The 112,887-nt window shown below is 37.8% G+C and overlaps 3 protein-coding genes and 2 long non-coding RNA genes across 13 annotated transcripts; 3 read left to right on the top strand and 2 right to left on the bottom strand.

The window, feature by feature from the left end:
- Nucleotides 1–7,614: 7,614 nt before the first annotated feature.
- On the bottom strand, nt 7,615–8,012 carry LOC115763128. Its single transcript, XR_004017870.1, has 2 exons — nt 7,910–8,012; nt 7,615–7,835 (listed from the first exon to the last, which is right to left on the bottom strand). It is a non-coding gene; the product is annotated as an uncharacterized LOC115763128 (long non-coding RNA).
- Nucleotides 8,013–15,006: 6,994 nt separating this feature from the next.
- Nucleotides 15,007–23,898, top strand: LOC115763024. 5 transcript variants are annotated; one of them, XM_030705425.1, is made up of 6 exons: nt 15,007–15,865; nt 18,647–19,028; nt 20,012–20,127; nt 20,221–20,742; nt 21,677–21,836; nt 23,858–23,898. In XM_030705425.1, exons 1-6 carry the CDS (start codon nt 15,482–15,484, stop codon nt 23,881–23,883), a joined length of 1,590 nt encoding a protein of 529 aa, XP_030561285.1. In that variant the 5' UTR covers nt 15,007–15,481; the 3' UTR covers nt 23,884–23,898. The 5 variants fall into 5 exon arrangements, with proteins under 5 accessions (XP_030561285.1, XP_030561284.1, XP_030561283.1 ...); XM_030705424.1 differs by lacking the exon at nt 23,858–23,898 and adding an exon at nt 22,799–22,988; XM_030705423.1 differs by lacking the exon at nt 23,858–23,898 and adding an exon at nt 22,390–22,676.
- Nucleotides 23,899–29,751: 5,853 nt separating this feature from the next.
- On the top strand, nt 29,752–31,880 carry LOC115763304. Its single transcript, XR_004017895.1, has 4 exons — nt 29,752–29,789; nt 29,927–29,982; nt 30,044–30,241; nt 31,349–31,880. It is a non-coding gene; the product is annotated as an uncharacterized LOC115763304 (long non-coding RNA).
- An 11-nt stretch (nt 31,881–31,891) lies between these two features.
- On the bottom strand, nt 31,892–110,829 carry LOC115763302 (lachesin). Of its 5 annotated transcripts, XR_004017894.1 has the most exons (15): nt 110,481–110,829; nt 103,679–103,827; nt 52,473–52,514; nt 51,909–52,114; nt 51,567–51,632; nt 51,452–51,491; nt 51,214–51,369; nt 50,984–51,112; nt 49,086–49,223; nt 45,117–45,281; nt 44,302–44,361; nt 33,643–34,403; nt 33,440–33,495; nt 33,181–33,378; nt 31,892–32,043 (listed from the first exon to the last, which is right to left on the bottom strand). XR_004017894.1 is itself a non-coding variant. In XM_030705793.1 (13 exons), exons 2-13 carry the CDS (start codon nt 103,812–103,814, stop codon nt 36,626–36,628), a joined length of 2,010 nt encoding a protein of 669 aa, XP_030561653.1. In that variant the 5' UTR covers nt 103,815–103,827; nt 110,481–110,829; the 3' UTR covers nt 36,100–36,625. The 5 variants fall into 5 exon arrangements, 3 of the variants coding, with proteins under 3 accessions (XP_030561653.1, XP_030561654.1, XP_030561655.1); XR_004017893.1 differs by lacking the exons at nt 31,892–32,043; nt 33,181–33,378; nt 33,440–33,495 and adding exons at nt 36,505–37,410; nt 43,282–43,368 and having other exon boundaries at nt 34,331–34,403; XM_030705793.1 differs by lacking the exons at nt 31,892–32,043; nt 33,181–33,378; nt 33,440–33,495; nt 33,643–34,403 and adding exons at nt 36,100–37,410; nt 43,282–43,368.
- LOC115763301 (glycerol-3-phosphate dehydrogenase, mitochondrial) lies at nt 80,053–83,860 on the top strand. Its single transcript, XM_030705792.1, has one exon. It carries the CDS (start codon nt 80,190–80,192, stop codon nt 83,619–83,621), a length of 3,432 nt encoding a protein of 1,143 aa, XP_030561652.1. The 5' UTR covers nt 80,053–80,189; the 3' UTR covers nt 83,622–83,860.
- Nucleotides 110,830–112,887: the final 2,058 nt, after the last annotated feature.

The raw sequence follows: 112,887 nt of genomic DNA, 5'->3' as shown, positions 1-112,887 counted from the left end.
CTTAATTAAAATGGATTAGTTTTCGTAATTTGTGTGCAGCAATTAAATTTATTATTTTACTTTTTTTTGTTTTTTGCATTATTCATAAACTGAAATTGTTGCTCACGGAGTTGATTTTCATTTTTCTGCGTTATTTAATTTTATATTAAGATAAACATTTTGTGTTTTTCTTTATACTTTTAATAAGTTGTAATAATATGTATGTATAACTATTATAGCATAGTAATTGTTTTTTGTTATTTTTAGAAATTTTCTGAAATTATTAGAAATTCGCGAAAATTGTTAATATGACAAAAAAGAAAAAACGGAATTCCGACAAACCTATCTCTTAATTTAATGCATTACTTTACACAACACTTAATTTAATGGAACTCTTAATTGTGAAGTAGTTATTTAAATTTATATTTTATTTTAACTGATGTAAGCAAAATTGTTTAGACATGTAGAGACCTATAACTTTTCTTCAATGCGCACATGGAAATTTCTACAGGTGTCCAGTTCTTTCATCATCCTCTGCTGCTCCCTATATTTATTTTTCTATTTCCACTAAAAAGTACGCAGAAAGTTGCATACGTTTTTTTAATATTAATATTACTGAATACTTTAATTTGGTTAAGGGAAAAACGAGATGCAGATGTGTAAAAGATATCATTTGAACGAACATTAGCGAAAACTAATTAAGATTATCGTTTTTATTTAAATTTTTCTTTTTTTTTTCTTTCTATTTTGTTTGCTTTATTTCAATTTTTCTGTTATTATGGGAACAGCTTAAATTAAAGTTTTCTTTTGAAGATGTAAAGATAAACTGGTGTTGATCAGAACTTTATAAGATATTTTATGGAAGCAGCCTTTTTCTCTCTATTAGCTTTTGATATATTTTTACTTTATTGTATGCAAAGCATAAGCAAAAATTGTTTTGTACATTCTCTACTTGAAGAGTTTAGTTACTTGATAAGCTAAGCAGAAAAACTCCTTTTGGTTTGTGTAAAGAAGCGCAAAAGATTGCTAAAAATCTTATACATAAATGTACCTTTGTCCAAAAGAAAGCACTAAATTGGATTTAAGCTGTAGCTCCAAATTACCGTTGCCGCTTTAGCATAAACTCAATTTCTAGAGCAAAAGCTGCAAATAAAACCAGTCCACAAAGCAGATCTACGGATTTTACTCTGCTCCTGAGCACTCATAAGCCTGAGCAGAGTTGATGCCCACATGTAATACGTAACATGCTCAATTTAAACTGTTCTGATTTGCCAGCAGAAATCACTGTGTGTGTGCGGGTGTGTCAGCGTGTATGTGTGCGTGTGTGTGTGTGTGTTGGCGAGGGAGTGTGCGTGGCTAACACGTTTGCCTTTGTTTGGTCTGCGAATAGATGAGGCAACAATGCACAAAGTTTTCCAACACTAGTGCAACGTGTAGGAAGAGAAAAATATTGTAGCATAATTTTCGGCGCTAACAATACAAGTGAAGCAGGATCAGGCCGTCGAGCGGGCGGTCGGATGGTCAGGGCATGCCAGTAGGACAGGAGGCGGACACATGGCATATATCAGCACATGCATTCATAAATCATATTCTGCAGCTGGAGAGTGCAGCCAGCCAGCCAGCCAGCCAGCCGGGCAAACAGGCAGCTCAGGAAGCGGCCAGCAGCAGCACCAGCAGGAGCAGTGTTTTGTATGCGTGTGTGAGTGTCCTGTGTGTGTTTAGCAGCAGCAGCAGTGCCTGCTATTTTAAGGATATTTATACTGACAGCGGATTTTTGATGGAATAACTTTTGTAAATTGCTTTTAGCAGTCCAAAGTAGCCCCAAAAACAGCCGCAAAATGAAAAAAAAAAAATGAAAAGAGAAGAAAAAATGTTCAAAAAGGAAATAATAGTCTGCCGCTTTCTGCGGCGCTGCTTTAATTTTATTTAAAGAACTGCAACTCCAATTTTTGCAGGCTCACGTAAGCGTCATATCGAAGCATTTTTCGTGGCCTCGCATCCTGCCACATTGCGTCCGCTGCGGCTGTGTTTGCTTTGACAATGCACATTTATTAAATCGACTTTATATATTTTTATTTTTTAACGATGCACCCCACAGCCAGGAAGAGGAACTGCTAAAGAATTGCCAACATATTTATTGTGCCTTTCTGTGGTACTTTATCGTAATGTCCCCGTTCCTGTTGTTTGCCTTATTGTTGTGTTCGCTGCTTTGTCGTTCTATTGTTGTCGCTACAAAATGTCATTACGTATCTTTCAATGGGAAAACTCTTATGCTCATAAATAGCCCCGTATTGAGTTCTGCTTGAGGATTCAATCAAACCCGCTTAATTGGCGAATTGAATTTTAGGCATTTTTACATTCATTAATCATGCTTGGATCTACTAATCGATCAAATGCATTCCAATATTTTATTAAATGTACTGCAATACATTCCATCAATGAATTAATCAATAAATTACTTTAAAAATGTGAAGGATTCCGGTTTAAATCCAAGGATTTAGCATTGTCTTGGTCAAAGACCAAAAAAGGCATAGTTGAGTTAGTTTCGCATTTGTTTCCATAATTGACATAATTAACTTTGGTAATTAATAATAGTTAGACTTAGGCCTTAGAAAATATATTTAATAGTTAATATGCTTATATGTTTATGCTAAATAATTTCATGTAGAAAAGCAATTTGTTGGCTCCCAATTTGACTTCTTTCAGCTTTATTTATTTAAAATAGTTGAATAACAAATATTTCATTGCGTGCTCTTTCACACTATTTATTTTAAAGCTGCCAGCTTAAATAAATTGTTTGCCTGCAATATAAAATACACTTGAAATATATTCATTTTATTTTTTTTATAAAATAACTTAATGCTATTAATTAAGTTTTAATCAAACATATTAATATTCATTGGCATTGCTCGTTTTTTCAAATATTTAAAATTTCGCTGGTTTTAAAATGTGCACAAGTTATGCGCACTTAAAATATTGCGCATACGCCGCGCTTAACATGCGAATTCCGGCAACTCTTTTAAACCGAAATATTTTTTTAGCCCGCATATAATATTATTTTGCATAATTTGTATACCTGTATTTTATTGTTGTAGTATAAAATGTTCTGCATGAAATGTGCAAACTATCGTTAACACTTTGCAAAGATTCGTCTATTTGGCGGAGAATTTGGTTCTTATAAGGACCCCTTTTTGTTTTTGACCAAACTAAGTTTTTGGATGGAATTTTTTAAATTACGAAAATATCTTCACAGAACCTGGCGATTGGGAGCTTTACTAATCTTTTCACATGGCTTAAACGCTACCAAGGTTAATTCACCTTTTTTTAACATATAAATTCTTATTTGAATTATTTATTTCTGCATTTTATACAAGTAATGAAAATCAGAATAACAATGCGAAACATTTTGATATGCGAAATGACAACAAACACAGAACAATAACAAACACAAAAAAAAAACAAGTAAGAGGTTCTAGACGGGAGGTCCCGACTAGAGAATACCCTGAACCCTCTTCTTCCAACATCAAATGCATATATATATTCTATTTTAGAAGCTATTTGTCAAGTTTGGTGACTCTAGCTCTTATTATTTACCAAAATTGCCCAAAAAACAAATTATCGATATCGATTTTTATTGATTGCTTGGAAACGGAGTAAGTTATCGATTATCGGAAATAAACTCGATCTGCGCGGGAACTAGGAGCATCTACATCTAAAATTTCAGTCTCTAGCTATTATAGGTTCTGAGATCCTCGCGTTCATACATACGGACGGACGGACGGACGGACAGACAGACGGACATGGCTAGATCGACTCGGCTATTGATGCTGATCAAGAATATATATACTTTATGGGGTCGGAGATGCTTCCTTCTGCCTGTTACATACATTTGGCTTTCGCACAAATACAATATACCCTTATACCCATTTTTAATGGGTTCAGGGTATAAAAAAACGACTCACAGGACGCCAAAATAAAATTTAAAAATACTAAAATGCTCGGCAATGTTTGGAATTCGCATCGGTCTGGTTGCAGTTTGCAAATTAGTTGAAAGTTCAATTATTTCGTTATGCGCGAATTCAGGTTTTTGTGGTTTTCTCTGTGGTTAAATGCCTGCTATATATTTTAAACGCAGTTGTGAAATTGTTGACAAATTGATAAATTGCCAAAGTTGGGTAGTTTTATGCAAGTTAGTGTGTGTGTGTAAATTGTAAATTATATTTACCCTTCAAATTTTTTAAGTGTAATCTCCATTAACGGGGTCTTCGTATTTCGATACCATAAAAGAGATTTAATTGGGCTTTAATTGAACAATATAAAACGACCTGTGTAAAAATATGAAAACAGTAAACAACAGCTTTGGCTAGGTAAATTAATAATTCCAGGAAAAAATGAAATATAGTAGTAACTATTTTAAATATGTAAAGAAAACGTTTCATCCAGAAAACACTTTTCCTTATATGCCTAAAAATGGCTTTGCTTTTCCCATTAAAAATGCCATAAAGTATCGCTTTTGATCAGCCACACGTAATATATAAAAAAAAAACTACTTAAGCTTATATCAGACTATAAAATATTAAGTTTTAGATAAAAAAAGTTTCTATTTTCTTGAGGAAAGGCCTAAATTGAGTTTGCCAAACTGTTACCTCTAACTAAAATGTACTGAATTTAAGCCTGAGAGCCTAGCGCTTTTAAAAAAAGATATTTTATTCATTAGATCAAAAAAATATTATTAAATTTGAATTTAAATATTTGTTGAAGAAATATATAAATGATTTGGTTTATGTTTTGCACGCAATCGCAAATTTTCTACCACTGTGCAAAAATCTCTGTGGCAAGCAGCCGTGCAACGATTTCGCGTTTGTTGTGCAGCTGCTGGGCGAAAATGTTGCACAGCATGCATAAATAATAAACGACAAGCTAGCACACACACACACACACACTCACTCACTCACTCTCACACACATACACAATATGCACATTTCGCCATTTTGCCAGCGCGCCCAACTGAGGCGTGATGTGAGCGCGCGGCCGAGGGGAGGGTGGCAGACAGGCAGCTTCTAAATTTATTTTATTAAGTCAAGCACATAGACAGCTCGGGGGATGCGGCTGGCTGTTGGCGTTGCTGATGCGTCCTGCCTTCCTGCACGCCGCTGACTAACGGTATAAATAAAATAATTTACGGTAACTGCTGCCGCTCATCAGGCGAAAGCAACGAGGAGCAGCGAGGAGGACTTAGTGTTGACAAAACCTGGCGCTGGATCATCAGCGGCGGCACCAAAATGCCGCTTACAAAAACTGTAGCATACTTTTTTGCGCTGTGCCTTTGTGTGCAGCTGCATACGAAATTAATGCACATATGCATACACGCGCGCGCGTGTGTGTGTGTGTGTGTGTGTGTGGATAAGTAAAAATGCAGCTTGCTAAATATAGTTATAATTATGCGCACACATTTTTAATTAAGTTTTGCACTGGGCCGCTGCCCGGTTTGGCTCTGGTTTAGCTAAATATTATGCATACGCCCTGTTAAATTGCATTAATGTGAGCTGCACTCATTTTTATTTTTTATTCCTGTTGTACTGACTGTCAAATTACATATGTTAAACATTTTCGCGATGTTTGCTCTAATTTATGCAGTTTTTAAAAATATTTTTACTGTGCCTTCTGGCATTGTGTGTAAAGTGTAAAACTCAGACTACTATATGGGGCTCCATGCATTTTTACTAATTACATTTAATTATGATTTTCTGGGCCTAATTGCATGTTTTATTAATATGTACTGTGAACATAAACCTAGACAAGAGGCCACACTTAAAGTGCTGTCAAATATTTCACACAGTAAAAAGCTAAGAAAAACTTCTAAACTTAAAAAAATCTCATCTTACTTGTAGTTTGCGGCTGCAGTTTATGAATGTTGATAAATATTTACAATTACCAATTTAAAAGTTCAGTTTGTTGGGCATTTCATTTGGCTTGTTTCGTCTGTTTCGCTTGCACACTTTTCTGTTTTTTAACACGAAAGTTTTTGTTTGGAAAATGCAGCTAGCAGCTAGTTTCTGCTGCTGCTGCTACTTCTTGCCGCTGCTTTTTTTTTGTTATGGCCGGAAAGTTTTAAATATGATTTTATTTGTGCAGCAAGTTGCTGCTTTTTTACATATTTGACCAGCACGCAGCTGATTTGTTCTGCGGCAAACGAAAAAAGTTGCCAAATGAAAAACAGCTGAAACTTAAAATAATGTAATGCAGTTTTTTTGGGCTCAACTTCTTCAGATGAAATCTTCCAAACAGTCTGCAAGATTAGATCTTTTGATATCTGACAGTCGAAATATTGAGCATATTTTTTGTCTCGCCTCTAAAGGGCTTGCAAGATTTTGCTGCTAGTCCAACACATTAAATGGGAAACTGCATAAACGTTTAAGCAGCCCTAAATCATGGCATGTCCTTTTCGCTGTTCCTTTTTCTTGCAACATTTTCTGCTTAAATGCTTTTGGCGCTCGTTCCTTCTCCCAGTCTCAAGTGGGCGCCGTTCCAGCTGTCTGTTGTCTGCTTCTTGCCTGACTCTATCCCTACTATCCCATTTTATACCGTGTCGAGCTGGGCAAACTTTCACCGTTTACTTTGCTCACGCTGCCACTTGCTATCTTCGTCCTTCATCGCGTCCTGGCGGCGCTTTATTTGAATTATTGTAATGATTTACACTGAAGTGGCTGCTGCAACATTTGGGGCTGGGCACAACTGAAGCGGCTAGGTAATGAGCTGCCCCAAACTGAGCTGAGCTCGGGGTTGCGTGTCTGATGGTGCATTGTCTGGCACTCGGTCTTTGCATCTCGCCCTTACACTTGGCTGCCTCGTCGTGGGTCGCCGTTATGCTGATCACTTGTTTTTCGTCTGTCACGGCTTGGCTTGATGGCTTTTAGGAATTTTCTGCGAGATTTTTAATGCAAATTCTCAGATTTAATGGCGATATCTTTATTTAACTCGAATTTTCAAATGAATCTAGTGCGATAACGCTAATAATTATATAAATAATTTTTAATTATAATAAAAACAAATTGAATAACATTACCAATTATTAAATATTATTAATAACTATTCTAATTATATTAAAGCTAAAAGTAAAGTTTGGCTTAGTTTACCTATAAATTAAGTTGAAATAAGCCTGAGACTTAGATATATAGTTATTACTAACCTTTCTCGATTTTGACCACGTGCGTTTTAAATGGGTGGAAAATTAAAAAAAAATATATACAGAAATACATATCTATTTGCAAAACTTTTAACATGCACACGCATATGTTGATGTATTCCAATCATAACACCACTTTTTTGTGGTCGAAAGGTTTCTCATGTAATGGATAGATGGAGGTCCTTTCAGGTTGACCACATGGGGAGCACAAGTCCCGAGAGGACACTCGGGTTTTCTAAGCACATATCCAAATAGAAATCTAAAGTTAATTTACATTCGCCACGTACAGCATCTTAAGAAGTCTTAAAGACAACTTAAATTTAAATCATTTTTTGCCATTGAATTGATTTATACTATTTGGAACATCATCGGAACTTGGATTAAAATATTGCATATTTGCTTTTAACTATGCGAATTAATAAGCATCAGATATAATATAGCTTAACCAATAATATGAATATTAGTTTATTATCATTTTATTGCTAGTGTGTTTTAGGCTTAGCGCAATTTTGGGTTTTAAGTACGGTTACATATTTAATGCGGCACATTTAACCAACAGCATTTCTTTGGCAACAGATAGTTGGGGTCGAGCCTCTGCAGTCGGCTGAGGGAAGCTTCACACCTTTACAAAACCCATTCTTATCCACACAATACCCGTCAGAACCGCAGGCTTAGGAAAAAAAATATTATTTTATAATAATTGTAATAAAATTATTTTGTTATATTTTTGTTCTTTACACTTACCAAGTCTTGCGGCAATTAAAAGTAGGCACATTGTCGTGATTAAATATATATGAAGAAACAAATAATAGCTGAGGAGTTGCATTGTGATTTTTTAATCTCGAATGAAGGCAGGAAGTATCATAGAGTGTAACTCAGTATATTTATGCATAACAATCAAATTACATTATAATTGTGTTATTTAGGCATGGTTAATGAGCGTCAACAGTTTAAATAATTTCTCTGGAGTAACAATACAAAACGGAACATTCAAATGCATTTTTTATTGTATATCGAATTGTGCTAATTTCTGCAAATGTGCGTTAAGTTTGTATAATTTGTATACCATGAACCCATTAAAAATGGGTATAAGGGTATATTGTATGTAACAGGCAGAAGTAAGCTTCCCCGACCCCATAAATTATATATATTCTTGATCAGCATCAATAGCCGAGTCGGTCTAGCCATGTCCGTCTGTCTGTCCGTCCGTCCGTCCGTCCGTCCGTCCGTCCGTCCGTCCGTATGTATGAACGAAAGGATCTCAGAACCTATAAGAGAGAGAAATTTTAGATGTAGATGCTCCTAGTTCCCGCGCAGATCGAGTTTGTTTCCGATAATCGATAGCTTCCTCCCTTTCCAAGCAATCGATAAAAATCTATATCGATATCCTGTTCTTTGGGCAATTTCGGTAAATAATAAGAGCAACAGTCACTAAACTCTAAAATAGAATATATATATATATATATATATATATATATATATATATTTGATGTTGGAAGAAGAGGGTTCAGGGTATCCCCTAGTCGGGAGCTCCCGACTAGAACCTCTTACTTGTTATTAGTTCAGCAAGTATAATTATATACAGTTGTATTCAAGCATGCCAAATAAATGGGCTGTAAGGGCTGAACATAGCAAAAATATGCATACAATATAGGAGTAAATATGTCAGCTTCTGGTTATTAGATACTTAAGAATTAATCCCAACTAATTACATTTCATTGTGATCCCTAATCAAAGGACAAAACTCATTGTTAGATTTAAGTTCGGAATGCTGCATTGATTTGAAGTACATTTCAAGTATTTGAGAGTAAACGTATTTATTGAGAAGTTGCATAGCTACACACTCATAATCCATTTATTTCTTGATACAAAGGCGAATTTCAATTAACTCTCAGGCAAAAGATACTCGAAATATTTGTCATTCATGTCAAAAACAAAATACTTTGCGGTCTGCCTACACGTTGTTGCAGATGCAGGGCAGGGCTATCAATAGTTTAGGCTAAAGTGCTGCTTGATATTTCTTGAAGACAATGCCACACTCACAAACACTCACCCACACTCGCACACACATACACACACACACACGCACACTTCATCTTTGCCACATTCAGGTGGCAACATGCGTAACCTGAAGTTCTCGAGCAGCTGCACCTGCAGACCAAAGTGATTTTATGTTTTATGAGAGCTGACATGTGGCAACAACAGTCACAGCAGCCACAGCCAAGCACTTGCCACATGACACTCTCTCTCTCACACACACACGCACGCTCGTGTCAGTTTCATTGTTGACTGCCCCATCATGTGCTGTGTGTTGTGTGCGTGTTTGTGCGGTTGCTGCTGCAACATGTTGTAAATTATTATAAACTCAAGTGGTTTCCAAGTGGCAGCTGCGACTGTGGCGACAGTCTCTGCAGATCATCTGCAAATGAACTGAATGGCTGAACAAACGAATTGTATTATGCTCGGACTATTCGCTTTTGTGCAGCATTTTGACATTGCATTGTCCATAATTATGCATCCTTTAAGGATCCCAATAAATTCCAATTAATTGCACATTGATTAATTTGTGCCAGAGCACATAATCTGTCTTGTACATGATACATACAGATTTTAAGCTGAATTTAAAGCAATTTTCAAACATAATTGCAAATTGGATCTTCTTTGTAAACATATATGAAATTGATTTTAATTTCTTTTAAGGTTTTCCCTATCATGAAACCTTGAACGTTTTCTCGTTTTTTTCATATAAACACATCAGATTTAATCAATTAGGGCTGGCTTTACCCAAATCAATTTTATTTTTATTTCAAAGATTGTTTTTATGTTCTGCAATTTAATATTTATGGGGAGAAACATCAGCGACTTTAAGCCTAACAGGTCTATGAAGTTGCTGTCATTCTGATTACTTAGATATTTATCTATTTTCAAATGCAATCCTTGATATAAGGACCATTTTGGATGTATTGATTCTCTTATCACCTTAAGCAAAATACTGATTTTTATATTTAATAATCATTATATTTTCACAACCCTCGCACAGACTCTCATTTGATACGGGTAAATAAGTTTTTAATTTGGGGCTTTACAGATTTGCTTTTTGCTCTTGCCTTGTTTATTTCAAGATCTTATGTTTAGCTGATTAATAATATTAATAATGCTATTATGGCCTTTGTTTCTGTACTGTCTTGTACTTGCATTCTGCATTCATGCATTGCTGCATTCCCCAATTTCCGTATAGCATAATACCCTATATATATATTCGTGGCTCTCGAAATCGCGGCTCTGAGCTAACGTTTCCCTAATTTATGCCATGCTGCTGGCAATGCCAACTCACTTAATTTGCAGAGCCATTTTTCTTGCCCGGGCAGCGACAACAACCGGTGCCCGCGACACCGTGCCAGGAGTGCTCTGGCATATATCCCTATGCTCTGTGTGCCTCCCCCTTCTGGACCCCCGCGAGCAAAGTGACAAACAACTAAGCGAAAATCGCGTGCGTGACGCGTGGCGGGCGCATAAAGTTTGTGACACGTTTCCACAGTTGCACTTTTCTTGTTGTTGTTGTTGTTGCAGTTGTTGCCTTTTTTTGGACCAAAGGCAGAAAAAGTTGTTCACAGCACGTGGATAAAGGGTTCGCGGCGTAAGGACGCGGGATGGTGAGGGGTTGGTTGCTGATGGCGACACTTTAGAGCCGCGTTGCATACTTTTGGGGCGTCATGCAAGTCACGTTAATTTCGCCAGCGAGCTGTGAAGCAAAACAAAAACAAAAGCAACAACAAGTTGTTGTTTCAGTTGTTGTTCTTGCACAACTTTGGCCATTTTCAAAGGGCTTAAAGGTGGACTCGCATTCAGCTCTTGGCATCTTCTAGACAAATCAAAGGGGTACAGCATTATCATAACTTTACGCAAAAATGTAGAGTCTAAGACAGTTCGAAATATAGTTCCGATCTTAAGTCAGTGTTGTCTATAGACTGATTTCTGGTACCTAAGATGTTTTCACTAAACGTGACCTAACATTTAATTAAAGTAATTCTTATTTATTATATCAACAATATACTTATTTTTATTCGCCTATCAATAACTTCGCTTATTATCCAAAAGGTTCGAATTGGCCAAATCTATGTTCTAAAATTATAAAATCAATCAACATCAAGTCTTAAATATTTATAATTATTATGATTGTTCCAAAGATGATCGATTTCATATTTTAGTAACTTATCGATATCTTTTTGAATTGTTATCCCGAATAGCTTACCAACCAATTAATATATGTTTGTTGATTGTGATATAAACTACTGCAACTTTCAGGGCGCCCATTTCGTATAAATTACAGGGTATATCTGTTGCTTACAACTTATGTGGCCACGCCCACAGCCTCAATGGGCCGCTCATTAAGCGTCTTTAGTGTGTTTATATAATATAAATTAGCTTAATTTGAAAACATTTTTTGATGCCAAAACTTTGGCACTTGGACGAGACAGACAGAAGAACACACGGGGCAGGGGTGTAGAGGGATGGGGGAGATGGCGTAAGGGAGCAGCTGGTAGCTAGTGTCTTGGCTTCCAGCTTGGCTAATTTATATGCCCGTTGGACATTCTCGAGTCGGCCAAAAAGTTGCCGCAACTTTTTGCCAAGTCGGCTGCGGCGTGTCTCCGATTCCTGTTGCGGGTTAATAAGACGACGACGATGGCGGGCAACAAATTGCGAACATTACTCTTGCCGGGCATGGGTGAGGACCGGAGCTGGAGCTGGAGGGGAAGATGCCAGCAAATAGACTTTTGAGTGTTGTACTTGGCATGGTTGTTTTGTTGACTTTGGGCAGCCAGCGCGGTGGCGGGGGCGGGGCAACAGTCTTTGAAAGTGTCAAAAGCGCAGGCAATTAATTTGGCCTAATTAGACTCTTGGTTGACTGCTTGTGGCTGAGAGTGCAATTTTTGTGGCTTGTCAAAGCCTTAGCCAAGTTGAAAAGTAGCCACGAACAATGGATTTTTGCATGTTGAGCGATTTATGGCTTACCAAGTTTATTAAGCTGGCCAAATTTACAAAGATTTTGGTGGCCAAGCGCAAACCGTGGATCACAGGAGACAATCGTAGTTACTTTCTTAATTTATGAGCTACCACAAGAAACTGGAGGGTTATACTCTGAAGGGTTATTTAATTCCCAAGAAGCTAAATGGTAAAGTTAAAATAATGATTTATACATTTTACTATAGACGATTGAAAAAGATGGTTATGTAAACTGGATATAATATTTAAGAATAGCATAGAAAACATTAAATATGAAACAAATGATTGTTTTCTTATATTTTATATATGAATATTATATTAAATATTTTAATATAGAAAATTTACAAACATTTTTTGGCATGGAAAACAAATTTTTGGAAAAAGAGTAAAACATTAAAATATAAATAAGAAGCGACTTGTAAAGATTTGATTAATTAATCACATTAATATTTTATAATATAAATAACATCAATTACTGTGAGTCTGTTAGAAAAAAGGATATCCAGAAAAAATCATGTCATTAATAACAAAATAGAATCGAAATTTGTAAACATTTTTCTAGATTCTAATAGTATTAGGTTCAGATAGATTTTGTTCAAGCAGAGAAATGGATCTTATACTATGTGTGATATTATTTGAATCTTACAAAGCTTCAGCTGAAATATTTTTAGAAAACTTTTAAGCATGTTATTCAACATTTTACATTTGATGAAAGAAAAACTTTTAAAAAGAGTTTGCACACTTTTGTTGCCATTAACAGTCCCAGCAAGCTCCACATTTCAGCAACTCAATGGCCACTGATAATTTTGGCCAACTGCATTGCTGCTGCTGCTGTTGGTCTTGCTGCAAATGCAGTTTAGGCCAAGTCGTAAGAGTTTCAGATATATTTTTGTCGGCCAGGCCATAATTTGCTTAACAACTTTTGGCCAATGCTTGGCCGGCAGCTCGGACGCTTCGCTTTGGCACTTGGCCAATTCCTTTGCAGCCGTTCGACACTCGCCGCTTATATAATAATTTTGCGGCATAATTTATTGCTGGCAAAAGTTTTCTGTGGCTGCCCAGCCGCACAATTGCCACTATAATGTCGTCCCGGGCATTTAACATTTTACTCGGGCGGCCACATGCCAAAACTGTTGTTGGCCTGGCCAAAACTATGCACCGTAGCGCCATAAATTTGTTATTAAATGTTGGCCCTCTTATCGAAAGGACATGCAAAACTAGAGACCGCCTCCTAACTGGGCGGCAAACGTCAAATTGATTTTAAATTGCAGTCTTCGCAAGCAAAAAAAAAAAAAAGAAAAAAAATTAGAAAACTTTGAGTCAAATTCCGTTTCAAGTTTAAGTTACAATGGAAATAACTACTTCGACTGTTTACTGAATATATTACCAATTCGAAGGATCACAACTTAAATAAATAATTTGAATATTGCTTTTATTTGACAGTCTCAATCAGCCGAATAGGCATGTCTTGTTTATATATAGCTTCTTCCCTTCAAAAGATTCTTAAAAAACCTTTTTGATACCTGATCAAGTAAATAAATATCTGACACTTTTGTTGATTTGCCTGGCTCAAAATAAAGTGGGTGTAAGTTGTTTAAATTACTTAATAAACAAATAATCAATTAGCAAGAGCTTGCAGCAAATTGAGTTGCAAGTAAACGAGTAACTTATTACTTATACGATTCTCTCTATTTATTTGCAAAGGCATTAGCAAATTAATCTTTCAATAGTTAGACGCATTGCTAAGCATGAGCACTTATATTGTTGATTCATGTATGTGGTGTATATATTTAAGTATTTTTATGAGTATTTACATACTTAAGTACATGAGTATTTGTATTGCCAGCCTGCTGCACTGGCTTGTGGTTGTAAACATTTGAGCTCCCACTCGTTTGTAAGAAGTCCGATAACCGATAGGCAGTTGAGGTGCGATGAGCACAAATGTTCCCCCACCCCTGACTACACCGTGCTGATAAGCAATGCGACAGCCTTTGTTTGTTTTGTACCCATTAGAAAAACAGTTGAAAGGGGTGATACATATTTGTTGCGCATGTATGTAATAGGCAGAATGATGCCATAAGGTACACGTATCTCTGTGCAACGAGCTGGACGGATCAAGCCATATTCAGTGATCTCAGAATCCTTACAAGCCAGAGGCATATCTATCTCCCGTATATCAATATCTATATCCAAGCCAGCTACGGATCCTTAAACACGGGGTATCTCCTAGTCGGGCAATCGCGACTAGAGCATTCTGTTTTTGTTGTTTAAATTGAAATTGAGGCAGCCGGGTGAAGCTAATCGTGAGACAAACACACGCACACACACACGCAATTGCACACACTTGTAAACATGTATACAAATACTCACGTTAAACAAGCTGCTCACTTTGCGAAATTTTCTACTCCAAAGATCTTTGAAGCGAGCAAACAAATGAATAAAAAGATAAAGATGATTATTAAGCGTGCACAGCGGAAGGAGGAGGAGGAGGCGGGGCAGCGACACAGCTAGCTACAAATTGTGAGTCAGAGACACAAAGATTGAAGTGGAGAGCGGGCGCAACTTGTTTGGGAATACGAAAAGACGAGACGAACAAAAAATTACTAACTTAAAAAGCAAAAACTTGTCATGTGAGAAAAAGAGCAACAACAGAAACGGAAAACAAAAACATTAATGAATGAGCTGCGGCAGAACTAAGATACAAAGAGACAGAGAGAAAGAGAGAGAGAGAGAGAGAGAGAGAGGTTGAGCGAGTAGGTAAAGACAAAGCTCTGCTCGCTGCTGCCAACAGGTGAGCGCAACGAAAAGCTAGCTAAAGCCGTCGCTTGCTCAGTTGAACGTTTGCAGTCAATACTAAAGGCGGCCGCGGCAGCATCAAAACTTGAAACGTGTGAGAACGAAACACAGCAAAACGGTAAAAGGGCTTTAGCTGAGCGCAAGCTGAGCGGAGCGCGCCTTTGAGCCAAGCTAAGCTGCGCTTTTTGTTTTTGGGTGTGCCGCGGCAGTGTGACGAGAACGCGTGAGCAGCCAACACGTAAACGACGCGTTGTGCGCTGCGCCAACAATAAAAATCAGTTAAAAATACACAAGCAACAACAGCAGCAGCAGCAGCAGCAGCAGCAGCGGCAGTGGCAGCGGCAGCAACTCAAGTGTGAATTGTTATTGAGGTTATGTAAGCGGCAAAAGCGAACTAACAAAACGCAAAAACAAAACGTATTCGCTCTGCGAGCCAAAACACGTTCAATTACAACAATTTCAGACACGCGTCAGCCTCGCGCATTCGCACATTCCTTAAAATTATATAAAAACCTAATGGAGCACGAGGCCAAAGCGCAGGCGCAGGCGCAGGCGCAGACGTCGACAGCGACTGCGACTGTGACGCCAGATCATCCGCTGCAAGATGTGCCGCTAGATGGCAGCAGCAGCGATTTGGCTGCAGGCGATGACGTACAGCTGACGCCCAAAAATTGGGTTAAATTCGACGACGAGACGGACAGCAGTGAGAAAAATAATAACAGTAACAGTAAAACTGGCGACGGCAGTGCCGCACAGCAGCAGCAGCAGCAACAACAAAACAAGTTGGCGCTGCCGCCACCGCCACCATCTGTGGTCAGCAGCAACAACAAGAGACGCGCGCGCTCGCGCAGTCCCAACGAGCAGGCTTCGGCAGCAGCAGCAGCTCCATCACCTGTGCAGGTTAGTCGCTCTCTGCCTCTCTCTCTCTCTCTCTTTCTCTTTGGTTCGTTTTAAGTAGTTACGCTCTCTTTGGCGGTATCTCTCACGTGCTGTGGCTGACCCAACGCAACGCATTCCAATGCATCGCACAGTATGCGTTACCTCTCTCCCTCTCCGCACCCGCTCCCCGCACCCGCACCCCTTGCCCTGCCACCGCGTTATCGCTACGTTTCTTTGCGTTTCTCCGCCTTTTCGTTGCCTAATGGAGTTGTTAGCAGCGGTACTTTGCCTCTGCTTCTTTGCGTTGCCTTCTGATTATTCTTTTGTGTCACGTTGCACGCATGACAAATGAGGTAAGGTTAGGGACTGTCCGCCGCCTGCAACAGTGGCAGCAAGGCCTATTTGGCTGATTACTCATCGAAAATACGAAGCGACACGTCATACTCTGTACAAGGCTTGTGGAAAGGGATTGTTCGATTCGTTCAAGTGCATGCATGAATGGAAACGTGAAATTTTTGGGTGCATTAGGGTGTACAGTCAGAACTTTTAAATGCGAATACTTTACAAAGGCACTGTTATAAATTTCACTTGTTGTGGACATACAAAGAATGAGTAGTTTATTTTTCGAATGCCTATGGGAGAACAAAGTTATTCTTATTGTTATATCAGAAAGCAAAACAGTGTAAAATATTTATTTGCATACACATTTCATATAGAAATAGTATAGAAATATTGAGTACTTTTCCACACCCAAACATTTTTTACCCTCAATGATGTATTGACTATTAATCAAATTGCAGTGTATAATTTTATTTTTAGTAGACTGTTAAACATGCACCGGCACATTGCAGTATGTTAATTTTATCAGTAAATTATTCCACAGCTCTAAAAAGTTAATTCGCAAAACAATCTTAGTTAAGTGGAATATACAAAATGTCTATGCTGGAATGACACTTCCATATTTCAATGCGATTATTAAAATAAAAGAAGAAATGATAAAACAGAAATTTAGTTCAAGTTATCGCCGTTTTAATCAATTTGCTTTGCAAATTATTATTAAACGTCTGATGCCAAAATAAATAAATATAGTTTGATCGCAGTATACATTATAATTATAAAGTTTTCTGTTTGTTTTGATATGCAATGCTATTTTAGAGCTGTTTTGTAAAGAGTTTATCTTCACCTGTCCACGATTAATAAACAAAATAATGTGCAAATACATCAACAATTCAGTCATATAAGTGTGACAGTCAGCAGGTGCATGAGAATGTATATCTGTTGTCCATACTTAAAAGTATCTCGAAGACGCTTGCTTATTGACTTTCATCAGTTCAGTTGCTGTTCTGTTTTTTTTTTTTTTTTTTGTCATATCAGCGGAGTGTGAGATAAAAATAATATACCCGGCATTTGTTTAAATATTACTCCAGCTTTATTTTTATTATGATTGTAATAAAGTCAATATTTATTTGTTGCTTATTTTTGCTCATTTCGCAATATATACCCGGGTTTTCGGGTTGCTTGAAATTTCAAGCAATCCCAAACACAAGCTGTCAACACTGACATTGACATAAATACGGAAAAAGCTTGGTGCGTTTCTTAAGTAGTTAGAGAGATAAACATTTAAAGAGAAAGGATTATGATTAGATTATAATCTGCTTTTGTTGAGTTTGATGTGAAGATACATATGTTGCTTTTATGCAGTGCATTTTAAAATTGGCAATTAAGTGTTATATTCCAGGTATTGATGTGCTTATCTACTTAGATGCATTGAATATATCTACGAGCACTTGCTTGTACAATCAATTAGTCCCCACCTAAAAGCTAAAGGCTAATTGCACTATTTTGCGTGTTATGATTCAACATGGTTTGTGGTGCATTAAAAGGGTTTTATTTACGAAGTGGTATATTTCTCTAAGACTTTTTAAGCTTAAAAAAGAAATACCTTTTATTATTATTATTGATTTACAACACTGGATGTGGTGGCTGTTAACTAGTAGAAGCTCATGTTAATGCTTACTATCTAGTTTTTTTATATATAATTAATATAATCTTTCCAGTAGGTAAAAAAATATTAAAATATAATAGCTATTATACTATTTTCTTTATAATCATCATCAATTTCACAGATCAGTCGTAGATACCCAACAGCATTATCTTGAGCTTAAATTTACAAGCAGACATGTGGGCGGCTTCTGTTTAGGCAAAACAAAGTTAAGAGATTTTGAAATACATTTTTAGCTTGCAAGAAAAACACATATAACATTCATTGACCTTCAGGAATAGAGTATATTTTTGGATCTATGACCTTGGTAGTAGACTTTGGTCTAACTGCTCAGAGAGACAGATAGAGAGAGAGAGAGAGAGAGAGAGAGAGAGAGACAGAAAACTGGCATGCTATAATAAATGTATAGCACGCTATAGATCAATTATAGAAAACCTCAGCTGTTGCGCGACTATTTTGAGTTGTTGTTTTTTTTTTTTTTGGTGCATTTCAACGTTTGCCAGCACCTTTTAAAGCGCAGTACGTAGCTCCCCATATCCGCTTTGGGGTGCTGAGCTGCGTACGTGCAAAATGGCAAATTGTTTTCGCTTTTGCAGCACCTGATGTAGCAAGCGTCGGCTGTTGCTCAATCATCTATATATATTTTTTATAAATACCGCTGCATTGTTAAGGGTAAATCAATAAAATTGATTTTCTAGCGCACATTTGCATAATTCCTTCTGCCTCTTTGTCATATTTTTTACCACTTCTGCGTTATCTTAAGGCCAAGAACGTTAACCCATTGTTTTTATATTCTACAGCGTGCTGCAGTTTCCTCCACAACAGCTGGCGCAACGTTGTCGGATGTGACGCCGGCTGTTTTGACAACTGAGAGCACCCACGTTAATCTGAATGCATCCGGTAGTGGCAGCAGTCCCCCTCGCCACCCCCAGCAGCTAATAAACCAAAAAGCAACTGCAGCCTCGGCCGCCGCCTCGGCCGCAACAACGTCGACCTCGGCCTCGTCCTCGACAGCAGCTGCAGCGACCGCTACTCATCCAAATGGCAGTGGCATCAGCAACAACAACAACAACAACAATACCAGCGGGAATGCCAGTGGCAAGAGCGTCTCCATACCAGTGGATCAGGCCTCTGGTATGCGCACAATTGAATTGTCAACGGGCCGCATCCGTGAGGGTTTCGGTAAGTACGCCTCAAAATTGAAACTAGAGTCAACCCGTTCTTTTTTTTAAACCTTTGTAGGATATTACAATATTGTCAAGAAGTGCCAATTGGCATATAAGTGAAAGTTTTCGATCCAATGATGTCTCAACAGTCGAAAGTCTCTCTGTATTTATGCAAGCTAGTCTCTCTCTAGATTCATTCCCGTTAAATATTGCATAGATCCGTCTCTCTGTTGTAGGCAGTCTATATGTGTCGGCATTGGCTGGATCGGAGCACTACATAACACAGTTGATATAGGAAGAATCGGTCAGAAACTAAGTTCTTGTATGTTTCAAAATTCTCTTTTCATAGCATAGCATGAGCATATTATTTTATTACCGGCCCACTTTTCATATGGTATATAAAGCTCTATAAATTGAATCGGTTGAAAATTTAACTTTGTATGCACATGTCTGCAAAACCCCGTCAAATAGTAATACTATATAAAAGGACTTCTATAGAAATCGGTCTTGAATAAAATCATTATTAAGAAATCCTTCTAAGCAACATGACACCAAGTGTATTTCCCCTTCGCCCATGATATTCGAAACAACATTTTATTTTTTAACATAAAAATTAATCCAATGAATCACAAGCATATATAAATGCACACATCTTAAATCTCTCCTTCCCATAAATTAAGAAAATAAATAGACAATTAATTTTAAATTATAAAAATATAATATAATAATTTAACGTGGTTTTCTTAATATGTCTTAAACTAGATTCTCTTTTATTTTTTTTTTAATGAGAATACGAATCGGAACTCCCGCTCTCTTTTAACTATAGACCATCGTAGCCCGTAGTACATTTCTGCAGCACATACTCCCTACCTGTAGCTCAGTGTAAGCCAACTCTTAAGTTGTTGTTATTACTTCCAAATGTCAAAATTGACTTGAATTATCTAGAGGATGTGGTGACACCTTGTAACTCTCTCCTCTCTGTTCCTGTTCCACCCACAGCTAATGGAGATGTGATTGTCACACTTCTGCCGGCCAACACGAAATGGCCTTGGATAACCCCGGCCATATTTCGTCCGGAGCTGGTGCCCGAGGAGTTGATGGCACAGGGTTTGACGGTAAGTGGCTAGTCAATCAATCAACTGTTGCGCTGGCTTTGGTCTAAGCGCCCCTCAAACGTCTAACTCCCCCCTTTGCTCTTCCCTGTGCAGCTCACTGTGGAGGACTATGTGAATGCAATGGAGACGCTGGTCAATGACTATCGCTTCACAGTGTACAACATTTGCTATAAGCGCATCCTCGTCTGCTGGATACTGTTTGCCTTCGCTGTGCTGCTCGCGCTGCTCTTCTCTGGGCTGCAGGGCGTGGCACTCTTTGCCCTGGGCGTCGGCTGGCTGTTCCTCAATGCGGCGGCCATATTTCTGTGCATGTGGATGAAGCTGCGGCTGTCGCGCGGCCTGGAGAAGTGTCTGGCACGCGTGAATAAGCAACTAATGCGGCACAAGATTTTGCTCGTGCTGGACGATCGGGGCCGCATCTCCTGTCACAAGGTCAACTTGTGCTTTATGTACTTTGACGCGACGCAGTGTGTGAGCTTTTTAAACGAGTTTCTGGAGCACACGGAGCAGAATGGCGGCGAGGCCATTAAGGCGGGCTGGGAGGCCAAGCTGGACATTGATGTCAATGATATTGTCATACAGGGTAGTCAGCCGGTGCGTCTATCCCGCAAACAGGTGAGTCTGAAGCTTCTTGGGCTTTCACACAAACACGGCTCATGTAGACAGCTCTGCTGGGCTTTAAAGCTTTCAGAAGCTTGCTAGTTGTATTTGTTATTTCGCTCATGCTCATCGCTAGACACTGACACTTGCTTTTTGGTCTCTCCCACTCTCTTCTGTCTCTCGTGCGCTCTCTCTTCATCTCTCGTTCGCTCTCTCTTTCTCTGTACATTGATCATGCATCATGCTCACGCATTCTCTCTTTTGTCTCTCACGCACACCGACACTCTCACAAAAATACTCACAACTCTCTTTAGGCCTTTGCCCAGGAGCTGTTTCTTAGCTACCTGCAGCGTTGGGGCAAGGACTTTCTGCGCCGCCGCCTCGACTGGACCGTACAGGAGGCGGGCGTCCATGAGACACCACGACATCTGCAATCGTCAATTTGCCCATGCCAGTATGAGGAGGAGCTCTTGCGTAACAAAATCAAAATCAGTCTGCAACATCGCCAATGCTGCGGCATCAATTGCATGGGCTGCTGGCTGTAGGCGTGGCCGATAGCGATAAAATCGATATATCGAAATTCTTCCTTTCCGTGTTTGCTCCAGTTACAATCGGATTGTAATTTAATACTTTTATTTTATTTCCCCTATAATTTTTGTGTGCCTATTGTGAATTCTACGAATTAAAAGCTGTTGAAAACGAAGCTAAATTATTTTTAATTTAAATTTCATATTTATAAATTTGCCATTTACATTTTATTTTTTGATTTTGTTTCAGCCAAAAAGTATGCTGCACATTTTTGTATACTCATACGTATTACACATACGCACTGTCTAACATGCACTCTTTTATTTTCATAACATTTAACAATTTATCCACCTGTTAACTAATCTGTTGCCTGTTTGCTTTACCTGTCTCACCTGCCTTTTCATCTAAATCTACTTCCTAGGAGCGCGGCCTGCAGCTGTTCCTGCGCTACGGCTCCCGCTGGGGCATGGAGGCGCTGCGCGGCCTGGTCGATGTAACGCCGCTGGAACCGGGCCGGCATTGCGGCCAATTTCAGTGTCCTTGCCAGTACATTAAGGAGCATTTACAGTGCAAACCGCGAGGCAAGTTCAAGTGTTGCAATTTTGTACATTGGGTGTTGGCATGTGAACGCTACGATTACTAAACAAAAATCAAAGAATAATATTCAATTCATGAATACTATTTCGACATGTGTACATACTAAGCATGCTCTATGTCCTTGAATGTTACATAATGAATTCGCCGATACAGGAACCTGTAGCTAATTAATACCAATCCAATATTTGCCAGCTGCTTTTTAAGTGTATTTCTGATTTTCTCCTTAATTTGGCTTGACATACAAAAATACCAAAAAATACCAAATTTGTTGCATTCCCGAATTGCTTGAATATTGTACACAAACAAAATAGAAACTATAAACTTTCTCTCGTTTCAGATGTTAGTCCATAGCCAAGGTAATAATATTGGTACATTTTGGTATTATATGTTGGCAAAACTCTTTCGATTTTACTTCTCACACATATTACTTACTCTCACTACAAAATAACCTCTTAATTAGATTCTTACTTAATATATACAACTATATTTTTTCAATAATACATTTCTTTTTATGGCCACGCAATAAATAAAACACAGTTGCCATAAACAGCATGGGCCAGGTAGTTTGGACACGTTTTACCCTCTTTGGTGGCAATTATGCATAATTAAAAAAAAACTCAGTAATATGCGTAGACAAAAATTAAACAATTACTAAGCCTTTTCGATTTTATCAAATTTAAATTTAAATTCAAAACAAAAAGAATTTCTATACGAATTTACGTTTTTGGAAAAGCAAAATTGTGTTTGTTTTTTTTTTTTTTTTTTCTGTATTTAGCCTTGTGTTTGTCTATTGTGAACTTAAACTGTATGCATTTATTCTGGTGTCATTTAAAATAAATATTTGATAAATGTTCATAAATGTTATTGTTATTTGCTGTATGTTTTATTTTCTTTACATGTTTTATTATTTATATTTTGGGCGTTTTTCAACGAACGCCTTTTGCAGGTTATCCATGTGCTTGCATTGTCTATGGTTCGGATCCCAGTTTTCAATATCGTTACTAGCTTGTTCACATATGCATATATATGTGTCTGTTAACTGATCCAATTGGCTTATTCTCATCTGACATATAACTACATTATTTAATCCCTGTGCAATTGCGTTTCTCTTGTATTGAAACTCACATATTTTTATAATTAAATAAAGTCTACAAATATGTTTTATGTGAATTAACCAGCTCTGATCAATTTCTTAAAGGTATAACAAACTGAATACCTTAAATAAATAGTCAAATATTTAAATGTTGATTGCAGTTCAAACTAACTTTTGTTGTGATATTGAATGACATTTTAAGTTGAAAGCCACTCAAATAACGCAAAATATTTAAGTTAAACAAGTCAAGTTCTTGCAATATATTTATTCATGAAAATTATATAAACATAAAGCTAATCATTTTTCAACTGCAGCCATATTCATTATTTTGAATGGTAATTTTTGTTTAACTTAACATACGCAGAAAAAAAAAATAAGAATATATAATAAAATAACAAACACCTATAAAATAGCCACTGCAAAGCGACATGCAATATGAATTTGGAAAATAAACAATTAAAAATTGTTGGCGTTCATTTGGCTAAAACAAAAACTTTGCTTTGTTGCACATTTCGCACCGAGTTTGGCTGAAAATTGTATGTTCCATGAATATGGAACGTACGACGGTTCTTTCGGGCACCCTCGGAAAATGGTGTGTGTGTGTGTGTGTGCCATTTGCATAGTTTTCACAATTTTCCACAATTATTGCATTATTTTTTATTGCATAATTCAACTTTACGTTTGCCACATTTAAGCCACGTTCATGTTGGTAACAAATTTGTGAACAAGTTTGTTGCCGTTTTTGTTGTTGCTGTTGTTGCTGTTGTTGTTGTTATTGTTGTTGTTGTTGTTGTTGCCACGTTCGCCTCGTTTTGAGTTGCATGTGTAATGAGTCATTAACATGGTGCAGAGAAGTTATCATAAATAAAATACTTTAATTTCATTTTGTTAAATTTTCTGCATTCAAATTAGGTGCCAGGCGATTTTATTTTTGTTGATTTTGCTGCACTATCGAAATTTTTGGCCATATACCGTAAATTACGACAAACATTTTTAATGGATATACTTAGTGGGAATGTTTAGTTTTTTCGACTTATAAAGGTGAGTAAATGTTGTTAAAATATTTTCCACATAAGTTGACATTTAAATTAAATTTGTTATATAAAAATAATTCAATATGTCAGATACATTAAGAAATACAAGCTTATCTTGTTTATTTATTTTAACATTTTATATTTTATTGTATTTTATATTCTAATTGTATTTCTCGTTTCTTTGACATTTAAGAATTAAGTCACTAGGAGCTTAAATGTGTTCCGATAGAAAGATAATTTGGTCTTAGTCTCTTACTTTTTATAGTTTGAATGGAATATATACAGGCGGGCTTTATAATATATATAGATATATATGATGGATTATTGGATATGCTTGCTTCAATGCGCAAAACACATTTTGAAAAGTCCCTGATTTTATAAGCAATAATCAAGCCCAAAAGCGAGTCGAGTGCTGAACAGTATTTGTTGTTTTAACTATTTGCCAAATGCGATTTTACGCTCTAATAAAATAAACGCAAACTTTTGCAGAAGCGTGTAAAAAGAATGCACCATTAAATGTTGTTAGACTTCATTAAGCTTGAGCAAAGCTCCCAGCAATTTGTTTTTCAAACTGCACTTCAAATAGCGAGCCAAAAAATATAAAACATGGACTAGAAAACGGTCCAAGGCACATAAAACAACGGAATCTAGACACCAATACCACCGCGTGTAAACTAATCACAAACAAAACAAACACACAAACTGGAGGCTTATCAAAGTTTCGGCAGTTTTTCGGGAAATTCAATTCAATTGTGCGATTTTCATTTGAATTACAGCAATCAAAAAGTGCCTCGACTGCTGCGGCTCCTGTGGTTCAGGAGGCAATCACAGGGTTGTGATTTGCTTGTGGGCGTGTTTTTGAGTGGTTTTTTCTGCACATAAAACAAAAGATGAGAAATTTAGTAAACACCACAGCCCATGCTAGCTACCTGTTTTTTGATTTTCAATAACCTATACTCGATAGTTTCGATAACGACGACTATCGATAATGCCAAAGAAAGGGCAATCCTTGATAAAAAAAAAAACGATAACTTCGTCGATTGTTTTGCAACACTTTATTTCTGGTCTCAACGACCAATCTCCGTCATTTTTAATTATGCCCTATAATTTCTATCGATATTTAAATGTAACCATAAATAGAATAGTTTTTTTATTTAACTTAAAATAAGTTACGCCACAACTATTTTGATCAGTCCTAACTATTTGCCAGCTTAGCTAATTTAGTGCGCTGCTTTGCATCCAATTATTTCATATATGAAAGAGCATACATTGTTCGTTGTATTTATTTGTAATGCCAGCGTTTACCACCTTTTTGGGGGCAATATCATTGTTTCTGTAGCTGTTGTCGACGCTGCCGCCGCCGTTTTTGCATTTATTTTGCGGCTAAAACTTTAATTGAGTTTTAAACCATTTTGCTGGCTGTTGGCCCAGCGCCGCAACGAGGATTGTTTGTAATACATGTGTATATGTGTGTGTTAAAAAACTGGTGTACTGTTTGATGGGATCTGCTGTTGCTCCAGCTCCAGTTCCAGCTGCCGCTGCCTCGGCCGCCGCTGTTGGGCGTGGGCCTTGCACTTATTCCGTGAACTGCGCTTGAGTGATGAGTTTTTCGGCGAATTGGTTTTTTTTTTTTTGGGTTGGTGGAGGGGGGATTCTCTGGGGTGCTGGGCGGTTCCGTTTTGGTTGCACTTTAAAAATTTCAAATGTGTTTTGTTTTACGCCCAAATGGCACAAATTTGTTGTATTAAGTTTGTTTGTGTGCAGCAGCAGCTCGTTGAGCTTCAATAAGCTGCTGCCGCGGGCCCACAGGTAACGCATACGCCCCGTGCACCAAACAAATTACAGCCATTTAAGTGATTTTCGCTAATGTTATTTGGGGCGTTGGTGCAAAAAGTTGCATACTAAGCGCATTTCGGTGCTTTTGTTGTTTTATTGCTGCTGCCAACTATGCGGGTGTGTGTTTTTGTGTGTGGGTGCGTGTGTACGAATAACTTTTTGTTTATTACGAGAGTTTACCGCGTGCACTCTAAATGAAATACCGGGAAGATAGTTTAATCCTTACCAAGTAAACGCTGTTAATTCAATTATGCAACTAAATAGCAAAAGTTCTTTGCCAAAGACTGAGAAAATGAAAATAAATATTTAGATTTACTTATGTTTAATAAGAGAATAATTTAGCCTTAAGTGACACAAGTTTATTAAAAATACGTTTGCTATAAATCAAGGTTGTTTAATATAATAGACATTTTATAATATTTGCTGAAGGTTGTTTAAGTCGCGTGTATTAATCATGGCTTTTTTGGAAGGCAAGTCAACAGTTTGTCAGTATAAATATTTAAGCAAGTATATGTACATATCGCATTATGGAATTAAGTTAAGGCGGGAACACACAAAACTACAAAATGTAAAGACATAAAATATTGGGCAACTGTTAAGCGATGTAAAAGTTGAGAGGATGCACGAGGTATTGTCGCAAAATGTTTGCGGCTTTCTGCAGAATCATAAACAGGTAACATACCCATAATAAATAAGGCCTTAAATCCTTTAAACAGGCACCAGCGAGTGTCCAATATGAAACCGAAAACGCTGACCATATATCATCATAAAAATAAACCAGACATAGGCCAAGCGCAGGAGAGGGGTGGGAACAGCAGGCAGAACTACTGGAACGGCTGCAGACGCGTTGCAGCTATAAAACATTAGTCAAAAACATGAAACATGGAAAGGTGGGCCACTGTCGGTGCTGGGGATAGAGTTCGGGCTCTGGTTCGGGTTCGGGTTCGGTGATCCTGGGGCTCCCAGGACTACAATCAACATCATTAACGCGTGCTCTAAAAGCCATTTATTTAGACGCAGACATGAGGAGCCATGTTAAAAATGGCAGTCGCTGCTCGAGTATGGGGAAACTATAAATTTAACGCTTTTAGCATAATTGCAGGAGCATGTGCGTGTCCCGCAGGACAAGCACAGCTCGAGGGCTTAGTGGGGATAGCCATCAACGCTTAAGCGTTATGATAAGTGGCCAGCAAAGGATATCAGCGTCAACACGCACTAAGTTATTGCCCTATTGGTACATCCTTTCGTACTGCCCATCCAGGGCTATTAGCCATAAATGACGCCTGCTCTCAGTGTTGGCGTTGGCATCATATTACTTGGCCATTTAATTGCCGGCCGCTTTTGACCTTTATCAAAGCCATGCTGCAACTTAATATACTGTTGAAGCCTAACCCTTCCAGGACAGCAAACACTTGACGGGCAATTTGCGGGCCACCTCAAGCCATAAGTTATATGAACAGTCTATCGATTTAGCTAACCAGACTCCTTCCTCGTTTATTTATCGCCTGTCTAATGGATACAAATTAGGTCAACCGAGTAGATTTTTGAAGGCAGGCTGAAATCATTTTGCGTACGCTTTTTATGGCCACTGCATAATGCACGGGCTCAATGGGGCGTATGCGTGATTTATGCCTTTTGGCTACGTTTTAATTGCTGCGTTTGCTCTGCTCGCAATTATTGCGTATTGCTTGAAATACTGCTCTCAGCTTTCATTTCTAAGCCAACAAACCTACGATTCTTCTTGGGTCGCGAAACAATTCTGAGCACTAGGAATTTTGAGATAAAAATAGGAACATATAAAAGCAATATTATTCCTTACTTATTTCAAAGATATCCTATGTGTCTTTTGATCTGAAAAAGAACTAGACAATTGATTTATTTTGAATGAACTTTTTCCTTAAAATATTCTTATATACATATATATAAATAATCAGATAATATATTATAATGTTGTTTAAAATGGGAATAATAACCAATTTTGATTAACTTTTTTCATAATAATATAATTCACTTTTACCATATATAAAATGTAGGATTAAGTTAGTGATTTAAGGGATAACTAGTCACAAATTTATGCAGCTGCTCAAGGGAATTTTACAGAGTGACAAAATAAGCTTTAAATAATTGCCAACTACTCGAAACCAACTGTCAGTTACTTGTTTTTCATTCGTTTGCTGACTATGCTAAATGCAATTTAACTTTTCAGTTACTCTTATCAAGAACAATTGAAAAGTGTCAAGTACAGAATGCCGAAAAAGACAACAACAAGCAAATGCCACATAAAGAAATTTGATGCAGGGCCAGGACAAACAGGACTCTGCCCTTTTGAAATGTAATTGTAATTGAAAGTGAGCTAACAAATTGGATTAACTAAACGTGAGAGAATAAAAGGCAATATGAAAAGGAAAACTTCAAAGCGGAGATCAGAGATCAGCTGCCCGCCCGCCCACTTGACGAAATGGATGCTCTACAATTATTCTCGTGTTTTCACCTGTTCTACCTGGTGTATATCTCTGCTGTAACACCAACAGCAGCACCGACAAGACGGCAACTTTCGCTTGCCTTGGCGGTGTCAGGCGGCAAAACAAAGCCCGTCATAAGGATAACACACACACACACACACACACAATCACGCAGCACACACACAGAATTGGCAAAGCCTGCGTCACTTTCTTGGCCAAGTTGCGCACAGCTATGGCTCAAAAGTCAACAGCTAACAGCTAACAGAGCTAGCAATTAGTGACAAATGAGAGCAGCACGACTGAGCGATACCCTGTATTGGGGTACACAGATGTCATTTTTGGTGAATGGGAAAATGCATAAAATGCTTTATAAGAATGCGATGCGAAAATGGCAAGTCTTACACTCTATGTACTTACTCATATTATAGGGTATATAGGCAAACACACACATACCTACAAAAGTAACTTTAACATCATACACTCACACACACATTTTCCCTTTACCATGCACACACCGATTTCCCCCCTCACACCCTCACTAGATTTCCTAGTGATATTCCCATTGCCATCTCCATTCACATTCGTCGTTTATGTTGACGTAGATTTAATTACAATGTTTGCGCCACTCGGGCGCTGCGTCTACGTTTACGTTTACGTTTATGCCACTGTGCCACTTGTTTGTTGCATGCTTCTATGCACCTGCCCCTCTAACCGCATTCCGCAGAGCTTGCAGTTCGCTGCATCAACAGTGGAGTCTGTCTGAGCGTCTGTCTCTGCTGCTAGTTCTGCTTCTGGCTTCAGGCTCTGGCTGCTGGCTTTTGGTCTGTTTTTGTTTCTAGATCTGGTTCTGTATGTATATGGTAGTATACCTAACTGGGTTAGAGTAGCTGCCGCTTTTGTTTAACAACAAACAAGCGACGCGCGGAGTGAAAATCTCACACGTTGCATCCTCTCATCGGCAACGCTGTCGTCTGCTGCTGCTACTTTTATGCACTTTGCAAATTGAATTTTCCACTCGCATACGCAGGCGAGCTTGCCATAAAAAGGATGTTAGGAACAAAGGTCCTGTCAAGAAATGCTGGCAAATGCCATTTTCGTTGCTCAGGCTTACACTCACTTTTTGCACTTGCCAGTAAAGCGTGTTTTTTGTTTGTTTTTTTTGTTTAGTATTTTCTAAGTAATGCACTGATATCATTTCCAGGTAAATAAACATTTATTTAACTACGTAGTCGGGTTATAAGTCAGCTTCAATTTAAACAAGATATTTATTCTGACAATTTGGTTTATTTATTTTGAGAGTAAAATAATCTTTCAAAACTACATTCCTTAAATAATTTAAAATCAAAGCACTAGCGAGTCTATATCCAGTCATATCCTTAAAATCCTGCAAATTCCTGCGCAAAAAGTTCAAAATTTTGGTTTTCATTTTATTGATGCCAATCGATAGTACTGATCTTACGAGTCCAAAATTCCAAAATCGGGCATTATTTGGCCGAGATATTCAAAAAAAAGGTATGATATTTCAAAATTAGACTTTATTTACCTGAGATATTAAAAAAATAATCTAAAAAGTTTTGATTTTCGAACCGACCCCGATTTTTATAAAAAACACAATTGTAATTTGTCTGATCCTTACATTTTTATTGCAGGTCGAGTCAGCTGTTACATACGATCCTAATACACCGAATACCTTGGAAATCTGCAGGTATTTAGCCGACCAATGGATATTTTTCTTATACAAATATTAATCAAAAATTGGGCCATAGCTGTGCCATTTCAGGGCCGATCTTGATGTCCTTTGACCAACAGCTAGTCGTCATCTCCACAACTCAGAATATACAAACAAAGGCGAACGTTTTTAAGCAGCTGGGAAAAGTATATATTTGTTTATAAACAAACTATTTGTATTAACCGAAGCTATCAAGTGGGCAAAGATTATCACTATTGTCCTTGTGGTTTTCGAGGTATGAATGAAGGAGTATTTATTTTTTAAAAGGACATTTATGCTGTCCTTTGGTCATTAGCTAGCCCTTATCTGTCAAATCCAGCATATACAATGAAAAGGACGAATGTGCCTCAATAAGCTGAAAAAGGAGAAATTTATATGTACACACAATTGCCCATAATTCCGCCATATCCTTGCGGTTCCTGACGAGTCTTGTGTCGAACAACTCTCAGTAAAGAGTGCTACCAGTTTGCCAAAGGACATCAAAATCGTCCTTATAGTTTCCAAGATATCATATATTTGTCGAATCCTTAAATTTTTAAATGCAGTTCGATGCAGATCGTCCTTACGATTCCAACGCACCAAGTCCTTTGAAAATCCGCCAGGATATGGCTTGGCTAGAGCTATTTTTCTAAAAAGGACATTTTATTTTTAGTCATATCTTGGTCATATCCTTAAGGATATCGGAAGGATATACCTTTTTGAACTCGTAGGGAGCAGGACTATCGACTGGCATTCAAGGATTTCCAGATTTCAACAAAAAATTTCATCAAAATTTTTCACAGGGGTTTAGTCAGAAAATTGGCTAAATTCAAAAATTTCAGGGCTAACTTCGCCATTTGAAGGACTATCGGGATGTCCTTTACACAGCTGAATGTCCTTACCCTCCCATTTAAGAATATACAACCCGAAGGACGATAGTCCTTCAAACGACAAAGTTTTAAGGACATTTTTAGCTACAGAAAATAGGCCATTACTCGGCTATATCCTTGCGTATCCTGGCAGGACATGTGTCAAAAAAATTGTGCTGGCCAGGTCCACCAACTGGCCAAAGGACATCAAGATCGTCCTTGTAGTTTCAGAGATATAGCGATTTTACTGAAATTTTGTGATTTCAGTCGATTTTCCTTGCGGCCCGCGACTGAAAAATGACCAAGTCCAGGATTCTTAGATGACCCCATAATGTTTTAATGCACTTCGATGCAGTTAGTCTCCACGATCCTAACGCACCATGTCCTTTGAAAATCCGCAAGGATATGGCTGAGTTATGGCTATTTCTTTACTTAAAATACATTTATATTTTTCGAATGACATTTTTACTTTAAATGTGTTTTTATATTTTCAGATTAAAGAATTCAAGGACTCTAATCGATTATAAAGATTTCCGCAAATTCAAAGACGTTCTTTTTGCCAGGATCGAACTAAAATGTTTGTAAATGTTTTTGGTACCTAGTGGACACATATATCCTTGGCTATTCAGTACCAGGGATATAGTCCTAGTGAACCTAAAGGACCTTATTCTAGCGAAATTGGCAAGAATATGGTCAAAAAATATGTATGCTTTCTCTTTCAGCAAACCTTGTACATGCAGCTGTTACTTAACAGCCGTCTTTACAGCACTCATTTTACATGAGTTACTGCTTAACATTACTCATTTTAAATGAGTAACATTTTTGCCCCTTACGCGTATGCAACAAAATGTTTTACTCGTAGATTTCGTCGACCTTCTGGGTATTTCTGTTCGCCTGGTATTTTAGAAGAATTTAAGAAAAATCTTGGCAGCCAGCGGCCGCAAGCAGACAGATTTTAAATGACCGTTGATTTTTGAATTTGTTGCAATCCCTTATCCCTTGGAAGTAAAAAGACGGGAATTTGTTTATTAATTTTAAATTCATTTATTTTTGTGAAAATTATTATGTATTTTCAATGGTAACTCAAAATAACTATATCTGGCTTAATAAACGTCAGATCCTGGAAGAAGTAGCCGCGTTAGATTCGTAAAACTTCTTAGAGCCAACAAGAATCCTTGAATCCTTTAATCTAAAAAGATAAAAACACATTTAAAGTAAAAATTTCATTCGAAATACATAAACGTATTTTAAGTAAATAAATAGCCATAACTCAGCCATATCCTTGCGGATTTTCAAAGGACATGGTGCGTTAGGATCGTGGAGACTAACTGCATCGAAGTGCATTAAAACATTATGGGGTCATCTAAGAATCCTGGACTTGGTCATTTTTCAGCCGCGGGCCGCAAGGAAAATCGACTGAAATCACAAAATTTCAGTAAAATCGCTATATCTCTGAAACTACAAGGACGATCTTGATGTCCTTTGGCCAGTTGGTGGACCTGGCCAGCACAATTTTTTTGACACATGTCCTGCCAGGATACGCAAGGATATAGCCGAGTAATGGCCTATTTTCTGTAGCTAAAAATGTCCTTAAAACTTTGTCGTTTGAAGGACTATCGTCCTTCGGGTTGTATATTCTTAAATGGGAGGGTAAGGACATTCAGCTGTGTAAAGGACATCCCGATAGTCCTTCAAATGGCGAAGTTAGCCCTGAAATTTTTGAATTTAGCCAATTTTCTGACTAAACCCCTGTGAAAAATTTTGATGAAATTTTTTGTTGAAATCTGGAAATCCTTGAATGCCAATCGATAGTCCTGCTCCCTACGAGTTCAAAAAGGTATATCCTTCTGATATCCTTAAGGATATGACCAAGATATGACTAAAAATAAAATGTCCTTTTTAGAAAAATAGCTCTAGCCAAGCCATATCCTGGCGGATTTTCAAAGGACTTGGTGCGTTGGAATCGTAAGGACGATCTGCATCGAACTGCATTTAAAAATTTAAGGATACGACAAATATATGATATCTTGGAAACTACAAGGACGATTTTGATGTCCTTTGGCAAACTGGTAGCCCTCTTTACTGAGAGTTGTTCGACACAAGACTCGTCAGGAACCGCAAGGATATGGCGGAATTATAGGCAATTGTGCGTACATATAAATTTCTCCTTTTTCAGCTTATTGAGGCACATTCGTCCTTTTCATTGTATATGCTGAATTTGACAGATAAGGGCTATCTAATGACCAAAGGACAGCACAAAAGATATCAAAATAGCCAATTTTGTGATAAATGTCCGTTTGAAAAATAAATACTCTTTCATTCATACCTCGAAAACCACAAGAAAAATAGTGATGATCTTTGCCCACTTGATAGCTTCGGTTAATACAAATAGTTTGTTTATAAACAAATATATACTTTTCCCAGCTGCTTAAAAACGTTCGCCTTTGTTTGTATATTCTGAGTTGTGGAGATGACGACTAGCTGTTGGTCAAAGGACATCAAGATCGGCCCTGAAATGGCACAGCTATGGCCCAATTTTTGATTAATATTTGTATAAGAAAAATATCCATTGGTCGGCTAAATACCTGCAGATTTCCAAGGTATTCGGTGTATTAGGATCGTATGTAACAGCTGACTCGACCTGCAATAAAAATTTAAGGATCAGACAAATTACAATAGTGTTTTTTATAAAAATCGGGGTCGGTTCGAAAATAACAAATTGAAAAGATAATATATATGAAAATGTGAAATTCTTATTTCAATAAAAATACAAGATAATTGTACTCACTGTTTCTTTAAATTGTTAAAGTCTCGCTCACAGGCCATGGCCAAGGGATGATTGTCCGCGTTTTGTACAGACTGTGTCCATATGCATGCACCTACATGTTAATGTTTTTATGTGCCGCTCACTTGACCCAGTCTTCGACTTTGTTGTCCATTTGGCGTGCGCTTTTCCAGCCACTAATTGCTTGGAAAATATGCTCACTTCCACACGACAACATTTCAATGGCAGCCGCAACAATTTCAACAGAACGTCGGCTGTAAAAGCTGCACAATATTTAAATACGAATACGACGTGAGGCTGAAGGAGCGGAGAGAAAATCTCTTTGCCCGGTTTTAAATAAAGACGAGACTGTTTTCAGTTGTTGCCATTCAGTTTTCCACTTCGCACGTGTTTGTGTGTATGTGTGCCATATGGGTTTCGGAAATTTGTGCCGTTTTTGCGATTACGATTATGTGCTTGGCCGCAGTGCTGTGTGTTCAAATACCCTGTAAATAGACGGAAGGGTGAGTTTATTCCTGAAAAATATATGAAACTGGGATCAGTCCTGCACAAGCATCCAGCTTTATCTTAACATGTTTCTCTTGATATATATAATAAGTTTTTTGAATAAAGGATACATAATATGTTTCTTGAATTAGGTATATGTTAAAGTTTTTCAATCTGGTCAGTTATTATTTGGTTATTTATGGTGTGTCCCATTCCGTGACGATCTCTCAGATCGTTGTCCTTGAAAGTTGTATCCTTTCGGTGGCATTGTACTGCAACTATACAAAGAAGGGCAGAAACTATCAAGCTTATTAATATACATATGCTTAATAATTAATATTATTTTTACAGAGTTATTTGTAAGTTTTATTTAATTGTAAACTTTTGCATACATTTACATACAACTATATGTTACATAGATATGCCAAAACTCATTCACATACAGCTGCACAATACATATGTTTATGAAATCATAATGTACATATATATATATAGACATACAATTAAATGAGCTTCTTTACGCTTTTTATGTACGCTTAACATATATACTTATAATGCATATACATATATATTTTGTATATATATTCAACAGCAATTCATTAGTTTGTTTTAGGTTTATATAAGTAAGTACTAAATGCTGATTGGATATTTACTGTCTACTTAATTCGCTTGTAATAGTTTATATATATTTAATTTTTTCAACATTTTAACATTTATTTAACTGTCATTATTTAATACCTAATTATATTTACACGGTTTGAAAGCATAACTTAAAGTTTTATATTTTGTTACTAGATTTTCCTTAAACAATACTTAAATTTAGGCATTGGTTAATTTAGTTGAAATAGTTGTTTTTCTATTTACAGCGCAGAGGAAGTAATACAATTATTAAATTTTTAATATTTACATGTGCTCTTACGACAAACAAAATTATGAAATCAAATAAGAAGTGTAAAAAAATTAAATAAATACATTTGCCTTCCCTTATAAGGTAAGGTATTATCAAGCAATTTGCTTGCCTTCCAATTAGCACATAAACAATGAAGTATTGATATAATAATCCGTATCACTAACTAATATATGACTATGTTAAACATATATATTTTCTGCATATCGTGTGTCTTTAACTTCTTTGTTTTTTTGTTTTCTATTTGTTTGTTTTGGTTTTTATTTACGCTACATTTTACTATGTAAATTCGCTATGTATGTGTGTGTGTTTGTAAATATGCTCATCTAAATGCAAATTTGATTAACAGTGTTTTTCATATTGCTATGAATTTATATTGTTTAATATAATTAATTTATGTTCATTTAATAGGCATAGCTTTTGTTTGAACTTTACATGCTGAACCACCAGTTATGTCTCTCATTTAGAGAGATTCACTTTTGTGTTTGTTTGTTCTTTTACTGCTTTTGTGCATATTTCATAAATTTATTTGTGTATAAACATTTCCAGTTCGCGCATATTTGAATTGATTTGAAAATTAATTGCATGCCGAGCAAACAAACATTTCCACTTTAATTTTGTTAATATTTCCACAGCAATTGGCTTTTGGCAGTTCGCATTCGAAACGCATTCAAGATGAACCACTAATGATAAAAACATTTTGAAATAAATATGTAAATTATTTCACATAGCAAAGTGAAATGGTGTTGCAATTTGGAAATTTAAAAGTAAATAATAATAATGATAAAATGTTTGCCCACAGCATTGAATGCCATATGCACTATTTACTTGCTAAATTTTAGGTTACGTTTGACAAATTATTTTAAATTATGAAAAGTTAGAACATTTTATGTAAGTGTTAGTTTTATTAAAAAAAAAATATATATTTATGTAATTTATAAAGTCTTTAGAAATAAAAACAAAACCTTCAACCTTCAAACGATAAGAAATTTTAATTGACAAATTAAATATTTAATTGAAAATGTTTACGCTAATTTATTTTTTCAATTATAAATAACTGATGATTTAAAAAAATAAATATACAACAATATTTTTGCCTGCAAATGTGAAATAGTTGTAAAGTAGTTAATTAGCTTTATCGAAATGCGAATGCACTTCGAAACTGAACATGAAGAAGGAAAACTTAATATCCAAGTGGTGATTGGCAATTAAAAGCCAAGGGAAAAACTCGCAATGCCAATTGCTGTTTGGCTGACTATTCATTTAATCAACAGTCGCTCAGAGCGAGTGCCATTTAACATGATATTCATTTTACGCGCGCAAGCATAAACTTATCTACGATTATAGCTATACATGTATACTATATACGACATATATACGCATGTAGTTCAAGTATATAGGGTATATGAGTATGAGGGTGTCTCTATGAGTATTTCTAGTGCTGCCTTGCACAACTTTATTCTGTTTCTTACTTGTCTAAGTTTGATTCTATTTTTCACGCTCTTGCCGCGCTGCTTTTTGTTGAAATTGTTCTTGTTGTTTTTGTAGCTGTTGTTGTTGTGCCCTAAATGAGTTTTTTGCAATTATTTGATTTCATCTTGAATACTGGCGCTGGCAAAGCACAGCAAATGTGTTTGGCTTGGTTGCTGTTAGCCCCATTGTTGTTGTTATTGTTGCTGCTCCTGTTGTTGTATAAATTTGCGGCAACAATGCGGCAACCTTATTACCAACAGCCCAAAATGTTAACATTAAATGTTGCCTATGCGCCGCACTAATAGAAAATGCGATGCGGCTGCCGATAAAATGCAGCAAAAGCAAAAGCAACATCAACGGCAACGGCAGCAGCAACAACAATTTTGGCATAGGATCCGTGGCAACAACATAACTGCCTGCCGATATTACTATGCAAATGAGCATTGGCCAATGGCATTGCGTCACACGCGGCGTATGAGCAATGTGAAATATGCGCAGCTCAGGCTGCCACGCCCATCGATTGCTGTTATTGTTGTTGTTGTGGATGCTGTTGTTGTTCTTGTTGTTGGTGGTGGTGCTGCTGCTGCCGCCGCCGCTGTTTGTCCTTTGGCAGATGCTGCTGTTTATGTTTGACTGCGCGCTGACAGCGCCCTCTAGTGGCTGGGTGTGGGCCTGGTTTTCCATATTACTCATACGCCACCGCGTCGCTGGCAGCGAAGTTAGCAGCGCCGCTGGCAAATAACTCGATAAACGTTTGAAAATCCCAAATGATTGCGTTTTAATGCCGCGCATTATTTTACCAAGTAGATTATGCTGTGCCAGTGAGCCTGCAGAATTGTGAAATGCTCCGGGCGGATTACGCACGGGCGTTTGATTGTTATCGCCAGTGTTGCCAGCATGGTTGCCTGCAAATCGAAAGCAAGAAAAAGAAAAGAAGAGACGGGAGAAGAGAAGAGTGTGTGGGTATATTTGAGCTCTTGTAGTAATCAGTTTTTGGTTAGTCGGGTTTATATTTTCATTTATTTTGCGCGTTTCCAAAGCTAAAATGGCATTGGATAAATGGATACATCAAGGGGCTGAAGGAGGGGTGACATAAAGGAGGAGGAGGAGGAGGAGGGGGGGGGGGCGAGCTGGGGTGTCGGTGATAAAAGAAAATTGCTGCGGGGTGTGTGCTATGCATTTAATAGTTCGTAGCGCCTGACCGGTTGTATGAGTATTGCTTGTTAATTTATTGATTTTGCAACTTTGCGGTTCGGGCCAATTGATGTTTGGCCAGGCCAACAGCTAAATGGATTGGCATACTTGCCTCACAAGCTCAAAATTGGCAGTGGGATTTAATTATCTTAGTGCTGTAGCTGTAGCTTATTAAATGTATAATGAAATATTTCATGGAATAGCCCTTGAGGGAAATTAAAAAACTGTTAATGAAAAATAAACAAATTAAGATAAATATAATGCAATTAATATTTAAAATTTAATTATTAATATTTTAATTGTTGAAAAAAGAATTTTCATAATTTTTCCAGAAACCTGATTATGGTCAATAATTTAATTATGTTAAAATATTCATTTACATTTCGATTAAATGTCTGGATCTATTAATATTAATTTAAATTTATTTAAATCTAGTCTAGATTAAAAAAATATTACCAAAATGTTAGCTGGCGTATATACTACATTTTTCAAATTTCAAATTGTCTTAAGATAATTATTAAAAATGCAAAATTTAATAATATATAAAGAAAATATAACCTTTTTATGAGAATTTCTTTGTATATTTCGCTTTAAGAATATTTTAAATAAATCATTGTTTTGGTGGAAGGTTTATATGATTCTGCATTATATCTTTTAAGATTAAGCAATTTCAAAGCTTTATAACTAAGCTTGACAACTGACCACAATCAATCCTTTCCTCTTTCCTATCTACCCTTTCCCTCTGGTCGACAGCTCTATTTCGCTTAAGCAAGCGCCCCGAATGGCGTCCATTTCGGTGCTGCTTGTTGACATCTTTTACTTGCTACAGTCCCTCTTAACATGTTTATACATATTCTCCCCCAGTTTCCATTCGCTCTCTTTGCCTTTTATTTTTTTTTTTGCAATGTCATTGTGTGTCTTTATATCGTCAATGCATTCGACGAGCGGTTCGACAGCGATTACTCGACAATATTTTACCGTGCTGTGTGCTTCTGTGCGTCTTTATAAGGCTGGCAGTCAATGTACCCAAGCTTGGACAGAGTTTGTCCCTGTCTCTGGTTGATTGAGTGCTGTCCACCCCACCCTACTCGGCTGCTCCTCTTTGTTGTTGTTGTAGTTGCTTTTGGTTTTTATGCACGTCATTGAACGCACTTTGTTGACCGCATGTCAATGTTTGATATATGGTCGACACAGTGGCTTAAGTATTGTTCAAAAGTTTCAAATTTGATAAATTATAACTTTGAACGGTTAACCCAAAACTCTACTTAGGCGGTCCAGAAAAGGAATAATCGGTTAAATGGTTAAATTTTTGTATGAATATCTTTTTTGTTTTCCAAAATATCAAAACCAAACTCTGCATTTATTGGTATAGGCTGCTTATTTATAGGCAAAATCCAAATTAAGTTCTTGGGTAAAAAACTTTCTTTTACTAGATATCTTAACTAAGCTTGGCCCTTACGCCTTCTAATATTCTCCAAGACCGAAAGACAAATGTCTACAAGGAAATTTCATCTTTCTCCTTTTTCTGTACTTGTATTTAAGAATATTTATAAAAAGAGTAACAACAATATGTGCTAATAAGTTTTTAATTGTTCGAATTGTTTTTGAATATTTGTTAGCTTTTCATTACCTAGTCCATACAGAAGTTTCCTTTCGCTTTATTTAGTATTATTTGAAATATTTTGTTGACAATTTCGTCACATGTGCACCACTGTGCCCTCACACACCCACACACACAGGGAGTTCATAGTGTGCGCTGGTAAAAGTACATACATATGATGGCTATTAAATATATTTTATCTGCTTTTAATCTTTTGGCATTTGGCTTTTCATCAGCTGGCGTCATAAATAACAACAAAGTGGTATTTAAGCGCGAATTGCGTTGATTTTCCTGCTGGTCTTTTGTGGTGTTTGGTGTGGTATTTGTTGTTCTTGTTGTTGTTGGCTTTAGGGCCAGTTTGCGCAGTTGTTGTTGTGTTTTACTACAGTCAAAGTCATAAATATAAAGTGATAGATGCGCCAATGTCCAAATAAAGTCGCTCTAACACTAAACGCTTCAAATAGTTCAAATTTAAGCGATTTTCAAGAGCATCAAGTGGGTAGACAAACAAACACGCACACGCATATTTGCCAGCCTATTTCTGCCTTGACCTGTTTGTTTAAGGGTCTCAGCAAAATTTAGTCGGAAATTCGTATTCCTCTTTGATTGATGTCAAAGACATAAATATCAATAGTGCGTGTGTGTCTGTGTGTGTATGTGTGTGTGGGGGTGTCTTTGTGAATGCCCGCATTCACGCTTGATTGAGAACACATTGAAAAGGTGTCAGAGCGCCAGTCAGACATTTTTGATGGCATATTTCATTCGATGCCAATTCGGGCAATAAATATTCTCCAATTTTATGTCACGCATCTTTGTTCTGATTTTTCAGCTTCAGCTCCGCTGCCTATGACCCTATATAGTATAAACTCGCACATGTATATATATATGATATTTTATTTATAAGCTGCGACGTCGGCAAAACAAAACGTTGAAAACTCTCCGTCAAAGCTGTCGCAAATCGCAAATCAATCAAAAAAGCATTTTGTGGCATTATTGTTGTATTTCTCTTCTTCTTTTTTTTTTATGGAAAAAATATTTATATATATGAATTTATATTTTTACAAAATCAATATTTTAAGATCTTTTTGCGAGGGACTTCTGTTATTACCGATAACTAAATTCATTTTTAATCTTGCTAAATTAACTACATAGGAAAAATTGTCAAATTGCCTTGTTTTAAACCTATACAAAAAACCGCATTTTTCACCCAAGTAGGATGAATTTTACGAAAAGTGAAAAGCGCCCAGAGTCTCAAGTAATTCTGCATAAAGATCCTTCAAAAAATGAGTTTGCAGGCGATCGAATGCTAAACCTAGAAGTTTTATCTAACCGTTTTCAGTGTTGCTTTCCACATCTGAACATAGAAAATTCTTAAAATTTCGTGCTAGCATGCATTTCTATCACAAGGAGACCGAGTTTGTCAATTATTGACTTCATCATGCTATTTATCTTTCTTCTTTTATAATTCTTATTCTAATTAAATTTAAATTTCAGTTTCAGATTTCTCTTGAAGAAAAATTTAAATTATATGTCTTCAAGGGTATTTTTTCTTCTTAAAGTTTAATTTGTATGTTGCCTTTCTTTTTTGCTCCCTTATTGAGGCACTTGTGATGCACGACTGCGCTTGCCAGCTCCGCCGTCTGCTTATAGCCTTTGCCCAGACAACAGATATGGCCTGGCAGGTCCGGTCCGCTGCCCCTCCTTTGCCTCTGCAGTTCCGCCCGCACAATTCAGATCCAGTTCATTAGTGCAGTCGGTTGAGCGGCATTTTACGGACGCGTGCCTTAAATAATTGCATTTTAAATGCAATCAACATTGTTGCTGGCAAATATTTTTCGTCAGCCAGCGATTTGTTGCTGTTGTTGATGTTGTTGTTTTTGTTGTTATGTGCCAAGGATTAAAAGTGCCCAAAGGCCAGGCAGGCTGAAAAATGTTGGCTAAAACCGCAATAAAACCAGACGTTGGTTATGGCTAATTTGCCGTGAGTTCTTTTTGCGACTAATTTGCGACATATTCTCGTGAAAAATGCTGCACAGGACACGCGTGTGTCCTGCGGCTGGACAGACGTGGATATTGGTATTGACAACGTCACAATGTCAGTGTCAATCAGCATTTAAGCTGTTGCCTGCCGCTGTTGTTGTTGTTGTTTGAGCTATGCGATTGATGGCGTTTTTATTGCAACAGATTTATTTGAACGGCAAAAAGAGAAACTAGCACACACACACGCCAACACAAATCCACACACACACACGCACACATGCTTTGAGTGTGAAACATTTACAAATGCCCCGCCTCGAATGTCTGGCGTGCATTCGAAATGAAAATGGAATAAAATACAAAATAAATTGTTGCTTGGTTGTGTTTTGTGGCTGCATTTTGTGGCTTAGTTGCTTTTTGCCACCCTGCGCACTTCCCGACCTGCCCTCAACTTGTTGGTTAGCTTTTGTGGTTGATTTGATGTGAACCATGCGGGCTGCATTCCGCTCCTGCATTCCCATGGTTGGTATCCTTTTTGATTTTTTTATTGTGCTACACCGTTTAGTCGTTTAGCTGAATATTGTTTTATCAGATTTATACGCACTTTTACCGCAGTTTAATTGAAATGCCGTTGTTATTAGCGAGAAATTGATTTGCTGGTCTATTATTTAAATGTTGGGCTAAATTTCGTAAAAGATATTACAAATTTCTGCTAATAAACCAGCTGAACAATTATTCCAAATAGAATCAAATATCAATCAGCTGCATCGTAGTCTGCATAACTAATATTTGGTCTGGCTTTGAACGTATAAAATCAATTATACATAGTTCCGCCATCAAATTTGTCTTTTACTGCTTCACGTTCATTTTGAATCAAGTTTAATATTATTTTGAATATAAAATGAAAACATTTTCAACTCTTTTAGATTTGCCTTTTAATGTGTCAGCGTAATATTTCAATAGAAAATTGTTTTTTTGTTTAATTGGTTGTTAGTCGATTTGAAGTCTGAATAAAATTAGTTGAATGTAAAGATGTTTAAACATAATATTAAATAACTATACATTAAATTTTTCTTTGTGAATAGATACACATTAAAATAAAATTATGCGTCTGCGTTGTTTTTGATATTTTTAAACAAACTTTTAACGCCGTTTACCACCACTTCCTAAAAGAAGCTTCTGTAAAAATGTTGGACTCGTAGATCAGTCAGTTAGTTAGTTAGTCAGTCAGTCTGGCCAAACACTTTGCGCACATAGATCTAAAATGTTCGCACTTATATGTTTTCAAAAAAAAAAAAAAAAAAAACAAGTCGAGGAGGTTTTTTAACCATTCAAAAACACGGCTATAACTCTTAACTACTTATTTCTTCGGCTGCTTCTTCCGCCCCCATTCTGTGCCTCCTTTGATTGCCGACTTATTTGTTGTGCGCTTTATGCTTATGGCACTTCATAAATCCAAGATGCGATGTTGCCGCCTCTTGGTGCAGCAGGCAATAAGGTGCATTGCTTATTTGCAGTTGAACACGAAATGAAAACTGCAAAACGGAAAACTGTGAGATGCAAACGTCAAGGAAATTTAATTAATTTTTAACGTTGGCGCTAAACACTTGGCCATGGCCAAACAAAAGGCCAAAAGAGCGGCGAGCAGCTAGCAGCTAGCAGCGCCATGCGAAATATGCACAGTGCGAATTTTGCCATTATAAGTTTTGCATTATGGCGACTGGCAACACGGGAAAAGCCAACGGCGACGCACTTGAAATATGAAAAATATACAAGATGAATGAAAAGAAAATGCAACAGCGATAGTAGAGAGAGCAAGATGTATGATAAGAGGAGACCAGATGCAGAGCAGAGGAACTATGTGCAAATGATGAAAAAGTGCAGCGATGGCTATCAAAAAGGCACCTACAGATACAGGACCTGGGCGCCTACAAAGGATGCTTTCTGTATGTTTGAGTTAACGGGGAGGGGTACAAGGGGTAGACTACTCGTAGCGGGTACTTACCTTGAGCACCGTCACGCCACTCCTCAACCCCGTAATCAGGCAAAGCGTTAGCCGACTCAAATTTATTTCTATGACGTCTCTTGCCATCTTTTGCAATGTGAAGTTGGTTTAAGTTGGGTTTTTTGTATAATTTTATGCAGCAAGAATCAGTCGTAGCAACAGAGAGGCAGAACGACAGATAGAAAGAGAGAGAGAGAGAGAGAGAGAGAGAGAGAGAGAGAGAGAGAGTTGGACGTGTTTTTGGCACGGTACAAGGTATATGAATAATCGCGGTTTTGTTGTTGTTGGTTGGAGTTTTGTTTATTATCATTTTGTTTATTTTTTCCAGGCAACATGAAAGAAATATTTAAAAAACCAAAAAGTTGAACAAGTTGGGTTAAGGGAGAGAAAAAATGGAGGGTAAAAGAAAAACGCATAGAAAAACGAATTTACATATAGACGTAATGGCATTCCAAGTATTTTTATTTAATTTTTGCATTTATTTGCATTTAATAGCCGTCTGAGCAGCAACAACAACAAAAGAAAAACACAACAAACAAAAGTAAATGTGGTAAGCTGCCAAATGGGATGAGAGTGTTGATGAGGGGTAAAAGGGTTCATGTGCGAAAGGGCTAAGTTGATGGCCTGTGTAGGGACTTTGCCTAACCGCCAGAGTTTCAAGTCAGTCTGACAACATTTTTGTAAGTATTTGCAGCTATTTGCGTGGATTATGGCCAGTAAGGAGTTCAAGAGTCTTATAGAGACGGCTCGAAAACAAAATACTTTAAGGTTTTTTCTATGATTATTGAGAAAAGCCACGAGTTATATATCATCTAAACAAAAATTTGTAATCCATCTGATGATTCTTAACTAGATTCTGTGAATTTTGGGTCAAAGTTTGGTGCTTTTTATGCTGATGATTTGCGGTGCATAAAGTTATTAATACAAATTATGCAAAACCAATTTAGACGAGGTTGAGTGAGTGAGTTAGTGCTTTATGATATTTTAAATGAAGTTAATTTTTAATATTGAATTACATACCATAGCTACGATTTAACATGGCCATCTCCGATATAATTGCAGTTGTGGGTGTGGGCATTTCTGTAAAACGGGAATAAAATTTCATTTTTAATACGTGGAAGAATTAAATTCTCCAAATATTCAATTACATTTGTTGAAAATAAAGTTATTAATTTTATAAAGACTTTTCAACACTTAAAATACAGCAATATAAACACTTAATAAATCAAACTAATAATGAAATAATCAAACTTACATTGCAGCAAAACCGAGTAAACAATTTAATTATTATGGGTTTAAAGAGTCGCTTTATAAAGACGACTATCACCGAACTTTCTTTTTTAAAACTATTGTTGATATCAACTTGATTTATTTAAAATAAAAATCTCTTTGTCATTATTGGGAATATTATCTTTTTAGCACAACATTATCAGCAAGTATTATTTGTTCCTTTAATGTTTATCACGGCAAATTTTATTTAACTATGGATAATAAATAAACTATACATAATAAATATTTTCACAAAATATATAATAATATATGGTTTAACAACTTTAGTTTTATGTTAAGTATATTTTGCCAATGAATAGCTTATTTCTGTTTCTTTGGCAAGTTTTACAAAATAAAGAAAGGAAAATCTTTAAATTAAAGTCGCCTCTTGAAGACTGACAAAAAATTAAAGAGTCTTGACAATAAAACTGATGCGCAGCAAATGAAATATATGAAACTATTTTTGATAGTTTTGCACAAGTGCAATAAATAAATGGCAAAAAGAATAATTAAAAAAAAAAAAAAAACATACAGAGAATAAATAAATGTTTCGCAATGTCACTCACCGTCGAGCTTAATGTTGCCATCGGTTTCGCCCAGCGAATTTTTTGCAACGCAGCGATAGGTGCCAAAATCATTTGGCCCAACGGCGCGAATTTTTAACTTCATATATTTCGTATAACCGCTGACGGTTGATGTGGTCTCGTATTTATCGCCAGCTCGGGAAGTGTCTGCAAAACGCAAACATATCGTAAAATATATGTATATTATTTAAAAAGTGAATGCAGCTTTAAAGTTCTACCTTACACATGAAATTCTAGCAGAAGAGCATATAAAAAAAAAAGAAAAATCAATTAATTAATGTCACCTGCATTTTGTGTGTGCTTTTTGTAGTTGTGAGCAGCGAGGCGAAATGCGTTTTCAATGGCGACTCAAACTAATTACGCGTCACACACCCCAACCCTCCGCAGCTTGAGCTGTCTGCGTGTGTGTGTAATTAAAACTGCCGCAGTTCGATACTAAGGGTGTTCCCTATCCGAGAACTAAATAAAACTTTTCTCATTAATCAGTGAAAATCTAAAAGAAAAACTTTTGTTCAATGTTCTTTACTTCTTTCTCTTTTTTTTTTCTTCTGCTGTGGCTTTAATTTCGCTTTGTGCTGCCTACTTTTTGGGGCGCAGACTAGGCCAGACTAGGCTCACAAATAGCAAGTAAAGCGGCGCTGGCTCGTATAAGTAGCATTAAATATATAAACTTAATTTCACTTTGATTGTTTGGCGCAGTGTAAGGCGATATCGCATGTTCCTCATACGCCATGTTGTGCCTCTATTTATTTGCGTGTGTCCATGTGTGTGTGTGTGTGTGTGTTTGTGACAAATGTCTTTGGTTTCAGATTTTCTTTTTGGCAAAAACAATTTACGTTGTGGCGCTTAGCATGCATGTGAGTCGCGGCTTCTGCTTGTTCTTTTTTTTTTATAGTCAGTCACCTTTTGTGACGCCGCAGTTACTCAGATACTTTTCGTGCTATATTATAAGCTCCTCTGACACGCAAATATATAATTTAACTCATAATCAACAGCAGTAGAGGCAGCAGCAGTAACAGTAGCAGCAGCAGCAGTAAAAGAAGCCGCAGCAGCGACCTCGACATATGCGATTTCTGCGACTGATGGCAGCAACTTTATACTTTTAATATGTCGCCATCCGATATTGGGACATAAAACACAAGTTTTTTCTGCGCGTTTTTTTTTCGCGTTCATTTATTTTTTTTTGGCTGGCTGTGGCATGCATCTACGGTAGTCTGGGAGAGAATTGCTTGTCCTGCGCTGACTATGTCTGTGATAAATGGCATGTGCTAGTGACAGTTGAAGCGAGGGCTGTGCGACAAGTTGTTTCTTTTTGACAGAATTGGGTTAGACTCATACCAAAGTTTAGAGAGAAGAAAAGTACTAAGATAGATGAGGATACAATGGTAGACTCTGATGTAGAGCTCCAAACACGTTACCTCTACTTCAGATTCTACCTCTGTATTCGCATCTGTCTTTTATTCAGTCTAATACTCCACCTATTCACTCATTCGGTAACTTTTTTTCCTAGTTTCTGTTTCCACCCACCTGCATCTATAAACAAACATACAGAGTAGTTCCATGCGTTTCGCTCCGAAATCGCTTAAAATTTATTACCCAAAACTTTTGGTGTCTGTTTGCCATGCATCATGCTCGACGCCGCCGAATTCATATCCCAGTTTGCGTTTTGTTTGTAGCCTATGCGTGTGTGCATATGAAATGTCTTTTCTACTAGCTGATACGTTGGCCATAATTTGGCATTTTCTGCTACACACAAGTATGTCGTGTCAGATGTGTGTGTGCCATATCGAACAAACAAATGGCACTTAAGCATAAAAAACAAGAATGGAGGTCTATCAAAAGACCCTTCTACGGCATTTGTTGTAATTTCTATGCTCACGAGTCGAATGATGACTCATTTCTCGGCTTACCGAAATGTTCATGTGTTTCATCTACGCTTTATCTCAACGTAAAATCTTCTGCAGTGCATTATATTAATTTACTGGGTTAAGGCCTACGAGAATACTTAATGATATTTTGTAAGCCGTTAGAGAACGCAATGATCTTTTGCCTCGGCTAAGCATACACATTATGAATTTTATTGATTTCATATAGTCTCTTCAATGTTAATTATTTTCCGTTTTAATTTGGTTACAAAGCGCGGATTACGGAGTTTCACCTCAGCTGGTTGTCCTGTTGCTGGTGGCGCATGATGTTGCATGCATTTAGGCGATGTACGCTTCCACGCGGCATTTGCGCATATACCCGTAATATTGGTTGTGTGTGGGTCTGTGTGTGTGGCAATGTGATTACGTTAAAATAATTTCCGCTTCAAAATAATATTTTCTGACATCTATATCGCTGGAATAGCTGGTTATATTGACGAACAGTAATTGCATAGTATTTACCACATTGCATCTTTACTTAAATTGATATCATTTCTGTTTTGTCAATTTGCAAGCATAACAGAATATTATTTGTTAGTGTTGATTATTTTCATTTTGATTATATTAAAGTTTTGATGCACACTCAGAGCTCAGTGGTTAATTAAAAGCATTGTGCGAACGGGACTTGCTATAATTTAATCATTTACCAATTATTGGATTTGCATTTAAAGGGAATTTCATATTGCAATCAAAGCCACAAATATGCAGCGCCATTAAAAGCGAAAATCTCTTGTTGTAAAGCCAGACTGAATCATTTAAACAAATATATACATACACATACGAGTATATATATGCAGAAAAGCTTAAGCTCAAATTGAAATATGATTGCCTGTTTAATTAAATGAACACTAAGAAAAGGCCTCCAATTATTTTTACATCAATTAAATGAGTATTAAAATAAATGTATATATAGAGGTTTTAAATAATATGTGTTTATTGTAAATTTAATTAAAATTTTCGTAACTTTAACATTTAAATGAGATTTATGTAAGGTTGTATTAACATGATGATACAGCAATAGCAATTAATCAACCAAAAACTAAAATAATTATTTATGATTTTTAATTGTTTATCAAATAAATAAAAGGTTTGGGTGCAATACTAAATTAATTTTTGTATATTTAAAAAGATAAATAGAAAATGCTAGCTTTAATAATTTCATTAATATGTTTGAATTTAAAAGGGTAAGAATTCCTCAAACAAAAACCCATTTTAATATTTAAGTTTTGAAAAGTTACAAACTTTCTAAGAATTATGTGAGAAATATCAAAATTGTTTTTTCAATTTCAATAGCAAGCGACAATTGTCATGTCCTGGTATAAGGAACAAGTGAGATTTTTTGAAGTATTTAAGCAGCATTTGTGCTGTGCACTCGGCTACTTCCCTTTAAATGCTTTTCCTCGATGCAATCAAGTGTCAAGTGCTGCCCAATAAGGACAATCATTTTAAAGCCTTACGCTGTGACATTAACAGCTCAACAGTCTGGGCGCATGTATGCGCATGTTTTTCGAATGCCTGTCACTCAGTGCGTATGAGTAATGCGAAAAAGAAATCGCCGCAGCTTCAGCCACAGCAGCAACATTGACGCCCACGTTATTGTTTGGCAATGGATTTTTGTTTTTCATTTTTGTTGTTGATGCTGCTGCCACTGCTGTGCAATTTCAGCTGCGTTTGCATCTGCATTGGCTGCAGCTTAACTTATTTTTTGGGCTCACGCAGTGATGCGAGTTTTAATTTTTGCCATTTTACATGACAGTTCTCTGAATGCCTACTGGGCCTGGGTCAGGCCTTGGCAAGGCAGCATGTTGATTACATTGTAAGCTCATTTACAAACGCCCTTCAGATAATAAACGTGGCTACAATAAACAGCCACACAGTTGCCACTGGTCAAGACTGCAGCTTTTATTGGATTTCGTGGGACAGTGGGACAATCCACAATACCATGCAGATACAGCATACCACATTTGCATAATAATGACAATAAGTTAAGCCTTTGTTTAAGTTGAGTTTGTGCAGTTCAAATTACCTGATATTATCATGTCACCGCGCTCAGTGGTCCAATAATTGATTGAGGCTGGATATGCCTCTGTATGACATTCCAGCATAACATCCTGGCCCAAGTAGGCACCTTCCAATTGATTTGGTATGGAAAGCATTGGGGGGACTGCGAAAAATATGTGTGCAATGTCATTAAAAAAATCATTTTAAATATATAATTAGTTTGAATAATTTCGTTAATATGGATATAAATATATTTCGAATATATCCCTATTTTTTAAGCCTTTAAAGAAAGAAAGCAGTCCAAGAATATATAATATCTCGTAGGCTTGATTTAATAATATATTGTTATTAATATTGTTGTTGTTTATATTTTTTTTACTATTTTATAACATAAAAATCAAAACGATTTAACAAATCGATATGAAATGTAGCACTTGTAAATCCTTAAACTGTTTTCTGCTGATCCGATGAAACTTGCCAACAATTTCAATTTCCATCACAGATTTTTGAAGCAATTTTCGTATGGAATTTACGTGAGTTTGCAAACTGTTTTTGGATTAAAATGCGTTCGGTCATTAAAAGTGCGCCTGTAAGCGTGAGATTGTTCCTGGGTGTGTGTAAATAGCTTTTGTTACTGCATCGGCCGGGGGCTGTGTGCGTGTGGGTGTGCGTGCATGTGTGTGTGTGTGAGTGCGTGTGTGTGTGTGTGTGTGTGGCAGTAACAACAAAAGCTCTGATGGCAATGGCAACGCATTTTCGCCACGTACACAGCGCTGGGGCACAAAATAACACCTGCTGACAAACAAACAAACAAAACGCCCACATACAAGGCGAAATGAGCGCATACACACAACAAAAACACACACGCACCCACACACTGGTAAATTAATTTAACGTGACTGCAGCTTTGGTCGATTTTCGGCCAAGTGCGTGCAACCCCGAAGCACCCCCCTTGCTATTTCGTGTGCCAATGCTGAGGACAAGCTGCGGTTATTGCCCCGAAGCTGCAACAGTCATTCGATGCGTGCCGCTCAAAGCGGGCTGGGGGAAGCAAAGCACACACGTTGCGCACCTGCTTTGCTTTGTGTATTTTACGCATTTCACGGCGCTTCTCACTCGGGGTTGCCACACCGACCGAATGGCACATAAATGTTTCATAACAGTTGTTCCCCAAAAATGGATTTTACGCGCCGGCACGTGGAGTTCAATATAAGATTGTTACACGGTTCTTAAACTAGCAACTATTCTGGTTAGGTTTCATTTCATAGAAATCTACTCGACTTCCAGACACAAATGTACGAATAATATCTCCAGTTGTATCTATTATTTGTAAACATTTGTTAATTATGTTAGGTAATGAAGAGGTGAACAAGGTAAACAAGTTAATTTTGTTGATAATAAATGCTTGCAAATTCTTACAAAAATGAAGTTTTATACTGAAGGATTCTCAACAAATATAGAAATAAAAAAAAATTTATATACAAATATCTGAGGGTGCTCGTCAATTTTATATTTCACCCAAAAGAATACATATACAAATTTTATAATATATATATAAACTATAATATTATATAAATATTATAAATATTAGGTATTCCTACCTAATTATGATTTTTTACTGTTCAAAATAGTATGTTTTACAAATTTCCTATTTTCTCCCAATAATTTCTGCTATGCTTTTATCAATTTTAATGGCTAATTATTTTCTACGATATGAAAAGTATTAGCATAGCTTTAATTCAAAGCATAATATTTACTCTATTGATGGAAAATCTACAGGGTACGTATTCCCTCAAAGGATCACACAATTTTAAGCTTACTTTTGTATTGGGATTTTTTCATAAGACTCGATTATATTTTTATATTTAATGATTGCATTTAAAAACGATTTCTTTGATCCATAGCAGTCTCCCAAATACTCACATTGAACTCGCAAATGCACCCGCTTGCTTATTGATGGCGGCACCCCGTTGGAGGCCACGCACAGATAGGCCGCCATGTGGAGCCGGCTCACTTTGGTGATGTGCAGCAGCTCGCCATCAACGACATTGACTGGTTTTTGGAAAGGGACGGGGAAAGAGGAGCATGAGAAGAGAAACCACATTGAGCAAGCGTTGTGTGCGCGGATTGTAAATGCGAAGCTGATTACTCACCATGCTCCCCGCCAATTAGCATTTCCTCGCCATCCTCGCGACGCCACATGACGTAGGGCTCTGGATAACCACGCGCCTTGCACATCAGCGATACGTTCTGACCCTCACGGACGACCATGTCGTTGCTGGTCATGCCCTCGACTATCATGGGTGGCACTGCACAGCGGAGCGGAGTCAGAGAATGAGATGTGTGCATTGTGGTTCGATTGCCAGCGAATTGCTGAAGTCGTCAACTTACCCACCACCTGCAGGTAGCCCTTCCTGGAGCGCATTGGATCCTTAAAGTAATATAAGCAGAAATCAATTTTCACTTTCTGCTTGAATTTCAATAAAATTAAAGACATAAAACCTACCGTATTGACCTGGCACATGTACCAGCCACGATCCGTTTCCTCTACTTCCTTGATGTGCAAATACCACTAAATAAATCAAATATATAACAGAAAAGTTTGATGAAATTCGACTGATAGTGGCAAACACGTGTATTTGCAAAGGCTATAATAATAAATTACATTTCTACTATTCAGGATCATAACGTCTACATGAAAGATAAGTAGGAAAGATATGATTTTCTGATAAAAATTAACAAGAGAGCCCTACGCTCCAAAAAACCAAATTGTAGGTCCGAACAAAATATTTGAAAATTTCCCCAAAACTATAAAGACAAATTAAAATGTTATTGTATCACTTCTTACCGATCGATGATCGTTGTAGGTCAAACTAATCCGATTATTTTGCGATATTACATTATGATGTATGGAAAGTATCGTCTGGGTATCCACACGCACCCAGGCCACTTTGTAGCCCTTGAGATTCTCCACGACACAGGCGAGCAGCGCGTCGCGGCCAATTGAGACGGTGACATTAGCAATGGGTTCGGCAAAGCGTGGCATGTCCGCATCTGTGAAAACACAAGCAGAAGCAGAAAGTTAACAGGAAGGGTGCCGCACAGCCATTTGTGGCAGAGTTAATTTGTGTAAAAGTTTGCTTGGCCCATATTTGACTTTGTGGTTCGCGCTTAAAACTTATTTTTATAAAAGAAAATACAGAGCCAATGACAAATGTGGCGCACACATTTTCTTTGACATGACTCTGTCGCACTTTTACTGACTCTTGATGGGGCATGTTGCGCGTTCAGCATACGTTCCATAAGCCGGTGCAAGTGCAGCGAGTCGCGGGCAAGCACCAAAATATTAAAGGAAGGGAATTAAAAACAAAAAATAGCACAAAGTTAAGTTGAAAGCCGTTAAATTAATTACCTTCCAGTGCCGTTTGCTGTGTATCCACGCGTGTGTGTTTGCCTGCAGGACGAAAGAGTGCACAAAAAGGAGCAGTTAGAAAATTTAATTATATTTTTGGTCAAATAATTTCATTGGGAAAACATTCTGGCTGCCCATTCGTATACGTAATAAATAAAAATTAATTAGCGCCAACTTGGACAAAAACTTTGCGCCAATGTGTCCTGCCGTGTCCTGTGGACTCTGTTGCTGTCGCCTTATTTTGCTGATACGACAATTTTCACGCTGCGCTTTTAGTTTCTCATGACCTTTTTTATGACAAAAGTTCAAGTTTAATTGTTTTTTGTCGCAAATTGCAACGTTTGCAGGTTTTCCGTTGTGAGAGCACAAAAAGTTTTATTTAACAGAAAATATTTCTTAATTGAATTACAGTGACATTATGTTATTCAACTGTAAGAATTATATTATATCATTATTACCGTCTTTGGCTAAATAATATTGTGTATATTAAGTAAATAAATTTATTGCAATATCAAAAATTGCATTATGTAATTGTCATTAAATTATTTATATATTTTTTATTTATTTTAATTATTTATAGATTTAATAGGTTCCCAGAAGCAAAATATCTATTCTTCCCTTTTAAGGATAACTTAAAAAATTTGTATTAATAGACCTTTAAAAAGTGTTCATTTTTGGGCCTCCGCTTTATCCGTGGTTCTGTGAATTTTGTAACTCTAGTTAACATTCGACTTTCAGGACACAAAATTTCCGTGTCGCATGTCAATGTTCGTTCAGACCCGACCCATCTCCAGCACAGTCCCCTTATCCTTCGACACTTGCAAATGTTCCACAAGCATTTAAGAAATTTGAGTTAGCTGCAAATCTCATTCCGGTCAATGTGTTCAGGGACGCTGTTCGTAAAATAAAACTGGTAAATTGAAAAACGCTTAAGCATTTTTACAGCTTTTAACACGGCATTGCATATTGAATTACGTTGCGAAGTCAGGAGACAGAACACAGGAGACAGGAGTCAGCCGCCAGCAGGACAACTGCAAACGGCGCTTAAGAATCGCTAGCCCCACTTGCCCCCCACTTGCTGGTGGCCGACACCCAAAGCCATGTCCAATCTCCGATTCCCTCTGGACTTTTGCCACTTTTCAACTTTCAAGTCCTCCCCCTCAATCCCGTTTGCTGTGCAGCAACTACTGTTTATGCTTTTTCTCCGTTTGCCTTCACTTCTGTCCCGATGTTCTCTGTCCATCGCTCTGTTTTTCTTTTCTCTTCTTTTTTTGGACTATGAAAAATGCTCAACACGATTTTCGCTGTTGATTTACGTTTTAGCACGTTTTTCGTATAGTTTGGAGCTCAGTTTTTTAGCATTTCGGGGGAAAGCGCAACACCCTTCATTCAATTTCACCTGTCAGGGCTGCATTTGCCGGTTTTTGCCATTCAAGAATTGTTTTCTCGCGAACGTCAAGCTGAAATTTAATGAGCAGTTTTTCATAAGCTTTCTGCTTGGCCTGCCGATTTGTCTGGGATTCTATTTGCGTAATTCTGGACAGCAGCTGCCAGCTGAATGTGATATCTGATGTGATCAGTTAGAATGCGTTAAAATATAGTAGGATTAAAAAATTCAATGTAATTAATGAGTAGATTCGATAGTAGCTGACAAAAATTCCAGTAAGTCGATATACTTTCTATAGAAATTAAATATGATAAGCACTAATTTAAATATGTTAATATTAAAAATTAATTTAAGGTTTAATGAAACACCTCTTGGCAGAAAACCATAGGTAAAATATTAAAATCTAAGTGTAAATATTAACATTTACAATAATTTTTGTTTGTGTGCAAATTAGCCAAAATGTAAACCTAGTTTCCTTGCATAATAGTTTATTTAAAATACGCGTCATACTTGTTTGAAGTAACAATTCAACTAATTTGGAGCCAGTCAAATACTTAAATAATGTTTAAATACTTTAACTCAGTATTTTGAGCTTTAATTCGGAAAAGAATAATTGTTAAAAATGTTCAAAGGAACCCTTAAATATCTGGCATTCATGTTGCCTTTTACAGCACTAATATAACTAATCACTTGGCTTAACTCATAGGATTTAATATTCAGAGAAGAGTCTTAAACAAATTGTACTCTGGTCTGGAATATAAATTATAAATTCTTATTTTTCTTAAAAATAATTTGTTGCTAATTCAAAGTATTTGTCAATAAATTAATATATAGAGTATTTTGAAGCTTACATATATTGGCTTAAGGCTTTGCAAATATATTTTAAATTGATAGGGTTTCCCTAGCGCCAACTACCTTGCTAGCTTAAATCAGTAAGAAAGACTGATGACAGTCAATTGCTTGCAATTGCCCCTCTCTGCTGCACTGTTTTTAATTTATTGAGTAGCTAATGCCCTAAATACTTTGCTAGTTTTAAAGCGTGCTTCAATGTTAAAGACTGGTAATAATCAAACGTCTGCTCGCCGTTCGACGCTGGCACCACATGTGGCAGGGGTTGGACTGGCAATCAGTCAGCTCACTGTCCACTCGACTCCTCCATGATCTGGCGTGCAAATGTTGTTTGGCTCACCTAAGCTAAGGACCAGGACCTGAATTGGCCTTTTTATGCAAACGCAGCTGACCATTCAATTTATCAGGCTCGCCGATGGCTTCGTTTCGTTTCGTTTCGGGCCGACTTTGGTTTTTGGACTTTGTGCAAACAAAAACGCGCTGAAAAGTGGCCGCCAGTTTCAATGAGCCGCCTCTCCGACTGGGCGGGGTCGGGCCAGAACAAGTAGCTGCAAAAAGCGGCGCCAAAGCAAATTTGACTGCGCTTTTTTTTACTTTATTTCAAGCGAGTAAACACAAATTGTCGGCATACTTTTAGGCGCCTCGCTGGCCATTTAAAGCGCAACTCAATTTTATGGCAAATTTATGGGGCGCTTAACATTTGAATGCCCCTCTGTACATCAACTGCAAATGCAAATCGCAAATCTGCACGTCTTTGCCGGGCATTAAAATGAGTCGTCAACATTTACGCGACTGCCCGGAAACGCACAAATCATTGAGGTAGGCGGACTGCACATAGCGAATGGAGACGAGGAGAATGCACAGACTGTCTGTGTGTCCACCTGGGCAAAACCAGAATCTAATATCGGCTGCTTGCACCCACCAAATGGACGTCATAAACAAAAAGCACACAATAAGAGGCGAAAACTCTGTGGGAACGTGCCGCCTACTCAGTTTGTGTGGTCGTTTTCAGGTTGCCTCAAGGCGTGCACAGTGATACAAAACGCAAAATAAGATATGAAATGTTAAGCTTAACAGAAGAGTATGGTTGGTTATGAAAAAAACAATTTTCCTTATTTTGTACATTGGGAAAGTTGCGTTAATTAAGTAGAAATTAATTTCAATTACAAAATTAAATCATATGAAAATTATATTATTATTTCCAAATCTGACTGCCGTATTAAAAAAGTTTATTAATATAATTAGAGTACGACATAAAGGATACATATGCTTTAGCACGAGCTTAGCAATATGGCTTGAAAATAAACGATCTTGAAGAAAAAATATAAATTTTTATAAGATAGTCTCAAGTACTTGATGACTACTCCTGTCAAGGATAACAATAAAAAAATGAATAATTAAATTGCAAATTAAGTCTCTTCTCAAGGAAAACAGTGAACAGCTAATTTTGTAATGCATTACAACTTTTATCAACGATAATTAAATTGCAATTCACTTTTCCTACATTTAATAAATATTATTGTAAATTATAGTATCAACTCTGTTGATGCCAGATGTTTCTATATGAGAAAAAAAACAAAACTGATGTTAAGCTTGGAAAAAGATTACAACAATTGCCTTAAAAGCAAGCCTACTGAAATTGTGGGTCAACGTGACGCGGAAAAATGGTCAAGAATTGATAATAACTGAGAATTATAAATAAATGGGATTGTCAAGCGAGTAGCTCTATTTAAAATTATATAATTTTATGCTACAGATGTTTAGTTAAATGTATGAAAATAAGTTGGTTTAACTTGATTTAGTTCGCCGCAACCGATTTGACGCATATCCGCATATTTTTGTATCCACTGTGCTGGCGCCTTGACCCTTGTTGCCCTTTTTGGTTTTCTTTTTTATGGGCCCATCTTTTTGCTGGCCATGTTTCCTTTTTGATTTTTTTCTTTTTTTTTTTGCTTGTTGATCGGATAGGGGGCGGGGCTACTTTTGGTTTACGCGCCTTCCACGCCCGGCCGTTTATTGTCGTTTATTTGTCTTTTCGCCATTTTTATATTTACGCATATAATCGCTTTCAACGCTGGCCGCCTTGGGAGCTCTGGGAGCTCATATCGGGCCAAGGATGGGGCAATGGGAATGGGAATGTTGCCCCGGACTTTGGCTGTGTGTCCATGTGCGTCTTTTATTTCTGTTCGGCTTGCGGCTTGCGGCTGCTTGTTGAGTGCCGACTCGACTCCAAGGCAGGTTTGGGGGAGGGCTGGTTGCTTATAAATATGATGTTATCGCTTTTTATGGTCCATTTTTATTGCCAGCAATCAGTCTTCTGTTTTGTTTGCTGATTGCTTGCCATTATTCAAATGTATTTGTTTAATTCTCGGGGATTGGTCCCTCTGCCGATGCCGCTGCTCCGCTGGGCAGGCACAAATCATTTTAAACCCGCAATATGTCAACAAATATTTGGCCCCAGCTTTTCGGGTTTCATTTGCCAAATGCTCAGCTCGTTATGGCTTATGGTGTGGCCATTATCCTTAAAACTGGAGATGCCAGTGTTGGCTACTTTACAGCGGGAGTGTTGTGTGGAGGGCGAGCTTAGTGGCTACCAATCAAGCCAATCCAATCACACGCCATTGACATTTGACAGTTGCCAAATCAGCTGCAGCTCATAATCACATTGCGTATACGTAATTAGTTGAGAGCTGACAAGCTGCCCGCCGTTGCCCACTCTCTCCGCCTCGGCAATGTCTGACAACTTACTATTCTCTCGCTACTCTCTCACAAAATATATCTCTCTCTCTCTCTTCCTCTGTCGTTTTCTCTCTGCACTCACTATTGTATATGCACTTTGTTGACAAACGAGCTGATTAAATGCCAGCTCTGGCTCATTATGCAATTAAATGACTTTGGCACTGGCTTATTGGCTGCTTGTCCAGACAACATCGAGCACGTGAAAACCAATGCTTATTTACATTTAAGCTTACTGACGGCTTATTAATTGCAAGTGAAAAATAGCATAGCACAAATGCAATTTAATTTTGAGTTATGTGACACAAACAATTGTTTATTATTAAAATATTAGACAAGCTTAGCTGAATCTGTTGTGACTACACTTAAATGTTTATATAGTTGGTACAAATATACAAATATAAATATAACATTTAAATTTGTTGTATTATACATCTAGCCCTTGCATTTAGAGCGCGTAAAAATGTCAGAGATGAGATTACATTAAATATTCACCGTCAACTTAACTTAAGTTTATAAATGGAGAATTATTATGACATGATTTGCCTACAGACTCATGGACTGACTTAAGTCTATACTTGTTCACAGCTACTTTGGAGCAGCAAAATATTTCACAGAAAGGAACTTCAGACCGTTTTCATACGCTTTAACATTTTGGACACAGGTGGTCTACAAAATTGATTGGCCTTTATGCAACATAAAAATAGCATTTATATTTTTTGTTTCTACTTAAATTAGATAACTGTTATTTTATTTACTTTTAATTAGATACAAATTTTAAATCATTAAATTTAGTAAGTACATATTTAAAAAAAAATTAAGGCATCGCAAAAAAGTTCATCTGGCTACGCGCTTAATGCCGAAAGTAACACAAAATAAGAAAAAGAAAAACTGAAATGGCAAACAAGTCGCAACATTTACTTAAGTTGTAATACCGGCAACTATCCAGGAGGCAACTATTACCATAATTTACAATGCAGTCATAAAAAGGGGCTACAGCATATGAAATGCTTTATGCAAATTGTTTACTTTTGCCCTCAGCAGTAGCTGCAGCAGCAACGGCAGCCACAATAACAACACAAAGAATGAAAGGCGAAGGAAAACAAAATGAACGGCAGCCAAAGCCCAAAAGTATGCAACAGATTTTTTTTTGCAGCAAGCACACGTGTTGCAAACGGCAAAAAATTGTGGCAAGAACGAAAAACGAAGCAAAGCAAATGCTTACCAGATAATATTAAATGCAAGCAAAGCAGAGAAAGAAAGCGGGAGCTGGAGACGTCGCGTGTGTGGATGCTCAGATATTTATATGCAAAACCGCAAAACAAATTTTGGTTGCGGCAAAATGCACTTTGCCAACTTGGCAACTTGGCAAACAAATGAACTCGAACTGGGAACACAAACACACATTCAGAACCAGTTCGAAATTTAGTTCCAGCTGCATATATAAAATGCACATATATATAAATGCAGGGACTTCTTTTGTTTTAAAAGCAACTGCAATCTCAGCTCAGTTGAGCAACTGTGGCTGCCGTTTTTTTTTCGCTTCAAGTATTTCGAACTTCATTGGCGAAGAAATTGCTGGCAAGTTGCCCAGCTGGTTGTGGCGGGTTCGGGCGGAATCTGGCTGGCTCTGACAATGTAATCGCTTGTAAGACAAAGCCAGCTTGCATTTAATGGCTCAATTCAAGCATCTTGATTGATTGAGCTGCGATGGAAAACTCATTAAGAACTTTAATTAAATTTAGCTACCAGCAATGTCACAAAAAAAAAAAACAACAGCTACAAAAAACAAAAGAAACAAATTCTCATTATTCATAACAAATATTATAAATATGAGAATGTGAAGCTAACAGTTGCAGCAAGAAAAAGCTAAAATACTTTTAGCTGTTTGAGTAGAAGATGCCTGTAAAGCACTGCCCAATCCTATTTAAGCAATTAATTCCTGGAATTCTTTCATATAAAACAATTCTTCAATGTTCAAAGAAGCCTTCGATTATATATAATTAGATACATTTTCATAATATTGTATTAGATTTCTTCACTTAGATGAAGCTAATATTGTGATATGAAGTTGTTTTGAGAGCTAGCCGATTCTAATACATTTATTATACATTAAATATATACACAATTCATCTGTTTTCACAGGGTATTAAGACGAAATATGTGCAAAATAAGTCAGAAAGTGAGCGAAAACATAAAACATGGCAAGCAACTGGGGAGCGTGAGTTCAGTGGCAATTGGGGAGTTGAGGGCAGCAACTGCTGGTGCTCGACCCTTTCTCACTTTCATGAATTATGCTACGTGCTTGTCAGCTTCAGCTTGAAGTCCTTGCCCCACCGTTAGCTCCTGTTCAGCATTACGGTGCAATGGCTGAGGGGCCACTAAGGTGCAACTGCCAACAGGCAGATGGTAGGTGCCAGGTGGCAGGTGGCAGCTGTTGCTGCGGGTTCGTTTAGACTGTGTTTAACATATTAATAAATGATTGTGACAAATGCACAGCCAACGCCTGCATGTCTTAATGTGATTCTGGCCAGCTCGCTCTTCAGTATTCGGGGAAATAAGGGTTAAAGTGGTTTATGATGCCAGAATAACAGATTAAAGCTAAGCTGGCAGCACGAAAATTAAATTTTTCAGGCTTACGTTATTTAGATTACATGTAAAACTTGCTGTATAACTTTAAAAGGAATTCGAATCTTCAGTTTACTTCAAGATAGCTCTAATCAGAATGAGAGAACAGCAGAAAGGAATAAGATAAAAAACAAAATTTGAACAGAGGACAATGCAGAAAAAGGCTGGAATTTATAGAAATAAAAATTGATTAAGCATCTCAATTGATGATCAGATGGAATTAGAAAAGGGCAGATCACTACAAAAATCTTAAATTAACCAATTTTATTCTTAGCAAAAAGCTAACATACCATTAATGTATAACCAAGGAAACCTTAAGAGAAAGTAGAAAAAAGTCCGTTTCAAGTGCCCCACATGCCAATTAAGTTAAGTAACAGCTAATGAGATGTGCATGTCACGCGGCAGTTGCTTTCAGCTTAAGCTGAGAGACTTCAAGTTGTGCCTGACACAAAGTATTCATGTGTCATTTGTCACAGCTTTCGACTTAAGCGCAGCCACCTATAAGCTGCAAGATGCACAATTCCCAGTGTGCATTGGACGCTGAATTAATCATGCAATAATCATTCACTCAATTTACACACACACCTCCGCACATTCACAACAGCTTCCGCCCCTCAGTGGAACAATGAACAATACTCAATCTCCATTTAATGCTCGATTGCTCAAAATGCACATTGCAAATTGTGCAAGAGCTGGTGTGGGAGGCCGAGAGCGCTGCTGGGCAATGGTGGATTGACATTTAACAGCATATTGCTCATACGCCATGTCAGCGCTTGGCAGCGGCGTCTTTTCGCGCAGTAGCGCATGGTAAGTAAATTTATTTCAAACAATTATGCAGCAATTAACAAACCGATGCCGGCAATTACAGGTGGGCGTGGCTATGTGGCAATGCCAGTGCCTGCCGTGCATTATTCATGCAATATATCACAGACTGGCGCGCCACGTAATTGCTGCTTTCAGGTAGAAGCACGCGGCATACTTTTGAGCATTTTAATTTTTCAATAATTCAATTTCAGTTGCAAGTGGCTGCCGTCCGTCTGTGTCTGTGTCGGTGTTGGTGTCGGTGTCGGTGTCGCTGTCTGTGTCTGTGTCTGTCTCGGTCTTTGCCTGATTTCTCACCTGTCTTGCAGATTAAGTATGCGCTGTGTGCGCGCCGCATATGCGTTGCGTGACGCCATTGAGCGCGGCGCCTCCTTTATTTGCAATATTGCCACGATTCGGGCTCATAAATTATTTTCAACGCGCATTTAAATTACAATTTGTAATACGCTCTCGCTCTGCCAGCCACACTCCCTCGCTCTCACTCTCTCTTTCGCTCTTTCCCACTCTTTTCTAGGCTCCGGCAAGTGGCCTGTAGCAACTGCGGCACCTACGCTCGCTTTGGGTTGTGGGTTTTGGCCATTTGCTGCCAACATTTCCGGCCACCGAGACCACTTCACAAATTAAGTTGTCAACAATTTTAACCATATCGCGACCATATAATCTTCACACCTAAATTATTTATATAAAAAGCTCCGACGACCCCACACACACACACACACAAATAAACACACGCTATACTCACACAGCAACACACAAACATAAATGCCAGCAAGTGGGGCAATAAAACGTTTTATATCGTTGTTGTTGTTCTTGTCGTTGTCGAGCCTTTTGTTTAATAAATTATGTAAAATGCGCCAAATTGAATTTGAAATTCATGCAGACTCTTACTGGTTATGGGAATTAAGATATGTCGACAACCAGACAGACAGACATACCCCGACACACAGACAGACAGTCAGACATGGCAACGCATGGTTTTCGGCTACAACACGTAAACTTGCTTAACAAATCTTTTATGTGTGTGTTTGTGTGCGTGTGTATTTGTGAGCCATGGCTTGTGTTTTGGTAGAAGAACAACAACAATTGGCTTGTTGCAAAGTAGTTTATGGCTGACGCTTAGCCATAAAATCATGTTGAATGGTTTTATGTTTATAAATAATATTATTTATAAACAAAAATTCAACCAAATTTAAGCATATTTAGTACTTATTTTTGTGTTTGTACAAAAGTATTTGATTAGTTATTATTATTAATTTAATTTATTAGATATTTATTACAATTATTAAATTTGCCGCAGCTTTATAAGCGTTGATTGGCTAACAATTTGTATTTCAAATATAAATATATTTTCTGCTTCTTCTATTCAATGCAAAGATATTTATCGCTTACTCCTAAAGTTAGTCAAGTGGAGTTTCGAAGCACCGTTTGTGACTCTTGCAATTTGAACATTCTAAAGTGAAGTTCGCTTTTGGAATTAGAATGAATTATTTTCTAGTACATATAGCTCTCACAATCCTATAATCAAGCCGAATCATTTCGGGCAAATTGCAGCACATCAGAGCCAAAATGATGGCCAAAAAACTTTTCCAAATAACTGTCTTAACTGGACCATAAAGCCGGACAATAAGCCAGACCCGAAATACACAGTATAGTCAGAAGACTGCACATAAAACTTAATGGGACTGCAATGTGGGAGGTGGGTGGTGGGCAGTGGCGTTTGAGCCGAGCTGGTGGGTTGGGCATGTAAGTGAAGGCCGCGCACAAAAGTAGGCAAGCATAAACATAATTTACATCAAGTGACGGCCATCAAAGCAAGGACAAGCCAAAAGTCCTTGGTGCAAATCACAACTGAATTCGTGAAAATAATAATTAGGCGCAGTCGAGCGGCGACCCACGCCTCCCCACGCCTCGCGCAGGCTTTCCCTAGAAGCCTACAACAAAAGAAGCCGCACTCAGAATTGCAAATGAAGTGTGAACAAGAGTCTTTACTCTCTCTTTCACTCCCTATACTTCTCTCCCTTGTACACTCCCCCGCTCCCTTCTGGTCAGAGTGCGTGCAACAAGACAAAGACCCGCAAAAATGTGTCTTTGGAGACGTTATTAAAAGTTTTCTTTTTTTCGTTGGCTACTTTTGTGGCCGCCATTTACATTAACAGCCTTTCATCCAGTGTTTGGCCAAAAATATCAAAATGAAATTGCTGCATAATTTGTACTTTCCACATTTTCTCTTCTTTTTTATATATATATATATATTTTATTTGTGTTTGTCGTCGGAAAGAAAAGTTTTCTATTAATTTTGGCTGCTTGTCATTTGGCAGCAGCGGCAAAGTGTAAATAAATACGGACGAGAGTTTCTTATCTAAGCGGCCAACGAAGCGCAAACTTAAATTAAAATGTTGGCAGGACATTCGTTGAATAATTCAGTAACTTTTGTCAACTGCCGGCAACTCTTTTATTTCCTTTCTCATTAAATTTTCTCTTTCTTTTATTTTTTCCTGTGGGCAGCTGCCTTTGTGGCCAGCAAATGTAAATTTTCTTGGCCCCCTTGTCTCAGGCCGACGCAGAAAACGGTTTCAATGTCTTGGCCGGGCTTCTAGGTGGTCTAGTAATTAAAAATCAACAAACAGCGTGGGGTAGCCTTTTTGTTTGTTGACGACATTTTGCTTTCGAAAGGATACTTTTTTTGCGGCACGTGAATGTTTTTTTTTTTTATTAATAAATAGCTAAGACATTCTTGGGTTTAATGTTGATCGAATGAGTTATTGACTGTTCGTTTTAGTGGATTACTTAAAAACATTTCTTTTAGCTAGCAATATTTATTGCTTTGACCCCCACACCTTTTAGTTCCAGAATTTGTCTATTAAATTTATATTATTTTTAGAATTGAGAAATTTTATATTAGCTTTCTGCAAAGCAACTCAAAGATATTCTAAAGACCTACAAAATTTTCACGCACAAATTGTTGGCCGAATGCTTTCGAGATTGATTATACATTTATTTAATTTCCCTGCAAGCAAACACTTGAAACTTGCCTCAATAATTTAATATGATTTATAGTCAGCTCACAGCTTGCTGGTTCAATAAACAAAATATTTCTAGCAATAAAATGCAGCTGCTTCTAAGGAACATCCTTCCAAAAATGTATAATAAGCGTATTTCAAATTTCATATTTTATTTAAATTTAAGCGTTTCTTTCCCTTTAATGAAATAAATATTATTATCAAAAACGTGTATGAAATTATATAAAATATATATTTTGTTGCTTTTATTAGACAATTATTTTTGAAAGCAAGTTCAAGGTATTTTTTTAGAGACTTTAGAACACTCTGATAGCAATTTCTTAAGACAATCAAATCAGTAAAAGTTAAATACAAATGGGTCTAAATGCTTGAAGTGTTAATTGATCAGCCAGAAAAATCACACACAAAAGTGCCAGAGTAAAAGGACAGTGATATTATTTCATTAAGATTCCTATTTCAAATGCTATTCATATTATATTGTCTACTTGTAGTGGATACCTTTTTCACCAAAAATATGTAACTCTTTATGACGAACTTACTACAAAAGGCTGTTTGGGCTTCTTGGCTGATTTAAGCATTTCGCTGTGTGTTGTCAAAACGTTTAACTTAAATTGTCGTAAATTTCAGCTGGGATCTGCTTAAGGTGAAAAGCAGCCTGTCGGCAGGCTGTAGACATAAAAAAATAATGCAGCCTGGCAGGCTGACAAGCAGCCGGAGATGGCAGTGGCTGACGGAGAGAATTTCATTCGATACGGGAGCTAAACGGCTGAGGCCAAAAAGTCAACTTTCTGCCTTTACACTTTTGCCTTTGGGCCCGTTGGGCATAATTTCGCAATTGCCGACACATGTGGCGCAGTCGGCGGACTCGACTTCGACTGTAGATGCCACATTCGGTCATGCCCTCCTGCTGCTGAGCATGAAACACACTTAACCACGGTCAGTTAGCCTACGCAGCTAGGGCTATTCACGGGCCACGCCCATTCGAGCCGCCTATTTGCACATTGGCCCGCTTGTTATTTATATTATGAGCACTCAGAGTTGTTGGCTCATTGTCATAAATTTGCCCAAGTGTTTGCGAACTGCCCTCTCTATGAAGGACTAAAGAAATTCACTGAAGAGCAAAAGATTTTCCTAGCCGTGTGTTAAATATTTTGTTCTTCTTGCTTTTACTTTTTGTTTACCAGCGGCTCAAGGGCTTTAACAAAAACAACAACAACAATAACAACAACAGGAGCAGCGAGCGCCTCTTGCCCAATTTAATAAATTCCATAAATTGTTTATGTTTAGCCTCGGCTGCAAGAGTGTGTGAGTGTGTGATGTGTGTGTTGTGTGTGTTCCCTGACATTTTCGAGTGTTGCTTTGACGCTCGAGCTGTGCTTTGTTTGCATTTGAAGTCAAGCACAGCCGCCCCTTACAGAAAATTTTATGACAACGTCAACAACAACAACTACAACAAAAAAATATGAACAACGTTCACAACTGTTGAATGCGCCCCACTTGATGTATCAAAAAGTGTTTCATACTTTTGCCGGTGTTGGAGAGTGCTCAAAACTTGAGCACACATCGAGCAAGCGAAAAGGAAGGGGTGTATGCTTACAAAAAAAAGTAGAGAAATACAATTTTAAAATATGTAAGTAGCATATAATGTTAAATCTCATTTCTGGTCTCAAAAGCTGTTAAAGTGGAAGCGCTGAAAAGGCCACTAAAGAAGAAGGATTCAGTCATTAAACATTAACTTTTTACATTAACTTTTTCATACCAGGCTTTACTTTCTAATTTCTCCGATTTAATATATAAACAAAAATTAATTCTCACTATTTATAATAATTTAAAAAAATGATTTGTGTTGTGTACACAAAAAACCTTTATATTACCGCATTTAATTGAACCAGGCCCAATGTAAAATGAAATGAATTATTTGTTAATAAGTATTTTGCTGAAACATTCAAATGCAAATTAAAAATTATGTTTATTTCGTTTATAAGCACAAATTTTATAATTTTGAACGTTGTGCACTTGTTGCTCAAGCTTTGATTTTTCATATTTTCCATAAGTCTCATCCGTTAGCTTTCAATCACTTAGTAATATCGCTGTCTATTGCTGGAATTAAAAGCCATAGCAAAGCAGAACCGAGAAATTTGGAGCTTAGTGCATATTCAGAGCAAATACCAAAAACTGTCTGGAAATTCATAACTTTAAGAATTGGCTTTATTGCCCATTTCATATTCCACACAGGCAGCACTCAAAGTGGCACCAATTTAATTACACCCCGGGCCAGACACGGACACGGACATGTATACGAGCACACTTATACAGACATATGTATATATACACAGACACAGACACACACTCACACTCATTTGCACCTTGAACAGAAAAACTTTTGAATGCTTTGGGTGAAGTTTTGTTCCGGGTTAGTCGGAACTAGTGCTAGAACTGCCAGCCGAAACACTAAGCGCATAATCTTGTAAACTTGGCAAAAATGCTTCAAATGCCATAACTAAAATAAGCAGCGGCATAGACAAAGCGGCCAGAAGACGGCGGCAAACAGTCGGAACGACAGACTACTCCGGGAAGGCGGGGCTGGGCAGATCCAGGGCCGCATCCACATGCCCTAAAGGGCGTAACAGATTCTGAGCAAAAGTTGTTGGCCCAAGAGTTGGCAGAGAGTGCAAGTGCTTGATGCAAATTATTTGGCCTGGAGGTTAACTAGGGTCGTTTAGCAAATGCCTAATACACAAAAAGACAGAGCATGCAGACTCACACACACACACACAGCTGGAGTTTTTATGAGCGCTCTGCATTGGCATTCATAAGAGTGAGTAAAGCATTTTTCCTATACAAACTGTGGGATGGGGTGCAAAGGAATCGGGTGCCAGCCGCACTGTCTGGACTGCTAGCAGCCCGCAGCTTTAGCTGACACCAACAACCCCTCAACACCCACTACCCAACACCGAGCACCCATCGCCCACTTGGCCCCCCTCAGCACCCCCAACAACAATGACAAGTACAATAAATGCCTTTCAACTGCGGTTTCACATGCACTTGAAGTGAAGTGGGCGGCTGCCTCAGCTAGGGGCGTGTGCTTCATAAGCCCCAAGTGCAATTTGAAGTGAAGTGCCTCGTACTATGAAGTATGATAGTTCGGTCTGTGCATATATACATATATGTATAGCCAACATATACCCTTCCCCCCATCGGCTCTCAAGCTCTGTCACTTCTGCTGTGCCGCCTTGTGGCTTTACTTAGTTTTGGACTCCGTCCCGGTCATGTTAGGCAGCTCTTAATGAAACTTTATCCCTGGAGTGTTAAAAGTCTTGCCATCTGCTCGTTCTGTTAGGCAACTGCATCAACTTGTGTGTGGGTGCGTGTGTGTGTCTATGTGTGTGTCTGTATGTGTATCGTGGCTGCACTTAATTTGCTGTGCGCAACATGCTTCATGTGCTTTTGTGGCAGCTACGGCGCCGCACAAATGATGCTGCAAGTTCGCAAAACATTTTCCAAAACCAATTTTGAAGGCTGAAAGTTTATTTTTTCGTTTAATTTTTGGCTGCAGTGTGAAGTGCAGAACTTTACATATGATTTATATTGCTTTTTTTTATATAAAATAGTAGGATGACATACATATATAGATAATACCTTATAAGTGGTATTCAATTATATGTTAGTTTTAATTTTTTATATATTTTGAGCAGATTGTGTGCTAGCTTTGTAATCAAGCTATCAGTTCTATCATCAGCAGACTGTGATGCGTCAAGCACCGAAAAATTGCAAACTGGTATACTAGATTTATTTTTTTGGAGTTGTGCGTTTTGAATTTTGAGTTGCAACTTGGCGAAACAACCTTTCGTAGCGAAGTTGGCTGCTACTTTAGATAAAAACACCGTCAAAGTTTAAATAAAGTGTAAAATATAGAGTACTATTTTCATTTTTGAAATTACAAAATTTTCCTACTGAAAATATTTTTTAAACTTTTTAGAGAAGTATTCAAAATATTTAAACTTCAATGAAATTTAAAGCATATGCAAAGTAGAAACCAGATTATTAAATTAGGCATTGTGAAAATACAGTTAGAGTATAAAATGCTCTGTAAAAGGGTTTTTGTTTAATTTTTAATTAGCAGCAGTTAAAAAATAAAGAAAAGAATAAAAATGAGATTTATTTTGCGTTCGATTTTATACAGCCACCAGTTACAATTGATTTTCGGCTTATAATTTTCTGTATCATATTTATTATTAATCTCAAGAAATCGTTGTTATCATTGAATGTAATATTACTCAACTTCAGTGTTAACTATTCAAGACAATGTTGAACTTCTCAGAATTCCAACAATCGTAACTTAAAGCTTACGCACAATAAAGTCAATTCATATTGTTGTTCTTGCTCTGCATGTGGTTGACCAATGCAACCAAGGAATGCCACACCCACAGTGTCGACAATTCCACACACAGTGACTGCAATTTGCATACGCACCCACACACTGTCTGCCCAGCTCGAGCGGAAGTTGCCAGAGCTTTTGCTTGCGCATGTCAATCAGTCTGTGCTCCGGTCGAAAATAGCATTTGATTGACTCGAACAAGTCAAAGAGCAAACGCGGAAATCGCTCAACGATTTTGATTTGGTTTCTGATTTGGAGTAATGTTCATTTCGGGCACTAATTACGGTGATACACGACAAAAAAAAAATAACAAAAAAAACAGGAGAAAATAAAAGTCAAAATCGAATGTCATAAATAATTTGTGCTGCAATTCAAGTGGAAGGTTTTGACCACTGTCTGCCAAACACAAACAACAACTAAACAACTTTGTCGAGAGTCGAAAATGGAAACGAAAATCGGACTGGCACAACACACGAGATGAGGGAGCTGTAGGGACGGGGAGTACGTGTGTGTGTGCGTAGACGTACCTTACCAGCAGCAGGTATAGGTAGACAGACAAGTGTCAGTCAAGCCAAAGAAGGGCAGGCAGTCAGCTTGGCATGATAGCAGCACAAACACCAAAACTCACACAACACAACACACACACACTCCACCACCCACACACACGTAAACATATCAATCTTAATTAAGATTTCAGTTCTCTTTCGCTGGAGTGCCCCGCACACATGGAGAACACCCCCTCCTGCCAAATGAGGGGAGCAGCTGGTGGCATTCTTGTTAGGGCCACATTAGAAATTGGTGTTGGTTGTTTTGATTTTTGCGCCACTGTTGTTGTTACGGTTGTTGTTGCTGTTGTAATTCGTTATGTTGGTAATGTTGTTGTTAGTCAATCAGTGGCAAATGTTGTTGGCAGCCCAGAAGTTTATTACTTGCTTCCATCGATTGCTCAACTAATTGCAGTTGATGTTTTATTTCATTCGATTTTGGAGTTATTTCGGCTGCTCAGGGTGTTTTACGTATGTGTGTGTGCATGTGCAGGAGAGAGTGTATTACTCAAAGCTTCACAAGGGGTTTTTCAGCTTTCAACCTTAAGTAAGTAAATATTGTTCTTGCCTGAAGTTGTTTTGCGTTTTTAAGCCAGGTTAAAGTTAAGCATGCGTGAATGTGGTTATCACTGGCAGGTTGCTTGCATGGTTGGGTAAATGATTGGATGGATGGATGGCTGGATGTATGTGTGGCTGAATATGAAGAGCGCTTTGGTTATTATGCAAACTGTGAGGTTGCAAAGTGTTAACTGTGTGGCTTGAGAAATGTGTGCACAAAGAAAAGTATGTGTTTTTCCACATTATTCTTGTGGTATAACCAGAGATGGTGGTAAATTCTATGTACAGATTAAATGAGTAGGAGAAGTAGGAAAGGCAGATCCATGACATAATGCTTTGAATGGAAAAAGTGAAGTAATATATGTAAAGGACCAAATCTTAATGTACAAGAGGATTGGTCGTTATATTTTGATAGTCGACTAGAAAAGCACGCCCGAAAAATTTATGCAAATATTTTTGAGCTCTAAGTGCTCAAGGTTTTATCAGGATTGAGCTTCTCAGCCTTAAAACTGTTTTAAACAAATTTTTTTTAAATAAATAAGTTTAAAAATACCTACATCACTCTATGTGCTAAAAATGGCTCTTTAGGTTCTTTATTTACTTTATATTTTTTTAGTCAACTATCCTAGCTTTAACTTTTGTTTTACAGTTTGCACTTTAAAGTAATTTTTTATACGAAATTTATTTAAAGTTGAATCGAGATTTAATATGAAGTATGCATTTAAATGCATTGAATCTACTGGAAGTATTTAAAAACGAATAAAAAATGTATTATTAATCCATTAAAATATTTCCCTGTGGCCGCTCAACCATTTTATAAACTTTTACAAACACATTCCAGTTAAATCATTAAATTGCCGACTTTAATATTTGCCGATTTCTTGCTTGTCAACAATTCACTGGCAATCAATAAAATTCACTGCTCGTTGCATCTCCATTCGTGTAATCCCAATTACAATCACTGCCTGCCGCTGGAGTCCCGTTCGTTGCGGAATATATCAATAAAAGCAATTAAATTTTCTATTAACGAAATCAACTGTGGCAAATGCGGCGATCAGGGGAAAGGCCGGCGGCAGCAACGATTACAACAGCAACAACAACAACCAAAATAGAGCCCCCAAAAAAATGCAGGCAAGCTCCAAAACAACATCATCATGATTCTGATTGTCGTGGCCATCCCAGCGCCAACCCCATCATCATCAAAATCAACAAGCAGCGGAAGGGTGGAGGGTAACGGAGGGCTCGGGAGGATTCGGCGCATCATCTATAAAAACAATCAAAAGCAGGCAGCGGCAATTGCCGGGTTGTCGGGAGTTGGCCTGGAAGTTCATCAAACTGTTCCACGGCAAAAAAAAAAACAGAAGCGGAAAACAGAAAACACAGCCAGAGTGAAGCCTAGCGCCAACTAGGAGTATGTGTGTAAATGTAGCTATCACACACACACACACACACACACACATATATACGTAAACAGTCTACATGTGCGCGTTATTGTTATTGCTTTTGTCCAGAGACGCCCCCAAAAAGCCCACGGAGGAGCAGGATGCGTTCATTTCGAGCATTGCCGGAGCAGCAACCAGTTCCGAAGTTGGAAACCCGAATGCAAAAAGAAAAGTATTGCTCGTAATATTTTGTTTTTCCTTTTTTTTTTTTTTGTTTTTTTGCTGGTCGCATGCCAGAAACTCTTCATCATCAAAAAACACGAGAGTGCTGTAAAATTAACATAGGACGCGAAACTGGAAAAACAAGTGGGCGTTGTATTGTAGACGGCCCTAGGGGCGTGGCTGCCAAATTAATGAAAATGCCATCACTTCAATTTCACACAATTTAACAGCATTGTGTACTTAAAAAGCGCCATCTGGCTGTGAGAGTAGGCAGTGCAAAACCCAAATTGAAGTTTTAAAGTCAGTTATAATTGTAATAGACGTTAACATTTGGAGAAAAAATAACAACAAACATTATTCATCATCATAGACTTATAAAATATCTTGAGATGAACGTGATTCTAAAAACTTTCTTATATTGCATATTAAAAATTTCCATTCGAAAAAGTAAGTTAAAGAAATTTCTATAAATTTTGGTTTAAATTATATCAGATTACTTTTAAAGTTTTCTCTATCCAAACTAAGTCAGGAATTTATATCAATTTACTATATACTCAATCGCCAATAAATGAAATATATTTAAATGAACCCCAATGAAACATATTGAGCATGCTGAGATTCATACAAGGTACGATCAGAAAATTTATCAAGGAAGAATTAAAAACTGAGATTCATACATTTTTTTTATATTTAAACCTATTGGACTATTTATTTTAATTACTTCAGTTCAGGAATATTTCAAATTCATTATTCTTTGTTGTAATAATAAGTAGAATAATAGTAAAAAGCTGCAAATGGTTATAATAATATCATAGTTCGATAGCTCACTTTGTGGCGCACATTTAATATTCTTTGTTGTAATAATAAGTAGAATGATAATAAAAAGCCACAAATGGTTATAATAATATTAAAGTACGATAGCGCATTTTGTGGCGCACATTTCACTTAAACTCAATCAGCTATAAAAATTAAAGCTGGCTGCGACGAAACAATAAAAAAAAGGTTCAAGTGTTTGCTTTCCGGGCAATTAAATAAACACAATTTTCAAATTATATTTAAACTACACGCTGGCAAGTGACTGTCAGCAGAGAGGGATTAGGGGGCGATCCGGGTGGGCGCTCAACTTCCGGTCAAACACACACACCCACTTGAGCCCTCAACTTTGGCCCTAGACCGAGACGACAGCACGTCCGGCTGTAAAGTGTGAAAAAAACCGACGAAATTTTGTTATCTAAATGCGCAAAGAACTTTTGAACCGAAAGGATAATACAAGGATGCTCAGACGAAGAGCCCAAAAGACAAAAGGCACACGCTCAATGCGCTTATTAGAATCCTTTTAAGATTGTAACAACTGCCCTCGGTTAGCCCTCGCGGCCAGGTCCTGGTCCATGCTTTTCGGCCCTGTTTGCAAAATCAATTAAGTCGAAGACTTCCTTGAGGATAATTGCTTTCGGAAAGCGAACGCCGCCGGCTCTAAACTTTCAACAATAAACTTCGGCTTCAATAACGAGTTAAGCGAAGCGTTAAGGCCTAATGCCAATGGGATTTTTCGTTTCAATTTTTGTTGCCTTTCTTGTACACTTGCAGAGGGTGATCAAATTATGTCATCAAATGTGGAACGCATTGTTGAAAAATATATTCTAATCCAAAATGCTTAATATTTTAGTTTAATTTAACTCGGCAGGTTGGACATGATATAGGAAGTATTGACATTCAATTTGGTTCGTGTCTAAAACACGCTTTTGAAAGTATTTAAATCTTATATAATACTATTTCTCTTCAATATATTTCTCAATCGACAGAAATGTAAGTGTTTCCATAAAAAAAATGTTTATGTTGATTTAAACCTATTTATTTCATCTTGATTTTAATATATGCAAGAGTATTCAGTATTCGTCAATTGTACTTAAGGACTGTTCTTTCGGCACAAATTCAAATAATGTGCGCCAAAAATTCTTTGGGCTAAATTGTTAAAGTTTAACAAGTTAGTTAATTAATTCGCTTGCTTCAAGGGCTTTCTTTAGCAGCGGCCTTCAAGTCAGCTAAGTGATTTGTTAATTTGTAATAATAATATAGAAAAAGTTGCGCATACGCCATATGGCCGCGCGACAATTAACGCTAATGAATGTCGAGTTGAGCAGAGGCAGCATTTGATTTCAGTTTGCCAGCTATTAGCAGTAATTGTAGACTTTTAAAACCGATTCAACTGAGTGAAATTAGCATGCCCATTGGGCATAATTTTCGTAGAGCGTAAAACGAACGACAAAAACACACATACACACACATGTGAAGAGGGCGTGGCAACACAAACACAAACATAGACTTAGACACAGACAAAAACACATTCTGATTGCTGGCCACGTGGAGGGAGAGGAAACACCCACGTGTTTACAAGCGTTAAGCGGAGCGCCATTAAATGTTATGTCCGGGCTGGAAAACATGGCCATTGGCAGCCAATGGCCAACCAGGTGATAAAGTGTCGAATGTGGCGTGGCACCAAAATGACCAAGGTATTACAACTTGCCCCAGGCGAATGAGCAGCAAATAGGACAAAGTTTTTCATGCCACATTGCTTACGGTTTTTTCGGTTGAAAGTCAAAAACGTTAAGTAAGTGTGAAAGTTAGGATCTACCACTTAGCCTAACCCCACCTAAATTAGATCTACCATAGACACGCGTGGTTAAATCCTGAGCTCTAAAAGTTACGTGTAAATTGAAAACAACTTACGGGCAGCCAGTATGATTTTTCTTAATATGTTGAGCATAAGTTCTTAGGCACTTACCTGAAAAGAAAGTTAAGAAAATACAGTTTTAGTCTTAAAAATATTGTTTAGATATAGATCAAGTTGTTATTATCCGAATTAATATTCTTATCAATGTCAGTCGTAATTCCAGTCAAAATATATGAAACATTGTAAGTGGATTGATGTAATTTAAATTTGCAATAATAAATCAATTAACTATGAATATTTTATTATTTACACTGTATTTAATTTTTTTTTCAAAATTATTTTATTTTCAATACAATTTAGGATAGATTTGAAAATATTTAAACCAAAAGTAAGCGCTAAGAAAACAAACGCAATATTTTATGGTGCAGTTGTCAGCAGGATTTTGAATATAGTATATTTAAATATTTATTTTTTCTTAGTATATAAGTATATTTAGGTATGTGATGAAATCAAGTACACTTTCTAAATTACAGAGGCTTTTAAATGCACGCTTTTTCAAACTTTTTTAACCGCAACGTAATTCGATAATTAAGTGCACTATTATTTATAGCTTTTTAATCAGCTGAGTCTGCTGTAGACCATTTAACTTTAAGCCAAAAACCGAACGACTAAAAAAATAACTTTACACTAGAGTTGCGTGTTTATAATGTGAACATTGGTAAGGTGAAGGCTGCTGTTGACCTCGCCCGCAAACCGCAAGGATGGGCCAGCATATCTGAAGGGTAAACAAATAGGGAAGCTGAAGAGTACTTTAATACAAGTGTTTATAACAATTAAAAGGCGTATAATACAAATAATGGCTAACCGCGAAAGGGGCCAACGAGACCACAATTAAAAAGGCCACGAGTGGAAAACAATGAAGTTTAGTGCTTGAGCCTTGTGGCCTCTGGCCCGTTTAGTCATTAATTTTGGTATTGCACTGCCAGTTGGAGCCTGGCAGATTGTGCACATCTACATCGATTAGTGTCCCGGTGGCATTGTGCGCCACTGACAGGCTGACAGTCGTGTCCACCTCTATTATTTTCAACTTAACAATTGGCCGGGACACGGGCACACGCCCACAACTTAAACAGAAAAAGGGCGACACACACAGCATAAAAACTGCACAAATGCCGACCTACAAGTTGCTTCCTTCCGCCTGCGGTGGAAGTAGCCTCACTCCCTACCTAGTCTGGCGACCCTTTGTTTAGGGCTGGTCCCTCTACACTAGCCCACGTAATATCTTTAATGTCTCGCGCTGGCGAACCGTGTGTCCAGCGGAAATGACAACGACAGTGGCAATTACATTGTTGCATGACACAAATAGTGTTGGCCAACAACAGCTACAACAACAACAACAACAACGATAGCAACATAAAAAATAAAATTTGCTGGCATTGTCCAACAGTTTGTCGGAGGTAAAATGAAAAAAAGAACATATATAGTAAAACACAAGGCACTACCAAGAGGTAAAAATTTAATTGATGTCAACTCGTAAAAAATGCGATAACATTGCCATTGCTACCATTATTTAATTATTATCAAATGTCCTTTGTTAAGCCAAGTCAAGCGCATGCTATGATACCCTCCTATAGGGTATGCTCGGCTTGAAATTCATTTAAAAATCAATAGAGCGGAAATTGTTTCAAGTGTGCAATTCAGTAAATCGGAGATCAGCATATTTAATGTATACTTCAAGAGAAAACAAAGTACAAGTTTGATGGAAAAGAACACGGACAAATAAAAAGCTAACCACGACATTTTTAAGGTTTCTTTATATGAATTTATATAATACTATTTGTCGATAGATTGTTTTACTTCACTCTTTCGGAAGTACTGCTCAGACCATTTCTCTGGATCTTTGCTTATAGTTAACTATGTTGCCTTAAGTGCAACTATTAAAACTATACATACTAAAATATCGAACCATTGGACATAAAAATAATAGTTTGAATGCCATATCCCTGAATAAGTTACTTGTATATATTGTGAATAGTATGCTGCACAATTTATATTAAATCTTAAATATAAATATATATGCAAAATTCTGGACTTAACCATATCCGTTAAAGCGCTGGTCTTAACTAGAACACTAGTCCTTTCACATACATTCAAATTTATATAATATTTAATATAATAATAATATTTAATAAAAACAATGATAATTTCTGCTATTCCCAAGTTAGCTTTAAACTTGTTGTCACATTGAATAAATGAATCGTTAAAAACGTACATCATAAGATTAACCTCCATAGCTTTAAGTTAAGGTATTTCATGGAAGCATACTTCCTTTGTTTCCAATTGCCTTAGCTGCATTGTCACATCGTTTGTCGTTTGTCTTTTACCACACACACACATACACACACACACACACACACACACATCCTCGCACACTTGCAACCCCTCACCGAGTGCCAAACTAATTGTTTCAAATTAGCGCCTTTATGCTCAGGCAGGCTGTCTGTCTGTTGGTCATGGCCAACTGGCCATTGGCTGACCATTGACTTGGTCTTGGACGAACAGTCGAGCCACGGTCCGTCGCGGCGTCTTTGTTGCGTGTGTAGCCCAATTATATCATGGCCCCTCATAAGGACCAATATGGCAACTAAACTTGACGGAATGGCGCGGAAATTTGTTGTCAGGACATTTGAATTTGAATGCCAATTGTCGGAATCGCCTTTGCGTGCAAGCGAATGTTCATAAATTTTGTTGTAACGTTGACAAAGATATTTTATTTTTGATTAACATTTCATTTTAAATGCTAGGCGTTATAACGAAAAAATAAAAATAAAAATCAAGTAAGCAAAACAATATAATAAATATATTTAATAATGTGTGATGTAAATATAATAAAATAAATTCTGCAAAGCAATTTATCTACCTCCGCTTTAAATGTAATTTTCTTATGCTTGTATCTCATAAGCAAATTAAGAAATTTAAAGCTTAAGCCAATAATGGCTTTAATAATTTTTGAAATTGTTGTTTCCCTTCTAATTCTTACAAAGTTTGGATAGTTAAATTGTCGTTAAGTTCAGCTGTAGCACACTTAAAAGTTTATTTGTGCTAATTCGATAAATCAAAAGTTTTGCCAATAAGCAAAACGTAAATTTGTTACAAATTTGCTGTTGCCTCAAGTGAGACGCGATCGAGAAGCGATACCCCCAATACCCTGAGGGACCTGGCGTTGCCCTGTGGCAACGACTATTTATGCCACTTAAATTTAACATCTCGCCGAATGTCCGACGAAGCGTTGTAAATCGTTTATTTGAATTATATTAATTTTCCCGTTTTTGAACTTGAAAAAGAAACTGAAAAATGTGAAGTAAAAAATTGTTTAGATGAATTTCATGCGCTTGTTTGCATTTTGTGATTTGTTGTTGTTTTTCTCCAGCTGGACAACAGGAGACGACAATTTTGTGTCGCTGGGTTGTCAGGACAACAACAGGAAAATATAAAACAACTCACTGAAAAATGAGGCAAAAAAAAAAAAAACAACTCGGCGCGTAATAATAAATGAGAAGTGGAAAAGTTTTGCCGCCAACGTGCTTATTGTCAAGCTCGGCCAGGCCATAAAAAACAAACTTCAATAGCAATAAGGCGACAAAAAATGGTAGAAAACAACAAGAACGGTGCAACAACAACAAGCAGGCCAAAAGAACAACTGGCAAAAAGTTCAAGGCACTGACTTTATAGCTGCAATAATGCCTGCAAGGGATCGCTGATGGAGTGAGGGGGGGGTTGGGGGGCGACAAGGTGAGCCACACGCCAAAAAACAAAGCGAGGCCGCGCGACAGAGTTCCGGCTATGGGGAGGGTTGTTTGGGAATGCCGCGGGTCACCTAACGTGTTGAGGCACTTTGGCGAGCTAACGAAATGTAACAAAGTTCCGGGGCGCAGTCGGCCGGACCGGCAAACTCTGGTCTATTGTCCGGCACAGTTGGCCGTGTCCGTGTCCGTGTCGCTAACGGGCCTGGTTTGTTATGTGGCTTATGCCGGAAATTTGTATTTAGACCCTTTGTTGTTTTTGCTTTAGCATTTTTTTTTTTTTCTTACGCCTACTGCGGGATTTTGTCGCCGGCCCGTCTGTGCCTGAGGTCTGGGTCAGTTTCGTCATGAGCCAACGTGAGATGCAATATGTTGTGAATTTAACAAAAATTTAATTTAAATTTGAAAGACAGCTTAATGTGGCCAAAGAAACATGTTTTCTATATCTGTCTGTATAGATAGCAATAAGCAAGCCGAATATTTATTTATGGCAAACAGTAGTTTTTTGATGTTTTTTTTTTGCATATTTGTGTATTGTGTTTATAATATTTATATATTTGCTTCATTCATTTATTAAGTTTTTCATAAAAGTGTAATATTTCGATATCCTGCTGAACAATACGTAAGAGTTGGGCTATGTACGCATTTATAGGATTTAGGATTTAAGCAAGGGAAAATGTTATTGACTATTCCAAAAGCACTTCTAAAGCCTGTACAGCTATATAAACTATTTTATTACAATGCTTAATAAGAAAAGCCTTTTTACGAACTGTTAAAGAGTTAAATTTATGAAAAATTGATAAATGATTGATATGATTCTCTCGCTCATTGTCCCCTTGCCATTCCTTGGTCAATTATGATAACTATGGCGATTAAAATTAATGAAAATTATAAAATATGCGGGCCTGGCAGCTAAATGAAATATTCAACTGCCCCGCCTGCCCAGCCCGACCCACGCCTACAGTGCACGACCAAGTCTATTGATGTCACCTGGCCCTGCTGAACCGTCACATCGATGACAATTTAAAATCGCGACGGGGAGCCGCTGCCGTGGTCGGGAATGCGGCACTAAATTACTATGCTCAGCTCATAAAGGTTGGAAAATTTAATTACATGCAACGGGTCCGAAACGTGAAAGGGAAAGGAGGAAAGGCGAAAACTTGCGCTATTCAATGGGCATTTGCTGGGGGACCAGCTAGGCGTTGCCCGGACACGACAAGGCAAAAACAATTGTCGAGGCGTAGCCCGAATGTTTAGACGGGGTAATCATTTCAAAGCGCAAAAACTCTGCTGCGCTGTGGCCCGTGTTGTACTGTCACCTGGAGCCGCCCCCCATGGGCTTTATTATAATTCCTGTACCGTTCCTTTGGGGCTACCCCCGTCTGGACAACAATCGGTGTCAACAATGTGCGGGCAGTTTGATGAACGCCTTGACTTTCACACGCTAATGAGTTTGTTTAAGTAATTTCAATTCATTTGTTAATTTTCAACTATTGTCCCTCTATTGACTCTATTAATGCGGCCAGTGCCTGTCATTCTGTCACTCTGTCACTCTGTCATTCTTTCAATCCAAATGTTTATTTGCCCTCAGTGCCCTCAAAGCTTGCGTGCCCATAAATATCGCAGCATTTGACCATTTGTGTCCTTCTGTCATTGTCCTGGGAGGGAGTTAAGGCCATTAATATACTGCTGCTCTACAAAATTGTGTGTACTGATTAAATGTATCTGTAGATACTCTTTCTTATATATCTTCTTACATTTAGAAAATCATATTAATCAAAAGTAAGAGGTTTTAGTCGGGAGCTCCCGACTAGGGGAAACCCTGAACCCTCTTCTTCCAGCATCAAATGCATATATATATTCTATTTTAGAAGCTATATGTCAAGTTTGGTGACTCTAGTTCTTATTATTTACCAAAATTGCCAAAAAACATGATATCGATATCGATTTTTATCGATTGCTTGGAAACGGAGTAAGTTATCGATTATCGGAAACAAACTCGATCTGCGCGGGAACTGGGAGCACCTACATCTAGTTAATTTCAAGTCTCTAGCTCTTATAGGTTCTGAGATCCTTGCGTTTATACATACGGACGGACGGACGGACAGACAGACGGACATGGCTGTCGATCGACTCGGCTATTGATGCTGATCAAGAATATATATACTTTATGGGGTCGGATATGCTTGCTTCTGCCTTTTACATACATTTGGCTTTCGCACAAATACAATATACACTTATACCCATTTTTAATGGGTTCAGGGTATAAAAATATTAAATAGCACTCAAAATAGAGTCACATACAAATATATTTATCAATATGTAATTTCCACATTCACTATTTTTAAAAGCTCGCAAACCGATCAACGTTTGAATAAACAACTAAATTATTATGCTTAATTAAGTAATCTTATTAAATTAATAATTTACGTAGAAAAATACAGGTGTTTATTGAAAAATGAGACACCTGTATTATTGTTATTGCCACCTCAATTGCCTTGGTCTCAATATGTTGCCTTTGAAATATCCATCAAAAATAGTTCGAATGAACGTATACGATTTATTTTATTCAATCAAGTAAAATTTCAGCATTGAAAAAAATTTCGGTTTTTTAAATAAATTCTTCGTTTTAAACATTTTCCAATGACCGCAGCTCGATACATTCGAAGTTGGTTAAGTCTTTTATTAGTTGGATTACCTGCACGAGGATAGCAAGATGTTAGCGAGATTACGCAAGGGTCTGACTGCGGTTCACTGGAAGAGGCAGCCGAGTCGCTTGTTGAGCGCGATGAACACAATACTTCGCAGGGGTCGGAACAATGGTAAGGTGGGTAGCGACCAGCTGCCCAAGCGGAAACAACAGGTAACATCGCTGAGGAACGAACATTTCGATGTGCTGGTCATCGGCGGCGGCGCCATCGGCTGTGGCTGTGCCCTAGAAGCTACCACACGTGGCTTTAAGACGGCACTGATAGAGGCTGAAGATTTTGCCAGCGGTGCCAGCTGCAAGTCTAGCAAACTAATTGAAGGCAGCAACTCGTATTTGCATGCGGCCATACAGGGCGCTGATCTGCAGCAGATCTTCATGCTGCAGCAGGTGCTGAATGAGCGTGCCACCATGCTGACCATAGCGCCCCATCTGAATCGCGTGCAACCCATGCTGATCCCCATCTACAGCCCGCTGAGACTGCCCCTCTACTGGCTGGGCTTGAAGATGTACGATGCCATGGCGGGCATGTCCAATGTGCGCGGCTCACATTTTCTATCCAAGGAGGCAACGCTCAATGAGTTCCCGCTGCTGCGTAGGAATGGACTGCTAGGCTCCCTGGTCTACTACGATGTGCAGCTGGATGATGCGCGCATGTGCCTGGCCTTGGCCATGACGGCGGCAAAGCATGGCGCTACTGTGGCCAACTATGTGCGATTGCACGAGCTAATGCCACCGACCGGTGACAATGGCTGCCGCACGGTGCGAGTCGAGGATACGGTCAACGACTCGTGCTTTACCATCAACAGCAGGGTCGTCATCAATTCAACGGGCGCAAATACAGATGTGGTTAGACAGTTGGATGACAGCGGTGTCAGCCCCATATCAGTGCCCAAAATGGGCACACATGTTGCACTGCCCAGCTATTATGGCTCCCAGAACTGTGGGCTGCTCTTTCCCAGCGATCAAACCGCGGAACAGGCTCTGATCATGTTGCCCTTTGAAAACAGCATGCTAGTGGGCAGCCTCGATGTGGAACGCCCAGAATCGAGTGAGCAGACACCAACTCCGGCATTCGAAGAGGTGGAATGTCTGCTAGCGCAAACGCGTCGGATGCTCGAGCAGTGCGTGCAGCTGCGTTCGGGCCATGTGATGAGCGCCTGGACGGGCATTAAGCCTTCGATTATGTGTCCATCCGTGGAGAACAAAGAAGATGAGGAGCCAAATACGGTATCCAATTATTTGTTGGAAGTCAGCGGCAACCAGATGATAACCTTGGCTGGCGGACGCTGGAGCACATATCGTGTGATGGCCCTCGATGCGATCAACACGGCCATCGAAATCTGTCAGTTGGAGCCGCACACGGATTCTAGCATCACAAAGAATCTGCTACTGGACGGCGCCAATGATTTCTGTTGCATGCTGCCCCTCGATCTGGTGCAGGCCTACGACTTGCCCATGGATGTGGCCCAGCATCTGGCCGATTCCTATGGCACCAATGCCAGCCACCTGCTAGCGAACAGTTGTCGCAGTGGCCGACAGCGGCTGCACCCAAAGTTTCCCTATATCCAAGCAGAGGTGACATATGCCTGCCAGCGGGAGTACGCCTGCCATCTGGTGGATGTGATCGCCCGACGCCTACGTGTGGCCTTTGTCAATGTGACGGCTGCTGCCGAGATGTTGCCCACCGTACTGGACCTCATGTCTGAAGAGCTCTTCTGGAAGAAGCATAAGAAGGAGCAGGAGTTGAGAGCAGCGCAATATTTTCTAGCTGAGCAAATGGGCCTCGGCAGCATTGTCAAGCAGAAGAAACAGTTCAAATTCCGGGAGAGTAAAGCGCCTGAGCATGAAAGTACCCAAGTTAACCAACAAGAGTACAATCGACAATCACTGAATACGAATTCAGTTCAAGCAGTCCTCAGTTCGGTTCCAAAACAAGCTAGCACCGACATGAAGTCGCGCCTTAGCAGCCAAATGGAGACAAATGCCACATCTGTGGGCTTTAGAGGAATAGCAGCCCCGGTCAGTAGTGAATATTCCCCAATGCGAGTACAAGCGTGCATTCCCGCGCCCCTCAAGAGCGAGACCATCCCTACAAATGATTCAGCTAATCTAGAAACCAAGAGATCTCCATCGAGCACTCCTTCAGATACAGTCGGCGAGTCAGTTCCTGTCAGTACATCCTTGAGCCCTTCCACCTCAATTCAGAAACCAAACGTAGAATGTGTACCTGCAGAAAGCACGCCTACCCCGCTAATAGTCAAGAAGAAGCCTAAGGTCTGCAGCTTCAGTCCCTATGTTATAGCTGGATCGGAACCCAAAGGCCCTGGACCTGGCACAACAATCACTTCAGCAGGATCCGAAGAAGTTAGCGGCTTAACTGAGTCCTCCTCCTCCAACCTGAAAGACACGACCAACAGCATCGAACCAAAAACCAACTACGACTCACAGAGCATGGCTCAATGCCCCGAGCTTGAGCCCCAACAGGAGCAGTCTGGAAACTCTAAGCTTTCTGCCTCAAATGTAACTACCGACACTAACAATGTCGCATCAACAGTCAAGCAAGAAGGCACCGCCCACATTAAAGAGGACAAGGAACGGCCATCTGCAGAATCTGCGACAGTTCCCAAAAAGAGTGTTGTCAACATTGTCAAATCGGAGCTTGTAAATAGTGGCAATAAAGCCGACTGTAGCTACACTAACTCAACGACTGGCAGCGCTACGGCTCTAGAAGGCAGCAGTAAAATTGAGGTCGAGGCGACAGTCCTTGAGGAACGGCCATCTGCCGAATCTGCGGCAATCTCCAAAAACAGTGTTGTCAAATCGGAGCTAACAAACTGTAGCCATAAAGCTGACTGTGGCTACACTACCTCAACGACTGGCAGCGCTTCGGCTCTAGAAGGCACCAGTCAAACTGCCGTCGAGGCGACAGTCCTTGACAATGGTGCTGCAATAGCCGAACCGACTTCTGGCATCTCGAGACTTAGTGTTGAAACGGATTGCATTTCCTCAATGACTGGCACTAGCGCGGCCCCAGAAGGCAGCCATCCAATTACCGACACGGCGACAAATCCTAGAAGCAGTGCTGACAACTATGAACTTGCGAAGCCTGCAGCTTGCATCTCAATTCCTAGCGTTGTGGCGGTAAGTGAGATCAGCACTTCAAATATTGTCAGCGGTACGGCCCCAGAAGATAGCAGTCGTACAACAGATACGGCAGCAATCCTTGAATCCGCAATTGCCAGCCTTGAGGTACTTGAGCAAACCATAATCAAAGCGAATGCCGGCGAAGAGTCGTCAAACACCGTTGAGAGTAGCAGTAGCCCAACTTGTCCTTCAGCTGATCTGCATAAAGAAGATGGAGACAAAGCTGTAGTTGCCAGATCAAGCAACGAAAATGATGTCAAGAAAAATCCCACTGGATCCGATACGGAAACTTAAAGTTGTGACTGTCTCGTATGTAGACTTTTGAAAAATTAATGTTATATCATTTCTGGTATGAAAGCAACAAATTTGCCTGTAAGACTGCGTATTTTAAAATATGATATGAGTGCACTCATACACAGGCACACTAACATCATTTGGTGTTCGGTGATTAAGTGTGCATGTGTGTAGAGTGCGTAAATATGGAAAGATGATCGTGTCGAAGCGCGGCATATAAACAATAATAAAAGACATTAATATATAAAAGAAGCAATTGAATTTTTGATTCATACAAAACGAGTGGGAGGGTGCGCCCATATAAGTAGGGGGGAATGAGGGAGAAAACCGAGTAACAAACCAAATTTCCTAATTTTGCAAATGTACAAACATGTTTTTTGTATAACATATTTAGCTAGATATATTTTATATTCCTTATTATATATTTACATCGTTTAATACCCTGAACCAATTAAAAATGTGTACAAGGGTATATTGTATTTGTGAGAAAGCCAAATGTATGTAACAGACAGAAGTAAGCAACTCCGACCGCATAAAATATATATATTCTTGATCAGCATCAATAGCCGAGTCGATCTCGCCATGTCCATCTGTCTGTCTGTCCGTCCGTCCGTCCGTCCGTCCGTATGTATGAACGCAAGGATCTCAGAACCTACAAGAGTTAGAGACTTGAAATTGTAGCTGTAGATGCTCCTAGTTCCCGCGCAGATCGAGTTTGTTTCCGATAATCGATAACTTACTCCGTTTCCAAGCAATCGATAAAAATCGATATCGATGTCCTGGGCAATTTTGGTAATTTTGACATATAGCTTCTAAAATAGAATATATATATGATTAAGGATTTTTCTTCATGGTTTTCCCTCTAGATTAATCTGGCATTCAAATCTCGACACCGATTTTTTGGTCGAAATTTATGTCCAAATCTTACCCCAAGATTCGTAAATAGATATGGGTAAAAATTTACCACCCCCATAACTCGGCCAATTCCCATTAGATTTCCACGAAAATTGGATTTTTCTTCATGGGTTTCCCTCTAGATTAATCTTGCATTCAAATCTTAACACCGATTTTTTGTCGAAATTCGTGTCCAAATCTTACCCCAAGATTCGTATATAGACATGGGTCAAAATTTACCACCCCCATATCTTGGCCAAATCTCATCCGATTTCCACGAAGTTTGACTTTTTCTTCATGGTTTTCCCTCTAGATTAATCTTGCATTCAAATCTGAACACCGATTTTTTGGTCGAAATTTATGTCCAAATCTTACCCCAAGATTCGTATATAGACATGGGTCAAAAATTACCACCCCCATAACTCGGTGAAATCTCATCCGATTTCCACGAAGTTTGGCTTTTTCTTCATGGTTTTCCCTCTAGATTAATCTGGCATTCAAATATCGACACCGATTTTTTGGTCGAAATTTATGACCGAATCTTACCCCAAGATTCGTATATAGACATGGGTCAAAATTTACCACCCCCATATCTCGGCCAAATCTCATCCGATTTCCACGAAGTTTGGCTTTTTCTTCATGGTTTTCCCTCTAGATTAATCTGGCATTCAAATCTCGACACCGATTTTTTAGTCGAAATTCATGTCCAAATCTTACCTCAAGATTCGTATATAGACATGGGTCAAAATTTACCACCCCCATATCTCGGCCAAATCTCATCCGATTTACACGAAGTTTGAGTTTTTCTTTATGGTTTTCACTTTAGATTAATCTGGCATTCAAATCTCGACACCGATTTTTTAGTCGAAATGCATGTCCAAATCTTACCCCAAGATTCGTATATAGACATGGGTCAAAAATGACCGCACCCATAACTCGGCCAATTCCCATCCGATTTCCACGAAGTTTGGCTTTTTCTTCATGGTTTTCCCTCTAGATTAATCTGGCATTCAAATCTCGACACCGATTTTTTAGTCGAAATTCATGTCCAAATCTTACCCCAAGATTCGTATATAGACATGGGTCAAAATTTACCACCCCCATATCTCGGCCAAATCTCATCCGATTTCCACGAAGTTTGGCTTTTTCTTCATGGTTTTCCCTCTATATTAATCTGGCATTCAAATCTGAACACCGATTTTTTTGTCGAAATTCATGTCCAAATCTTACCCCAAGATTCGTATATAGACATGGGTCAAAATTTACCACCCCCATATCTTGGCCAAATCTCATCCGATTTCCACGAAGTTTGACTTTTTCTTCATGGTTTTTCCTCTAGATTAATCTGGCATTCAAATCTCGACACCGATTTTTTAGTCGAAATTCATGTCCAAATCTTACCCCACGATTCGTATATAGACATGGGTCAAAAAATTACCACCCCCATAACTCGGTCAAATCTCATCCGATTTCCACGAAGTTTGGCTTTTTCTTTATGGTTTTCACTTTAGATTAATCTGGCATTCAAATCTCGACACCGATTTTTTAGTCGAAATGCATGTCCAAATCTTACCCCAAGATTCGTATATAGACATGGGTCAAAATTTACCACCCCCATATCTCGGCCAAATCTCATCCGATTTCCACTAAGTTTGGCTTTTTCTTCATGGTTTTCCCTCTAGATTAATCTTGCATTCAAATCTGAACACCGAGTTTTTGGTCGAAATTTATGTCCAAATCTTACCTCAAGATTCGTATATAGACATGGGTCAAAAATTACCACCCACATAACTCGGCCAAATCTCATCCGATTTCCACGAAGTTTGGCTTTTTCTTCATGGTTTTTCCTCTAGATTAATCTGGCATTCAAATCTGAACACCGATTTTTTGGTCGAAATTGATGTCCAAATCTTACCCCAAGATTCGTATATAGATATGGGTAAAAATTTACCACCCCCATAACTCGGCCAAATCTCATCCGATTTCCACGAAGTTTGGATTTTTCTTCATGATTTTCCCTCTAGATTAATCTGGCATTCAATTCTGAACACCGATTTTTTTGTCGAAATTCATGTCCAAATCTTACCCCAAGATTCGTATATAGACATGGGTCAAAAATTGCCACCCCCATAACTCGGTAAAATCTCATCCGATTTCCACGAAGCTTGGCTTTTTCTTCATGGTTTTCCCTCTAGATTAATCTGGCATTCAAATCTCGACACCGATTTTTTGGTCGAAATATATGTCCGAATCTTACCCCAAGATTCGTATATAGACATGGGTCAAAATTTACCACCCCCATATCTCGGCCAAATCTCATCCGATTTCCACGAAGTTTGGCTTTTTCTTCATGGTTTTCCCTCTAGATTAATCTGGCATTCAAATCTCGACACCGATTTTTTGGTCGAAATATATGTCCGAATCTTACCCCAAGATTCGTATATAGACATGGGTCAAAATTTACCACCCCCATATCTCGGCCAAATCTCATCCGATTTCCACGAAGTTTGGCTTTTTCTTCATGGTTTTCCCTCTAGATTAATCTGGCATTCAAATCTCGACACCGATTTTTTAGTCGAAATGCATGTCCAAATCTTACCCCAAGATTCGTATATAGACATGGGTCAAAATTTACCACTCCCATATCTCGGCCAAATCTCATCCGATTTCCACGAAGTTTCGCTTTTTCTTCATGGTTTTCCCTCTAGATTAATCTGGCATTCAAATCTGAACACCGATTTTTTAGTCGAAATTCATGTCCAAATCTTACCCCAAGATTCGTATATAGACATGGGTCAAAATTTACCACTCCCATATCTCGGCCAAATCTCATCCGATTTACACGAAGTTTGGCTTTTTCTTTATGGTTTTCACTTTAGATTAATCTGGCATTCAAATCTCGACACCGATTTTTTAGTCGAAATGCATGTCCAAATCTTACCCCAAGATTCGTATATAGACATGGGTCAAAAATGACCGCACCCATAACTCGGCCAATTCCCATCCGATTTCCACGAAGCTTGGCTTTTTCTTCATGGTTTTCCCTCTAGATTAATCTGGCATTCAAATCTCGACACCGATTTTTTGGTCGAAATATATGTCCGAATCTTACCCCAAGATTCGTATATAGACATGGGTCAAAAATGACCGCACCCATAACTCGGCCAATTCCCATCCGATTTCCACGAAGTTTGGCTTTTTCTTCATGGTTTTCCCTCTAGATTAATCTGGCATTCAAATCTCGACACCGATTTTTTAGTCGAAATGCATGTCCAAATCTTACCCCAAGATTCGTATATAGACATGGGTCAAAATTTACCACTCCCATATCTCGGCCAAATCTCATCCGATTTCCACGAAGTTTCGCTTTTTCTTCATGGTTTTCCCTCTAGATTAATCTGGCATTCAAATCTGAACACCGATTTTTTAGTCGAAATTCATGTCCAAATCTTACCCCAAGATTCGTATATAGACATGGGTCAAAATTTACCACTCCCATATCTCGGCCAAATCTCATCCGATTTACACGAAGTTTGGCTTTTTCTTTATGGTTTTCACTTTAGATTAATCTGGCATTCAAATCTCGACACCGATTTTTTAGTCGAAATGCATGTCCAAATCTTACCCCAAGATTCGTATATAGACATGGGTCAAAAATGACCGCACCCATAACTCGGCCAATTCCCATCCGATTTCCACGAAGTTTGGCTTTTTCTTCATGGTTTTCCCTCTAGATTAATCTTGCATTCAAATCTGAACACCGATTTTTTGGTCGAAATTTATGTCCAAATCTTACCCCAAGATTCGTATATAGACATGGGTCAAAAATTACTACCCCCATAACTCGGCCAAATCTCATCCGATTTCCACGAAGTTTGGCTTTTTCTTCATGGTTTTCCCTCTAGATTAATCTGGCATTTAAATCTGAACACCGATTTTTTTGTCGAAATTCATGTCCAAATCTTACCCCAAGATTCGTATATAGACATGGGTCAAAATTTACCTCCCCCATATCTCGGCCAAATCTCATCCGATTTCCACGAAGTTTGGCTTTTTCTTCATGGTTTTCCCTCTAGATTAATCTGGCATTCAAATCTCGACACCGATTTTTTAGTCGAAATTCATGTCCAAATCTTACCTCAAGATTCGTATATAGACATGGGTCAAAATTTACCACCCCCATATCTCGGCCAAATCTCATCCGATTTACACGAAGTTTGGCTTTTTCTTTATGGTTTTCACTTTAGATTAATCTGGCATTCAAATCTCGACACCGATTTTTTAGTCGAAATGCATGTCCAAATCTTACCCCAAGATTCGTATATAGACATGGGTCAAAAATGACCGCACCCATAACTCGGCCAATTCCCATCCGATTTCCACGAAGTTTGGCTTTTTCTTCATGGTTTTCCCTCTAGATTAATCTGGCATTCAAATCTCGACACCGATTTTTTAGTCGAAATTCATGTCCAAATCTTACCCCAAGATTCGTATATAGACATGGGTCAAAATTTACCACTCCCATATCTCGGCCAAATCTCATCCGATTTCCACGAAGTTTGGCTTTTTCTTCATGGTTTTCCCTCTAGATTAATCTGGCATTCAAATCTGAACACCGATTTTTTGGTCGAAATTCATGTCCAAATCTTACCCCAAGATTCGTATATAGACATGGGTCAAAATTTACCACCCCCATATCTCGGCCAAATCTCATCCGATTTCCACGAAGTTTGGCTTTTTCTTCATGGTTTTCTCTCTAGATTAATCTGGCATTCAAATCTCGACACCGATTTTTTAGTCGAAATTCATGTCCAAATCTTACCTCAAGATTCGTATATAGACATGGGTCAAAATTTACCACCCCCATATCTCGGCCAAATCTCATCCGATTTACACGAAGTTTGGCTTTTTCTTTATGGTTTTCACTTTAGATTAATCTGGCATTCAAATCTCGACACCGATTTTTTAGTCGAAATGCATGTCCAAATCTTACCCCAAGATTCGTATATAGACATGGGTCAAAAAATTACCACCCCCATAACTCGGTCAAATCTCATCCGATTTCCACGAAGTTTGGCTTTTTCTTTATGGTTTTCACTTTAGATTTATCTGGCATTCAAATCTCGACACCGATTTTTTAGTCGAAATTCATACCCCAAGATTCGTATATAGACATGGGTCAAAATTTACCACTCCCATATCTCGGCCAAATCTCATCCGATTTCCACGAAGTTTGGATTTTTCTTCATGATTTTCCCTCTAGATTAATCTGGCATTCAAATCTGAACACTGATTTTTTTGTCGAAATTCATGTCCAAATCTTACCCCAAGATTCGTATATAGACATGGGTCAAAATTTACCACCCCCATATCTCGGCCAAATCTCATCCGATTTCCACGAAGTTTGGCTTTTTCTTCATGGTTTTCCCTCTAGATTAATCTTGCATTCAAATCTGAAAACCGATTTTTTGGTCGAAATTTATGCCCAAATCTTACCTCAAGATTCGTATATAGACATGGGTCAAAAATTACCACCCCCATAACTCGGACAAATCTCATCCGATTTCCACGAAGTTTGGCTTTTTCTTCATGGTTTTTCCTCTAGATTAATCTGGCATTCAAATCTGAACACCGATTTTTTGGTCGAAATTGATGTCCAAATCTTACCCCAAGATTCGTATATAGATATGGGTAAAAATTTACCACCCCCATAACTCGGCCAAATCTCATCCGATTTCCACGAAGTTTGGATTTTTCTTCATGATTTTCCCTCTAGATTAATCTGGCATTCAACTCTGAACACCTATTTTTTTTGTCGAAATTCACGTCCAAATCTTACCCCAAGATTCGTATATAGACATGGGTCAAAAATTGCCACCCCCATAACTCGGTAAAATCTCATCCGATTTCCACGAAGTTTGGCTTTTTCTTCATGGTTTTCCCTCTAGATTAATCTGGCATTCAAATCTGAACACCGATTTTTTTGTCGAAATTCATGTCCAAATCTTACCCCAAGATTCGTATATAGACATGGGTCAAAATTTACCACCCCCATATCTCGGCCAAATCTCATCCGATTTCCACGAAGTTTGGCTTTTTCTTCATGGTTTTCTCTCTAGATTAATCTGGCATTCAAATCTCGACACCGATTTTTTAGTCGAAATTCATGTCCAAATCTTACCTCAAGATTCGTATATAGACATGGGTCAAAATTTACCACCCCCATATCTCGGCCAAATCTCATCCGATTTACACGAAGTTTGGCTTTTTCTTTATGGTTTTCACTTTAGATTAATCTGGCATTCAAATCTCGACACCGATTTTTTAGTCGAAATGCATGTCCAAATCTTACCCCAAGATTCGTATATAGACATGGGTCAAAAAATTACCACCCCCATAACTCGGTCAAATCTCATCCGATTTCCACGAAGTTTGGCTTTTTCTTTATGGTTTTCACTTTAGATTTATCTGGCATTCAAATCTCGACACCGATTTTTTAGTCGAAATTCATACCCCAAGATTCGTATATAGACATGGGTCAAAATTTACCACTCCCATATCTCGGCCAAATCTCATCCGATTTCCACGAAGTTTGGATTTTTCTTCATGATTTTCCCTCTAGATTAATCTGGCATTCAAATCTGAACACTGATTTTTTTGTCGAAATTCATGTCCAAATCTTACCCCAAGATTCGTATATAGACATGGGTCAAAATTTACCACCCCCATATCTCGGCCAAATCTCATCCGATTTCCACGAAGTTTGGCTTTTTCTTCATGGTTTTCCCTCTAGATTAATCTTGCATTCAAATCTGAAAACCGATTTTTTGGTCGAAATTTATGCCCAAATCTTACCTCAAGATTCGTATATAGACATGGGTCAAAAATTACCACCCCCATAACTCGGACAAATCTCATCCGATTTCCACGAAGTTTGGCTTTTTCTTCATGGTTTTTCCTCTAGATTAATCTGGCATTCAAATCTGAACACCGATTTTTTGGTCGAAATTGATGTCCAAATCTTACCCCAAGATTCGTATATAGATATGGGTAAAAATTTACCACCCCCATAACTCGGCCAAATCTCATCCGATTTCCACGAAGTTTGGATTTTTCTTCATGATTTTCCCTCTAGATTAATCTGGCATTCAACTCTGAACACCTATTTTTTTTGTCGAAATTCACGTCCAAATCTTACCCCAAGATTCGTATATAGACATGGGTCAAAAATTGCCACCCCCATAACTCGGTAAAATCTCATCCGATTTCCACGAAGTTTGGCTTTTTCTTCATGGTTTTCCCTCTAGATTAATCTGGCATTCAAATCTCGACACCGATTTTTTGGTCGAAATATATGTCCGAATCTTACCCCAAGATTCGTATAAAGACATGGGTCAAAATTTACCACCCCCATATCTCGGCCAAATCTCATCCGATTTCCACGAAGTTTGGCTTTTTCTTCATGGTTTTCCCTCTAGATTAATCTGGCATTCAAATCTCGACACCGATTTTTTAGTCGAAATTCATGTCCAAATCTTACCTCAAGATTCGTATATAGACATGGGTCAAAATTTACCACCCCCATATCTCGGCCAAATCTCATCCGATTTACACGAAGTTTGGCTTTTTCTTTATGGTTTTCACTTTAGATTAATCTGGCATTCAAATCTCGACACCGATTTTTTATTCGAAATGCATGTCCAAATCTTACCCCAAGATTCGTATATAGACATGGGTCAAAAATGACCGCACCCATAACTCGGCCAATTCCCATCCGATTTCCACGAAGTTTGGCTTTTTCTTCATGGTTTTCCCTCTAGATTAATCTGGCATTCAAATCTCGACACCGATTTTTTAGTCGAAATTCATGTCCAAATCTTACCCCAAGATTCGTATATAGACATGGGTCAAAATTTACCACTCCCATATCTCGGCCAAATCTCATCCGATTTCCACGAAGTTTGGCTTTTTCTTCATGGTTTTCCCTCTAGATTAATCTGGCATTCAAATCTCGACACCGATTTTTTAGTCGAAATTCATGTCCAAATCTTACCCCAAGATTCGTATATAGACATGGGTCAAAATTTACCACTCCCATATCTCGGCCAAATCTCATCCGATTTCCACGAAGTTTGGATTTTTCTTCATGATTTTCCCTCTAGATTAATCTGGCATTCAACTCTGAACACCTATTTTTTTTGTCGAAATTCACGTCCAAATCTTACCCCAAGATTCGTATATAGACATGGGTCAAAAATTGCCACCCCCATAACTCGGTAAAATCTCATCCGATTTCCACGAAGTTTGGATTTTTCTTCATGATTTTCCCTCTAGATTAATCTGGCATTCAAATCTGAACACTGATTTTTTTGTCGAAATTCATGTCCAAATCTTACCCCAAGATTCGTATATAGACATGGGTCAAAATTTACCACCCCCATATCTCGGCCAAATCTCATCCGATTTCCACGAAGTTTGGCTTTTTCTTCATGGTTTTCCCTCTAGATTAATCTTGCATTCAAATCTGAAAACCGATTTTTTGGTCGAAATTTATGCCCAAATCTTACCTCAAGATTCGTATATAGACATGGGTCAAAAATTACCACCCCCATAACTCGGACAAATCTCATCCGATTTCCACGAAGTTTGGCTTTTTCTTCATGGTTTTTCCTCTAGATTAATCTGGCATTCAAATCTGAACACCGATTTTTTGGTCGAAATTGATGTCCAAATCTTACCCCAAGATTCGTATATAGATATGGGTAAAAATTTACCACCCCCATAACTCGGCCAAATCTCATCCGATTTCCACGAAGTTTGGATTTTTCTTCATGATTTTCCCTCTAGATTAATCTGGCATTCAACTCTGAACACCTATTTTTTTTGTCGAAATTCACGTCCAAATCTTACCTCAAGATTCGTATAAAGACATGGGTCAAAATTTACCACCCCCATATCTCGGCCAAATCTCATCCGATTTCCACGAAGTTTGGCTTTTTCTTTATGGTTTTCACTTTAGATTAATCTGGCATTCAAATCTCGACACCGATTTTTTAGTCGAAATGCATGTCCAAATCTTACCCCAAGATTCGTATATAGACATGGGTCAAAAATGACCGCACCCATAACTCGGCCAATTCCCATCCGATTTCCACGAAGTTTGGCTTTTTCTTCATGGTTTTCCCTCTAGATTAATCTGGCATTCAAATCTCGACACCGATTTTTTAGTCGAAATTCATGTCCAAATCTTACCCCAAGATTCGTATATAGACATGGGTCAAAATTTACCACTCCCATATCTCGGCCAAATCTCATCCGATTTCCACGAAGTTTGGCTTTTTCTTCATGGTTTTCCCTCTAGATTAATCTGGCATTCAAATCTGAACACCGATTTTTTTGTCGAAATTCATGTCCAAATCTTACCCCAAGATTCGTATATAGACATGGGTCAAAATTTACCACCCCCATATCTCGGCCAAATCTCATCCGATTTCCACGAAGTTTGGCTTTTTCTTCATGGTTTTCTCTCTAGATTAATCTGGCATTCAAATCTCGACACCGATTTTTTAGTCGAAATTCATGTCCAAATCTTACCTCAAGATTCGTATATAGACATGGGTCAAAATTTACCACCCCCATATCTCGGCCAAATCTCATCCGATTTACACGAAGTTTGGCTTTTTCTTTATGGTTTTCACTTTAGATTAATCTGGCATTCAAATCTCGACACCGATTTTTTAGTCGAAATGCATGTCCAAATCTTACCCCAAGATTCGTATATAGACATGGGTCAAAAAATTACCACCCCCATAACTCGGTCAAATCTCATCCGATTTCCACGAAGTTTGGCTTTTTCTTTATGGTTTTCACTTTAGATTTATCTGGCATTCAAATCTCGACACCGATTTTTTAGTCGAAATTCATACCCCAAGATTCGTATATAGACATGGGTCAAAATTTACCACTCCCATATCTCGGCCAAATCTCATCCGATTTCCACGAAGTTTGGATTTTTCTTCATGATTTTCCCTCTAGATTAATCTGGCATTCAAATCTGAACACTGATTTTTTTGTCGAAATTCATGTCCAAATCTTACCCCAAGATTCGTATATAGACATGGGTCAAAATTTACCACCCCCATATCTCGGCCAAATCTCATCCGATTTCCACGAAGTTTGGCTTTTTCTTCATGGTTTTCCCTCTAGATTAATCTTGCATTCAAATCTGAAAACCGATTTTTTGGTCGAAATTTATGCCCAAATCTTACCTCAAGATTCGTATATAGACATGGGTCAAAAATTACCACCCCCATAACTCGGACAAATCTCATCCGATTTCCACGAAGTTTGGCTTTTTCTTCATGGTTTTTCCTCTAGATTAATCTGGCATTCAAATCTGAACACCGATTTTTTGGTCGAAATTGATGTCCAAATCTTACCCCAAGATTCGTATATAGATATGGGTAAAAATTTACCACCCCCATAACTCGGCCAAATCTCATCCGATTTCCACGAAGTTTGGATTTTTCTTCATGATTTTCCCTCTAGATTAATCTGGCATTCAACTCTGAACACCTATTTTTTTTGTCGAAATTCACGTCCAAATCTTACCCCAAGATTCGTATATAGACATGGGTCAAAAATTGCCACCCCCATAACTCGGTAAAATCTCATCCGATTTCCACGAAGTTTGGCTTTTTCTTCATGGTTTTCCCTCTAGATTAATCTGGCATTCAAATCTCGACACCGATTTTTTGGTCGAAATATATGTCCGAATCTTACCCCAAGATTCGTATAAAGACATGGGTCAAAATTTACCACCCCCATATCTCGGCCAAATCTCATCCGATTTCCACGAAGTTTGGCTTTTTCTTCATGGTTTTCCCTCTAGATTAATCTGGCATTCAAATCTCGACACCGATTTTTTAGTCGAAATTCATGTCCAAATCTTACCTCAAGATTCGTATATAGACATGGGTCAAAATTTACCACCCCCATATCTCGGCCAAATCTCATCCGATTTACACGAAGTTTGGCTTTTTCTTTATGGTTTTCACTTTAGATTAATCTGGCATTCAAATCTCGACACCGATTTTTTATTCGAAATGCATGTCCAAATCTTACCCCAAGATTCGTATATAGACATGGGTCAAAAATGACCGCACCCATAACTCGGCCAATTCCCACCCGATTTCCACGAAGTTTGGCTTTTTCTTCATGGTTTTCCCTCTAGATTAATCTGGCATTCAAATCTCGACACCGATTTTTTAGTCGAAATTCATGTCCAAATCTTACCCCAAGATTCGTATATAGACATGGGTCAAAATTTACCACTCCCATATCTCGGCCAAATCTCATCCGATTTCCACGAAGTTTGGCCTTTTCTTCATGGTTTTCCCTCTAGATTAATCTAGCGTTCAAATCTGAACACCGATTTTTTTATCGAAATGCATGTCCAAATCTTACCCCAAGATTCGTATATAGACATGGGTCAAAAATGACCGCACCCATAACTCGGCCAATTCCCATCCGATTTCCACGAAGTTTGGCGTATCCTTCATGGTTTTCCCTCTAGATTAATCTGGCATTCAAATCTCGACACCGATATTTTAGTCGAAATTCATGTCCAAATCTTACCCCAAGATTCGTATATAGACATGGGTCACAAAATTACCACCCCCATAACTCGGTCAAATCTCATCCGATTTCCACGAAGTTTGGCTTTTTCTTTATGGTTTTCACTTTAGATTTATCTGGCATTCAACTCTCGACACCGATTTTTTAGTCGAAATTCATGTCCAAATCTTACCCCAAGATTCGTATATAGACATGGGTCAAAATTTACCACTCCCATATCTCGGCCAAATCTCATCCGATTTCCACGAAGTTTGGCTTTTTCTTCATGGTTTTCCCTCTAGATTAATCTGGCGTTCAAATCTGAACACCGATTTTTTTATCGAAATGCATGTCCAAATCTTACCCCAAGATTCGTATATAGACATGGGTCAAAAATGACCGCACCCATAACTCGGCCAATTCCCATCCGATTTCCACGAAGTTTGGCTTTTTCTTCATGGTTTTCCCTCTAAATTAATCTGGCATTCAAATCTGCACACCGATTTTTTGGTCGAAATTTATGTCCAAATCTTACCCCAAGATTCGTATATAGACATGGGTCAAAATTTACCACTCCCATATCTCGGCCAAATCTCATCCGATTTCCACGAAGTTTGGCTTTTTCTTCATGGTTTTCCCTCTAGATTAATCTGGCGTTCAAATCTGAACACCGATTTTTTTATCGAAATGCATGTCCAAATCTTACCCCAAGATTCGTATATAGACATGGGTCAAAAATGACCGCACCCATAACTCGGCCAATTCCCACCCGATTTCCACGAAGTTTGGCTTTTTCTTCATGGTTTTCCCTCTAGATTAATCTGGCATTCAAATCTCGACACCGATTTTTTAGTCGAAATTCATGTCCAAATCTTACCCCAAGATTCGTATATAGACATAGGTCAAAATTTACCACTCCCATATCTCGGCCAAATCTCATCCGATTTCCACAAAGTTTGGCTTTTTCTTCATGGTTTTCCCTCTAGATTAATCTGGCGTTCAAATCTGAACACCGATTTTTTTATCGAAATGCATGTCCAAATCTTACCCCAAGATTCGTATATAGACATGGGTCAAAAATGACCGCACCCATAACTCGGCCAATTCCCATCCGATTTCCACGAAGTTTGGCTTTTTCTTCATGGTTTTCCCTCTAAATTAATCTGGCATTCAAATCTGAACACCGATTTTTTGGTCGAAATTTATGTCCAAATCTTACCCCAAGATTCGTATATAGACATGGGTCAAAATTTACCACTCCCATATCTCGGCCAAATCTCATCCCATTTCCACGAAGTTTGGCTTTTTCTTCATGGTTTTCCCTCTAGATGAATCTGGCGTTCAAATTTGAACACCGATTTTTTTATCGAAATGCATGTCCAAATCTTACCCCAAGATTCGTATATAGACATGGGTCAAAATTTACCACTCCCATATCTCGGTCAAATCTCATCCGATTTCCACGAAGTTTGGCTTTTTTTTCATGGTTTTCCCTCTAAATTAATCTGGCATTCAAATCTGAACACCGATTTTTTGGTCGAAATTTATGTCCAAATCTTACCCCAAGATTCGTATATAGACATGGGTCAAAATTTACCACCCCCATAACTCGGTAAAATCTCATCCGATTTCCACGAAGTTTGGCTTTTCTTCATGGTTTTCCCTCTAGATTAATCTTGCATTCAAATCTGAACACCGATTTTTTGGTCGAAATTTATGTCCAAATCTTACCCCAAGATTCGTATATAGTGTCATAATTTACCACCCCCATATCTCGGCCAAATCTCATCCGATTTTCACGAAGTTTGGCATTTTATACCCTGAACCCATTAAAAATGGGTATAAGGGTATATTGTATTTGTGCGAAACCCGAATATATGTAACAGGCAGAAGGAAGCAACTCCGACCCCATAAAGTATAATAATTTCTTGATCAGCATAAATAGCTGAGTCGATCTAGCCATGTCCGTCTGTCTGTCCGTTTGTCCGTCCGTCTGTCCATCCGTATGTATGAACGCAAGGATCTCAGAACCTATAAGAGCAAGCAATCGATAAAAATCGATATCGATATCCAGTTTTTGGGGCAATTTTGGTAAATATTAAGAGCTAGAGTCACCAAACTTGACATATAGCTTCTAAAATAGAATATATATATGCATTTGATGTTGGAAGAAGAGGGTTCAGGGTATCCCCTAGTCGGGAGCTCCCGACTAGAACCTTTTACTGTACGATTTTGGAATTGTATTTGAATGCCATATCGCCAATATTTCGATTTTATTTGCTTAGTATTTAATTTAAGGACTTTAGTAATAAAAATAGGTATTTAAAGTTTTAAATTCATGGAACATAAAAAAAAAGTTTGATTAATTTGAAATGATATTTATTCTGTTTTGCCAGCCTTAAAAAATAACCATAAAAAACTCATTTTCATAGCTAACGAGCACCCATTAGTCAAAAAGGGAGGCACATTACGCGCACAAGACTTGGCGCAAAAATACTTATAAGTAAAGATGCCGCCCAATCAGCCAATAAATAAGGCAATACATGAACGATAAGCATATACTACAAGAAACGTCTACCCATAACAATAATTCAAAATGGGAAGCTAAAATAAAGCAATCGCTTTCGCATAACATGCCTCGCACTTGCACCAAATATACTAGACAGGCAAATTTGGCTAATTTATTAAAAACAAACGACAAAGAGCAGCGGAAAATTGCCCAAGTAACGCCAATTGAGCAACAGCCAAAAGAAAATCGATGGCAAACAACAAAATATTAAATGACTTTCAAATGGTTTTCATTGGGAAATTGAAACCAAAAATGCAAACCATGTACATTTTCTTCTCTCTTATTGTTTTACAGCCAGTGCCAGTCTCATAAATTGCCAATTAAATTGGCAGACAACATCTGTATAAAGAATCTATGCACCATTGCACACGCTGTGAAGCAGCGAACGTGTGACATATTTATTCATTCTTTTACATACAATACCTAAAATATGTCTACGATTTTATATCGAAGCGAAGAATCCGTTCAATATAAGACCTTAAAAATATTATAAAGAAAATAAAGAAGGATACAAATATATCATATATATTTTTATTTTAGTTGGTAAAATTTTATATTTTTGCTTGTGCTTATTTTAATTGAAAAATGTATTTATTTCTGCTTAAATTTTTGTTCTCTTTTAGTTTTTCTTACACACTGCCAAAATGGATTCAAAATTTGTGCAAATTAATTTAACCGGAAGCACCTATAAAACGTATGCATTTCTATAGTCAACTAATATGAGTTCGATCTGGCCTGTCCGCACCGATTTAGGAAACCAAAAGCGCCTACATTTTGAGCGTAGGCCCTGCTATATCCTGCGCAATACGAGTTTGTTGCACCTGTTGCACTGATATCAATAAGTATCAATGTCGAAATCATGAAAAGAGTGTTGTTGAAGAAGGTTTTAGAGTTAGTCGGTAGATGGGAGCATTTAAGACTTTTAATTGTAACGGTTTCTACCTTTTCTTTTTACGGACGGGTAAATAAAATATTCCCATCGTACTGGCGATGCTATGAACAATTTTTGTACTCTGACAAGGCTTTTAACTTTTAATTTCTCTGTATCTATCTATAATATACTTAGGTTAACAATCGTTTTATCGATCGATCATTAAAAATATGATAAACAACGAATAAAATTAATAAATAATTAAAAATGTGCTATAGACAAAAATTTGGTAAGTTGACTCGCAAGAAGAATACACTGATCTAGAATAATATATTTATTGGTACCTCTGCTCGTTCCTCCCAAAACTGCAAAAACTCATTTTCGATAAAGGCTTGGGTATTTGGTATTGGTATTTACCCACATTTAAATACTATATTAAGCAAATATAGAGGTTGGATACGAAACACCGCAGCAAGTCACGACACCATTTCCCATACTGTGTGACTATAGCTGGGGCACTCGCGACTTTTACTTATTTATTTGTTATACTTTCTCTTTGCTGTAAACTTAAGTTTGTGGCATAAATAAATTTCAAGTTTTCAATTACCATTATTGCTGTAGTGTTAAAATGAAAAATGAATCTAAAGTACAAGCATCTACAAATAAATTGCATTTATTTTATATTTCGCTTTGGCACGCATTCAATTCTGAAACAATTTTTCACCTGCACTCTGTGGTAAAAAGCGCACTTGTGGCCTACCAAAAAAAGCCCATAAACAAACCTATTAAGTTGGTCTAATGTGAAACACTTTCGATTTCGCCCCTCCAGCCCTTGCTCCACACCTGAGGCGAGTTTCTATCGGGCGCTGCAATCGCTTGGTATTTTTATGCTGATTAGCTACGTTAACAATTTGCAGCACGCGAAACTATTTCAACAATTTCGAGTGGCAAGAACTTATAGCATAAATCGCCGTAGCGGCCAGAGGCCAAAGCTGTTCTATGCCAGAGTTGGAAAACGCCAACAGAGTCTTGCAAAAATTTTAATAAGCCAAGTCTAAGGAAATATTCGTAATAGAGTAAAATTCATGCGGCGCACACGCGACTTCGTAGACCTCATAATATTGAGAAAATTCTAGCCATTAAAACCACGCACATACACACCAGACACACACATACACACACACACACTCCAGCTCCTTGTTATAATGCAGTCAAGGACATTTAGGAGAGGCAGGAACCAAAAAAGAAAATGCTTTAAAACGCGACGTGAATGCCAAAAAATATTATAAAAATAAATTCAAGCACACAGAAAAATGCCATGACGTAGTATCGCAAAAAAATACTGGAAAAAAAAATACGAAAAAATATATAAATGTCAAACGGAAATGACGAGAAAATAGTATGCAATAATATATGTTATAATGTACTCAGGACAGATGCCTGCGATAATGTGGGCGGCAGGAAGTCGTATTCATGTGGTTTAAATTGAGTTTCACTTTTTTTTAGATTTGTATCTTTAGGTAGTGCATCTCTGTTGGTAAATGTAAAACTTGTGTTTGCTACAAAAAGATACTTGAATAGGGGAAATGACAAAAATGTTGGCAAAGTTGTAAACTTTTTTATGTACTAATACATTTGTAGAACACATTTCTCTTCATTATTAGTTTGAGTTTTGTATAATAACTAACTAGTAATATCCGGACTTACCAAGTCCAAGGTTGTTGCTTCGAATTTGGGACACACTTATATCTAGCGGTACTATCTTGAGGACCACGGCTTAAGTTATAGTACCTGGGGTAATAATTTTTGTTTCCTAGCTCGCCTAGAAACAACAACTATTGAGTACATCAAATGACAATGAAAATATTTTAAGATTGTTTATCACAAAATGGGAGCCACAATATCTGATATTATCCAAATATTATTAGAGTATTAGAGTAATGCAACTGTTACTATCTATTTTCCTGCTTTACTATTTAGAGGGCACACATTTTAAGAAATTTCCACCAACTATAAAAAAAAACTATTTACACGCTGCGCATGGCCACACATTGCAATAATATTTTTCGCCTTACCATGCATAAAATCATAATATATCTTCAACTACAAGTAAAAGTAACTACACCAGATACTGCGGACTGGAACTGAATGTGCCAGCAAATAAGTAGTAAAACAGTGAGTAAGAGCCAAGTACTCTGGCACTCAACTGCAGAGAGACAGGGAACATTGGGCCAAAACGATAAGTGACAAACATGTAAAAGGCAAACAAATGTATATTTTATACATGACATGTTGTGGGGGCGTGGGCGTGGGTGTGGGCGTGGGGGGCACTCTGAGTGGCTGGCAAAGAGAGATGCACATCTGTCAGATAAGTGTGGAGAGCAGTTTTGGCCCGCAGGTGACAAGTTAAACGTCTTGTAAGCATTTGCATTTCAGGAATGAACAAAAAATAGATAATATAACAAAAAATGTATTTAGATACTCAAGCTCTTGTATGATAAAAATAAATTTGCTAGAAATAAATAAATAAATAAATAGCTAAGAAAAAAAGAGTCAGCAGCAGCAAAAGACACATCCTTTATCTGCAGTTCATTTTGCTTGCCTTCTAGACAAAGAGTTTAAAAGGGTTGTTGTTCTTGTTATTGTTGTTGTTGTTGTTTTTGTTTTTGTTGTTGGAAATGGCTTTAAGCATATTTGATTATGTCATGAAATATGCTGAAGGATCTAGGCACCCTGCTTGCCAAGAAAAAGATAAATTTAAGAAATATGCAAATATAAAGCCAGCCTTTTAACCGAAAAAAAAGAACTGTTTCAACCCCAAAAGCCTTGTGCAAAATTATTATCATACATTTTTTAATATGCGCAATTTAAACTCGTGTCCTGTTTAATATTTACAATGCGTGAGCGTGTGTGTGTGTATTGTGTGTTGTGTGTGTGTGTATTGTGTGTTGTGTGTATAGACAAAGGCAATTGAAATTGCCAGAGAGACTGCAACAAATTTTGTATCCTGATTGCTTCTAATGGGAAAAGTAAATGTTTTTCCATCCACATGCAAATATTTTGCTGCATGCACATTGTTTTCATATTTATTGATGAAATTGTTGCAAAGGTTGGCAAAGAAGTGAGGGGAAGTAGAAAAGGAGTAATTTTAAGTAGCGATTGCAATTTGAAATGAAAAGTTGATAAAAATGTGTGAAAATTGTGAGAATATTTTCGCATAATCTATCATTACCGTTATTTTATTTAAGCATTTAAAATCGTGCATTTTTATACAACTATTTATTATGCCATTTGCCGACGACATATATGTAACTCATAGAAAGAGTCACCTCGAAGCCCACACGGAATATATATTCTTGACCATTATCAAAATATACTTAAACTTTTTTTGTTGCTTTTATACAAAATAGACCTAGTGCTATTAAGCTTAGTGGTACACATATTTATTTTCGTCGCAAAACACATAAATGAAAATTTAATTTGTAAAAGATTGCCCATATTTATCCCTGTTTAATTATGTTATTTCTTTCTATTCTAAATATTCTTTCATCTATTAGTTTACTCTTTTCATTTCTTTCTCTTCTCAATATTCTTTCTTTTCCTAAGTCGTTTTTTTTTCTCATTTTAGTACTTTCAATTTTTCTCCACAATTTATTTTCTTCTATAGAATAGAATAGAATAGTTAACTGCATATTATTTTATTTATTTTTTTAAATAATATTTGTATATCTATTATGTCTTTTTTTCAACTGTCGATTACTTGAATGTCACTGACAAAAATTACAAAATAAAGAGATGCAATTCTCAACTAACCTAGCTCAAAATGTGGATTTTTTGAATTTCAGCAATCTTTCAAAATTGACACTCTAGCTTCGGTCCACGTAGTGCTTATTGGCCATATCATGTGCCAAAGTGGCACAAATGCATACTGGATAGATATCCATAACTATATCTATATCTATATATATGTATATGTGTGTATGGCACTTGTGTCATAATTAAAAGCACTCGTCATAGCTCATTAATCCCCCAACCGCACACATCTTCAATCAATTAATCATTGAGAAGCATATTAAAACAGGCTCATTAAATTAGCAAAGCACTTACCCTTTGAAGGTATCTCGGCTCGGGTGGGCGTGGCAGTCATCATTAATAGCACTGTGTTGATAATGAGCGCAACGCCAGCTAAACGCCCATTGCCAGGAAGGCGTGGCAATCCTCGTCGTGGTCCAAGCCCAAACATTTTCGATAAATCTCTGCAATGGGCAATAGGCTAAATTGTACACGAAAATGCGAAACATTTCTACACTCTCCACAGAGGGGCAGGGAGCTAAATTTTTGATAGACGGGGCAAGAGAGGGGCACACACGAAATCTATGTTGGGTGTGGAGTGCTGCGCGGGGATTAGGTGCGGTGCGGGCGGCAGTAACTGCAGTTGCCAACGCGGGCGGCCGCTCACCGACAGCAAACGTTTTCACCTTTAATCACTTAAATGGCGCGTAATCAACAACAACAACAACTAAGAGAATAACAACAACAACAACAACAACAGCATTGCAATCAACACCAGCGCCATTGAAATTGAGCGTCATGATGATGGCGAGGCTGTTGACGTGCGGGTTTGCCAGCACTTAACGGTGAAATGGAGGCCGGTCTATGGCCGCCCCTTCGACCGGATCCGGATGCGTAGCGTTTTCTTGCTAAACTCAAAAATGTTCTATGCCCTTGCGTTGGGTATTTTAATTAAGGCAAACCAAGCGCTACTGCCATAAGTACACAGAGAACATAAACTTGGGAAAACTAAAGTTTAATTTCAGTTGATTTTTGTTAAAATTTTTTAAATGCATTTTATTGATTGACACTCGCCTCTTCTTTGTGTTTCTGGTTTGCTTGAAATAATAGGGTTCATTTAAAAGCAATCCTTTTTTAAATTTATTTCTAAGTCATTAAAATTTGAATATTTTAGATTGTAGATCATTTCGAACTTCTTGCAGTTAAAGCTGAGATTTCTTTATATAAAGTTTTCACAAATTAAAATAACTCTAAAGCCGAGTACTTCTGTTTTGAGAGCTGGGCAGATAAATTATTGATACTTCATTGATGTAGCTCTACGGAAATCTATAATTTTGTGGAATATGTCTTGTACGAACAATTTTTAAGTTTTAAAATATATATTTTTTAATACATTTTTTTTAATTTTTTTTAATTCTTATTTTAAGAATAAGTTTATATGTTTTTTTCTAAGTATATCTTGTGGGCGTTAATTAGGCTTTTCTTGATTTTCAATATACTTAGATGAAGTCTCAAGCTAGGCTCTTTTTAATGCTCATAACTTGTAAGCATAACCTACATAATACTAATCCATTTATAGCTCAAAATGTTCGAAAAATTTATTTAATTTTTTAAACATGTTTTTCCATAATCAACCAGTTATTAATATTTTAAATTTTCTAAGCTTGATTGGCTTGATTTTTGTATAAAGTTTCTTGAGTACACTCTTTGATATTCAAGACACATTAATTAAATGCTTCCTATTAACAGACGTCTTCGATTTTTCCACAAGTCAACTATATGAAATAAATCTCTATCTGATTAATATAAGAGTATTATATTCATCGTCTGCCGCGTCTAAACGTCTGCAAGGGTATTCAATTTTCGACACAACGTTGTTCTGTGTTGTTATTTCTCATTGTTGTTGTTGCTGTTGTTTTGGTTACATAGTTTGGCTGTAGCTTTTTGACTTTGCCAACGTTTGTTTGTTTGTTTTTGTGCGGAAAGTGGAGCCCGAACGGGTATTGGGAGGAGGGGCGTCTGTTAGGCTGTCGTCGAGTTGGCAAAGCACATTTTGAGGCGTTGTTTTGACGCGTTTGCCAGGGGTGCGGTGCGAAGCGGGGTAACTTTGTTGTTTCCGTCTAGATTAAGTTGAGACAATTAAATGAAATATGCTTAGACAGCATTTAGACAGTAATTTGATTTTGTGCGTTGCCTTTGATTGTTTTCGCTTAACTTTTTGGCGGCTGTCATTTAAAGCCCTTGAAAATATTCCAGGTACTTTGAGCGAATTTATCGAAAATGGATTAAGTCCAAGCAAAGCTTGTAGTGTAAATATTAAAAATTTTTATTAAAAGCCAAATTTACGATACGAAGGTTAAGCTAGCGATGGACGCGAGCCGCAGCCACGATGAAGCCTAAAATAATGATTGAGCTTGAGAAATAACTACATGACAAAATGGTCAGGATATGAACATCGCAGCAAATGTCGCGTATTAATAAGCTATCGGCAAATAATTAAAAACGATGCCGAATAATTAAACAAAATCCAAAAAGCTCGTCAAAAAATATTTCGACAAAAATTTAGGAAGCGGTTTGTCTCGAAGACCAAATAAAAACCAGAAAAACAAAAAAAAACATGTAAGAGGTTCTAGTCGGGAGCACCCGACTAGGGGATACCCTGAACCCTCTTCTTCCAACATCAAATGCATATATATATTCTATTTTAGAAGCTATATGTCAAGTTTGGTGACTCTAGCTCTTAATATTTACCAAAATTGCCCAAAAAACAGGATATCGATATCGATTTTTATCGATTGCTTGGAAACGGAGTAAGTTATCGATTATCGGAAACAAACTCGATGTGCGCGGGAACTAGGAGCATCTACATCTAAAATTTCGTCTCTAGCTCTTATAGGCTCTGAGATCCTTTGGCTCATACATACGGACGGACGGACGGACGGTCGGACAGACAGACGGACATGGCTAGATCGACTCGGCTATTTATGCTGATCAAGAATATATATACTTTATGGGGTCGGAGATGCTTCCTTCTGCCTGTTACATACATTTGGATTTTGCAAAAATACAATATACCCTTATACCCATTTTTAATGGGTTCAGGGTATAAAAAATTAAACGAAAAGTCTAGTGTTTTTTTAGGTTGTGACGGAACGTACTTTTTAAAACTCATAAAAACATATTTGACATAGTTAATAAATTTGATTGATTCGTCAAGTCGAATACAGACAAAATATATTGATTAATAAACTATTGTCCTTCTAATTTAATATTAAAAATTGTTAATTTTTGAATAATAAAAATCGAAATAATTTCTCAAATTGTACATTAAAAACCTTTTTAAATAATAGTTCGGTTATTTTCTGTTATTTCTTTTTTTAGTTAAAGGCGTTTTAATAATATTTTGATATTTTGTATAAAAATAACTATTTTCTTGCAGCATCAGAGCGAGAAGCTTTTAATTGTTTGCAGTTGGCAAAAGCCAGCAAATGCATCAACAAAAAATAAAGAAAGCAGCCCGCAGATAAATGTCAGTTGGCTTCAATTTGCAATGTCAAACTGTCGTCGCCGTGTGTTTGTTCGCAGCGCTCGAATCAACTTTGACAAATGAAATGATTACACAAAGTAAACACAAAACACGTTGAACAAACCACCTGTCAGACAGCTGGCAGCACAAGAAAACAAACAGAAAAAAATAACATAAGCCAAACAAAAAAAAGCCCCAAACTCAGGACGAGAATTTGTGTGGGGGACGCTTGGAAAGAGCCAGCGGGCAGCTGAAAACATGGCAACATTTTACAAGCGGAAAGCCAAAGGAATATTATAAGCAACAGCAATAACAACAACAAGCCAAAACGCCAGCCGGCGGCTAAAATGCCAAAAACGAAGCGAACCGCATCGCATCGCACCGCACCGAAAATGCATGCCTGCAAAATGGCAATGGCAACACTTCCGCTTCCGGCGCTGCAGGCAGACGTCGCACAGTTGGCAAAACGTTGCACGTTCAGCAAACTGTAGTCAAAGGCGGACGCCGACAGGCGACAGGCGACGGACGAAGGACGACAGACGAGAGTCGAAACACAACAAAGCTTGTTAGTGTTGCGCCCCGTAGCGATGACAAAAACAGCAACAACAACAACAACAACAACGGCAACAAGAACCCAACAATTTTTGGCAAGCCTTTTGGTGCAGATTAATGGACTACAAATACCCTATAAAAGGCTTGAATTTGTTTTCTCTGGCTTAAAATAGAAAGTCTAAAAAGAGTATTTTCATATGTGAAGAATTTTGTAGCATTTACATAATTTAGATTACAAAATTCATGTAAATTTAAAGTAAAAAAAATAATTCAATTTTTATTTGTGGCAAATATGGGTTTGAATTAATTTTATCGGACACAGAAGTAAGAGTAAGTAATCTAAAGACGACGACTGATCTTCTAAAAAATATTAGTTTACGGTCAAATATTATATTATAGATTAGGACTTCAATGGTCTACAACTTTAATAAACATCATGGCCAACATTTTTAATAATATTCAGCTTCAAAATGTTTGCAATAGATATTGCTATGAAATTGAAGCTATGAGAAATGAAGTTTCCAGCTTAAGGCAAAGAGTTGCAATGCATTTCTGCAGATAATAAACTAAGCTGAAAAAAAGGCATGCCATTCGAGTTTTTTTTTTTTAGTATTAACTAAATTCTTAACTAGCCAACAAACTGAAATAGTGAGTAGGTTGTCTATATATAATATATAACTATTTTAAACAAATCCCGGTTTTATCAACAGCCTTTATTTAACCTTGCATTCTTCTTATTGTATACAGCTTATAATTATTTGTAAGATTATTTTGTCAATAATAAGAGCTTTCGCCCACAAATTGGTATATGTTACTATGTATTTGTTGAAAGAAACTTCCTTTGCACTCTTTTTTATGCAGGGTATAAAAACAAAAGCCCCCAGGGCTGGGCTGTGGGCGGTAGCGAGTGAGAGGGCTCAGACATAAACAATGGCGACGAAACGTACAAAAATTTTAAACGCTTTTAATATTAAAGCTCGGGGATGGAGACACAAAGCGACAGCGACTGAGGCAGGTAACGCGGCAGCGGCACAAGGCGCAACACCAGCACCGGAGGTGAAACAACCAACAAAATGCAACACGGCAGCAACAACATCATCAAAATAACAACAATGTGCGCTATCATGCAAAATGCCGCCACTGTATGAAAAAGCTACGAAAAAATATTAAAAAAAGTAAAGAAGCAGCAAAAAGATGCAGTGCCGAATATTGAATACACTCACAGACATCTATGGCAGAGCAACAATGAAATTGTTTTAGCTTTTGTCTCTGTGAGAGCTTTATGATTGAAGGGAATTAATCTTGACAAGATGTTGCCCATGCTGCCATGTCGACCATGACCCTCAATCCGAGACGGACCCATGCCAAGCTTCATCTTCAACTCGACTGTTAATGCTGATCAGGAATATCTATGTATATCCACTTTTGAGTCTGAGAAGCATCTTGCAATGCGTTGCACATTTGGTGACAATACTGTAATACCCTTTTGCATAGAGCACAACAATAAAACAAAAACCAAATCCTCGGCCAAAGCCAGAGCCAGGCGCACTCAGGAGCAGAGTCCTTGCAGCTCCTGGGACTGGGATTCACTGCTAGAGTCTGAGTCCGTGTTGGCCAGTTGGCTGTTGCCTCTTGTTATTGTTGTTGTTGTTTTTGTTGCTGTTGCTGTTGCTGTTAGCCTCTTCGTGACGAAAATGTTTCGCTTAACTGGATTTTCAAATATTTATTGCAACAAATTATTTTGCTGGTTACATGTCGCCTGCTCGCCCCTCACCTACAACCTTTGGCCCTGCCTGTCTGCCCTGCTGCTCTGCCGAGAGTGGTTTTTATGGCCGTTTAGTTTGTTCCATTGCCTGGAACTCGAGTTGAGTTTTTTTTATTTAAGTGTGTTTTTTTTGCACAATTGCCAACAAATTATATCACATAAATATGCATTTAAATGCATTTTATTTGGTGCATTTAATATAAAATAATGGACTTTGCATTGGCTTATAAATTGTTGTTTAAAGCGTGAGTCCTAGTTATTATATGTGTTATTTTAATAAAAAAAAAAATTAATAAAAACTTATCTAAAATTCTTAAAAACTAATTAAGCAATTCGAAGTCATTTGTTATTAAGAAACTTGTTTACATTGCATTTGTTTACTTAATAGACGGTGCATAGTCCTATTTTTTCGCAAGAAGGAAAATTATCAACTAAAATACAAAAGTAATAATTTTTTAAAATTTTTTTTAACCTTAAATAAAATGTTTAACTGTGACCTTAAAGAATAAGAGTTACCACTCTACAATAATTAGAACACTTCTTGATAGTGCTGCCTGAATTTTCTATTCTACTTTTAGCTCTATGTTTTTAATCCTATTCCATAGCGGGTTGCGATCGGTATTTTTTCAAAATAAAATATGTATATCTTCTTTCCATTCAAATGACATTAAACAATTTTTGTGTACCTTGTAAAATGCATTTGGATACGTGTTGCACCTGTTGCGAAAATCCTACCCTTCTAGGTGAGAATAGGACCTCCTTTTCATTTAAAAAGTGTTATAAGCATCCCGGAACCAATAAAAATAAAGTCAACAAAACCATTCACATATGTGCAAGATCTTAACACGATTAGACTTCTTCATCATATATGTAGCCCACATAGAGCTTGGAAATAATCGGTCAAAAACTAAGTTCTTATAGATAAACATTTCTGTGTTTTGCAAACATCTTCTTACCAAACTCAAGTCTTATTAACTACTTTACTACACACCCAAAATTCAAATTTTATAATCTTGACTTCGATATTTTTTAAAAAGTTCGATACATTATCTTATTTACAATTTTCTAATAGGTTAATTATCGACAGTTCTCTTCTTCAATCGAAAGTTTCACATAAACAAACAAACAACAACAACAACAACAACATGGCTGTCAGTAGATAAACAAACCGTTTTTGCGCCATTTGCAGTATATTTGTAATAGATAGATCAAGAGTGAAGAAGGGAGAGCGATACTGAGAGAGAGAGACAGGGACAACAGCAATTTCTAATTACATCAAATTGAGCACACACGGAGTTAGAGAAGTTTAGTAACGGGATCTCCGGTGCGACGCGTCGTTAGCAGTGCAGGTAGAGAGATTGACGCGGGGCGAAAACTTTCACTTGATGCGTTCAGAAGTTTTGCGAGCAAGGCTGCCAGTAGCTGGCAATTGACAACAACTCTGGCAACGACAACAATGATAACGACGACAACGAAAAGAACGCGCCGAACAACATTTCGTGTCAAATCGTATGATAGCGGTAAATGGTAAGCACGTAAACACGTAAACACTCGCAAAATAACGGCAAACGCGCGTTACACAGTCACACTGATGTATTTTGGTTAGACGGCGCGTACTGCGAACTCTTAACCATCCGCACAGAAGGACAACCGATGCACGACTAAATGCCAATGGCGTTGACTCGATTGGTGGAAAGGCAGCGCCGAGCTCTGCACTTCGCTCCAATTCGTTTTCAGCTCGTGTCCCACTCGGCTTTTCGAACTTCGAAACTGCTCAAGCAAGAGCGCAATACGAAGAGCATCACTGGAAGCCAACGGTACGTTCATTTTGTTTGGAATGAATTGCGCGTCTCACTGAGTGGGTGGCTGGGCGAGCCAGCGACTGGAGGTGAGAGTTCGTAAGGCCGTCAAGTGTTTGGTTTAGTTGCTTAGTGCGTTGATAGGCGCGCTGTGCGCTAAGCACGCGGCACCGGCACAAATGATTGGTTAACACTCTACCGCTATGTAGCTTAAGAGTAATTAAGAGCTCGATACGAAATCAAACTGTTATTTACAGCAACAGGCGCTGTTTTACATAATTTATTTGATATGGAACCTCGTTTTTGACTATGATGCCACAGGTCGCTTTAATTGTGGACTTCTTTTTATAAAAATGGATCTAATTGATCTACAAAAAACGTATTAAATCGACGCTTAAAATATGTTAAATAAAATACATTTCAGTTCTGCCTTGACAATTATTTTATTGTGGCACATTTGTCTCTCTATCCCATTCAGTTAATTGTACTTAATTGTAGATAATTAAGACATAGACTGTTAAAGAAATGCGCTGTCTCGCTTGATTACGCTCTCATTTAAGTATATTTAAGTATATATCTCTCTTTCTCTCTCTCTCTCACTCTCTCACTCACTACTCGGACGCATGAAAATGTCATTAAAATGTTTAATGTTAACAAGCCGCCCTTAACTAACTTTCACGAATCACAATCAACGAGCTCTGCTTACCTATCAAAACGCCCCCTGCTCCCCTATAATCGTGCCACCAACAGCTAAGCAACTCTTCTTGTGGTCAAATTAACACGCACATTCAAAAGAATAACTGCATAAATTGGCTTATCTGCAAAAGCGCACTGAATTTGTTGTTGTCTGCTGCTTTTAAGCTAACTAAATGTCAAAACCAGCAACCAACAACAACAACAACAACTAATACAACAACAACAAAAACAACAACAACAGCAGCAGCAGCAGCAAGTAGCAAAGTGGCAACCACAATAAAATTATTCCACATACGCAACGTTGGCTCCTGGCATCATTTAGATAAACATAACTGGGCAAACTTAAAACCAAAAGCTAAAAACTGACCAAAGCTGAAAAAACAACATCGACAACAAACTATATATGTGCATACCTTAATGTATATATATATTGTTATAAGTATGGCCAAATCTTTAGGTTCAAAATATATTTAAAGCGACGACTGTTGCTTGACCAACATTCCGTATTAGAGTGCGGCAACAGTTTTAGCCTCGCCTCTGCCATCATTTATCACCAGCAACAACAACAAACGACAAGTAAGATTGCTACAGCTCGACTAGGAGATACTCTATACACACACGCTTGCTGTCCTTCTTCTTCCATTTGAACCAAAATAATTATGAGAAATCTATTCTTTAATAATTTCGGTGTTTAGAGTCCGATCTTCATGCAATTTTCAGAGCTTGCATATGAAGGAGAACATTTTGGTAGGAAGGGGGGAATTCCAGTCTCTTAAATCAATAGAATCAAGATAATGAAAAGGAATTATAAGCTCGTATCGCATTTTTATATCAAATCAAGAACAGACAGACGCGGAATATCAAGGAATATCAAAATATAGATTTCAAATCAAAGCCAAGCTTTAATTGGCTCGTATATACTATGTCGAATATTATTCCTTCCGTCTGTTACATACATTTGCTCAAAACCCTAATACCCATTTCTGGTGGGTCAAGGGTATAAGAACCTCAGCAACAACAACAAGCAACGCAAAAAGGGACCGCGTTGATGACGACGATGATGAAGGCAACCAAAAACGTTGACAAACGGACGCGTCACAGTTTGGGGCTTGGGGTTGAGGGGTGGAAGGGGAAGGTCAACAGTGTAGCTGGCCCCACTGATAATATTTGTGACTTGTGTGCATGC

This window comes from Drosophila novamexicana, unplaced genomic scaffold (genome assembly GCF_003285875.2).
Source record: "Drosophila novamexicana strain 15010-1031.04,08,12 unplaced genomic scaffold, DnovRS2.1 tig00000689-arrow-pilon, whole genome shotgun sequence".
In the NCBI taxonomy this organism is placed as follows: Eukaryota; Metazoa; Arthropoda; class Insecta; order Diptera; family Drosophilidae; genus Drosophila; species Drosophila novamexicana.
This window is presented reverse-complemented; position numbering and strand designations above follow the sequence as displayed.

Excerpts from the sequence above, each read along its gene's own strand:
- LOC115763024 (XM_030705422.1), top strand. The coding sequence starts at position 15,482 with ATGGAGCACGAGGCCAAAGCGCAGGCGCAGGCGCAGGCGCAGACGTCG. Across the intron at positions 15,866-18,646 it reads CAGCTCCATCACCTGTGCAG|CGTGCTGCAGTTTCCTCCAC; the intron begins GTTAGTCGCTCT and ends TATATTCTACAG. Across the intron at positions 20,128-20,220 it reads TGATGGCACAGGGTTTGACG|CTCACTGTGGAGGACTATGT; the intron begins GTAAGTGGCTAG and ends TTCCCTGTGCAG.
- LOC115763301 (XM_030705792.1), top strand. The coding sequence starts at position 80,190 with ATGTTAGCGAGATTACGCAAGGGTCTGACTGCGGTTCACTGGAAGAGG.
- LOC115763302 (XM_030705793.1), bottom strand. The coding sequence starts at position 103,814 with ATGTTTGGGCTTGGACCACGACGAGGATTGCCACGCCTTCCTGGCAAT. Across the intron at positions 52,115-52,472 it reads ACAGCAAACGGCACTGGAAG|ATGCGGACATGCCACGCTTT; the intron begins GTAATTAATTTA and ends GTGTTTTCACAG. Across the intron at positions 51,370-51,451 it reads GGGCTACCTGCAGGTGGTGG|TGCCACCCATGATAGTCGAG; the intron begins GTAAGTTGACGA and ends TCCGCTGTGCAG.